The 143,547-nt window shown below is 47.4% G+C and overlaps 5 protein-coding genes and 1 pseudogene across 5 annotated transcripts; all 6 read right to left on the minus strand.

Moving 5' to 3' along the window:
- Window positions 1–4,164: 4,164 nt before the first annotated feature.
- LOC144113886 (tubulin beta chain-like) lies at window positions 4,165–34,222 on the minus strand. Its single transcript, XM_077647267.1, has 8 exons — window positions 34,048–34,222; window positions 30,650–30,807; window positions 21,445–21,490; window positions 21,209–21,319; window positions 20,338–20,582; window positions 6,942–7,141; window positions 6,200–6,636; window positions 4,165–4,346 (listed from the first exon to the last, which is right to left on the minus strand). Exons 1-8 carry the CDS (start codon window positions 34,220–34,222, stop codon window positions 4,165–4,167), a joined length of 1,554 nt encoding a protein of 517 aa, XP_077503393.1.
- A 1,311-nt stretch (window positions 34,223–35,533) lies between these two features.
- LOC144113893 (tubulin beta-4B chain-like) lies at window positions 35,534–58,517 on the minus strand. Its single transcript, XM_077647279.1, has 7 exons — window positions 58,392–58,517; window positions 53,195–53,240; window positions 52,959–53,069; window positions 52,088–52,332; window positions 38,233–38,432; window positions 37,492–37,928; window positions 35,534–35,717 (listed from the first exon to the last, which is right to left on the minus strand). Exons 1-7 carry the CDS (start codon window positions 58,515–58,517, stop codon window positions 35,536–35,538), a joined length of 1,347 nt encoding a protein of 448 aa, XP_077503405.1. The 3' UTR covers window positions 35,534–35,535.
- A 4,754-nt stretch (window positions 58,518–63,271) lies between these two features.
- LOC144136248 (tubulin beta chain-like) lies at window positions 63,272–63,458 on the minus strand. Its single transcript, XM_077668442.1, has one exon. It carries the CDS (start codon window positions 63,451–63,453, stop codon window positions 63,274–63,276), a length of 180 nt encoding a protein of 59 aa, XP_077524568.1. The 5' UTR covers window positions 63,454–63,458; the 3' UTR covers window positions 63,272–63,273.
- A 1,709-nt stretch (window positions 63,459–65,167) lies between these two features.
- On the minus strand, window positions 65,168–88,523 carry LOC144113902 (tubulin beta chain pseudogene; annotated as a pseudogene).
- Window positions 88,524–97,832: 9,309 nt separating this feature from the next.
- Window positions 97,833–115,452, minus strand: LOC144113763 (tubulin beta chain-like). The gene is made up of 5 exons (XM_077647072.1): window positions 115,335–115,452; window positions 114,464–114,708; window positions 100,716–100,915; window positions 99,975–100,411; window positions 97,833–98,201 (listed from the first exon to the last, which is right to left on the minus strand). Exons 1-5 carry the CDS (start codon window positions 115,393–115,395, stop codon window positions 98,020–98,022), a joined length of 1,125 nt encoding a protein of 374 aa, XP_077503198.1. The 5' UTR covers window positions 115,396–115,452; the 3' UTR covers window positions 97,833–98,019.
- Window positions 115,453–125,576: 10,124 nt separating this feature from the next.
- On the minus strand, window positions 125,577–131,895 carry LOC144113909 (tubulin beta chain-like). Its single transcript, XM_077647299.1, has 4 exons — window positions 131,866–131,895; window positions 128,371–128,603; window positions 127,630–128,066; window positions 125,577–125,857 (listed from the first exon to the last, which is right to left on the minus strand). Exons 1-4 carry the CDS (start codon window positions 131,893–131,895, stop codon window positions 125,676–125,678), a joined length of 882 nt encoding a protein of 293 aa, XP_077503425.1. The 3' UTR covers window positions 125,577–125,675.
- Between the last annotated feature and the right edge of the window lie 11,652 nt (window positions 131,896–143,547).

Genomic DNA, 143,547 nt, shown 5'->3' on the forward strand with positions numbered 1-143,547 from the left:
CCACTTGGGCATGTGCCGCCCTAGCAGCGTTAAGAAAATCTTTTCCCACGAACACCCGTTCGACTACTCAACGTTCCCATGCTTGCCTGCAGTGCAAACCTCACTTAAGAACAAGGACTATAAGGTTTCGCGTGGCTACAGTGTCGGCAGTATCGTGCTCTGCGGTGAAGAGGCGTTAAGAGACGACGCAACTTGCGGCCCGAGAGCTCAACTTCAAAAATTATTTCCTCGCTTTAAACAAAAATTACCTCGATAAAAACTTCAGAAATGGAAGGCAATAAACTGTTTTACGTAATCCGCTATTGTTTGTATTTTTACTTGGACCACCTCAGGGTGAAATTAACGAGTGTTCTTGGCTCAAAATGCACTTTTTGTAACGATTTTTTTTCCTTCTGCATCCGCAGTTTCATCACCTGTAAAATTTATTATAGGTACTGGACATCTACAGGAAGAAAACGGCTATTCCAGAATTTCCGAGAGAAAGTTGATATTTAAAACAAAAAATGACAACAATGAAAAATGACACATTTTCATACTTTTTTCGATTAAAAAAATATTTATGCCGTGTAAAGCAGCATGCTCCGAATTGTATCGAAATACAGAATCTGTGCAAATGTCAATGAAAAACTTTTTGGAGTGTTTTCTAAAATTTTGCTTATTTAGCAGTGCCTGTTTTCTCATTTTTTCTGAATATTCAATCTGCTCTCACTTCACGAATAAATTTTTTAGGCGAAAATGCTTCAGGCTTTCATTACGCACATTACGATGTTTCCACGAATTTTTTGAACAAATTGGAGATGGTCGAGCGCAACGCCTGGGATGTTTGGCGTGGAATGATCCAGGTGGAACTATGTGAGTATGACGTCAGGGGACAAAAAGGCGGCATAGTTTCGGTTTCGCGAATTCAAGATGGCGGCCATTAAAATTGATTGTGTCCCCCTATACCTTAATTCTCCCCCGTATGACGTCAGGGGACGAAATGGCGGCATAGTTTCGGCTTCTAGAATCTAAGAAGGCGGCCATTAAAATTGGCTGTGCCCTCCCATGTATATTTTGAACCCATTGGAAGGCCAGTTGGAGCGTCCAATTGTAATGCCGGCCCACACAAAACAAATTGTTTGCTTCCAATCGGAAAATTTCCCATTATTGGAACCAATTGCAAGCTTCAAATGGAATAGGAGGGGCATTCCAACTGGAACACTTATAGAAAGGTTAACCGCTGGCTTCCTAATCAAGTGGCAGCTCCAAGTAGGCCGCAGGCGAGCATGCACGACACACAAATCATAGGCATAAACGTTACGGCAGTTCCTGTCCCTATGGTTTGTCTGTCTGTGTTGCCAGGAAGAAAAAAGGAAAGTGCACAGGCCTGCTCACTGGCTCTAGCCGAGCCACTATCGCTACCACGTGCAGATAGTAGGAGAGTTGAAAGATGGGATAGAAAGACAGGATAGTAAAGACGCTTTGAAGACAAGGCCGATTGCGGAGGTAGTGCAATATACCGGGCCAACCGGTGGCGGAAGTGAAGCAAACTTCAAACTCTCCGCCACATTTCCAAAAATAAGTCCAATTGGATCCGCACCAGATATTCTTGCATGTGGCCCACTTAGAGCTAATATAAACGAAAACGTAGCATATGGACGGGCCCCCCAGTATACTCTGTTAAACCACTTAGAGCTGCCACTCATAAAGAGGATCAGTTCGGCCTGATGCTGCATGCGACGCACATTTTCAGCGCTCGATTTGTGAATTGTGGTTCGTACACGAGCGATGAGGGACGCCGTAGTGGAGGGCTTCGGATTTTAGACCACATGGGATTCCTTAACATACAACGACATCGCACAGCACACGGGCGTTTTTTTTATTTCGCCTACATCGAAATGCGGCCGCCACGGACGGGATCGAACCCAGGACCTTGGGATCAGGTGCTGAACGCCAACGCCACTGTAACGGGTCACTTTATTTTTGTTCGTAAATAAAATATTACAGTCGAACCTGGATTATGAAACTCGAAGGGGTTCACGAAATAGTTGATATACCGGTATATCGATAATTCAGTGTAGGAAAAATGGCGATAGGTAAGCTTATCTATGACCTAGAAGCAAGAATACAATGCATCCATTCTTGTGACACGGTGCCTGGCTGACGACGATCTTCTGCCTGGTCAGGTCCGTTGACCGCAACGAGGTGTCCTAGTCCTCCCAGGTTCGGAGAGGCACCAGCCCGGCGGGGGGAGGGGACGCCGGGCATGACGGGAGGATGTGTGCAAGGGTGGCCTTTGGGGCGGGAGCACAAGGTGCATATGGGGGTACCGGCTTAAATTTATAGAGATGGGCTGGTGTAGGTAGCGTGTGCGTCTGCAGGGGACGCCAGACTGATTTCTTTGCGGTAGTAAGGGATGGGTGGGGTGGCGGGAGATGAGGGCACTCAGCGCGGGAGTTTGTGGTGAGCTCAGCAAGCGAGTGCATACGCTCCTTCGAGAAATTCCCCACGAGGTCCGCCTGTGCCCGACTTCTAGACTCTCGGGCTAAGGAGTCGGCGGCCTCGTTGCTGGGATTTCCCAAGTGCGCAAGCATTCAGATGAGCTCAGCGCGTTAGAATAGGTGGGGGGGGGGGTGCACCAGGGATTGTGCAGGCTGGTGAACCCTGTTCCTGGCATAGTTTAGAATGGCTGTTTTTGACTCACTGATGATGTAACCGACATTTGTGTATGCCAGAGCAATAGCGGTCTTCTCGGCTCCCTCAGGGGTGGTGCCTGAAGGAAGCTCGAAAGTTAGGGAGGCTATGTGGGGGTTGCGGACAACCGCAGTGGCTCCATGCTCATCGCAGGTGGCATCCACCCAAACGCATCCCCATACCATTTATGTCGCGCTGCCTCGCGCGCCTTTCGCCGACCTTGATTACGGTAGGGGTGCATGTTCCTCGGTTATGGTTTTACATGGATCGAAGTGCAGATCTGGGTAGGGAGTGTTCTTAGTGATGTATTGTTTGCGGAGATAGTGATGCAGGCCTATTGCTGATTGAGTATGTGTCGTCCGGCAGCACCTAATCAAAGGTTCTGGGCTTGTATGTGGGCCTCTCGAAGTTCTTGTAATGTGTTATGGACTCCGCGTTCGAGCAGTCTCTTAATTACAGGGAAGCTCACTTGTGGCGTGCACCGTAGCGGTGCCCTAGCGCATGCCATCCGCCTTGTTGGCGGGAGGTGCGGGATTCGACCCCCTGCCGCCGCGTACCCATCGGTCTCTAATGTTCCCCTGGCCTGGTGCTCAGATTCTGTAAGATGAGATGATTGGGAAATTGGTCTTGACCCTACCGCGTGTACGTAACCGCGAACACCCAATAGCCGTTCGAGCGCGCTCCGCACAGGTGGAGTGTCTGCACCGTGGTGTAAGAATATTTTCTTACACCATGGTCTACACTCAATCGCGAAAGCGTTCAACAGCTGCGCTGGTCAAACGCATTAATGAGAAAACAACCGTTGAAGCATTTAATCCAACTCTGTTCTGATGGTCCACCGGTACCGGGCGTGGATATGGGTCACTCTTGGAGAGGGCGGTTGGGGGGGGGGGGAGGTCCGTTTGAACCATGCATTTCTTCGACTTTTTTTTTTGTAAAACTAAATTGAGTTCAGCATGGTTTTCCTGTATAAAATTTCCTCTCGCTTTGAGGATTGGGGGCGAACATCCTCCACCCCCTCCCAATATCAGTGTACGAGCACATGGTGCAGCCACCGCGCTTCGTGCCGCACGTCGCGGAGATTTTACCTACGGTTAAATTGATGATCAGCTGCTAATTGTATATAACATGCAACGTCTCCGAGGCTTCTTTAAGCCGTCCTCGTTCGCGTTGGTAGCGCCAGCATACTTGCATTCGTTGTGGCGCTATGGAGCGCTGTCACCATCAGTAGCGGCGCCCTCTTTTTGCCAAGCAACAAGAACAGGAGCTTACACGCCTCCAAGTGATAGAACAGCCTTGCTCTCGTCGTTATTTCCAACTCATGCTGGGACTTTATTGCGAATATATATCGTTTCGTGTTGCGTCACACCAAACAATTTTTTTTCTAATAAAACCAAATGCTCGCCATGGCCAGTAGCCTGGATTGCCTAATATACATCGTCTATTTTATCGGAACTCTGCAAGCCAAATGGGAATTTCGGTAGCGGTGTCTCAGGCAGTGTCGGCGAGGGCGTCCTCGTCGTCGGACTCTCCCTCGTCGTCGGCTGTGGCCTCCTGGTACTGCTGGTACTCGGACACCAGGTCATTCATGTTGGACTCTGCTTCGGTGAATTCCATTTCGTCCATGCCTTCCCCAGTGTACCAGTGAAAGAAGGCCTTGCGGCGGAACATGGCTGCAAATTAAGACGGGCACCACGAATATTAGTTGTTTTTGTAGGCCTTCACGAATTGCAGCGGAACTTATACAGCTGTGTCTGTCTTTCTCTGTCCCTTTGTCCCGTTTTGCGCTACTCTCACTTTCCATGGATCACCGTTACCGACTCGCCCAAGTTTCTACCCTTGTGTTATACAGCTAGTTCAATTCTATCCGTCCGAATTATTTCCACCAAGTTACCCAGCTGTTCGGATTTTTGTTTCTGCGCCAACAAGTCCAGCTTTCTCCGGCAAAAATTTTTAAAATTGGAAAATTGTAAGACACTGTTAAGGAAATATTGAAGGTAATGGTCCATTATTCTGATATGTAGCAAAATCTTCCTTTTAAAGTGTTTCCAGCGATCGCACCGGAACGCTTTTGAAGATAGCGAAAACGTGAATAGAAAAAAAACTAAGAGACTGCCTCGGGTGATCTGCGGATATATTGATTGTTTTAGTGAAATCTTGCATTATACGAGAAAACTGCGTTCATGAACGGCTTCCCGCTTAAAAATACTTTTGTCCATAATTCCTGAGTATGCGATTTCAAAAAGCGCCTTTCTCGATCATGAGGATCAGATTGAGCGATGGCGTCCAAAAATAGGCCTGCCTAAACTTGCAACAGAAGTGGAATAATCCAAGTTTTCTTTTGTATGCTGAGCGGCGGCGCGGATTAGCGTGAGGAGGGAGTGCTCACACACGCTCGCCATCTAAAGGGCGTAACTACATCCGACATTTGCTTTTAGTAAAAATCGATTTTCGGCTCTTTATGGGGTATGTAGATGTTTATCCGGCAACAAAATACGCATTATGTCGAGAAAATTGGATTTAAAAATTTTCCCGCTTCTCGATTCAAACTCGTGACGTCAAGACAAGCGAAATTCGTGATCACCGCTTAGTGAATAGCGATGTAGACTAGCCTCAGGGATCCACGTCCAAAAAACAAAAACGGAAGAAAACTCTTGAAGCACTGTAGTTTGCTTGCAAAAACGGTCGGTGATGGCGGCATCTGTATTTCATTTTTTGACCTTTACCTGGCTAGGGAAGGGTACGGACCTTTGTCCCCGTTTGGGTTGTCCATTGTTCGGGTTAGAGGTGCGCAGGGTTGAATGGGGGAAGTTCTAGAGATTGTGTAAGGTATCTAGGTCTGAGGTAGCTCACTCCCCACGGCACGGGAACAAATGCCCATCTCTTTCCCTTTCGCCTAGCCTTAGTGGTAGAAGCTCCGTTTTTTAGTGATAAAAGTTTCTTTCGCAATTAGAACGCTGCTAAATTTCCATACAGGCCAACTTGAATTTGTCCTCAGAGTCTCTTTAAAGGTGGCCGCTTCGTTACCTCTTTATGAGTGATTTTTACGGGCACTGCTAAATTTGTAACGTCGGAAACATTACCCCTCCTTGATACACGGTCTGCACTTGGTGAACAGGGAAATGTCGCGCTTGTCATCTGAGATGTTTAATGAACGGGGTCGTTCCTTGCAGCTTGTGGTTTGTCAGTGAAATGCGCGTACAAAAGTTTTGCCGACACTGTTTGTGACGTCATCTTTGTCACAAAAGAACACCGCATCCAACACACCCCTGTTTTGGTTTAGGTTTTCTGCTTTTTGCTCCTTGATGATTGTTTTACTCACAGTTCTATTAACAACAGATTGCAACGAACAGAGAGGGCTTTAAGCAATATTACGGGAGCGCCACCTTAAGATTAAAAAATAATAATCCCAAAGTTGCCCTTGAACGATGAAGTAGGCGCTCTATGCAACTGCAGATTGTACGTGTGAACTGCATGCTGTGCTATGAGTAGAATGTAATTCGAGCAATTCTGATAAATGACTGACCAGTGAATTGTTCTGAAATGCGCTTGAACAGCTCCTGAATGGCCGTGCTGTTCCCGATGAACGTCGCAGACATCTTGAGGCCACGGGGTGGGATGTCGCAGACGGCGGTCTTGACGTTGTTCGGGATCCACTCGACAAAGTAGCTCGAGTTCTTGTTCTGGACGTTAAGCATCTGTTCGTCGACCTCCTTCATGCTCATGCGGCCGCGGAAGATGGTGGCTACCGTCAGGTAGCGGCCGTGGCGGGGGTCGCAGGCGGCCATCATGTTCTTGGCGTCGAACATCTGCTGCGTCAGCTCTGGCACGGTCAGCGCCCTGTACTGTTGGCTGCCTCGGGACGTGAGTGGTGCGAAGCCGGGCATGAAGAAGTGCAGACGCGGGAAGGGCACCATGTTGACAGCCAGTTTGCGCAGGTCAGCGTTCAGCTGGCCGGGAAACCTGCGTGTGTATGGTTAATTAAGTTGCTTTAAGACTGTTTTTTTTTTGCGTTAAGCACCGCGAACAAGGGCCTGCAGGCGCCGCGCCATTCATGTCCCCAATTGTGCTACGAAGTTATACACAACACAAGCTATTCCCTCTTCAGGTGTGGTGAAGTAGTTTGCAGGCCTAAGCGCCTGTGGCCATTGTGGGCATCAGGCCATTCGTCGACGGCAGTGATCGGTGCCACTCACTACAGCTTCGCATATAGAGATGTCGAGTGACAGTAATAGACTACGATCCCGGAGAAAAGAAAGCTTCGTCACCTGAGGCATGTTGTGACTCCGGACATTGTGACAGAAACCAGGTGGTTGAGGTCCCCGTATGTGGGAGTGGTGAGCTTCAGGGTTCGGAAGCAGATGTCGTATAGCGCCTCGTTGTCAATGCAGTAGGTTTCGTCGGTGTTCTCCACCAGCTGGTGCACGGACAGGGTGGCGTTGTAGGGCTCGACGACGGTGTCGGAGACCTGCAGTTTTGAATGCGCTTGAATTCGCACTTTCTGTCGACGTTGTGCAAAGCCTACCACATCTATGCACAAGAAAAATTTTCTCATTTTTAAGCACTGTGATTCTTCGATTTCTCGCTACCATTGTCGAGCATTAAAGGGACAAGAAATTATTTTGACGGTAAAATTCTAGGGCAACGATCAGTAGAGGTGGCCTTTGTCAGTATTAATTCGAGTCAAATTCAAAAGCTCTGCGTGGACCCTACACACACCTTCTTCACGCCCCGACGTCATGCAGATGCGGTGGCGCTGATGTCAGTAGCGCCTTTGGCACGGCAGGCAAAATAGGTTCCGCCTGCCCGTGCCCACCAGCTGCTGCAGCTGCTGGCGGGACTGCGCAACTGCATCATGCCCGCGCCTCGATATGTTTCTCGCTGATAGATACCGCATTAAGGGATGGGCCACGGTAGTAAAGCGCGAAGTCTGGGCCTCGATCGCCGCTTCCAGGCAATGTACTTCGTAGCTGGGGAGTTGCGTTCATTCTCCTGAACATCAGCATAGTACGCTTATAATTGCTTAAGGAAAAAAAACACAAATGTCTGCGCACGTAATTATCACGTCGAGCCGTTTGGGTGTTCACTGGGCGCTGACAGGCTGAATCACCACCAAGGAATGCGGTCTTTTGTTGATAGCAGATAATGTTTAAACGTGTGTGGAGGTTATACGATCATATAAAGCCTTGTTCATGGCACTTAATATTCACTTCAGGCCATTTCTTAATATGGCCGACATAATTACTTGGTCTGTGTAGAAAGAAGTCTGCTAAATTGTGTCGTTTTTGCACGGCCACGTTGGCATGTTTCTGTACGTGTGCTAAAAGCCACGTGCTTTTTCACTGCATCATATGTCATAAGCTGTTTCATGAGGCGGTGCATGATCGCGAAGCTTGTTTGGAAAGAAGCAGCCGCGATCGCATTGCCCGAGTTGATGACGATGATGATGACCTCAGGCTTAATGGCACATACCCACGGCGGGGGATTGGCCAGGGTGCAATGCTGATACAAACGCACTCATGGCCAAGGAGTGGTGTAATTAGATAATTTTGTGACCTAGACTCGAATTTTGATTAAAAATCAAGATTAAAAAAAAACGGAAATGAAAAAGCAGGGAATTCTCATTCTAGCAGAGGAATCTACCTGATGCAATTATATATTCGTGAATAAAATCGCACACTGGTTTCAATGCATATCCCTTGGCGCTTGCCCCGAAGGAGAGGAGAATCGGAATAAATAGAGCAAGCCCCCGTCGAGCGAGGGGATCTCTAAGTAAGCTCTACGGCGAGAAGTTAACCGCAAAGAGGAAAAAGTGATCTGTGGACTCAATTTCGCCAAAGACTCAGAGAGGGTGGTCAGAAATATCCCTGATCGACATAAGTAGAGATTTAGTCGCGGTATTCTGCAGCGCAGTAGGGTCGTGGACACTTCACATTGCCTTGAACGGCACATCCGCGCACTCCAAGGAAATGCCAGGTGTTGAAAATTCGCTGCAGCAAGGAGAGGCTCATGGCTCAAGTAGTGGAGACGCTGGCTGCAGTCAAGTAGACAGTATTAGGGACGAACGGAACAATAGGTCCACCAAGGGCGGACTTTGCAAAAAAATCAACTCTCTCATCAGAAGCAATGCCACAGTGCCCAGGGACCCAGTGAAAGCGTACTTTTGTAATGTGTGGTGGAACAAGAAATTGAAGGGAACGGCTCATAGGAGTATCTATCGATTTTTCGAGCACTATCAAGACGGAAAGGCTGTCTGAAAGTATAACAACCTGAGAGATATTGCAGGGATTCCTTATTAAGGCCAACTCAATGGCCAGAAACTCGGCGACAAAAATAGGGGTATAGTCAGGAGCCCGAAATGATTAACTCTATTCAAGAGCCCTTGAGTAAATGCCAATGGCTGCTTTTTCATTTTTCTGGGAGGCGTCTGTAAAAACGGCAGTATGGTTATGGAAATTATGCAGACACTCCTTAATAAGCCCATTTAAAACATTTGCAGGCAGATTCTTAGCATTCCTTGGGAAGGTGTCGTCAAAGGGGACTACAGTATCAGCCCGGCGGTGGTTAACTGGTACTACAGAATTTATTGATACAGAAATTTTCGACAGCAGGGAATTAGTGAACACAACCTGAGGAAGCTTATACCTAGGCCAAAAATTACCAAAGAGTAGAGATGGGTTCGTTGTAAATATAGGGTTAGCCAATTCAGGAACAGGCTCAAAAGACATTAAAAACGTCCGCACAGTGAGAAGTTGAGCCGCAAATTTAGATCAGGTATCCGCGCCTCCAAGTACAGCGCAGCGTTAGCAACTGATTTAGGCAGACCTAAGCAAAGGCGCAGAGCGCGTCGCTCAATAACAAACCGGGGTTCAAGCTTGTACCTTGTGCACCCAGAAAAGAGAACAGAGCCAAATTCAAGTACACAGGTCTTATACAGAAAGAGCAAAGCGTCCCGACTCATACCAAATTTTTTGTTGCTGATCCTCTCCAACCGGCCAAGGGCACGCTCACCTTTAAAGCACAATGCTTCTAATCAAATAGGGCATCGTATCAAATAGGGATCGTCAGCTGCGTGATCAGACTTAGAAGTGCAGACGTCTGAAGCATGAGCACCGCCACAAACGCGGCAGCGCGTTGCCGACTTGCAAGATTTGCCACTCTGACCAAAACGCCAGCAGTTCTTACACTGTAATGGACGGGGCTGCAGTGGTTCAACACGGTAGACAATGGGCCAGACTTTGATTTCCCATCGGCAAGAGGAGCCCGCAAAAGTTGCTATAACAGACTCAGTTGGAATACGAGAGCCTCCAGCCTCTGTTGCAGCCACAGGGATACGCTTGGCAAAAAGAATTTAGGCAAACTGGCGAACCAGGCTACCGGACCTGTGCCCGAGGAAGACATAGCCATGTCCGTAAGCCTAAGAAACATGAAGCCTACATCCAAAAGGGAAAAAACCTGGGCAAATCCCCCACTCGCAGAACGGCCTCACCAGGAGTTTACAGGATCAGCAGCACCAAGACACGCTTCAGCAGCGAGGCCAGATGAAGCGGGAGGCGACATAGAACAGCCGTAGAACAGCGTCGGGTCGTATCAGCACAATGGACACTAAGGGCCGTTGTTGTTGCTGCCTTCGTGACATGGCACATACCCACGACGGGGGATCGGCCAGGGTTCAGTGGGGAGACCCCATAGAACAGGGTAAATGGTGCCAAGCTATTTTGCCTTGGGTGAAATTTACGAGTGATTAAAAAGAAAAGAAGGGCCCTTTCTTCTTTGCCGAGTTGTTGTTGTTGTTGTTGTTGTTAGCCTATCAAAAGATGGCACATACCCACACTGGGGGATCGGCCAAGAATCGGGTGGCTATTCACCTGAACGCAGTTAACAAAAAGGAAAAGCACGTGGGAGCATAACACCGGTGAATTTTTCGTCATGAACAGAAAAGGGATGAGTGTTTTGATTTTAAAATTTTAAGAATAATAATAAAGAGAGTGATTAAATATTAATGATTTAGTCAAAATGTAATAATTGATAGAAAAGAAAAGGTTGAAACACTTAGCAAGGCAGTCGGTGTGATTCTATCAGGAAATTTTGAACAGCGGTGCAAACAGATCTGTGGCTGAACCCAAATGTGGTGGCGCCAAATGATAGCAAGAGCGGGCTGCTCAAACTAAGGCCAAGATGCTGCAAGGGCTCCTCCAGCAACCTTTTTCTCAGTTAGTTGAATCGGCGACAATACAGCCAAAAATGTTCAATAGATTCTGGCTCACGGCAAAATGCACAAAGGGGAGAGAGCGCCAAACCCGACTTGTGTAAATAGAAATTTAGAGGGGGGATGCGGCAGCGTAGCCTCGTCAGTGATACTTCAAGCTGCCGAGAGCAACAAATTTTCCTGTTCCAATAATATTTAAGGTGCTCATAATCCGCCGATGTTAAAAGTGATGTGTCTTGCGTGCTTAAAAACGCACGTCGCCGAAATCTAGATGCTGTAATGTAGGCTGTAGCCGGGATGATTGGCAACACGGGGCCGCTGAGGGAAGCCTTTGCGAGATTATCAGCAATCTCATTTACTGTCACACTGCTGTGGCCGGGAACCCATACTAAATGAACAAGGCTCAAATGCGGAGGAAGTAGGGATAAGAAAGTTGATAAAATGGGACCGTCAACCTGTGCAGCGAGGGACGAACACAAAGATAAAGAATCAGTAATTACTGCAACTGCTGTAATAGAGGGGTCTAGCTTGCGTAGAGCAAGTACAACTGCTAGAAACTCTGCTTGAAAAATAGGGGTGAAATCTGGAAGGCGCAGAGAAAAGGACCAGTCTAAATGGGAGCAAAATATTCCCACACCTGCTTTTTCATTGCATTGCGATGCATCAGTGGCTATTGCTATATCGGTTGGTAGGGTCCTCAGATGATCTTCTAGAAGGCCATTTAGAATACTCGGTGGCAAAAGTTTTGCATTTTTTGGGAATATGTCGTCGAAAACAATGTGGATAGTGGGCCCATTCCGAAGCGCAGGAAGGATATCATAAATGTTTACATCTAAAGGCTGAAGTAATCTTTGCACAAACGCTACCTGAGGGGAATTGAAACGAGACCAGGGGACACCAAAAAAGGAGGTCGGCTGAGAACAGAAAATGCTTTGGGAACGGTGGAAATGGGATTCATAGATCCTGAGGTAAGTTTGCACCGTTAAAAATTGAAGTCGTGATAAGAGAGACGGAATGCGGGCTTGAAGGTACAGCACATTGATAACCACACATTTTGGAAGGCCGAGGCACATGCGAAGTACTTCCCTCTCTAAAAGGACGAGAGGGCGAAGTTTATATGTAGCCGAGCCTGAAAACAACACTGATCCAAATTCTAAAATTGGCCTGACATACATTATGTAGATCATTAATAGCGCATCTCTGTGCATGCCGTACCGGTGATGACATAATCTCCGTAACATGCCCACGGCACGAGCCCCTTTCGCCGCGACATGGTCAATGTGAGGTCGCCAGGTGAGTTTGTTGTCATAAATGACCCCTAGGTATTTTAGGGATTGAACCTGCGGTATTATTTTTAACTGGCAAGTGAGAGAGACCACTACAGGAGTGAATAGAGGGAAAACAAGAGTAGCGCACTTGCCAACATTTAACTTCAGGTGTAATGCGCTCACCCAGTGCTCAAGTGTATTCAAATATGACTGCAACAGACCATACAGAGAATGTATATCCGGCGCAGCAGCAAAAAACGCAATGTCGTCCGCATAGACGTAAGTGCGTACATGGCGGTGGAGAGGAATTGAGCTTAACAGAATATTGAAGAGCACAGGAGAAAGAACAGCTCCTTGCGGTACACTTCGCGCTTGTCTATACCTCTCTGAATGAACACCATTATGGACGCAAAAGAATTTCCTGTTATGAAGAAATGCAGATATCCATGCAACTATATAATCTGGAAATTGAAGAGACTGTAGCCTATGTATCAGGATGGAGTGTTCTACACTGTCGTAAGCTTTGGCGACATCTAACGTAACCAAAGCCGCGACCAGGCGTTGACGACGAGCAAGGAGAATTCTGCTCTCAAGATCAGCATGTACATTCCATATCGAACACCGTGGCCGGAAACCGAGTTGGCACGGGCTGAGTATACTTTTGCGGTCCACAATGGCTGACACCCGAATTAGTAACAACCTTTCTATCAACTTTACCACGTTTGATGTTAAAGAAATTGGCCTAATATTATCCAATTCATAGCCTCCACCCTGATTTTTAAGTAAAGGGATCACCTTGGACAGCTTCCACTCAGAAGGTATCCAAGCGTGTTTGAGAGAGTAGTTTATTAGGTGCAATAAGGAGTTGGGAGACTCTTCAAATAGAAACTTGAGCATCTTTGTGGTAAAACCATCAGGGCCAGTAGCAGCAGCTGGCAATCTCTGGACAACTTGTGAAAGCTCTGATAGATTTACTTGTGAGGCATTATCATTTGGTACGACTGGTGCAAACAACAATGGTCGCATAGGTAGTAAAGACGAGAACCGCTTTTGCAGGCCTGTGGCTATTAATTCAACCGCCTGGATAGCTTCTACAGGTGACATAACCAATGACTGACAATTATGAGATGACATGAGATGTTTCCTAGACCGTAGAAAACCGAATAGTGCACGTCGGTTGTCCGCCTTTGAAAGATAATCGAAGTGTTCTGAGTCATTTTTTCCTTTGCGCGAGAAACTGTGCGTTTAAAGGTGGCTGCAATAAATTTATAATCACTCCAGTTATTCGGACATTGGTTATGAAGAAGCTTTTCCATGCTGCCTTCCTCCGCCTGTAATCTCTTGTACAGTGCGCATTCCACCATTTAGAAGAATTCCCTTTTATTGGCCTCACCAGGAACTCCGACTTTTTACGGCTTTCCTCAATAGCCAGACATATTCTTACTGACTGGTGGACCTCGGCGATGTTAGACCCTGGAGCAAGGGCAGAGCGCAACGCCGTCTGAAATCTGTCATAATTTACATGTGACCGCAACTGAGAAGACGCCGGAGTAACACGACATATGATATCAAAATGAATAGGTATATGATCACTTGAAGTGCCGCTATCAACTGTCGACCAATTCGTTACGCCAATTCCAGGACTAATGAACGTGATATCTAAAACAGATTGAGTGTGTGAGCGAAGATAAGTGGCCGATCCTGAATTTAAGCACATCAGGTTGTGATCAGAAACCCAGTCCCAAAGGCGCTTGCCGCATGAATTAGTCCTAAAACCCCAAGACACATGGTGAGAATTGAAGTCCCCAGCCACGAGAACTGGGTTTTTACAGTTTACGAGTAAAAAATCCAGAGGTCTAACATCCTGGACTCCATTGGGGAAATAACAATTTGCTATTGAAAATGGAGAGCACCGAGGAAGTACAAAGTCTATCGCCAAAATCTCACAGTCAGGAGACATTTGTTGAAGAGATACCACAGCCCTGTGGCAAAATTTTGAAGAGACTAAAGTTAGTAAACCCCCGCCTCTTGACTGGCGGTCTAGGCGAAATGACCGGTAATTTTTGATATGAAAATGTTTGTCAGTTGAAAGCCACGTTTCTTGCAGAATTATGACATCCGGATTAAGCTGAGTAGAAAGGCAGTGTAAATCTCTGGAAGCGGAAAGAATAGAGCGACAGTTCCACTGCAGAACTCGCAATGACGCTATGGTTGCGAAAGTCTAGCAGCAGCAACTGCCTGCTCCAAAATGGTATCCTTGGGTTTAGTGCCAAGCTGCTGCTTCTTTGATTTGGGCTGGGTGCCCTGAGAAGACAACGAATAAGACATGGGGGACCCACTGCGCTTAAGAAGCCGCGCATCAGGCTCCACCATCTCGGAATCATACATTATATCAACATCCCTCGAAGTACCCGAGGTAGGTACAGCGGAAGGGACAGAAGTTTGTTCCTGGGGTTGTGATGCTACTGGAATTTGAGACCGGATAAGAGGAGAGGGAATTGTTGCCGAAAGAGGTGCCAAACTAGCCTGCACGGCATGTGTAATCTGAGTCGCTAGAACATTTGTAAAGCACTCCGACACACTTGCGACAATCTTTTCTACCATTTTAGACATCGAAGCCTCCGCAGCAGCCGCAATTGCCTGGGACAGCGTTGAGTCTAGCATGACACCTTGCCGAGCGGTCACACTGGCATAACCGCGGGCACGTTCTTTGACCTCTGAAATAGCGTCACGTCGCGAACAGCGTTTCCTGTCAATTATTTCCAGAATTTGAATTTCCTGAGCTCGAGAGGGACAATTTGAGTAGTTTGCAGAGTGCGCACCACCGCAAAGGCAACACTTCTCATTCTTCTCAGTGCAGGTGCTTGTTGCATGACCATCCCCACAGTTGCAACACCTCAAGTTGGATTTGCAACCGCCAGCGCTATGTCCATAACGCCAGCAGTTGTTACACTGCAGAGGCCGAGATGATAATGGGCCTACCCGAAAAATTAGAGGCCATGCCTTGATTTCAGAGGGGCAGAAAGTGCCGGCAAAGGTAGCAATCACTGATTCAGTGGGCATCCGCACGTTGTTTACATCCCGGCTACAGCGGTGCACAGCAACAACACCTGCAGCCGACAGAAGCTCAAGAGTCTCTGCCGGAGACAGGGAAGAGTCTACACCTCGTACAATACCTTTCGTGCACGCCAGATGAGAAGGGATGAAAGAACTTACCCGAAGGGAGGCAAAGGATGAGGAGTTTAGTAAATCTCTTACACAGGCGAGGTCTGGCGATCTGCACAGAATCCCACCGCGTCCAAACTGGCGAACCTCTGAGATTGACTCATAATGAGAAGTAGTCGACTGGAGAGCAGCCCGAACAGCACCAGGGTTGTTCATCCTGATAGCACCACCATCCTTAGGCACCAGCGCGACAGGGATACTGCCGACACCACTGCGCAAAAATGCTTCCAACGGTAGGAGATCAGTTGACAGAGAAGCCGACCAGAGGGAACTCCCCTGGCCGGGAGACTGGGCGGACATAGTCCGGGCTTACTGCCTTACCGCGCAAAGACGCAGAGAGAAAATGCCACAATCAGCCACCCGAAACTTAGCCGATCGTTCCCAGCAGAGCAGAGCCGTCGGGGCAGCGATGAACAGGACGAACGCCACTGGGTCGAACGATGTCCTCCTAACAGAGCCAAGCTGGTCGTCTCACGGTGGCCAAGAGGTGCCGAGAGGCCGAGCGAATCTTCTTCTTCTTCTTCTTCTTCTTCACCCCAGGTATATGGCCGAGTTGCAGCGTGCTTTTGTCTTCGTTTTTGCCATCGCATGACAACGGCCTCCAAAGTATCTCATAAAGCTAGCGCAAATAGATGAGAGCACACGAAGCTGCGTCCAGCACACGTAGTTGCAGGCGAGTGGAATTTTTCGGCTTGAGCCCCTGCGTCTTTCAATCAGACTCCTGCGTTGCTAGGGAAATGTTTCGGTTTGGTTTGGTTTGGTTTATGGAGTTTTAACTTTCCAAAGCGACCCAGGCTATGAGGGACGCCGTAGTGGAGCACCCCGGAAATTTCGACCACCTGGGGTTCTTTAACATACACTGACATCGCACAGTACACGGGCCTCTAGAATTTCGCCTCCATCGAAATTCGACCGCCGCCGCGGCCGAGGTCGAACCCACGTGTTTGGGGTTAGCAGCCGAGCGCCATAACCACTGAGCCACCGCGGCGGCTATGCAAACGTTTCATTTAGGGGGTACACTAACAGAAACTGTCCGGTGAAACAATGCAGCGAGATTGAGAGGAGACGCGGAAATTGAAAGTATTTTCGTTATTTATGCATGAGATGTAACCAAATTTGGCACAACTGTGAACTTTTTATGCTAATTTCAGTGCTGTGCTTTACTTTCAGCTGGCTGGTACAGATGTTGGGTTATTATAATTAACACCGTCGTCAAGTCATCTCCGGGTGTGAAATAATTAAGTAGAAAGTGCGCAAATTTTTTATGCCAGCATGTTCACAAAGCCCTGCTTTGTGTGATGACGCTACTGTTCTTTTTTTTTATGCAAAGTACGTATGCAAACAAAAGTTAAACTCTAGCATGCATATTTACGTGAACACATTTCTTAGAAAAATAACTTCAACATGCTACTGCATGTGTACAAAAAATTGTCAGATTTATTACACTACTCAATATCTCAGGACCGCGGTGGTTCAGTGGTTATGGCGCTCAGCTGGTGACCCCAAAGACGCGGGTTCGATCCCAGCCGCCGCGGTCGAATTTCGATGGAGGCGAAATTCTAGAGGTCCGTGTACTGCGCGATGTCAGCGCACGTTAAATAAGCCCAGGGGGTCGAAATTTCTGGAGCCCTTCACTACGGCGTCCCTCATAGCCTGAGTTGCTTTGGGACGTTAAACCTTCATAAACAAAACCATAAATAAATCAACGTCTCAGGATTCATTCGCAGCAAATAGAATCATTCTATTTTTATTCGTTACGAAATTACGAAGGGATGAGTGATGCCAATCGTAGAAAACGTGAAAGCTGAGAAAACCAACCTTAAAGTTTATTCTCTCGTTGGCTTCGTTCACCCTCGTAGCTTTTTCTTTTGGTCAAAGAAATGAGGCACTGCAATAAATGGAACCTCTGATCTTCTGATCATTCCGCTTCCAAGTGATACTAAGATAGTGGTGCACCGTCGTCGGAAACCCGTGGAATTCGCGATGCGCCGAGGCCACCAGAATAGCGATTCGCTCAATCTTCGACGCCCACACATCTAAAAAGCGTAATTTTCTAAATTTCTACTGCACAAAAAAATTGCGATCAGTTGGCCATTTTAATAAGGTGACAAATCGGCCTCGTTGGTGCATGATCTTGTGGCGAAAAGCAGCGCTTACACGCGACAGAGGAGACTGGAGACACGACGCTTTCCCCACTTGCCTCGCTGCGCGGCACGTGTGTCAAGTGACGGTGAGCGCACGTCTGCTCCGCCGAAACAACGCCAGAGCTTCTCCTCACTGCTATCCCGAAGTGGAATTATTCCGGCTAGTACAGAGCGTCAAAAAGTGGTTATTTTATTCCACGTCTAGCGTAGAAATCAACGGCAGCAACGCTTTCTGTTTGCATCTGATCATATATACAACACAGAGTGCCAAACAATATCTCTGAATAGGCCGTACGTGGTCAACGCGAGCCTGTGCACTTCGAGAAATTACGAAGTTCAAAGCATCAACAGCATCAACCACTTGGTGATTCGCAGAAACCGACAACGCGCCTACAAGCCTACCGCGAGCCCGCTAGCGACTGCAGTGACACCTTGTTTGTTTGCAAACATGCAGTAGGTCTGCGGGAATACGGTGGCCGCAGCTGGCAAAAGACAGGGTTAATAGGAGAGACATGGGAGAGGCCTTTGCCCTGCAGTGGGCCTAGTCAGGCTTATGGTGATGATGATGGTGCAGCATGTCTATAATTTACAATTTCTTTTTAAATCGCTGCTCGCACTGAATCGCAGTCTGCTAGGGCGACAGCTCACCTCGCATTCTTTGCCTTAGCACACTATACTTAGCCGCTCCTACCCCAAAGATGTCAGTGGGCAGCCTGACGCCCACTGCCCATTGGGCATGCTCAGGTGGCGTGGGCGGGATTGCGCAGCCCCGACCTGTTTTCTGTTAGCACGAAAGCAATCCTAGCCAACCCCTAACGGTTTCGACGATGTCTCACGCGGAGAAAAAGAAGCCTCAGTCAGACTCAGTAAGGAAATACGTGTGCATGGCAATGAAGCTCAATTCTGGGGATGGTCCTGCAGGGTAAGGACAGCAACACATGGTATGGCACATGATGGTGTATATTCTGTATGGGGGTTTAACGTCCCAAAGCGACTCAGGCTATGAGGGACGCCGTAGTGAAGGGCTCTGGAGATTTCGACCACCTCGGGTTCTTTAACGTGCACTGGCATCGCACAGTACACGGACCTCTAGAATTTTGCCTCCATCGGAATTCGACCGCCGCGGCCGGGATCGAACCCGCGTCTTTCGGGCCAGCAGCCGAGCGCCATAACCACTCAGCCACCACGGCGGCCCTGATATGGCACATGAAGAATGTCCCAAACATGGTTAGGACGCCCGAAATTTGCCCTCGAATGACCTTGACCGAATTCGACTGCCGGTGAATCTGGCTGTGCTCAGGTGGAAGACAGGCTTCACCTCGTCTCGAAATGGAATTGGCCCACCTCCAAAAATAAGAGTTGGCCCACCCCCTAAAATTTGAAAATTGACCTACGTTCGGGACCGACATGCGACACCCCCAGAATGGGTTTGGCCCACCCTCAAAATTTGGGAGGCCCACCATGCTTTCGCGCACTATTTCGTGCTTAGCAATGATAAACCGCTAGCCATTTTTTTTTCGGCACGTCGTTGTGTAAGAGTTGAGGGAAGCTAAGAAGCATCATTTTTAATCGCCGATATCTTCGGTGTTAAAGGGCTGTAGACACCAAAAATTTGCTCGCATGTTTTCTGCTTTCAAATGATGCTTTAGACATTAGAATACATGTATCGCCGCGTTGTTTTCGCCTACGACCGATAAATAATATATAATTGAATTTCTTCTTTCATGCTGTTTCGGTTTCATCAACCGAACGATGGCTGTGACGTGTAGTTGGACTTGGAGTATCGTGAGGCAGGAAAAAAACGGCAGTATGACTGCTGATACGTCGTTTGTTTTCATTCCAGCTCTTGAAGCAGGCTTGTTTAAGCGTTACAGTGAATTAAAACTACGTGTCAGCGTTTATATTGCAGTTTTTTTCGTGCCTCACATGATCTAAAGTCGAACTACATGCCACAACCATCGTTCGGTTGATGAAACCGAAACAGCATGAGGGAAGGAATTCAGTACTCAGTGATTTAGCGGTTGTATGCGAATACCAGACGATGATCCATGTATTATAATGCCTAAAGCATCATATGGAAGAATAAAACGCGTAACTAGATTTACATGTCTGTAGTCTTTTAATGAAGCTAGCTTATAATTTTTTTTGCTGTTCGGTGACGAGTGATGGAATAGCGATCGCTCGTGCGCTTTTCCTAACCTCAGTGTATACCATTTCATGGTCCCTTTAAGGTCACAGCCGTCCTGCGCTCGCACTCTGCAGCTGTTTTCGCGCCATTCGTTTGGCAGCAGCGGTGGGTGACGTAAAGTCTCGCATCTTCACGCGCGAGTGCGGTGTTCGATACCACCGTAGTAGGTAGACATCAAGAAAGAAAGAAGCTCGCTGAGGTCATCACATGCGGACGTGGTGAAGCCTTCATATCTGACGGCAGTTTAATAATAATAATAATAATAATAATAATAATAATAATAATAATAATAATAATAATAATAATAATAATAATAATAATAATAATAATAATAATTGGTTTTTCTGGGGAAAGGAAATGGCGCAGTATCTGTCTCATATATCGTTGGACACGTGAACCGCGCCGTAAGGGAAGGGATGAGGGAGGGAGTGAAAGAAGAAAGAGTTGCCGTTGTGGAGGGCTCCGGCATAATTTCGACCACCTGGGGATCTTTAACGTGCACTGACATCGCACAGCACACGGGCGGCTTAGCGTTTTTCCTCCACAAAAGTTTGCGTCTCGCTGGTATTGACGCTGTCCTGGCTTAAGACACGTGCCGGCGGCGCGGAAGCTGTCACGACGAATGCTCACCTTCGGGGAGGGCATGACGCTGAAGGTGTTCATGATGCGGTCCGGGTACTCCTCCCGGATCTTCGAGATGAGCAGCGTGTCCATGCCGGAGCCGGTGCCTCCGCCCAGGGAATGGGCCAGCTGGAAGCCCTGCAGGCAGTCGCAGCTCTCGGCCTCCTTGCGCACCACGTCCAGCACGGAGTCCACCAACTCGGCGCCCTCAGTGTAGTGGCCCTTGGCCCAGTTGTTGCCGGCGCCGCTCTGGCCTGCGAAGGTTACCGCGCATATGTACGCCACCTGCATATCCCCGCGCTGCTGGGAGCCGCTGTTTTGAGCCAATAAGCGTTGACCAAAAAGGTAGCCGCTAAGGCGCTTTGCGCTGAAACCTTTCCTGTTTCTACGCGAATTTTTCTTCAGTCGCATGATAGTGAAGCGGTCTTCAGATCGAATTCGCCGACCTTATAAAATAACTTTTCATATTTCAAGATGGAAACTCAGCGCTCAGGAACGTATGTCAGGCGCATAGGGCAGCAAGCTTCGTGTTGCAATGGTCGCCTCAGTTGCTGTTCACTTGCATTTTGTACGCAGCGAATTTTCCACCGAAAGAGTGGAAACAGCCAAGATTATACAGCCGACTATGAATGCCGATTCTGAGCACAGGTACGAGCAAATCGAGTTACCTTTGTTAACCCTAAGCTGTGGCTGAACCTAAAGAACACTACGATGGGCTAAGAGCAGCTGCTGCAAGGAACTTCCGGCTAGGGACGGCTAGAATTAAGCCCGGCTCCCCACGAACCTTTGCGCACACACGTGCAGCTGATGACGTTGAGCTGAACTTGATCAGTACATGCTAAAACAGCAACGGAGATATGAAGCTAAAAGAGACGCTTACCGAATATGAAATTGTCGGGCCTGAACAGTTGACCGAAAGGTCCCGATCTGACGGAGTCCATGGTTCCTGGCTCCAAGTCGAGGAGGATGGCACGGGGAACATACTTGCCGCCTGAAAAATACAAACCAGGTTGTTTTTCTTTACAGCCGTCAGTATTTTACTACCGTTGCGTGAACTGGAACATTGCCAGCAAGTCTGCCACGCAGTTTCTAATGCTGAACGCATGCGGAGCAGACGAGCGCCACCGAACAGGGAACTGTGGGGTCGCCACATGGGGCATGTCTGCATGCGCATAAAGGCACATAGACATAATGACGAAAACATTTCGATGCTGTGCGTTACACGACAGAGCAGAACGTTTTCGAGCGCTCATGCACCATTGGGAGTGTGTTTGTGATGCTATCATCATGATCAGCATTCGCAGCCCCTTTGATAAAACTTACGTTTGCACAGTAGGTATGCTATTAGAACACATACGGTATTCGTCCGTCATACTTCTCGTCAAAATTTTCAATGAGGAAATAGTATGTGTCGAAAGAAATGTGCCAAAAAAACAACTATAGTCTGTTAAAACTCATGAATGTAGCGGCGAATGCTCTTCTTAAAGCCCCTCCAGCCAGTCGCTTCGGTCGGTTTTCATGAGGCAGGGGCTAAGCACGAAAAGGAAAGAGTACGGCGTTTGTACCCGTGCCGTGTGGAGTGCGTTCTTCGTTATTCGGGTTATGAGAGCGGAGTAGTTAAATGGGGAGTTGAAAAGACGGTGCGGTGTTGCTAGGGCTGAGGACGTGTCCCTTTCCTGCCTAGCTGCTGCTGCAGAGCCAAACGCCTTTAGCGGCACGGAGTAAATTGGACCACCCAGGGTTCTTTAACATACACTGACATCGCACAGCACATGGGTCTTTTCCATTTCGCATCCACCGAAACGCGGCCGTCGCGGCTGGAATTGAACCTGCGTCCTCGATTCCAACAGCCGATCGCACTAACCACTGAGCCACCACGGCGGGGTTTCAAATTCGCCATCATTTACGTTACTCGCTTGCCCAGTATTGCCCCCTCGCGGACGAGAATCTACAGGTGCCGAGAACAGGCGCAAGTCAAGCAAGAGCATTTCGTTAATGAGGGCAAGCTAAAGCAAAAAAAAAAGAAAATTCAGCCAATCGCTGAATGGTACCTGCGCCATCACGTCACCTCTGCCGCAAGAAACGATCAAGAGAAATAAGCTATCGGCATGCCTTTTTGTTTTTGTTCTTTTGGCGCGAAAAACGTTTAAACATGGATAAATGCTTAGAAGAGAACACAAGGTGCGAGACGCCTATCATCTCCAAATTCAGATAAGCATACAGTGGTAGAGGTGCGGTCTAGTTGGCTCTTCATATCTTAAAACGGCGAAAAGGACGCGGACAATGACAAAAGTGGACGCATACTGCTGAGTTTGTGTCCACTCCTGTCATTGTCCGCGTCCGTTGCGCTGTTTTCAGATAAGCAGACGCATGTATCCAACAAAGGCGGCCGTGCCTGACGGCTGCTGCGTCGCATGCACACATGTTGCGACAGTTCGCAGGTCATGGCGTCCGTGGCCTTAGTGCGCGCGAACAGTGTTACGGTGATCCCTGATACAGCATATAGATTTGCCGTTTAAAATGTCGAGGACAAATTCCGCTGACATTCACAAGTTCCCGCCAAGAAATGAACGAAACCGTACGCGTGTGACCATATTCCGGCCACGGGTGCATCGGCCTAGGAAGTTTTGCAACAGGTGGTACGTTTACATGCACCTCATTTCTTGCACCTCATTTCAGAACTGCCTCCAGTCACATCCAGTCCAATTTTAACAAAGTTGGCTGCGAGTAATCCAAATAAAAGGGATCGGACTCCTGGTGGAAGGAAGTCAGAAATGAAACAAATATTTACGTATAAAAACGAGATGAGGACGTCCCCAAAAAGTGCACTCATTGGTTTCGCGAGCCCCGCCGCGGTGGCTCAGTGGTTAGGGCGCTCGACTACTGATCCGGAGCTCCCGGGTTCGAACCCGACCGCGGCGGCTGCGTTTTTATGGAGGAAAAACGCTAAGGCGCCCGTGTGCTGTGCGATGTCAGTGCACGTTAAAGATCCCCAGGTGGTCGAAATTATGCCGGAGCCCTCCACTACGGCACCTATTTCTCTTTCTTCTTTCACTCCCTCCTTCATCCCTTCCCTTACGGCGCGGTTCAGGTGTCCAACGATATATGAGACAGATACTGCGCCATTTCCTTTCCCCCCAAAAAAACCAATTATTATTATTGGTTTCGCGAAATCGGAGTTCCTGTTCAAAAATCGCAGTGAGGGCCTGGTAGCATACAGCATATGCCCCGTATACACAGGACGTACTGGGTTCGAATGTCAGCACCGCCGGTGATTCAACAGTTTTTTAATGGTCACAAAAGCATCTTTCGACCAGATGCTCGGCTTCTTCAGGCCGCCACCGGGTTTCTGATAATACCGTCACTTCGAGGGGTAAATCAATTACTGCACGTTTTTTGGTAGCTATGGGCAGCTGCAGCTCGTTCCACGCATTTCCTATTTATTTATTTTATTTATTTATTTACAATACCCCTAAGGGCCCTCGTGCGAGGGTATTACATAGGGGGGGGGGGGGCGATACAAGCATAAAAATATGGCACAGGCATTAGAAACAAAATACACGTAATAATTAATTAAAAAACTAGTAATGTACACAAATAACAACAACAAACAACGCAGAAGAAAATACTCAGTAAATGCACATAATACAACAAAAATACAAATCTGTTAGTCCATGGTTTGTTTTAACGAATGCTGAAACGATTGTGGGTTAACCTCAGTAGCTATGTGTGATGGCAAGTTATTCCAATCTATTATAGTGCGAGGAATGAATGATTTCGAGTAGAGCAATGAACGGCATGTGACGCGTTTTATTTTGTTAACGTGGTCGCGGCGAGGAAAGACTGCAGGGTGTGGCAAAAAGAAGTCGTCGTGGAGGGTGGGATGGTGATACAGTTTGTGAAGCAAGGTTAGGCGAGCGAAATGGCGTCGACATGATAGCGGTTCCAACTCGGCACGTTGTTTTAATGCTGTGACACTGGTGAAGCGTGAATAATCTGAAAAGATGAAGCGAACAGCACGGTTTTGCAGGGATTCAAGGTTGTTTATGATGTAAGCTTGATGAGGGTCCCATATGGCAGACGCATACTCAACTTTCGGGCGGATTAGCGTGATGTAAGCAAGTTTTTTTAAGTGTGAAGGCGCGTGTTTGAGATTACGCCTAAGAAGGCCGAGTGCGCGATTTGCTGATGCTAAGATTGTGTTAATATGGTAATGCCAAGTTAGGTCAGACTGAAAGTGAACTCCTAGGTACTTGTAAGTTGTTGTAAGTTCAACTTTATCGTTATTGAGGAAGTATGTTGTAGCAATTCGAGTGGAACGGTTAGTAAACGACATTAACTTTGTTTTAGATGCATTTAGAGACATTAGCCAGGAAGAACACCAAGCCGTTACAGCGTCAAGATCAGTTTGAAGTGATTGGCGGTCGGTTTCATTAGTAATATTACGATATATTACACAATCATCCGCGAATAACCTAATTTGAGACGATACACACTTGGGTAGATCGTTAATAAAAATTAAAAAGAGCAGAGGGCCAAGTACACTTCCCTGGGGGACTCCAGATGTTACGGGGACAGAAGACGAGTTAAAGCCGTTGACAGAGGTGAATTGTTTTCTGTTATCGAGGAATTGTTTTATCCATGAAATAACGCTGGGATGGAGATTTAAGTTTGTCAATTTGGTTAGGAGCCTGTGATGGGGAACGCGATCAAAAGCTTTAGAATAGTCTAAAAATACCTGTAAGCCAGCGTCTACTGCGGAAAATATGTCGTTAGTAAATCCAGTGAGTTGTGTGTCGCATGAATAACCCCTGCGAAAACCGTGCTGGTATTTGAAAATGATTTCGTGCTCCTCTAGATAATTAATTACTTGAGTATGAATTATGTGTTCCAGGAGTTTACAGATGTTGCTGGTTAATGAGATAGGGCGATAGTTAAGTGGAATGGTGCGGTCTCCGGATTTGAAAATGGGTATTACTTTCGCTGTACGCCAGTCGTCAGGAATTGTACCAGATGATAATGATTGTGAAAAAAGTGATGTCAATACTTGATAGAGGTTTAGAGAGGCATTCTTTAGTATTTTGTTATTAAATCCAAGGTGATCAGAGCTAGTAGTAACTTTGAGGTTATTCAAGAGGGCTAGAATTCCTGATTCGTTAATGATAATTTCTGGCATGGAAGTGACGGAAGATGACTGTAACATGGGCGAGGAAGTGGTATCTTCATGGGTGAACACTGAGACGAATGCGTCGTTAAGAAGCTGTGCACACTCAGTTTCAGTTACAGGATCACCGTCAGGATTAGTTAGTACGATTTCGGGGTGGGAACTCGGATTGATGACGCGCCAAAATCTATGACAGTTATTGGTTAACATGGTGGACAGGTCGTGACTGAAGAAATGATGACGAGTTGTATTAAGCAGTGACTGATATTCATGATCGCAATGCCTGTACTTTGTCCATGATGATGGAAGACCTGTTTTGACTGCTTGGCGGTACAAGCGTTTTTTCTTATTATTAAGACGACGAAGGCGATTTGTGAACCATGGTGCATTTTTATGATATCTGATGGTGATGACCGGCACAAACTTGTCAACAAGATTAGTTAATGTGTCTTTAAGTGATTTCCAATTTGTTTCGACAGAGCGAGATGAACAGTGAGCTAGGAAGTCCTCCGAAAATGATTGCAGTGCAGTGTTAATCCCATCGAAATTAGCGCGGTTGTAGCAATGAATTCGCTTAGTGGATGTTTTCTTTCTACCAAATGGACGAGTGATGTACCCGGTGATGATTTCATGATCGGATAGGCCTTGTAAATGCAAGATATCGAAACAAACCTCAGGGTTATTTGTTAGGACGAGATCAAGAATATTTGCGGTTGTGGCGGAGCGGCGGGTAGGATCAGTGATAACTTGAACAAGCGAAAAATCTAAGCAAGTATGAAGGAACATGTGGGCTTCCTGGTCACTGGGGTTAACCGTAAGATTAGGCCAATCAATGTTTGGGAAGTTAAAATCACCAAATACAAGGAAAATGGAGTTAGGAAAACGCACGTATAAGTCACTCAATATTCTATGAAATTCACCTGAAAATGTGGCAGTCATATCTGGTGGTCGGTAGAAGGCAGCAATAACAACATCAGCAATACCAATTTTGCATCGTATCCAAACACATTCAAGAAAAGTAGTGACAGTGATCGGGACAGCAGATATTTGTTTCTTTGTAGCAATAAGGACGCCACCCCCTTTTCTATTTTTTCTATCACAACGAAAAAAGCAAAATTCGGATTCACTGAGAAGAATGTTAGCATCCGGAATAGTATCGTCCAACCAAGTTTCAGTTAATATCAGAAGTGAAGCGCACGTTAAATCGACGAGGGAAGAAAGGGCAACAGATTTTGAAAGTACACTTCGGATATTAGTGAAAAGGAAACTACTGCTATTCTCTGAATTAAGACGAGTGTTCAACGAGCATGAAGACGCTGGAAAAGATGAGGTGGCCGTTGGAACCGGTCAGTCGGTCGTGGAAAGACTAACTGGCACCGCTCGGCCACTGGCGACATCCCACAGATACGTGTCCTTATTGATATGCAATTTATCGAAAGCCAAACGCACGCGGTCACCATCTTTTTTAATCGTTTTCGAGAACTGCAGCAGCTGTCGACGTTTGTTACGGACAGCAAGCGAATAATCACGTCCGATGCTAAAATTTGTTTCCTTTAGCTTGCGGCCGTTACTTAGAATGGCTTCAATTTCTTTATCGTTGATAAACTTCGCTATAATTGGCCGTGCCTTCTCGGTCGAGAAACGGCCCACACGATGCGCCCTAGCAACGGAAGTAACAGTGACTCCAAGCTTATCGTGGCAGAAGTCGTTGACAAGTTGCTCTGACGTCTCCCAACTTTCAGACGAGTCACTATCGGCGATACCATAAAACAGAACATTTGAACGGCGCGACCGGTTTTCTAAGTCATCAATTTTATTGACGATGTTAGATAACCCACTTTCGTGATTTGCAACCTCTGGCGAGCGGTGAGGATCCTACTGTTGCGGCGTTCCCCAACACTGCAGATCATCACCTCTGCAGATAATTCGTGCCCCGCGGTCCAGAGCGACACCTCGGAAATTTCCCAAAACTAACATTGGCGCCAAACACCATACGGAACTTCTGTGTAATGGCGAGGGCCCACATCGTCAGCGCAGGCGAGAACACGAACCGCGTTTGCTCGTTTTTACGGCCGCGATGGGCATCTAGCCCCATGCGTGCCCACGAATAGCCGTGCGAGTGGCTCCGGAACTCCCGACGGAGGCTGCAGAGGAAAATTGAAACCATATGCGCGAAGGCAATGCCCTGGCTCGCTCTTGTGCGAGAGGGTCGCGCGGCGGCACGAGCAGGTGATTTTCACGGCTACCGGAAGTGTGCCCGTGACGTCGTGGCTGCCGTGGCTCCAGCGAATGAGAGTGTGTGGTGGCCTGGCGACGTCATGGTACAGTGACGTCTTTGTTCCACGATTTTAGTTCCAAAATTGGTCACTGCGAGTACACCAATCGGCCCGCGAATTTTGAAAAACACGGTTTTTAAAAGTTCATAATAAATTGCTGGCTCAGTTCTGAAGACTCATACTTGGTGTGAATGCTTCTTAGCATCATTTCTAAGTATTGAAAACATTTACAAGTGACTTTTTATTCATTGCATAGTCCCTTTAATGCCTTCATACAATATCAGGCGACTGGGTAGCGAGGTGGATCTACAATAAACGTTTTTCCTAGAACTCTCGTCCGGGAAACTTTTGTTCCCAGTAGTAAACTGGTAACCAAAAAGTTAACTTTAGTAAGTAAAAAATTACAGTGATATTTTTTTGCAGCTAGCGCATGCTAACATGGAGTGTTGGACCAGGCTTGTGGCGTGCGAGAAAAAAGCATACTTTTTGACGTGCCCATTCAAGCATGTCACAAGGTCGCCAAACTCTGGCAGCGATTCGATAACCAGTTGTTGAACAACATTCCTCTGGTTTTTGTGTTGGAGAAACATTGTGGCATTCTCTGGTTGTAATAGCTTTTTTTGCAATTACCCCGGTGTGCATCACGACAGTGACGACACATGCACTTGGGATTTCCAGCCTGCCTCGATTCAAGCTAGATACCAAAGAGTGAACATCGGCATCATCATGTTCTGTTGTTTCGCAGTCCATAACAAGCTCCTCTCGGCAGAAATCGCAGTTCAGGGCTTTCATTACAGAATGAGCACAAAAGCACCTACATAGCCAAACACAGGCGCGCGTGAACTCAAACTGTTCAGACCTTCTGTAAACTCAGCAATTTTGAAGGAATGTGCAGCACTTGACAAACAACCGACCTCATCGTCGCTGAAGTCACCGGCGCACATCACAGGAAGCGTGTCTTGGAGGCGAATTCTGCCTTCGCACTCGTGAAGCTGTCGGATGCTGATGTGGTAGTTACCGCCAGCCATTTGTCTGTACTGAAGAAACCTCTTCTCTAGGCCGTCTGTTTGCACTTTTCCGAGTAGCACGTACTTAAAACCGAGCTCATAGACGCAATACTTTGAGAATTCATGTAGAGCATATGCTGAATGCCACAGAGCATTAAAAGTTTCCTTTGTGGCGTGCAATTGTCGTGTTTATAAAATTTCCATACGTCAAGCCAGATTTTGAAGGCTTTCAAAAAGGATAGCTTGGGGTCATCATTCAACGATGAAATTGGCTCTTCGTATACGTCGCGATAGTGATAGCCCTTGTGTGGCATCTTCAAATTAACTACCATCCACCAATGAATAATTATTCTGATGAAGTTGGCAGTTTCTTTCGCACGTGAAAGTACAGGAAAATCGCAGTGCATGTCCAAGGCTTCAGCCACAAAGATGTTGAAAACCTGTAAGGCTAGTTTAACATTTTGCCTTTGTAAATTGCTTGGGTTTAAAGCCTTCGAAGGCAGCCTATAACTGTACTTCAAGAGCTGAGAAGATTCAAGTTTGTGAAGCTTTCTGAGATCCTTGAATGATGCCCACTGTATAATGTCAGGGTGGACGGAATTGTCAGTGAGGTTAAACATAGGAAAATAAAAGTTGGCTTTAGGATTTCTTTAGTTAAGCCAATTATTTCTAGCACACTTTAACAGTTACACAGCGTCAATGATGTAAAACATGGGTCGCGATGCATCGTCTAGATGTGGGTAAATAATCCTCACCTTATGCGGCATCGTAAAGTCCATAAATGGCTGAGCGTGAATCTCGTCTGCCATTAAAGTAACAGCACTCTCATGCGATTTCAATTTATTAAACCTCTGGCCAATGTATTTAAGAAAATTCTGATCACCTGATTCGTTATCAGGTGATAGGTGGAAAGAGGAGCAGGTGTTTCTAATGGTACTCGGATGCGGCAAAGTCAAACAACCAGAGCCCCTCAAAAACTTGTATGCATGAGGAGATATAGTATGCAGATGCAAGCAAGCACCATTGTTTGAGATGAGTACTGCAGTCACTCTCAAGCAACAACACTTGTTCCCTAAGAAGTTTAACAGAGTCCTTTCTGTTTTTGCGGACGCTTTCCTTAATCTTTTCCATGAGGTTTACTATCAGGTCAGTAAGGCCATCAGATGAACCTTTGTCGTCAGAAATCTGCTGTAGCTTATTTAATATGTCAAGTAGGACATTGATGTCACCGATTTCGTCAGGCACGACAAAATCTCCTAAACGTTTCACTGAGTTGCCGTGAAAACACGCCGTGATACAAAGATATGCGAAAACAGTAACAGAACACTGTAGCACCAGCGCACTCTCATTTGCAATATTCAAGAATATGCTACAGTTTGGGTGATTAATAATAGTCCATTCAACCGGGACACACTTGACTATTAAGCGCTCCATCATTTCATGCAGAGATGAAAATTTGCACTTCATTTGTTCTTGTCGATAGCAGGCTGCTGACACTTCAATAGCACGAGCAAGACATTTGCCTCCCGGCGCATTTTTTCGGCATCTGGGGAGCTCCTTGCTGGCACGGCATCTTTCTTTGACAGGTACGAGGGACAGCCAGGGAATTAGGATGGCACTGACCCAAGACGCAGGTGTGGCACTTTTAGAGGGACTTCGAACACCTTTCCTGTCCGGGGATTGGTGTACGATGAGGTATGTTCAAGGCAGGATGCATGGAAGTGTAAGGCGCACACCTGTTTTACAATAGCAAAAGTGCGACGCACCACATTACCAATGCAGTACAATCTAATATCGAGGTAAAGCTTAATTTTTGTCATGGCTCCCTTAAATACTGTTTATTTGTGGCAACAGTAGAGAAAATGACTTCGTACCTTGTTGTTGGCAGTAGGCACAAAATCCTTTCGGGGAATCGCACTGAGCCACTTGTAAAGCTGTTCATCCTTTGGCAAAGGAAACACTTGAACCTTGTTCCCCGTCTTGTAGTTGCTTGAGCACATAGGTACACAATACTTGTTAGGCATGTCGAAGCCTGCATGTCGCAGAACGGGCGCAAGGAAAACAGCACTGAAGCGACCACAAGGCGAATGGCTCGACGAACTAGCTGCATGTAACAAGAGGGGAAAAATGAGCCGGGAGGCGACGGGACGGAAAGGCCGGTATGGAGAACCGGAGGCAGCCGCAGGCAATGGCAATGCCCAGGTAGGACGGCGGGTGCTGACGTCGCTAGAGAGGGCACAGGCCTTGAAAAGTTTAGGAGGCGTTGGCATAGGTGCGTCGCTCGCATGAAGGTGCTTCACCAGCATAGTGTCTCGTCTATAGTTGTCGCTGGAGTATTAATGTAGAAATTGCACTGATTAAATCAAATACAACAAACTAATCACAACGGAAACAACCGGACGTGAGCTTCTGACGGCCACAAAGGTCAGGTACCACATGGTGCTACTGCGTCACGGATTGTTTCAACACCGCATCGTTCTAGTCATTTCCAGATCGGTGTCTCACAAGCTCTTATGCTGCTGATTACGTCTTTCATGGCGCCGACAAGAATGACTGACTGCGACAGAATCACGCCAAACAGCTCGCCCACTTGGGCATGTGCCGCACTAGCAGCGTTAAGAAAATCTTTTCGCACGAACACCTGTTCGACTACTCAGTGTTCCCATGCTTGCCTGCAGTGCAAACCTCACTTAAAAACAAGGACTATAAGGTTTCGCGTGGCTACAGTGTCTGCAGTATCGTGCTCTGCGGTGAAGAGGCGTTAAGAGACGACGCAACTTACGGCCCGAGAGCTCAACTTCAAAAATTATTTCCTCGCTTTAAACAAAAATTACCTCGATAAAAACTTCAGAAATGGAAGGCAATAAGCTGTTTTACGTAATCCGCTATTGTTTGTATTTTTACTTGGAACACCTCAGGGTGAAATTAACGAGTGTTTTGGCTCAAAATTCACTTTTTGTAACTAGATTTTTTCCTTCTGCATCCGCAGTTTCATCACCTGTAAAATTTATTATAGGTACGGGACATCTACAGGAACAAAACAGCTATTCCAGAATTTCCGAGATAAAGTTCATATTTAAAACAAAAAATGACAAAAATGACACATTTTCATACTTTTTTCGATTAAAAAAAATATTTATGCCGTGTAAAGCAGCATGCTCCGAATTTTATCGAAAGACAGAATCTGTGCAAATGTCAATGAAAAACTTTTTGGAGTGTTTTCTAAATATTTGCTTATTTAGCAGTGCCTGTTTTCTCATTTTTTCTGAATATTCAATCTTCCCTCACTTCACGAATAAATTTTTTAGGCAAAAATGCTTCAGGCTTTCATTACGCACATTACGATGTTTCCACGAATTTTTTGAACAAATTGGAGATGGTCGAGCGCAACGCCTGGGATGTTTGGCGTGGAATGATCCAGGTAGAACTATGTGAGTATGACGTCAGGGGACGAAAAGGCGGCATAGTTTCGGTTTCGCGAATTCAAGATGGCGGCCATTAAATTTGGTTGTGTCCTCCTATACCTTAATTCTCCCCCGTATGACGTCAGGGGACGAAATGGCGGCATAGTTTCGGTTTCTCGAATCTAAGAAGGCGGCCAATAAAATTGGTTGTGCCCTCCCATGTATATTTTCAACCCATTGGAAGGCCAGTTGGAGCGTCCAATTGTAATGCCGGCCCACACAAAACAAATTGTTTGCTTCCAATCGGAAAATATCCCATTATTTACTTGGAACCAATTGCAAGCTTCAAATGGAATAGGAGGGGCATTCCAACTGGAACACTTATAGAAAGGTTAACCGCTGGCTTCCTAATCAAGTGGCAGCTCCAAGTAGGCCGCAGGCGAGCATGCATGACACACAAACCATAGGCATAAACGTTGCGGCAGTTCCTGTCCCTATGGTTTGTCTGTCTGTCTGTGTGTTGCCAGGAAGAAAAAAGGAAAGTGCACAGGCCTGCTCACTGGCTCAAGCCGAGCCACAATCGCTACCACGTGCAGATAGTAGGAGAGTTGAAAGATGGGATAGAAAGACAGGATAGTGAAGACGCGTTGAAGACAAGGCCGATTGCGGAGGTAGTGCAATATACCGGGCCAACCGGTGGCGGAAGTGAAGCAGACTTCAAACTCTCCGCCACATTTCCAAAAATAAGTCCAATTGGATCCGTACCAGATATTCTTGCATGTGGCCCACTTAGAGCTAATATAAACGAAAACGTAGCATATGGACGGGCCCCCCAGTATACTCTGTTAAACCACTTAGAGCTGCCACTCATAAAGAGGATCAGTTCGGCCTGATGCTGCATGCGACGCACATTTTCAGCGCTCGATTTGTGAATTGTGGTTCGTACACGAGCGATGAGGGACGCCGTAGTGGAGGGCTTCGGATTTTAGACCACATGGGACTCCTTAACATACAACGACATCGCACAGCACACGGGCGTTTTTTTATTTCGCCTACATCGAAATGCGGCCGCCACGGACGGGATCGAACCCAGGACCTTGGGATCAGGTGCTGAACGCCAAAGCCACTGTAACGGGTCACTTTATTTGTGTTCGTAAATAAAATATAACAGTCGAACCTGGATTATGAAACTCGAAGGGGCTCACGATAAAGTTGATATACAGGTATATCGATAATTCAGTGTAGGAAAAATGGCGATAGGTAAGCTTATCTATGACCTAGAAGCAAGAATGCAATGCATCCATTCTTGTGACACGGTGCCTGGCTGACGACGATCTTCTGCCTGGTCAGGTCCGTTGACCGCAACGAGGTGTCCTAGTCCTCCCAGGTTCGGAGAGGCACCAGCCCGGCGGGGGGAGGGGACGCCGGGCATGACGGGAGGATGTGTGCAAGGGTGGCCTTGGGGCTGGAGCACAAGGTGCATATGGGGGTACCGGCTTAAATTGATAGAGATGGGCTGGTGTAAGTAGCGTGTGCGTCTGCAGGGGACGCCAGACTGATTTCTTTGCGGTAGTAAGGGATGGGTGGGGTGGCGGGAGATGAGGGCGCTCAGCGCGGGAGTTTGTGGTGAGCTCAGCAAACGAGTGCATACGCTCCTTCGAGAAATTCCCCACGAGGTCCGCCTGTGCCCGACTTCTAGACTCTCGGGCTAAGGAGTCGGCGGCCTCGTTGCTGGGATTTCCCAAGTGCGCAAGCATTCAGATGAGCTCAGCGCGTTAGAATAGGTGGGGGGGGGGGGTGCACCAGGGATAGTGCAGGGTGATGAACCCTGTTCCTGGCATAGTTTAGAATGGCTGTTTTTGACTCACTGATGATGTAACCGACATTTGTGTATGCCAGAGCAATAGTGGTCTTCTCGGCTCCCTCAGGGGTGGTGCCTGAAGGAAGCTCGAAAGTTAGGGAGGCTATGTGGGGGTTGCGGACAACCGCAGTGGCTCCATGCTCATCGCAGGTGGCATCCACCCAAACGCATCCCCATACCATTTATGTCGCGCTGCCTCGCGCGCCTTTCTCCGACCTTGATTACGGTGGGGGTGCATGTTCCTCGGTAATGGTTTGACATGGATCGAAGTGCAGATCTGGGTAGGGAGTGTTCTTAGTGATGTATTGTTTGCGGAGATAGTGATGCAGGCCTATTGCTGATTGAGTATGTGTCGTCCGGCAGCACCTAATCAAAGGTTCTGGGCTTGTATGGGGACCTCTCGAAGTTCTTGTAATGTGTTATGGACTCCGCGTTCGAGCAGTCTCTTAATTACAGGGAAGCTCACTTGTGGCGTGCACCGTAGCGGTGCCCTAGCGCATGCCATCCGCCTTGTTTGCGGGAGGTGCGGGATTCGACCCCCTGCCGCCGCGTACCCATCGGTCTCTAATGTTCCCCTGGCCTGGTGCTCAGATTCTGTGAGATGAGATGATTGGGAAATTGGTCTTGACCCTACCGCGTGTACGTCACCGCGAACACCCAATAGCCGTTCGAGCGCGCTCCGCACAGGTGCTGGTGGAGTGTCTGCACCGTGGTGTAAGAATATTTTCTTACACCATGGTCTACACTCAATCGCGAAAGCGTTCAACAGCTGCGCTGGTCAAACGCATTAATATGAAAACAACCGTTGAAGCATTTAATCCAACTCTGTTCTGATGGTCCACCGGTACCGGGCGTGGATATGGGTCACTCTTGGAGAGGGCGGTTGGGGGGGGGGGGGGAGGTCCGTTTGAACCATGCATTTCTTCGACTTTTTTTTTTGCAAAACTGAATTGAGTTCAGCATGGTTTTCCTGTAAAATTTCCTCTCGCTTTGAGGATTGGGGGCGAACATCCTCCACCCCCTTTCAATATCAGTGTACGTGCACATGGTGCAACCACCGCGCTTCGTGCCGCACGTCGCGGAGATTTCACCTACGGTTAAATCGATGATCAGCTGCTAATTGTATATAACATGCAACGTCTCCGAGGCTTCTTTAAGCCGTCCTCGTTCGCGTTGGTAGCGCCAGCATACTTGCATTCGTTGTGGCGCTATGGAGCGCTGTCACCATCAGTAGCGGCGCCCTCTTTTTGCCAAGCAACAAGAACAGGAGCTTACACGCCTCCAAGTGATAGAACAGCCTTGCTCTCGCCGTTATTTCCAACTCATGCTGGGACTTTATTGCGAATATATATCGTTTCGTGTTGCGTCACACCAAACAATTTTTTTTTCTAGTAAAACCAAATGCTCGCCATGGCCAGTAGCCTGGCTTGCCTAATATACATCGTTTATTTTATCGGAACTCTGCAAGCCAAATGGGAATTTCGGTAGCGGTGTCTCAGGCAGTGTCGGCGAGGGCGTCCTCGTCGTCGAACTCTCCCTCGTCGTCGGCTGTGGCCTCCTGGTACTGCTGGTACTCGGACACCAGGTCATTCATGTTGGACTCTGCTTCGGTGAATTCCATTTCGTCCATGCCTTCCCCAGTGTACCAGTGCAAGAAGGCCTTGCGGCGGAACATGGCTGCAAATTAAGACGGGCACCACGAATATTAGTTGTTTTTGTAGGCTTTCACGAATTGCAGCGGAACTTATACAGCTAGTTCAATTCTATCCGTCCGAATTATTTCCACCAAGTTACCCAGCTGTTCGGATTTTTGTTTCTGCGCCACCCAGTCCAGCTTTCTCCGGCAAAAATTTTGAAAATTGGAAAATTGTAAGACACTGTTAAGGAAATATTGAAGGTAATGGTCCATTATTCTGATATGTAGCAAAATCTTCCTTTTAAAGTGTTTCCAGCGATCGCACCGGAACGCTTTTGAAGATAGCGAAAACGTGAATAGAAAAAAAAACTAAGAGACTGCCTCGGGTGATCTGCGGATATATTGATTGTTTTAGTGAAATCTTGCATTATACGAGAAAACTGCGTTCATGAACGGCTTCCCGCTTAAAAATACTTTTGTCCATAATTCCTGAGTATCCGATTTCAAAAAGCGCCTTTCTCGATCATGAGGATCGGATTGAGCGATGGCGTCCAAAAATAGGCCTGCCTAAACTTGCAACAGAAGTGGAATAATCCAAGTTTTCTTTTGTATGCTGAGCGGCGGCGCGGATTAGCGTGAGGAGGGAGTGCTCACACACGCTCGCCATCTAAAGGGCGTAACTACATCCGACATTTGCTTTTAGTAAAAATCGATTTTCGGCTCTTTATGGGGTATGTAGATATTTATCCGGCAACAAAATACGCATTATGTCGAGAAACTTGGATTTAAAAATTTTCCCGCTTCTCGATTCAAACTCGTGACGTCAAGACAAGCGAAATTCGTGACCACCGCTTAGTGAATAGCGATGTAGACTAGCCTCAGGGATCCACGACCAAAAAACAAAAAAGGAAGAAAACTCTTCAAGCACTGTAGTTTGCTTGCAAAAACGGTCGGTGATGGCGGAATCTGTATTTCATTTTTTGACCTTTACCTGGCTAGGGAAGTGGACGGACCTTTGTCCGCGTTTGGGTTGTCCACTGTTCGGGTTAGAGGTGCGCAGGGTTGAATGGGGGAAGTTCTAGAGATTGTGTAGGGTATCTAGGTCTGAGTAGAGTGACTCTAGGTCTGAGGTAGCTCACTCCCCACGGCACGGGGACAAATGCCCATCTCTTTCCCTTTCGCCTAGCCTTAGTCGTAGAAGCTCCGTTTTTTAGTGATAAAAGTGTCTTTCGCAATTAGAACGCTGCTACATTTCCATACAGGCCAACTTGAATTTGTCCTCAGAGTCTCTTTAAAGGTGGCCGCTTCGTTACCTCTTTATGAGTGATTTTTACGGGCACTGCTAAATTTGTAACGTCGGAAACATTACCCCTCCTTGATACACGGTCTGCACTTGGTGAACAGGGAAATGTCGCGCTTGTCATCTGAGATGTTTAATGAACGGGGTCGTTCCTTGCAGCTTGTGGTTTGTCAGTGAAATGCGCGTACAAAAGTTTTGCCGACACTGTTTGTGACGTCATCTTTGTCACAAAAGAACACCGCATCCAACACACCCCTGTTTTGGTTTAGGTTTTCTGCTTTTTGCTCTTTGATGATTGTTTTACTCACAGTTCTATTAAGAACAGATTGCAACGAACAGAGGGGGCTTTAAGCAATATTACGGGAGAGCCACCTTAAGATTAAAAAAAAATAATAATCCCAAAGTTGCCCTTGAACGATGAAGTAGGCGCTCTATGCAACTGCTGATTGTACGTGTGAACTGCAGGCTGTGCTGTGAGTAGAATGTAATTCGAGCAATTCTGATAAATGACTGACCAGTGAATTGTTCTGAAATGCGCTTGAACAGCTCCTGAATGGCCGTGCTGTTCCCGATGAACGTCGCAGACATCTTGAGGCCACGGGGTGGGATGTCGCAGACGGCGGTCTTGACGTTGTTCGGGATCCACTCGACAAAGTAGCTCGAGTTCTTGTTCTGGACGTTAAGCATCTGTTCGTCGACCTCCTTCATGCTCATGCGGCCGCGGAAGATGGTGGCTACCGTCAGGTAGCGGCCGTGGCGGGGGTCGCAGGCGGCCATCATGTTCTTGGCGTCGAACATCTGCTGCGTCAACTCTGGCACGGTCAGCGCCCTGTACTGTTGGCTGCCTCGGGACGTGAGTGGTGCGAAGCCGGGCATGAAGAAGTGCAGACGCGGGAAGGGCACCATGTTGACAGCCTGTTTGCGCAGGTCAGCGTTCAGCTGGCCGGGAAACCTGCGTGTGTATGGTTACTTAAGTTGCTTTAAGACTGTTTTTTTTTGCGTTAAGCACCGCGAACAAGGGCCTGCAGGCGCCGCGCCATTCATGTCCCCAATTGTGCTACGAAGTTATACACAACACAAGCTATTCCCTCTTCAGGTGTGGTGAAGTAGTTTGCAGGCCTAAGCGCCTGTGGCCATTGTGGGCATCGGGCCATTCGTCGACGGCAGTGATCGGTGCCACTCACTACAGCTTCGCATATAGAGATGTCGAGTGACAGTAATAGACTACGATCCCTGAGAAAAGAAAGCTTCGTCACCTGAGGCATGTTGTGACTCCGGACATTGTGACAGAAACCAGGTGGTTGAGGTCCCCGTATGTGGGAGTGGTGAGCTTCAGGGTTCGGAAGCAGATGTCGTATAGCGCCTCGTTGTCAATGCAGTAGGTTTCGTCGGTGTTCTCCACCAGCTGGTGCACGGACAGGGTGGCGTTGTAGGGCTCGACGACGGTGTCGGAGACCTGCAGTTTTGAATGCGCTTGAATTCGCACTTTCTGTCGACGTGGAGCAAAGCCTACCACATCTATGCACAAGAAAAATTTTCTCATTTTTAAGCACTGTGATTCTTCGATTTCTCGCTACCATTGTCGAGCATTAAAGGGACAAGAAATTATTTTGATGGTCAAATTCTAGAGCAGCGATCAGTAGAGGTGGCCTTTGTCAGTATTAATTCGAGTCAAATTCAAAAGCTCTGCGTAGACCCTACACGCAGCTCCTTCACGCCCCGACGTCATGCAGATGCGGTGGCGCTGATGTCAGTAGCGCCTTTGGTACGGCAGGCAAAATAGGTTCCGCCTGCCCGTGCCCACCAGCTGCTGCAGCTGCTGGCGGGACTGCGCAACTGCATCATGCCCGCGCCTCGATATGTTTCTCGCTGATAGATACCGCATTAAGGAATGGGCCACGGTAGTAAAGCGCGAAGTCTGGGCCTCGATCGCCGCTTCCAGGCAATGTACTTCGTAGCTGGGGAGTTGCGTTCATTCTCCTGAACATCAGCATAGTACGCTTATAATTGCTTAAGGGAAAAAAAACACAAATGTCTGCGCACGTAATTATCACGTCGAGCCGTTTTGGTGTTCACTGGGCGCTGACAGGCTGAATCACCACCAAGGAATGCGGTCTTTTGTTGATAGCAGATAATGTTTAAACGTGTGTGGAAGTTATACGATCATATAAAGCCGCGTTCATGGCACTTAATATTCACTTCAGACCATTTCTTAATATGGCCGACATAATTACTTGGTCTGTGTAGAAAGAAGTCTGCTAAATTGTGTCGTTTTTGCACGGCCACGTTGGCATGTTTCTGTACGTGTGCTAAAAGCCACGTGCTTTTTCACTGCATCATATGTCATAAGCTGTTTCATGAGGCGGTGCATGATCGCGAAGCTTGTTTGGAAAGAAGCAGCCGCGATCGCATTGCCCGAGTTGATGACGATGATGATGACCTCAGGCTTAATGGCACATACCCACGGCGGGGGATTGGCCAGGGTGCAATGCTGATACAAACGCACTCATGGCCAAGGAGTGGTGCAATTAGATAATTTTGTGACCTAGACTCGAATTTTGATTAAAAATCAAGATTAAAAAAAAACGGAAATGAAAAAGCAGGGAATTCTCATTCTAGCAGAAGAATCTACCTGATGCAATTATATATTCGTGAATAAAATCGCACACCGGTTTCAATGCATATCCCTTGGCGCTTGCCCCGAAGGAGAGGAGAATCGGAATAAATAGAGCAAGCCCCCGTCGAGCGAGGGGATCTCTAAGTAAGCTGTACGGCGAGAAGTTAACCGCAAAGAGGAAAAAGTCATCTATGGACTCAATTTCGCCAAAGACTCAGAGAGGGTGGTCAGAAATATCCCTGATCGACATAAGTAGAGATTTAGTCGCGGTATTCTGCAGCGCAGTAGGGTCGTGGACACTTCACATTGCCTTGAACTGCACATCCGCGCACTCCAAGGAAATGCCAGGTGTTGAAAATTCGCTGCAGCAAGGAGAGGCTCATGGCTCAAGTAGTGGAGACGCTGGCTGCAGTCAAGTAGACAGTATTAGGGGCGAACGGGACAATAGGTCCACCAAGGGCGGAATTTGCAAAAAAAATAAACTCTCTCATCAGAAGCAATGCCACAGTGCCCAGGGACCCAGTGAAAGCGTACTTTTGTAATGTGTGGTGGAACAAGAAATTGAAGGGAACGGCTCATAGGAGTATCTCTCGATTTTTCGAGCACTATCAAGACGGAAAGGCTGTCTGAAAGTATAACAACCTGAGAGATATTGCAGGGATTCCTTATTAAGGCCAACTCAATGGCCAGAAACTCGGCGAAAAAAATAGGGGTATAGTCAGGAGCCCGAAATGATTAACTCTATTCAAGAGCCCTTGAGTAAATGCCAATGGCTGCTTTTTCATTTTTCTGGGAGGCGTCTGTAAAAACGGCAGTATGGTTAGGGAAATTATCCAGACACTCCTTAATAAGCCCATTTAAAACATTTGCAGGCAGATTCTTAGCATTCCTTGGGAAGGTGTTGTCAAAGGGGACTACAGTATCAGCCCGGCGGTGGTTAACTGGTACTACAGAATTTATTGATACAGAAATTTTTGACAGCAGGGAATTAGTGAACACAACCTGAGGAAGCTTATACCTAGGCCAAAAATTACCAAAGAATAGAGATGGGTTCGTTGTAAATATAGGGTTAGCCAATTCAGGAACAGGCTCAAAAGACATTAAAAACGTCAGCACAGTGAGAAGCTGAGCCGCAAATTTAGATCAGGTATCCGCGCCTCCAAGTACAGCGCAGCGTTAGCAACTGATTTAGGCGGACCTAAGCAAAGGCGCAGAGCGCGTCGCTCCATAACAAACCGGGGTTCAAGCTTGTACCTTGTGCACCCAGAAAAGAGAACAGAGCCAAATTCAAGTACACATGTCTTATACAGAAAGAGCAAAGTGTTCCGACTCATACCAAATTTTTTGTTGCTGATCCTCTCCAACCGGCCAAGGGCACGCTCACCTTTAAAGCACAATGCTTCTAATCAAGTAGGGCATAAGCATCCGCGCGCGAGCACCTATCGCGCTGAATAATGTCCAAGACACACTGTTCATCTTTGGGCAGGTGGGATCGTCAGCTGCGAGATCAGACTTAGAAGTGCAGACGTCTGAAGCATGAGCACCGCCGCAAACGCGGCAGCGCGTTGCCGACTTGCAAGATTTGCCACTCTGACCAAAACGCCAGCAGTTCTTACATTGTAATAGACGGGGCTGCAGTGGGTCAACACGGTAGACAATGGGCCAGACTTTGATTTCCAATCGGCAAGAGGAGCCCGCAAAAGTTGCTATAACAGACTCAGTTGGAATACGAGAGCCTCCAGCCTCTGTTGCAGCGGTAAACTGAGAGGATGCCCACACCGGCATCATGGAAGTCCAAGAATTTCTTCTGGCGTAGCGGAGGGATACACACCGCGGATTATTCCTTTTACGCAGGCGAGTTGCTCGGGAATAAACGCTTTCACCGGGAGTGAGGCAAAAGAGGTGCACTGCAGCAAGTCTGCAACACAATCCAAATCAGGTGATTTGCACAGAATTCTTCTTTTGGCAAATGGTCGAACCTCGGAAATCTCAAGATATCGAATGGTCGCTGCCTTCAGCTGCTCCTGGGTCATATGAGAGCTCTTGATCTTAATTAAACCATCTCCTACAGGGACCAGAGCCACAGGGATACGCTTGGCAAAAAGAATTTAGGCAAACTGGCGAACCAGGCTACTGGACCTGTGCCCGAGGAAGACATAGCCATGTCCGTAAGCCTAAGAAACATGAAGCCTACATCCAAAAGGGAAAAAACCTGGCCAAATCCCCCACTCGCGGAACGGCCTCACCAGGAGTTTACAGGATCAGCAGCACCAAGACACGCTTCAGCAGCGAGGCCAGATGAAGCGGGAGGCGACATAGAACAGCCGTAGAACAGCGTCGGGTCGTATCAGCACAATGGACACTAAGGGCCGTTGTTGTTGTTGCCTTCGTGACATGGCACATACCCACGACGGGGGATTGGCCAGGGTTCAGTGGGGAGACCCCATAGAATAGGGTAAATGGTGCCAAGCTATTTTGCCTTGGGTGAAATTTACGAGTGATTAAAAAGAAAAGAAGGGCCCTTTCTTCTTCTTTACCGAGTTGTTGTTGTTGTTGTTGTTGTTAGCCTATCAAAAGATGGCACATACCCACACTGGGGGATCGGCCAAGAATCGGGTGGCTATTCACCTGAACGCAGTTAACAAAAAGGAAAAGCACGTGGGAGCATAACACCGGTGAATTTTTCGTCATGAACAGAAAAGGGATGAGTGTTTTGATTTTAAAATTTTAAGAATAATAATAAAGAGAGTGATTAAATATTTATGGTTTAGTCAAAATGTAACAATTGATAGAAAAGAAAAGGTTGAAACACTTAGCAAGGCAGTCGGTGAGATTCTATCAGGAAATTTTGAACAGCGGTGCAAACAGATCTGTGGCTGAACCCAAATGTGGTGGCGCCAAATGATAGCAAGAGCGGGCTGCTCAAACTAAGGCCAAGATGCTGCAAGGGCTCCTCCAGCAACCTTTTTCTCAGTGAGTTGAATCGGCGACAATATAGCCAAAAATGTTCAATGGATTCTGGCTCACGGCAAAATGCACAAAGGGGAGAGAGCGCCAAACCGGACTTGTGTAAATAGAAATTTAGAGGGGGGATGCGGCAGCGTAGCCTCGTCAGTGATACTTCAAGCTGCCGAGAGCAACAAATTTTCCTGTTCCAATAATATTTAAGGTGCTCATAATCCGCCGATGTTAAAAGTGATGTGTCTTGCGAGCTTAAAAACGCACGTCGCCGAAATCTAGATGCTGTAATGTAGGCTGTAGCCGGGATGATTGGCAACACGGGGCCGCTGAGGGAAGCCTTTGCGAGATTATCAGCAATCTCATTTACTGTCACACTGCTGTGGCCGGGAACCCATACTAAATGAACAAGGCTCAAATGCGGAGGAAGTAGGGATAAGAAAGTTGATAAAATGGGACCGTCAACCTGTGCAGCGAGGGACGAACACAAAGATAAAGAATCAGTAATTACTGCAACTGCTGTAATAGAGGGGTCTAGCTTGCGTAGAGCAAGTACAACTGCTAGAAACTCTGTTTGAAAAATAGGGGTGAAATCTGGAAGGCGCAGAGAAAAGGACCAGTCTAGATGGGAGCAAAATATTCCCACACCTGCTTTTTCATTGCATTGCGATGCATCAGTGGCTATTGCTATATCGGTTGGTAGGGTCCTCAGATGATCTTCTAGAAGGCCATTTAGAATACTCGGTGGCAAAAGTTTTGCATTTTTTGGGAATATGTCGTCGAAAACAATGTGGATAGTGGGCCCATTCCGAAGCGCAGGAAGGATATCATAAATGTTTACATCTAAAGGCTGAAGTAATCTTTGCACAAACACTACCTGAGGGGAATTGAAACGAGACCAGGGGACACCAAAAAAGGAGGTCGGCTGAGAACAGAAAATGCTTTGGAAACGGTGGAAATGGGATTCATAGATCCTGAGGTAAGTTTGCACAGTTAAAAATTGAAGTCGTGATAAGAGAGACGGAATGCGGGCTTCAAGGTACAGCACATTGATAGCCACACATTTTGGAAGGCCGAGGCACATGCGAAGTGCTTCCCTCTCTAAAAGGACGAGAGGGCGAAGTTTATATGTAGCCGAGCCTGAAAACAACACTGATCCAAATTCTAAAATTGGCCTGACATACATTATGTAGATCATTAATAGCGCATCTCTGCGCATGCCGTACCGGTGATGACATAATCTCCGTAACATGCCCACGGCAAGAGCCCCTTTCGCCGCGACAAGGTCAATGTGAGGTCGCCAGGTGAGTTTGTTGTCATAAATGACCCCTAGGTATTTTATGGATTGAATCTGCGGTATTATTTTTAACTGGCAAGTGAGAAAGACCACTACAGGAGTGAATAGAGGGAAAACAAGAGTAGCGCACTTGCCAACATTTAACTTCAGGTGTACTGCGCTCAACCAGTGCTCAAGTGTATTCAAATATGACTGCAACAGACCATACAGAGAATGTATATCCGGCGCAGCAGCAAAAAACGCAATGTCGTCCGCCTAGACGTAAGTGCGTACATGGTGGTGGAGACGAATTTAGCTTAACAGAATATTAAAGAGCACAGGAGAAAGAACCGCTCCTTGCGGTACACCTCGCGTTTGTCTATACCTCTCTGAATGAACACCATTATGGACGCAAAAGAATTCCCTGTTATGAAGAAATGCAGATATCCATGCAACTACATAATCTGGAAATTGAAGAGACTGTAGCCTATGTATCAGGATGGAGTGTTCTACACTGTCGTAAGCTTTGGCGACATCTAACGTAACCAAAGCCGCGACCAGGCGTTGACGACGAGCAAGGAGAATTCTGCTCTCAAGATCAGCATGTACATTCCATATCGAACACCGTGGCCGGAATCCGAGTTGGCACGGGCTGAGTATACTTTTGCGGTCCACAATGGCTGACACCCGAATTAGTAACAACCTTTCTATCAACTTTACCACGTTTGATGTTAAAGAAATTGGCCTAATATTATCCAATTCATAGCCTCCACCCTGATTTTTAAGTAAAGGGATCACCTTGGACAGCTTCCACTCAGAAGGTATCCAAGCGTGTTTGAGAGAGTAGTTTATTAGGTGCAATAACGAGTTGGGAGACTCTTCAAATAGAATCTTGAGCATCTTTGTGGTAACACTATCAGGGCCAGGAGCAGCAGCTGGCAATCTCTGGACAACTTGTGAAAGCTCTGATAGATTTACTTGTGAGTCATTATCATTTGGTACGACTGGTGCAAACAACAATGGTCGCATAGGTAGTAAAGACGAGAACCGCTTTTGCAGGCCTGCGGCTATTAATTCAACCGCCTGGACAGCTTCTACAGGTGACATAACTAATGACTGAAAATTATGAGAGGACATGAGCTGTTTCCTAGACCGTAGAAAACCGAATAGTGCACGTCGGTTGCCTGCCTTTGAAAGATAATCGAAGTGTTCTGAGTCATATTTTTCCTTTGCGCGAGAAACTGTGCGTTTAAAGGTGGCTGCAATAAATTTATAATCACTCCAGTTATTCGGACATTGGTTATGAAGAAGCTTTTTCCATGCTGCCTTCCTCCGCCTGTAATCTCTTGTACAGTCCGCATTCCACCAGTTAGAAGAATTCCCTTTTATTGGCCTCACTAGGAACTCGGACTTTTTACGGCTTTCCTCAATAGCCAGACGTATGCTTGCTGACTGGTGGACCTCGGCGATGTTAGACACTGGAGCAAGGGCAGAGCGCAACGCCGTCTGAAATCTGTCATAATTTACATGTGACCGCAACTGAGAAGACGCCGGAGTAACACGACATATGATATCAAAATGAATAGGTATATGATCACTTGAAGTGCCGCTATCAACTGTCGACCAATTCGTTACGCCAATTCCAGGACTAATGAACGTGAGATCTAAAACAGATTGAGTGTGTGAGCGAAGATAAGTGGCCGATCCTGAATTTAAGCACATCAGGTTGTGATCAGAAACCCAGTCCCAAAGGCGCTTGCCGCACGAATTAGTCCTAAAACCCCAAGACACATGGTGAGAATTGAAGTCCCCAGCCACGAGAACTGGGTTTTTACAGTTTACGAGTAAAAAATCCAGAGATCTAACATCCTGGACTCCATTGGGGAAATAACAATTTGCTATTGAAAATGGAGAGCACGCAGGAAGTACAAAGTCTATTGCCAAAATCTCACAGTCAGGAGACATTTGTTGAAAAGATACCACAGCGCTGTGGCAAAATTTTCAAGAGACTAAAGTTAGTAAACCCCCGCCTCTTGACTGGCGGTCTAGGCGAAATGACCGGTAATTTTGGATATGAAAATGTTTGTCGGTTGAAAGCCACGTTTCTTGCAGAATTATGACATCCGGATTAAGCTGAGTATAAAGGCAGTGTAAATCTGTGGAAGCGGAAAGAATAGAGCGACAGTTCCACTGCAGAACTCGCAACGACGCTATGGTTGCGAAAGTCTAGCAGCAGCAACTGCCTGCTCCAAAATGGTATCCTTGGGTTTAGTGCCAAGCTGCTTCTTCTTTGATTTGGGCTGGGTGCCCTGAGAAGACAACGAATGAGACTTGGGGGACCCACTGCGCTTAAGAAGCCGCGCATCAGGCTCCACCATCTCGGAATCATACATTATATCAACACCCCTCGAAGTACCCGAGGTAGGTACAGCGGAAGTGACAGAAGTTTGTTCCTGGGGTTGTGATGCTACTGGAATTTGAGACCGGATAAGAGGAGAGGGAATTGTTGTCGAAAGAGGTGCCAAACTAGCCTGCACGGCATGTGTAATCTGAGCCGCTAGAACATTTGTAAAGCACTCTGACACACTTGCGACAATCTTTTCTACCATTTTAGACATCGAAGCCTCCACAGCAGCCGCAATTGCCTGGGACAGCGTTGAGTCTAGCATGACACCTTGCCGAGCGGTCACACCGGCATAACCTCGTGCACGTTCTTTGACCTCTGAAATAGCGTCACGGCGCGAACAGCGTTTCCTGTCAATTATTTCCAGAATTTGAATTTCCTGAGCTCGAGAGGGACAATTTGAGTAGTTTGCAGAGTGCGCACCACCGCAAAGGCAACACTTCTCATTCTTCTCAGTGCAGGTGCTTGTTGCATGACCATCCCCACAGTTGCAACACCTCAAGTTGGATTTGCAACCGCCAGCGCTATGTCCATAACGCCAGCAGTTGTTACACTGCAGAGGCCGAGATGATAATGGGTCTACCCGAAAAATTAGAGGTCATGCCTTGATTTCAGAGGGGCAGGAAGTGCCGGCAAAGGTAGCAATCACTGATTCAGTGGGCATCCGCACGTTGTTCACATCCCGGCTACAGCGGTGCACAGCAACAACACCTGCAGCCGACAGAAGCACAAGAGTCTCTGCCGGAGACAGGGAAGAGTCTACACCTCGTACAATACCTTTCGTGCACGCCAGATGAGAAGGGATGAAAGAACTTACCCGAAGGGAGGCAAAGGATGAGGAGTTTAGTAAATCTCTTACACAGGCGAGGTCTGGCGATCTGCACAGAATCCCACCGCGTCCAAACTGGCGAACCTCTGAGATTGACTCATAATGAGAAGTCGTCGACTGGAGAGCAGCCCGAACAGCACCAGGGTTGTTCATCCTGATAGCACCACCATCCCTAGGCACCAGCGCGACAGGGATACTGCCGACACCACTGCGCAAAAAAGCTTCCAACGGTAGGAGATCAGTTGACAGAGAAGCCGACCAGAGGGAACTCCCCTGGCCGGGAGACTGGGTGGACATGGTCCGGGCTTACTGCCTTACCGCGCAAAGACGCAGAGAGAAAATGCCACAATCAGCCACCCGAAACTTAGCCGATCGTTCCCAGCAGAGCAGAGCCGTCGGGGCAGCGATGAACAGGACGAACGCCACTGGGTCGAACGATGTCCTCCTAAAAGAGCGTGTCGTCATGTCGTCGTTGTTGTTGTTGTTGTTAGCCTATCAAAAGATGGCACATACCCACACTGGGGGATCGTCGTGTCGTCAATGCTTCTATATCTTCTTCCTCGTTTCTTCTTCCTCGTTTCCAGTTGCAGCGTGCTTTAGTCTTCGTTTTTGCCATCGCATGACAACGGCCTCCAAAGTATCTCATAAAGCTAGCGCAAATAGATGAGAGCACACGAAGCTGCGTCCAGCACACGTAGTTGCAGGCGAGTGGAATTTTTCGGCTTGAGCCCCTGCGTCTTTCAATCAGACTCCTGCGTTGCTAGGAAAATGTTTCGGTTTGGTTTGGTTTGGTTTATGGAGTTTTAACTTTCCAAAGCGACCCAGGCTATGAGGGACGCCGTAGTGGAGCACCCCGGAAATTTCGACCACCTGGGGTTCTTTAACATACACTGACATCGCACACTACACGGGCCTCTAGAATTTCGCCTCCATCGAAATTCGACCGCCGCCGCGGCCGAGGTCGAGCCCACGTCTTTGGGGTTAGCAGCCGAGCGCCATAACCACTGAGCCACCGCGGCGGCTATGCAAACGTTTCATTTAGGGGGTACACTAACAGAAACTGTCGGGTGAAACAATGCAGCGAGATTGAGAGGAGACGCGGAAATTGAAAGTATTTTCGTTATTTATGCATGAGATGTAACCAAATTTGGCACAACTGTGAACTTTTTATGCTAATTTTAGTGCTGTGCTTTATTTTCAGCTGGCTGGTACAGATGTTGGGTTATTATAATTAACACCGTCGTCAAGTCATCGAGTGTGGAATAATTAAGTAGAAAGTGCGCAAATTTTTTATGCCAGCATGTTCACAAAGCCCGGCTTTGTGTGATGACGCTACTGTTCTTTTTTTTTATGCAAAGTACATATGCAAACAAAAGTTAAACTCTAGCATGCATATTTACGTGAACACATTTCTTAGAAAAATAACTTCAACATGCTACTGCATGTGTACAAAAAATTGTCAGATTTATTACACTACTCAATCTCTCAGGACCGCGGTGGTTCAGTGGTTATGGCGCTCAGCTGGTGACCCCAAAGACGCGGGTTCGATCCCAGCCGCCGCGGTCGAATTTCGATGGAGGCGAAATTCTAGAGGTCCGTGTACTGCGCGATGTCAGCGCACGTTAAATAAGCCCAGGGGGTCGAAATTTCTGGAGCCCTTCACTACGGCGTCCCTCATAGCCTGAGTTGCTTTGGGACGTTAAACCTTCATAAACAAAACCATAAATAAATCAACGTCTCAGGATTCATTCGCAGCAAATAGAATCATTCTATTTTTATTCGTTACGAAATTACGAAGGGATGAGTGATGCCAATCGTAGAAAACGTGAAAGCTGAGAAAACCAACCTTAAAGTTTATTCTCTCGTTTGCTTCGTTCACCCTCGTAGCTTTTTCTTTTGGTCAAAGAAATGCGGCACTGCAATCAATGGAACCTCTGATCTTCTGGTCATTCCGCTTCCAAGTGATACTAAGATAGTGGTGCACCGTCGTCGGAAACCCGTGGAATTCGCGATGCGCCGAGGCCACCAGAAGAGCGATTCGCTCAATCTTCGACGCCCACACATCAAAAAAGCGTAATTTTCTAAATTTCTACTGCACAAAAAATTGCGATCAGTTTGGCCATTTTAATAAGGTGACAAATCGGCCTCGTTGGTGCATGACCTTGTGGCGAAAAGCAGCGCTTACACGCGACAGAGGAAACTGGAGACACGACGCTGTCCCCACTTGCCTCGCTGCGCGGCACGTGTGTCAAGTGACGGTGAGCGCACGTCTGCTCCGCCGAAACAACGCCAGAGCTTCTCCTCACTGCTATCCCGAAGTGGAATTATTCCGGCTAGTGCAGAGCGTCAAAAAGTGGTTATTTTATTCCACGTCTAGCGTAGAAATCAACGGCAGCAACGCTTTCTGTTTGCAACTGATCATATATACAACACACAGTGCCAAACAATATCTCTGAATAGGCCGTACGTGGTCAACGCGAGCCTGTGCACTTCGAGAAATTACGAAGTTCAAAGCATCAACAGCATCAACCACTTGGTGATTCGCAGAAACCGACAACTTGCCTACAAGCCTACCGCGAGCCCGCTAGCGACTGCAGTGACACCTTGTTTGTTTGCAAACATGCAGCAGGTAATACGGTGGCCGCAGCTGGCAAAAGACAGGGTTAATAGGAGAGACATGGGAGAGGCCTTTGCCCTGCAGTGGGCCTAGTCAGGCTTATGGTGATGATGATGGTGCAGCATGTCTATAATTTACCATTTCTATTTAAATCGCTGCTCGCACTGACTCGCAGTCTGCTAGGGCGACAGCACACCTCGCATTCTTTGCCTTAGCACACTATACTTAGCCGCTCCTACACCAACGATGTCAGTGGGCAGCCTGACGCCTACTGCCCATTGGGCATGCTCAGGTGGCGTGGGCGGGATTGCGCAGCCCCGACCTGTTTTCTGTTAGCACGAAAGCAATCCTAGCCAACCCCTAACGATTTCGACGATGTCTCACGCGGAGAAAATGAAGCCTCAGCCAGACTCAGTAAGGAAATGGGTGTGCATCGCAATAAAGCTCAATTTTGGGGATTGTCCTGCAGGGTAAGGACAGCAACACATGGTATGGCACATGATGGTGTATATTGTGTATGGGGGTTTAACGTCCCAAAGCGACTCAGGCTATGAGGGACGCCGTAGTGAAGGGCTCCGGAGATTTCGACCACCTCGGGTTCTTTAACGTGCACTGGCATCGCACAGTACACGGGCCTCTAGAATTTCGCCTCCATCGAAATTCGACCGCCGCGGCCGGGATCGAGCCCGCGTCTTTCGGGCCAGCAGCCGAGCGCCATAACCACTTGGCCACCACGGCGGCCCTGATATGGCACATGAAGAATGTCCCAAACATGGTTAGGACGCCCGAAATTTGCCCTTCGAATGACCTTGACCGAATTCGACTGCCGGTGAATCTGGCTGTGCTCAGGAGGAAGACAGGCTTCACCTCGTCTCGAAATGGAATTGGCCCACCTCCAAAAATAAGAGTTGGCCCACCCCCTAAAATTTGAAAATTGACCTACGTTCGGGACCGACATGCGACACCCCCAGAATGGGTTTGGCCCACCCCCAAAATTTGTGAGGCCCACCATGCTTTCGCGCACTATTTCGTGCTTAGCAATGATAAACCGCTAGCCATTTTTTTTTTCGGCACGTCGTTGTGTAAGAGTTGAGGGAAGCTAAGAAGCATCATTTTTAATCGCCGATATCTTCGGTGTTAAAGGGCTGTAGACACCAAAAATTTGCTCGCATGTTTTCTGCTTTCAAATGATGCTTTAGACATTAGAATACATGTATTGCCGCGTTGTTTTCGCCTACGACCGATAAATAATATATAATTGAATTTCTTCTTTCATGCTGTTTCGGTTTCATCAACCGAACGATGGCTGTGACGTGTAGTTGGACTGGGAGTATCGTGAGGGAGGAAAAAAACGGCAGTATGACTGCTGATACGTCGTTTGTTTTTATTCCAGCTCTTGAAGCAGGCTTGTTTAAGCGTTACAGTGAATTAAAACTACGTGTCAGCGTTTATATTGCAGTTTTTTTCGTGCCTCACATGACCTAAAGTCGAACTAGATGCCACAACCATCGTTCGGTTGATGAAACCGAAACAGCATGTGGGAAGGAATTCAGTAATCAGTGATTTAGCGGTTGTATGCGAATACCAGACGATGATCCATGTATGATATTGCCTAAAGCATCATATGGAAGAATAAAACGCGCAACTAAATTTACATGTCTGTAGTCTTTTAATGAAGCTAGCTTATAATTTTTTTGCTGTTCGGTGACGAGTGATGGAATAGCGATCGCTCGTGCGCTTTTCCTAACCTCAGTATATACCATTTCATGGTCCCTTTAAGGTCACAGCCGTCGTGCGCTTGCACTCTGCAGCTGTTTTCGCGCCATTCGTTTGGCAGCAGCGGTGGGTGACGTAAAGTCTCGCATCTTCACGAGCGAGTGCGGTGTCGATACCACCGTAGTAGGTAGACATCAAGAAAGAAAGCTCGCTGAGGTCACCACATGCGGACGTGGTGAAGCCTTCATATCTGACGGCAGTTTAATAATAATAATAATAATAATAATAATAATAATAATAACAACAATAATAATAATAATAATAATAATAATAATAATAATAATAATAATAATAATAATAATAATAATAATAATAATAATAATAATAATAATAATTGGTTTTCTGGGGAAAGGAAATGGCGCAGTATCTGTCTCATATATCGTTGGGCACCTGAACCGCGCCGTAAGGGAAGGGATGAGGGAGGGAGTGAAAGAAGAAAGAGAAATAGGTGCCGTAGTGAAGGGCTCCGGCATAATTTCGACCACCTGGGGATCTTTAACGTGCTCTGACATCGCACAGCACACGGGCGGCTTAGCGTTTTTCCTCCACAAAAGTTTGCGTCTCGCTGGTATTGACGCTGTCCTGGCTTAAGACACGTGCCGGCGGCGCGGAAGCTGTCACGACGAATGCGCACCTTCGGTGAGGGCATGACGCTGAAGGTGTTCATGATGCGGTCAGGGTACTCCTCCCGGATCTTCGAGATGAGCAGCGTGCCCATGCCGGAGCCGGTGCCTCCGCCCAGGGAATGGGCCAGCTGGAAGCCCTGCAGGCAGTCGCAGCTCTCTGCCTCCTTGCGCACCACGTCCAGCACGGAGTCCACCAACTCGGCGCCCTCAGTGTAGTGGCCCTTGGCCCAGTTGTTGCCGGCGCCGCTCTGGCCTGCGAAGGTTACCGCGCATATGTACGCCACCTGCATATCCCCGCGCTGCTGGGAGCCGCTGTTTCGAGCCAATAAGCTTTGACCAAAAAGGTAGCCGCTAAGGCGCTTTGCGCTGAAACCTTTCCTGTTTCTACGCGAATTTTTCTTCAGTCGCATGATAGTGAAGCGGTCTTCAGATCAAATTCGCCGACCTTATAAAATAACTTTTCATATTTCAAGATGGAAACTCAGCGCTCAGGAACGTACGTCAGGCGCATAGGGCAGCAAGCTTCGTGTTGCAATGGTCGCCTCAGTTGCTGTTCACTTGCATTTTGTACGCAGCGAATTTGCCACCGAAAGAGTGGAAACAGCCAAGATTATACAGCCGACTATGAATGCCAATTCTGAGCACAGGTACGAGCAAATCGAGTTACCTTTGTTAACCCTAAGCTGTGGCTGAACCTAACGAACACTACGATGGGCTAAGAGCAGCTGCTGCAAGGAACTTCCGGCTAGGGACGGCTAGAATTAAGCCCGGCTCCCCACGAACCTTTGCGCACACACGTGCAGCTGATGACGTTGAGCTGAACTTGATCAGTACATGCTAAAACAGCAACGGAGATATGAAGCTAAAAGAGACGCTTACCGAATATGAAATTGTCGGGCCTGAACAGTTGACCGAAAGGTCCCGATCTGACGGAGTCCATGGTTCCTGGCTCCAAGTCGAGGAGGATGGCACGGGGAACATACTTGCCGCCTGAAAAATACAAACCAGGTTTTTTTTCTTTACAGCCGTCAGTATTTTACTACCGTTGCGTGAACTGGAACATTGCCAGCAAGTCTGCCACGCAGTTTCTAATGCTGAACGCATGCGGAGCAGACGATCGCCACCGAACAGGGAACTGTGGGGTCGCCACATGGGGCATGTCTGCATGCGCATAAAGGCACATAGACATAATGGCGAAAACATTTCGATGTCGCTGCGTTACACGACAGAGCAGAACGTTTTCGAGCGCTCATGCACCATTGGGAGTGCGTTTGTGATGCTATCATCATGATCAGCATTCGCAGCCCCTTTGATAAAACTTACGTTTGCACAGTAGGTATGCTATTAGAACACATACGGTATTCGTCCGTCATACTTCTCGTCAAAATTTTCAATGAGGAAATAGTATGTGTCGAAAGAAATGTGCCAAAAACACCACTATAGTCTGTTAAAACTCAAGAATGTAGCGGCGAATTCTCTTCTTAAAGCCCCTCCAGCCAGTCGCTTCGGTCGGTTTTCATGAGGCAGGGGCTAAGCACGAAAAGGAAAGAGTACGGCGTTTGTACCCGTGCCGTGTGGAGTGCGTTCTTCGTTATTCGGGTTATGAGAGCGGAGTAGTTAAATGGGGAGTTGAAAAGACGGTGCGGTGTTGCTAGGGCTGAGGACGTGTCCCTTTCCTGCCTAGCTGCTGCTGCAGAGCCAAACGCCTTTAGCTGCACGGAGTAAATTGGACCACCCAGGGTTCTTTAACATACACTGACATCGCACAGCACATGGGTCTTTTCCATTTCGCATCCACCGAAACGCGGCCGTCGCGGCTGGAATTGAACCTGCGTCCTCGATTCCAACAGCCGATCGCACTAACCACTGAGCCACCACGGCGGGGTTTCAAATTCGCCATCATTTACGTTACTCGCTTGCCCAGTATTGCCCCCTCGCGGACGAGAATCTACAGGTGCCGAGAACACGCGCAAGTCAAGTAAGAGCATTTCGTTAATGGGGGAAAGCTAAAGCAAAAAAAAGAAAGAAAATTCAGCCAATCGCTGAATGGTACCTGCGCCATCAAGTCACCTCTGCCGCAAGAAACGATCAAGAGAAATAAGCTATCGGCATGCCTTTTTGTTTTTGTTCTTTTGGCGCGAAAAACGTTTAAACATGGATAAATGCTTTGAAGAGAACACAAGGTGCGAGACGCCTATCATCTCCAAATTCAGATAAGGATACAGTGGTAGAGGTGCGGTCTAGTTGGCTCTTCATATCTTAAAACGGCGAAAAGGACGCGGACAATGACAAAAGTGGACGCATACTGCTGAGTTTGTGTCCACTCCTGTCATTGTCCGCGTCCGTTGCGCTGTTTTCAGATAAGCAGACGCATGTATCCAACAAAGGCGGCCGTGCCTGACGGCTGCTGCGTCGCATGCACACATGTTGCGACAGTTCGCAGGTCATGGCGTCCGTGGCCTTAGTGCGCGCGAACAGTGTTACGGTGATCCCTGATACAGCATATAGATTTGCCGTTTAAAATGTCGAGGACGAATTCCGCTGACATTCACAAGTTCCCGCCAAGAAATGAACGAAACCGTACGCGTGCGACCATATTCCGGCCACGGGTGCATCGGCCTAGGAAGTTTTGCAACAGGTGGTACGTTTACATGCACCTCATTTCTTGCACCTCATTTCAGAACTGCCTCCAGTCACATCCAGTCCAATTTTAACAAAGTTGGCTGCGAGTAATCCAAATAAAAGGGATCGGACTCCTGGTGGAAGGAAGTCAGAAATGAAACAAATATTTACGTATAAAAACGAGATGAGGACGTCCCCAAAAAGTGCACTCATTGGTTTTGCGAAATCGGAAAGCATCTTTCGACCAGATGCTCGGCTTCTTCAGGCCGCCACCGGGTTTCTGATAATACCGTCACTTCGAGGGGTAAATCAATTACTGCACGTTTTTTGGTAGCTATGGGCAGCTGCAGCTCGTTCCACGCATTTCCTATTGGTTGTATATTTCTACAACCTCTGGCGAGCGGTGAGGATCCTACTGTTGCGGCGTTCCCCAACACTGCAGATCATCACCTCTGCAGATAATTCGTGCCCCGCGGTCCAGAACGACACCTCGGAAATTTCCCAAAACTAACATTGGCGCCAAACACCATACGGAACTTCTGTGTAATGGCGAGGGCCCACATCGTCAGCGCAGGCGAGAACACGAACCGCGTTTGCTCGTTTTTACGGCCGCGATGGGCATCTAGCCCCATGCGTGCCCACGAATAGCCGTGCGAGTGGCTCCGGAACTGCCGACGGAGGCTGCAGAGGAAAATTGAAACCATATGCGCGAAGGCAATGCCCTGGCTCGCTCTTGTGCGAGAGGGTCGCGCGGCGGCACGAGAAGGTGATTTTTACGGCTACCGGAAGTGTGCCCATGACGTCGTGGCTGCCGTGGCTCCAGCGAATGAGAGTGTGTGGTGGCCTGGCGACGTCATGGTACAGTGACGTCTTTGTTCCACGATTTTAGTTCCAAAATTGGTCACTGCGAGTACACCAATCGGCCCGCGCATTTTGAAAAACACGGTTTTTAAAAGTTCATAATAAATTGCTGGCTCAGTTCTGAAGACTCATCCTTGGTGTGAATGCTTCTTAGCATCATTTCTATGCATTGAAAACATTTACAAGTGACTTTTTATTCGTTGCATAGTCCCTTTAATGCCTTCATACAATATCAGGCGACTGGGTAGCGAGGTGGATCTACAATAAACGTTTTTCCTAGAACTCTCGTCCGGGAAACTTTTGTTCCCAGTAGTAAACTGGTAACCAAAAAGTTAACTTTAGTAAGTAAAAATTACAGTGATATTTTTTGCAGCTAGCGCATGCTAACATGGAGTGTTGGACCAGGCTTGTGGCGTGCGAGAAAAAAGCATACTTTTTGACGTGCCCATTCAAGCATGTCACAAGGTCGCCAAACTCTGGCAGCATTTCGATAACCAGTTGTTGAACAACATTCCTCTGGTTTTTGTGTTGGAGAAACATTGTGGCATTCTCTGGTTGTAATAGCTTTTTTTACAATTACCCCGGTGTGCATCACGACAGTGACGACACATGCACTTGGGAATTCCAGCCTGCCTCGATTCAAGCTAGATGCCAAAGAGCGAACATCGGCATCATCATGTTCTGTTGTTTCGCAGTCCATAACAAGCTGCTCTCGGCAGAAATCGCAGTTCAGGGCTTTCATTACAGAATGAGCACAAAAGCACCTACATAGCCAAACACAGGCGCGCGTGAACTCAAACTGTTCAGACCTTCTGTAAACTCAGCAATTTTGAAGGAATGTGCAGCACTTGACAAACAACCGACCTCATCGTCGCTGAAGTCACCGGCGCACATCACAGGAAGCGTGTCTTGGAGGCGAATTCTGCCTTCGCACTCGTGAAGCTGTCGGATGCTGATGTGGTAGTTACCGCCAGCCATTTGTCTGTACTGAAGAAACCTCTTCTCTAGGCCGTCTGTTTGAACTTTTCCGAGTAGCACGTACTTAAAACCGAGCTCATAGACGCAATACTTTGAGAATTCAAGTAGAGCATATGCTGAATGCCACAGAGCATTAAAAGTTTCCTTTGTGGCGTGCAATTGTCGTGTTTATAAAATTTCCATACGTCAAGCCAGAATTGAAGGCTTTCAAAAAGGATAGCTTGGGGTCATCATTCAACGATGAAATTGGCTCTTCGTATACGTCGCGATAGTGATAGCCCTTGTGTGGCATCTTCACATTAACTACCATCCACCAATGAATAATTATTCTGATGAAGTTGGCAGTTTCTTTCGCACGTGAAAGTACAGGAAAATCGCAGTGCATGTCCAAGGCTTCAGCCACAAAGATGTTGAAAACCTGTAAGGCTAGTTTAACATTTTGCCTTTGTAAATTGCTTGGGTTTAAAGCCTTCGAAGGCAGCCTATAACTGTACTTCAAGAGCTAAAAGATTCAAGTTTGTGAAACTTTCTGAGATCCTTGAATGATGCCCACTGTATAATGTCAGGGTGGACGGAATTGTCAGTGAGGTTAAACATAGGAAAATAAAAGTTGGCTTTAGGATTTCTTTAGTTAAGCCAATTATTTCTAGCACACTTTAACAGTTACACAGCGTCAATGATGTAAAACATGGGTCGCGTTGCATCGTCTAGATGTGGGTAAATAATCCTCACCTTATGCGGCATCGTAAAGTCCATAAATGGCTGAGCGTGAATCTCGTCTGCCATTAAAGTAACAGCACTCTCATGCGATTTCAATTTATTAAACCTCTGGCCAATGTATTTAAGAAAATTCTGATCACCTGATTCGTTATCAGGTGATAGGTGGAAAGAGGAGCAGGTGTTTCTAATGGTACTCGGATGCGGCAAAGTCAAACAACCAGAGCCCCTCAAAAACTTGTATGCATGAGGAGATATAGTATGCAGATGCAAGCAAGCACCATTGTTTGAGATGAGTACTGCAGTCACTCTCAAGCAACAACACTTGTTCCCTAAGAAGTTTAACAGAGTCCTTTCTGTTTTTGCGGACGCTTTCCTTAATCTTTTCCATGAGGTTTACTATCAGGTCAGTAAGGCCATCAGATGAACCTTTGTCGTCAGAAATCTGCTGTAGCTTATTTAATATGTCAAGTAGGACATTGATGCCACCGATTTCGTCAGGCACGACAAAATCTCCTAAACGTTTCACTGAGTTGCCGTGAAAACACGCCGTGATACGAAGATATGCGAAAACAGTAACAGAACACGGTAGGACCAGCGCTCTCTCATTTGCAGTATTCAAGAACATGCTACAGTTTGGGTGATTGATAATAGTCCATTCAGCTGGGACACACTTGACGTTTAAGCGCTCCATCATTTCATGCAGAGATGAAAATTTGCACTGCATTTGTTCTTGTCGATAGCAGGCTGCTGACACTTCAATAGCACGAGCAAGACATTTGCCTCCCGGCGCATTTTTTCGGCATCTGGGGAGCTCCTTGCTGGCACGGCATCTTTCTTTGACAGGTACGAGGGACAGCCAGGGAATTAGGATGGCACTGACCCAAGACGCAGGTGTGGCACTTTTAGATGGACTTCGAACACCTTTCCTGTCTGGGGATTGGTGTACGATGAGGTATGTTCAAGGCAGGATGCATGGAAGTGTAAGGCGCACACCTGTTTTACAATAGCAAAAGTGCGACGCACCACATTACCAATGCAGTACAATCTAATATCGAGGTAAAGCTTAATTTTTGTCATGGCTCCCTTAAATACTGTTTATTTGTGGCAACAGTAGAGAAAATGACTTCGTACCTTGTTGTTGGCAGTAGGCACAAAATCCTTTCGGGGAATCGCACTGAGCCACTTGTAAAGCTGTTCATCCTTTGGCAAAGGAAACACTTGAACCTTGTTCCCCGTCTTGTAGTTGCTTGAGCACATAGGTACACAATACTTTTTAGGCATGTCGAAGCCTGCATGTCGCAGAACGGGCGCAAGGAAAACAGCACTGAAGCGACCACGAGGCGACTGGCTCGACGAACTAGCTGCGTGTAACAAGAGGCGAAAAATGAGCCGGGAGGCGACGGGACGGAAAGGCCGGTATGGAGAACCGGAGGCAGCCGCAGGCAATGGCAATGCCCAGGTAGGACGGTGGGTGCTGACGTCGCTAGAGAGGGCACAGGCCTTGAAAAGTTTAGGAAGCGTTGGCATAGGTGCGTCGCTCGCATGAAGGTGCTTCACCAGCATAGTGTCTCGTCTATAGTTGTCGCTGGAGTATTAATGTAGAAATTGCACTGATTAAATCAAATACAACAAACTAATCACAACGGAAACAACCGGACATGAGCTTCTGACGGCCACAAAGGTCAGGTACCACATGGTGCTACTGCGTCACGGATTGTTTCAACACCGCATCGTTCTAGTCATTTCCAGATCGGTGTCTCACAAGCTCTTATGCTGCTGATTACGTCTTTCATGGCGCCGACAAGAATGACTGACTGCGACAGAATCACGCCAAACAGCTAGCCCACTTGGGCATGTGCCGCACTAGCAGCGTTAAGAAAATCTTTTCGCACGAACACCTGTTCGACTACTCAGTGTTCCCATGCTTGCCTGCAGTGCAAACCTCACTTAAGAACAAGGACTATAAGGTTTCGCGTGGCTACAGTGTCTGCAGTATCGTGCTCTGCGGTGAAGAGGCGTTAAGAGACGACGCAACTTACGGCCCGAGAGCTCAACTAAAAAAATTATTTCCTCGCTTTAAACAAAAATTACCTCGATAAAAACTTCAGAAATGGAAGGCAATAAGCTGTTTTACGTAATCCGCTATTGTTTGTATTTTTACTTGGACCACCTCAGGGTGAAATTAACGAGTGTTTTGGCTCAAAATTCACTTTTTGTAACTAGATTTTTTCCTTCTGTATCCGCAGTTTCATCACCTGTAAAATTTATTATAGGTACTGGACATCTACAGGAACAAAACGGCTATTCCAGAATTTCCGAGAGAAAGTTCATATTTAAAACAAAAAATGACAAAAATGACATATTTTCATACTTTTTTCGATTAAAAAAAATATTTATGCCGTGTAAAGCAGCATGCTCCGAATTGTATCGAAAGACAGAATCTGTGCAAATGTAAATGAAAAACTTTTTGGAGTGTTTTCTAAATATTTGCTTATTTAGCAGTGCCTGTTTTCTCATTTTTCTGAATATTCAATCTTCCCTCACTTCACGAATAAATTTTTTAGGCAAAAATGCTTCAGGCTTTCATTACGCACATTACGATGTTTCCACGAATTTTTTGAACAAATTGGAGATGGTCGAGCGCAACGTCTGGGATGTTTGGCGTGGAATGATCCAGGTGGAACTATGTGAGTATGACGTCAGGGGATGAAAAGGCGGCATAGTTTCGGTTTCGCGAATTCAAGATGGCGGCCATTAAAATTGATTGTGTCCTCCTATACCTTAATTCTCCCCCGTATGACGTCAGGGGACGAAATGGCGGCATAGTTTCGGTTTTTCGAATCTAAGAAGGCGGCCATTAAAATTGGTTGTGCCCTCCCATGTATATTTTGAACCCATTGGAAGGCCAGTTGGAGCGTCCAATTGTAATGCCGGCCCACACAAAACAAAATGTTTGCTTCCAATCGGAAAATATCCCATTATTTACTTGGAACCAATTGCAAGCTTCAAATGGAATAGGAGGGGCATTCCAACTGGAACACTTATAGAAAGGTTAACCGCTGGCTTCCTAATCAAGTGGCAGCTCCAAGTAGGCCGCAGGCGAGCATGCATGACACACAAACCATAGGCATAAACGTTGCGGCAGTTCCTGTCCCTATGGTTTGTCTGTCTGTCTGTGTTGCCAGGAAGAAAAAAGGAAAGTGCACAGGCCTGCTCACTGGCTCAAGCCGAGCCACAATCGCTACCACGTGCAGATAGTAGGAGAGTTGAAAGATGGGATAGAAAGACAGGATAGTAAAGACGCGTTGAAGACAAGGCCGATTGCGGAGGTAGTGCAATATACCGGGCCAACCGGTGGCGGAAGTGAAGCAGACTTCAAACTCTCCGCCACATTTCCAAAAAGAAGTCCAATTGGATCCGTACCAGATATTCTTGCATGTGGCCCACTTAGAGCTAATATAAACGAAAACGTAGCATATGGACGGGCCCCCCAGTATACTCTGTTAAACCACTTAGAGCTGCCACTCATAAAGAGGATCAGTTCGGCCTGATGCTGCATGCGACGCACATTTTCAGCGCTCGATTTGTGAATTGTGGTTCGTACACGAGCGATGAGGGACGCCGTAGTGGAGGGCTTCGGATTTTAGACCACATGGGACTCCTTAACATACAACGACATCGCACAGCACACGGGCGTTTTTTTATTTCGCCTACATCGAAATGCGGCCGCCACGGACGGGATCGAACCCAGGACCTTGGGATCAGGTGCTGAACGCCAAAGCCACTGTAACGGGTCACTTTATTTGTGTTCGTAAATAAAATATTACAGTCGAACCTGGATTATGAAACTCGAAGGGGTTCACGAAATAGTTGATCTACCGGTATATCGATAATTTAGTGTAGGAAAAATGGCGATAGGTAAGCTTATCTATGACCTAGAAGCAAGAATACAATGCATCCATTCTTGTGACACGGTGCCTGGCTGACGACGATCTTCTGCCTGGTCAGGTCCGTTGACCGCAACGAGGTGTCCTAGTCCTCCCAGGTTCGGAGAGGCACCAGCCCGGCGGGGGGAGGGGGCGCCGGGCATGACGGGAGGATGTGTGCAAGGGTGGCCTTGGGGCGGGAGCACAAGGTGCATATGGGGGTACCGGCTTAAATTTATAGAGATGGGCTGGTGTAGGTAGCGTGTGCGTCTGCAGACGACGCCAGACTGATTTCTTTGCGGTAGTAAGGGATGGGTGGGGTGGCGGGAGATGAGGGCGCTCAGCGCGGGAGTTTGTGGTGAGCTCAGCAAACGAGTGCATACGCTCCTTCGAGAAATTCCCCACGAGGTCCGCCTGTGCCCGACTTCTAGACTCTCGGGCTTAGGAGTCGGCGGCCTCGTTGCTGGGATTTCCCAAGTGCGCAAGCATTCAGATGAGCTCAGCGCGTTAGAATAGGTGGGGGGGGGGTGCACCAGGGATTGTGCAGGGTGGTGAACCCTGTTCCTGGCATAGTTTTGAATGGCTGTTTTTGACTCACTGATGATGTAACCGACATTTGTGTATGTCATAGCAATAGCGGTCTTCTCGGCTCCCTCAGGGGTGGTGCCTGAAGGAAGGTCGAAAGTTAGGGAGGCTATGTGGGGGTTGCGGACAACTGCAGTGGCTCCATGCTCATCGCAGGTGGCATCCACCCAAACGCATCCCCATACCATTTATGTAGCGCTGCCTCGCGCGCCTTTCTCCGACCTTGATTACGGTGGGGGTGCATGTTCCTCGGTAATGGTTTGACATGGATCGAAGTGCAGATCTGGGTAGGGAGTGTTCTTAGTGATGTATTGTTTGCGGAGATAGTGATGCAGGCCTATTGCTGATTGAGTATTTGTCGTCCGGCAGCACCTAATCAAAGGTTCTGGGCTTGTATGGGGACCTCTCGAAGTTCTTGTAATGTGTTATGGACTCCGCGTTCGAGCAGTCTCTTATTTACAGGGAAGCTCACTTGTGGCGTGCACCGTAGCGGTGCCCTAGCGCATGCCATCCGCCTTGTTTGCGGGAGGTGCGGGATTCGACCCCCTGCCGCCGCGTACCCATCGGTCTCTAATGTTCCCCTGGCCTGGTGCTCAGATTCTGTGAGATGAGATGATTGGGAAATTGGTCTTGACCCTACCGCGTGTACGTCACCGCGAACACCCAATAGCCGTTCGAGCGCGCTCCGCACAGGTGCTGGTGGAGTGTCTGCACCGTGGTGTAAGAATATTTTCTTACACCATGGTCTACACTCAATCGCGAAAGCGTTCAACAGCTGCGCTGGTCAAACGCATTAATATGAAAACAACCGTTGAAGCATTTAATCCAACTCTGTTCTGATGGTCCACCGGTACCGGGCGTGGATATGGGTCACTCTTGGAGAGGGCGGTTGGGGGAGGGGGGGGGGAGGTCCGTTTGAACCATGCATTTCTTCGACTTTTTTTTTGCAAAACTAAATTGAGTTCAGCATGGTTTTCCTGTAAAATTTCCTCTCGCTTTGAGGATTGGGGGCGAACATCCTCCACCCCCTCCCAATATCAGTGTACGTGCACATGGTGCAACCACCGCGCTTCGTGCCGCACGTCGCGGAGATTTCACCTACGTTTAAATTAATGATCAGCTGCTAATTGTATATAACATGCAACGTCTCCGAGGCTTCTTTAAGCCGTCCTCGTTCGCGTTGGTAGCGCCAGCATACTTGCATTCGTTGTGGCGCTATGGAGCGCTGTCACCATCAGTAGCGGCGCCCTCTTTTTGCCAAGCAACAAGAACAGGAGCTTACACGCCTCCAAGTGATAGAACAGCCTTGCTCTCGCCGTTATTTCCAACTCATGCTGGGCATTTATTGCGAATATATATCGTTTCGTGTTGCGTCACACCAAACAATTTTTTTTTCTAGTAAAACCAAATGCTCGCCATGGCCAGTAGCCTGGCTTGCCTAATATACATCGTTTATTTTATCGGAACTCTGCAAGCCAAATGGGAATTTCGGTAGCGGTGTCTCAGGCAGTGTCGGCGAGGGCGTCCTCGTCGTCGAACTCTCCCTCGTCGTCGGCTGTGGCCTCCTGGTACTGCTGGTACTCGGACACCAGGTCATTCATGTTGGACTCTGCTTCGGTGAATTCCATTTCGTCCATGCCTTCCCCAGTGTACCAGTGCAAGAAGGCCTTGCGGCGGAACATGGCTGCAAATTAAGACGGGCACCACGAATATTAGTTGTTTTTGTAGGCTTTCACGAATTGCAGCGGAACTTATACAGCTAGTTCAATTCTATCCGTCCGAATTATTTCCACCAAGTTACCCAGCTGTTCGGATTTTTGTTTCTGCGCCAACAAGTCCAGCTTTCTCCGGCAAAAATTTTTATAAATTGGAAAATTGTAAGACACTGTTAAGGAAATATTGAAGGTAATGGTCCATTATTCTGATATGTAGCAAAATCTTCCTTTTAAAGTGTTTCCAGCGATCGCACCGGAACGCTTTTGAAGATAGCGAAAACGTGAATAGAAAAAAATCTAAGAGACTGCCTCGGGTGATCTGCGGATATATTGATTGTTTTAGTGAAATCTTGCATTATACGAGAAAACTGCGTTCATGAACGGCTTCCCGCTTAAAAATACTTTTGTCCATAATTCCTGAGTATGCGATTTCAAAAAGCGCCTTTCTCGATCATGAGGATCGGATTGAGCGATGGCGTCCAAAAATAGGCCTGCCTAAACTTGCAACAGAAGTGGAATAATCCAAGTTTTCTTTTGTATGCTGAGCGGCGGCGCGGATTAGCGTGAGGAGGGAGTGCTCACACACGCTCGCCATCTAAAGGGCGTAACTACATCCGACATTTGCTTTTAGTAAAAATCGATTTTCGGCTCTTTATGGGGTATGTAGATGTTTATCCGGCAACAAAATACGCATTATGTCGAGAAACTTGGATTTAAAAATTTTCCCGCTTCTCGATTCAAACTCGTGACGTCAAGACAAGCGAAATTCGTGACCACCGCTTAGTGAATAGCGATGTAGACTAGCCTCAGGGATCCACGACCAAAAAACAAAAAAGGAAGAAAACTCTTCAAGCACTGTAGTTTGCTTGCAAAAACGGTCGGTGATGGCGGAATCTGTATTTCATTTTTTGACCTTTACCTGGCTAGGGAAGTGGACGGACCTTTGTCCGCGTTTGGGTTGTCCACTGTTCGGGTTAGAGGTGCGCAGGGTTGAATGGGGGAAGTTCTAGAGATTGTGTAGGGTATCTAGGTCTGAGGTAGCTCACTCCCCACGGCACGGGAACAAATGCCCATCTCTTTCCCTTTCGCCTAGCCTTAGTCGTAGAAGCTCCGTTTTTTTAGTGATAAAAGTGTCTTTCGCAATTAGAACGCTGCTACATTTCCATACAGCCCAACTTGAATTTGTCCTCAGAGTCTCTTTAAAGGTGGCCGCTTCGTTACCTCTTTATGAGTGATTTTTACGGGCACCGCTAAATTTGTAACGTCGGAAACATTACCCCTCCTTGATACACGGTCTGCACTTGGTGAACAGGGAAATGTCGCGCTTGTCATCTGAGATGTTTAATGAACGGGGTCGTTCCTTGCAGCTTGTGGTTTGTCAGTGAAATGCGCGTACAAAAGTTTTGCCGACACTGTTTGTGACGTCATCTTTGTCACAAAAGAACACCGCATCCAACACACCCCTGTTTTGGTTTAGGTTTTCTGCTTTTTGCTCTTTGATGATTGTTTTACTCACAGTTCTATTAACAACAGATTGCAACGAACAGAGAGGGCTTTAAGCAATATTACGGGAGCGCCACCTTAAGATTAAAAAAAATAATAATCCCAAAGTTGCCCTTGAACGATGAAGTAGGCGCTCTATGCAATTGCAGATTGTACGTGTGAACTGCATGCTGTGCTATTAGTAGAATGTAATTCGAGCAATTCTGATAAATGACTGACCAGTGAATTGCTCTGAAATGCGCTTGAACAGCTCCTGAATGGCCGTGCTGTTCCCGATGAACGTCGCAGACATCTTGAGGCCACGGGGTGGGATGTCGCAGACGGCGGTCTTGACGTTGTTCGGGATCCACTCGACAAAGTAGCTCGAGTTCTTGTTCTGGACGTTAAGCATCTGTTCGTCGACCTCCTTCATGCTCATGCGGCCGCGGAAGATGGTGGCTACCGTCAGGTAGCGGCCGTGGCGGGGGTCGCAGGCGGCCATCATGTTCTTGGTGTCGAACATCTGCTGCGTCAACTCTGGCACGGTCAGCGCCCTGTACTGTTGGCTGCCTCGGGACGTGAGTGGTGCGAAGCCGGGCATGAAGAAGTGCAGACGCGGGAAGGGAAACCTGCGTGTGTATGGTTACTTAAGTTGCTTTAAGACTTTTTTTTTTGCGTTAAGCACCGCGAACAAGGGCCTGCAGGCGCCGCGCCATTCATGTCCCCAATTGTGCTACGAAGTTATACACAACACAAGCTATTCCCTCTTCAGGTGTGGTGAAGTAGTTTGCAGGCCTAAGCGCCTGTGGCCATTGTGGGCATCGGGCCATTCTTCGATGGCAGTGATCGGTGCCACTCACTACAGCTTCGCATATAGAGATGTCGAGTAACAGTAATAGACTACGATCCCTGAGAAAAGAAAGCTTCGTCACCTGAGGCATGTTGTGACTCCGGACATTGTGACAGAAACCAGGTGGTTGAGGTCCCCGTATGTGGGAGTGGTGAGCTTCAGGGTTCGGAAGCAGATGTCGTATAGCGCCTCGTTGTCAATGCAGTAGGTTTCGTCGGTGTTCTCCACCAGCTGGTGCACGGACAGGGTGGCGTTGTAGGGCTCGACGACGGTGTCGGAGACCTGCAGTTTTGAATGCGCTTGAATTCGCACTTTCTGTCGACGTGGTGCAAAGCCTACCACATCTATGCACAAGAAAAATTTTCTCATGTTTAAGCACTGTGATTCTTCGATTTCTCGCTACCATTGTCGAGCATTAAAGGGACAAGAAATTATTTTGATGGTCAAATTCAGCGGCAGCGATCAGTAGAGGTGGCCTTTGTCAGTATTAATTCGAGTCAAATTCAAAAGCTCTGCGTGGACCCTACACACACCTCCTTCACGCCCCGACGTCATGCAGATGCGGTGGCGCTGATGTCAGTAGCGCCTTTGGCACGGCAGGCAAAATAGGTTCCGCCTGCCCGTGCCCACCAGCTGCTGCAGCTGCTGGCGGGACTGCGCAACTGCATCATGCCCGCGCCTCGATATGTTTCTCGCTGATAGATACCACATTAAGGAATGGGCCACGGTAGTAAAGCGCGAAGTCTGGGCCTCGATCGCCGCTTCCAGGCATTGTACTTCGTAGCTGGGGAGTTGCGTTCATTCTCCTGAACATCAGCATAGTACGCTTATAATTGCTTAAGGGAAAAAAAAACACAAATGTCTGCGCACGTAATTATCACGTCGAGCCGTTTTGGTGTTCACTGGGCGCTGACAGGCTGAATCACCACCAAGGAATGCGGTCTTTTGTTGATAGCAGATAATGTTTAAACGTGTGTGGAAGTTATACGATCATATAAAGCCGCGTTCATGGCACTTAATATTCACTTCAGACCATTTCTTAATATGGCCGACATAATTACTTGGTCTGTGTAGAAAGAAGCCTGCTAAATTGTGTCGTTTTTGCACGGCCACGTTGGCATGTTTCTGTACGTGTGCTAAAAGCCAAGTGCTTTTTCACTGCATCATATGTCATAAGCTGTTTCATGAGGCGGTGCATGATCGCGAAGCTTGTTTGGAAAGAAGCAGTCGCGATCGCATTGCCCGAGTTGATGACGATGATGATGACCTCAGGCTTAATGGCACATACCCACGGCGGGGGATTGGCCAGGGTGCAATGCTGATACAAACGCACTCATGGCCAAGGAGTGGTGTAATTGGATAATTTTGTGACCTAGACTCGAATTTTGATTAAAAATCAATATTAAAAAAAACGGAAATGAAAAAGCAGGTAATTCTCATTCTAGCAGAGGAATCTACCTGATGCAATTATATATTCGTGAATAAAATCGCACACTGGTTTCAATGCATATCCCTTGGCGCTTGCCCCGAAGGAGAGGAGAATCGGAATAAATAGAGCAAGCCCCCGTCGAGCGAGGGGATCTCTAAGTAAGCTGTATGGCGAGAAGTTAACCGCAAAGAGGAAAAAGTGATCTATGGACTCAATTTCGCTAATGACTCATAGAGGGTGGTCAGAAATATCCCTGATCGACATAAGTAGAGATTTAGTCGCGGTATTCTGCAGCGCAGTAGGGTCGTGGACACTTCACATTGCCTTGAACTGCACATCCGCGCACTCCAAGGAAATGCCAGGTGTTGAAAATTCGCTGCAGCAAGGAGAGGCTCATGGCTCAAGTACTGGAGACGCTGGCTGCAGTCAAGTAGACAGTATTAGGGGCGAACGGGACAATAGGTCCACCAAGGGCGGACTTTGCAAAAAAATCAACTCTCTCATCAGAAGCAATGCCACAGTGCCCAGGGACCCAGTGAAAGCGTACTTTTGTAATATGTGGTGGAACAAGAAATTGAAGGGAACGGCTCATAGGAGTATCTCTCGATTTTTCGAGCACTATCAAGACGGAAAGGCTGTCTGAAAGTATAACAACCTGAGAGATACTGCAGGGATTCCTTATTTACGCCAACTCAATGGCCAGAAACTCGGCGACAAAAATAGGGGTATAGTCAGGAGCCCGAAATGAATAACTCTATTCAAGAGCCCTTGAGTAAATGCCAATGGCTGCTTTTTCATTTTTCTGGGAGGCGTCTGTAAAAACGGTAGTATGGTTAGGGAAATTATCCAGACACTCCTTAATAAGCCCATTTAAAACATTTGCAGGCAGATTCTTAGCATTCCTTGGGAAGGTGTCGTCAAAGGGGACTACAGTATCAGCCCGGCGGTGGTTAACTGGTACTACAGAATTTATTGATACAGAAATTTTTGACAGCAGGGAATTAGTGAACACAACCTGAGGAAGCTTATACCTAGGCCAAAAATTACCGAAGAATAGAGATGGGTTCGTTGTAAATATAGGGTTAGCGAATTCAGGAACAAGCTCCTAAGACATTAAAAACGTCCGCACAGTGAGAAGCTGAGCCGCAAATTTAGATCAGGTATCCGCGCCTCCAAGTACAGCGCAGCGTTAGCGACTGATTTAGGCAGACCTAAGCAAAGGCGCAGAGCGCGTCGCTCAATAACAAACCGGGGTTCAAGCTTGTACCTTGTGCACCCAGAAAAGAGAACAGAGCTAAATTCAAGTACACATGTCTTATACAGAAAGAGCAAAGTGTCCCGACTCATACCAAATTTTTTGTTGCTGATCCTCTCCAACCGGCCAAGGGCACGCTCACCTTTAAAGCACTATGCTTCTAATCAAGTAGGGCATAAGCATCCGCGCGCGAGCACCTATCGCGCTGAATAATGTCCAAGACACACTGTTCATCGGCACGCTTTGGGCAGGTGGGATCGTCAGCTGCGAGATCAGACTTAGAAGTGCAGACGTCTGAAGCATGAGCACCGCCGCAAACGCGGCAGCGCGTTGCCGACTTGCAAGATTTGCCTCTCTGACCAAAACGCCAGCAGTTCTTACATTGTAATGGACGGGGCTGCAGTGGGTCAACACGGTAGACAATGGGCCAGACTGATTTCCCATCGGCAAGAGGACCCCGCAAAAGTTGCTATAGCAGACTCAGTTGGAAAACGAGAGCCTCCAGCCTCTGTTGCAGCGGTAAACTGAGAGGATGCCCACACCGGCATCATGGAAGTCCAAGAATTTCTTCTGGCGTAGCGGAGGGATACACACCGCGGATTATTCCTTTTACGCAGGCGAGTTGCTCGGGAATAAACGCTTTCACCGGGAGTGAGGCAAAAGAGGTGCACTGCAGCAAGTCTGCAACACAATCCAAATCAGGTGATTTGCACAGAATTCTTCTTTTGGCAAATGATCGAACCTCGGAAATCTCAAGATATCGAATGGTCGCTGCCTTCAGCTGCTCCTAGATCATATGAGAGTTTTTGATCTTAATTAAACCATCTCCTACAGGGACCAGAGCCACAGGGATACGCTTGGCAAAAAGAATTTAGGCAAACTGGCGAACCAGGCTACTGGACCTGTGCCCGAGGAAGACATAGCCATGTCCGTAAGCCTAAGAAACATGAAGCCTACGTCCAAAAGGGAAAAAACCTGGCCAAATCCCCCACTCGCCGAACGGCCTCACCAGGAGTTTACAGGATCAGCAGCACCAAGACACGCTTCAGCACCGAGGCCAGATGAAGCGGGAGGCGACATAGAACAGCCGTAGAACAGCGTCGGGTCGTATCAGCACAATGGACACTAAGGGCCGTTGTTGTTGTTGCCTTCGTGACATGGCACATACCCACGAAGGGGGATTGGCCAGGGTTCAGTGGGGAGACCCCATAGAATAGGGTAAATGGTGCCAAGCTATTTTGCCTTGGGTGAAATTTACGAGTGATTAAAAAGAAAAGAAGGGCCCATTCTTCTTCTTTACCGAGTTGTTGTTGTTGTTGTTGTTGTTGTTAGCCTATCAAAAGATGGCACATACCCACACTGGGGGATCGGCCACGAATCGGGTGGCTATTCACCTGAACGCAGTTAACAAAAAGGAAAAGCACGTGGGAGCATAACACCGGTGAATTTTTCGTCATGAACAGAAAAGGGATGAGTGTTTTGATTTTAAAATTTTAAGAATAATAATAAAGAGAGTGATTAAATATTAATGATTTAGTCAAAATGTAATAATTGATAGAAAAGAAAAGGTTGAAACACTTAGCAAGGCAGTCGGTGAGATTCTATCAGGAAATTTTGAACAGCGGTGCAAACAGATCTGTGGCTGAACCCAAATGTGGTGGCGCCAAATGATAGCAAGAGCGGGCTGCTCAAACTAAGGCCAAGATGCTGCAAGGGCTCCTCCAGCAACCTTTTTCTCAGTGAGTTGAATCGGCGACAATACAGCCAAAAATGTTCAATAGATTCTGGCTCACGGCAAAATGCACAAAGGGGAGAGAGCGCCAAACCCGACTTGTGTAAATAGAAATTTAGAGGGGGGATGCGGCAGCGTAGCCTCGTCAGTGATACTTCAAGCTGCCGAGAGCAACAAATTTTCTTGTTCCAATAATATTTAAGGTGCTCATAATCCGCCGATGTTAAAAGTGATGTGTCTTGCGAGCTTAAAAACGCACGTCGCCGAAATCTAGATGCTGTAATGTAGGCTGTATCCGGGATGATTGGCAACACGGGGCCGCTGAGGGAAGCCTTTGCGAGATTATCAGCAATCTCATTTACTGTCACACTGCTGTGGCCGGGAACCCATACTAAATGAACAAGGCTCAAATGCGGAGGAAGTAGGGATAAGAAAGTTGATAAAATGGGACCGTCAACCTGTGCAGCGAGGGACGAACACAAAGATAAAGAATCAGTAATTACTGCAACTGCTGTAATAGAGGGGTCTAGCTTGCGTAGAGCAAGTACAACTGCTAGAAACTCTGCTTGAAAAATAGGGGTGAAATCTGGAATTCGCAGAGAAAAGGACCAGTCTAAATGGGAGCAAAATATTCCCACACCTGCTTTTTCATTGCATTGCGATGCATCAGTGGCTATTGCTATATCGGTTGGTAGGGTCCTCAGATGATCTTCTAGAAGGCCATTTAGAATACTCGGTGGCAAAAGTTTTTCATTTTTTGGGAATATGTCGTCGAAAACAATGTGGATAGTGGGCCCATTCCGAAGCGCACGAAGGATATCATAAATGTTTACATCTAAAGTCTGAAGTAATCTTTGCACAAACACTACCTGAGGGGAATTGAAACGAGACCAGGGGACACCAAAAAAGGAGGTCGGCTGAGAACAGAAAATGCTTTGGGAACGGTGGAAATGGGATTCATGGATCCTGAGGTAAGTTTGCACAGTTAAAAATTGAAGTCGTGATAAGAGAGACGGAATGCGGGCTTCAAGGTACAGCACATTGATAGCCACACATTTTGGAAGGCCGAGGCACATGCGAAGTGCTTCCCTCTCTAAAAGGACGAGAGGGCGAAGTTTATATGTAGCCGAGCCTGAAAACAACACTGATCCAAATTCTAAAATTGGCCTGACATACATTATGTAGATCATTAATAGCGCATCTCTGCGCATGCCGTACCGGTGATGACATAATCTCCGTAACATGCCCACGGCACGAGCCCCTTTCGCCGCGACATGGTCAATGTGAGGTCGCCAGGTGAGTTTGTTGTCATAAATGACCCCTAGGTATTTTAGGGATTGAACCTGCGGTATTATTTTTAACTGGCAAGTGAGAGAGACCAGTACAGGGGTGAATAGAGGGAAAACAAGAGTAGCGCACTTGCCAACATTTAACTTCAGGTGTAATGCGCTCAACCAGTGCTCAAGTGTATTCAAATATGACTGCAACAGACCATACAGAGAATGTATATCCGGCGCAGCAGCAAAAAACGCAATGTCGTCCGTATAGACGTAAGTGCGTACATGGCGGTGGAGAGGAATTGAGCTTAACAGAATATTAAAGAGCACAGGAGAAAGTACAGCTCCTTGCGGTACACCTCGCGTTTGTCTATACCTCTCTGAATGAACACCATTATGGACGCAAAAGAATTCCCTGTTATGAAGAAATGCAGATATCCATGCAGCTATATAATCTGGAAATTGAAGAGACTGTAGCCTATGTATCATGTTAGTTAGTTAGTTATATTGATTTTAATGGCGCAAAAGCAACTTAGGCTATGATGCGCCAAACACACGGTTAGAGCTTTTGTTAAAGGTTACGCTTTTTATATCTAAAGTTTGTATAAAACATTGGCTTCTCTGAGAAATTTAAAAATGCTAGAAAAATGAACCAGTGCTTGATCTCTTAAAAGTAACATGGGGTGTAGTGGGATGTATTCATTGTACAATGTTGTGAAATATTTTTTCCTCAGTTGTTCCAGTTTTTTGCATACAATTAAAATGTGGTTTACCGTGAGTTCATCGCCACACATTTCGCAGAGAGGTTTGCCTTTTTTTGTCAGTAAGAAGTTGTGAGTAAGGTGTGTGTGTCCAATGCGTAGTCGACACAAAATAACTTCTATGAAACGCTCCTGATGTGTACATGATCTCCATTCTCCCAAAACAGGTTTTATAGAATGTAGTTTGTTGTTTGTTTGTTCGTCCCATGCAATCTGCCACTTATTCCTGAGTTTACTGTGCAGTAATTTAGAAAAATCCCTCTGTGGTATGTTAACTTGTTTTATATGGCCAATTCTAGCTTGTGCTGCGCAAGCATCTGCTCTCTCATTACCTAAAATTCCAACATGGCTAGGGACCCAGCAGAATATAATGTTATGTTTTTGCTTTGTAATTTTAACTATGTTATGTATGATTTTTCCTATTATGGGTTCAGCAGCGTTTGTAGAATGCAGCGCTTTTAGCATACTGAGTGAATCGGTGTAAATGATGCTATTTTTTATGTTTTGTTTTACTATTTGTTCTACAGCTACAAAGATGGCATAACACTCCGCAGTAAATACCGATGCATACTGTGGCAATCGTATCATTTTTTCATTTGTTCCTTGAATTACTGCACTTCCGACATGACTTTCTGTTTTTGAGCCATCAGTGTAAAATTCGGTGTAAGTGTCATATTTTTCTTGTAGTGCAAAGAACTCTTGCAGTATGTGCTCGTGTGGTATTTTCTCTTTGTTTAAGTGTGTCAACGTGAAGTCACACACTGAAGGAAGGCTGTACCATGGTGGTAGATATTCATGTCTTTGTGCAATGTTAGGTAGGGCGTCCAGCACTGCTAAGTCTTCACATTTATCTTCAAAGCGCATTATTAGTGGCCTGATAAAATGTGGTTTATTATTGAATAATCTCCTAGATGGGCACTTGGTAACAATGGGATAGCAGAGATGTTTAGGGAGAGAACGGGTTTTTAGGATGTACGTGCATGTTAGTGTGACTCTTCTATCCTCTAGTGTGGGCTCATTAGCTTCAACGTAAAGACTCTTTACCGGGGATGTTCTATAAGCTCCAGTTGATAGGCGCAAACCAAGATTATGAACAGGGTCCAGTCGTTTCAAGTAGGATGTTCTTGCCGAACCATATACCACACACCCGTAGTCCAGCTTGGAGCGCACCAAAGAGCGATATATTTGCAATAGGCATGCTCTATCGGACCCCCACCGTTTTCGCGAGAGTACCTTTAATACATTGAGGGCTTGGGATGCTTTCTTTTTCAGGTTGTTAATGTGTGACAGAAATGTAAGTTTCTTGTCAAAAGTGACGCCTAAAAATTTATGTTCCTGTTTGACTGGCAGTGTGGTTTGATTCAAGCACAGATTGGGATCGACCTGTAGGCCTCGTCGTAATGAGAATAAAACAGCTACTGTTTTTTGAGGGGAGAACTTGAATCCATTTTTCTCTGCCCAAGCAGCCAGTTTATTTAGTGTGATTTGTATTTGTCTCTCGCAGGACAGTATGTTGGAAGAAGTGTATGCTATCTGTATGTCATCTACATAAACTGAATACATTACGGACTTAGGTATTACTTTGGCCAAGGAATTCATTTTTACTATAAAGAGTGTCGTACTTAAAATGCATCCCTGGGGTACGCCATTCTCTTGGGCGAATGTCGTTGATAGAGTTGCTCCCAGACGGACTCTGAACGTGCGGTTAGTCAGGAAGTCGTTCAAGCAGTTCAGCATCCTGCCGCGGATCCCTAGATCTGCTAGGTCATGGAGGATGCCGAACTTCCACGCGGTATCATATGCCTTCTCCAAATCGAAGAAGACACCGATACAGTGCTGTTTGTGGATGAACGCCTCTCGGATGGTGTTTTCTAGGCGGACAAGGTGATCAGTGGTCGAGCATGCTTTCTTAAATCCACATTGATGTAAAACTAAGAGTCGACGAGATTCAAGTGTGAAGGTCAGTCTAATGTTTACTATGCTTTCGAAAGATTTAGCGATGCAGCTGGTGAGGGCTATCGGTCTGTAATTGTTAGGACTTGTTGGTTGTTTTCCGGGTTTCGGAAAAGGTACTATTATTGCTTTCTTCCACTCCTCAGGTATTCTGCCAGTCATCCATATTTTGTTAAAGAAGTTCAACAATGCCTGCACGGCAGCCTCAGAGAGATGGGCAAGCATAGCGTAATGCACATTATCTGGGCCTGTTGCTGTCTTTTTACCGGAAGATAATGCCTTAATCAATTCCTGGAGTGTGATGGGTTGATTGTAGTCCTCTCTGCATACCTGCTGCAAATGGAAGTTTTTGTTTTTCTGCTATTGCTTTGTACTTCTGGAAAGTGTTTGTGTAATTGGACGAACTGGAAACTTCAGCAAAATGCTCACCTAGTATGTTGGCCTGTTCTTCTAATGATGTTTGTGTCCCGGGTGTAGTCAACAGAGGAAGTGTGAAAGGGGTATGGTCACTACTGAATCTTCGAACTTTTTCCCACATTTTTTTTGAGGTTATTGAGCTGTTTATAGAGGACACATATTTCTGCCACGAGGATTTCTCGGCATTTCTCCGAACGAATCGCGCTCTGGCCTTGGCCCTCTTAAAGGCAATCAAGTTCTCCGCTGTGGGGTACCGACGCAGAGAGCCCCAAGCAATATTTTGTTGTTTTTTTGCCAATGTGCATTCTAGTGTCCACCATACTTTATGTTTTTTGTGTACGAGTCCTGTTGTTTGTGGTATGGCTAGTGCAGCGGCCGATATTATGCATGTAGTAAATTTTTCATTAATTTCGTCTATGCTGAGATCTTCACAAAATTCTTTTTATAGTGTGGCACTTGCTGTAAAAAGTGACCAGTCGGCGAGGTGAAGTTTCCAGCGCCGTGGTCTTGTGGGGATGACTGCAGTAGACGATGAGAGGCTGATGATAATAGGTAGGTGATCACTTCCCAGAGGGTCATTTAAAACATCCCATTTAAAATCTGTAAAAAGCGATGGTGATGCGAAAGCTAAATCGAGAAAGCTCATTTTTGCCGAGCTTGGGCAACAATAAGTTGCTTTTCCTGTATTTAAAAGACAGATGTTATTTGAGAGGATAAAATCTTCGATTGTTTGCCCCCTAGAGTCACAGCGCTCGCTTCCCCAAAAAGGGGAGTGAGCGTTAAAATCCCCAACTACCAGATATGGCTCTGGAAGTTCATCTATCAATTCTTCTAGATCATGGACTGTTAATGTAAAATGTGGAGGAATGTATACGGAACAGATTGTTAGTGTTTTATAGCTGACAATGCTGACTGCAACCGCCTCTAGTTTTGTATTGAGCTTTATTTCTCGAGCAGGGACGCCGCTTTGGACGACAATTGCGACGCCTCCTGAGAGTCGATTTGCCTGCTCGCGATCGCGTCTAAAAGTTTGATAATGTTTCAGGATATGCACATGTTGTGGACCAAGATTGGTCTCCTGAAGACATAAAACTATGGGTAACATTGACCCTAAAATATGTGTTATGTCACTATAATTCCGCATAAGTCCTCTACAATTCCATTGAATGAAAAAAGCCATGCTTGTGTTTATAAAAGAAAATGAAAGGAGATTTACTTATGAGGGGGGCCCGTTATGAGGGGCCTGTCTTTTTTTCGCTCAAGAGAGCTGTTCCGCCGCTGTAATGGAGGCGGAGTGGGTGTTGTATCCATCACCTCAACAGAGGTGCTGGAGGACCGCGCAGCCGCGGTTGTGTTAGTTTCAGGCCTCTCCCGACGGGGGGAGGTCCTGCGGTATGCCGACCCATGGACCGGCGGTCCCTGCTTTGGCAGTGACAGGGCAGCTTTCGCTGACCCTGCCTGGGGCGTGGATGGCCCTGCCATAGGCTCGGTGGGAGCGGCCTTGGCAGGTGCCGGAGTGCTGTGCGGTGCTACGCCCCTGCGCACCACATCAGCGAAGTTTTGTTTTGCTGTGAAAAAGAATGTGTTTGTAAGCGCAAAACGCCTTCTCGCTTCTTTAAAAGAAATGTTTTCTTTGGTCTTTATGGTGATAATTTCTTTTTCTTTCTTCCAGGACGGACACGCCCTGGAGTATGCAGCATGTTCTCCTTCACAGTTTGGACAGCACAGGGCTGCGTCACATACATCAGACTGGTGATCCTTAGAGGCACATTTTGCGCAAGTTTTACGACCGCGGCAGCTCTGTGAGCCGTGGCCGAACCTTTGGCAGTTGAAACACCTGCGAGGGTTTGGTATGTATGGTCTTACATTGATTTTCAAATATCCCACGTCGATTGTGTCGGGCAGGGTGCTGGTGTTGAACGTCAGGATCATGTGTTTTGTCTCTATTTCCTTGTTGTTCCTCCGGATTTTGATTCGGAGGACATCTCTGACGTCTTGGTCGATGAGCCCTTCGAGCATTTCTTTTTCAGTTATGTGAAGAAAATCATTTTCCGATATTACGCCTCGGACAGTGTTTAGTGAGCGATGAGGAGTCACGGAGACCGGGATTTCCGCTATGGATGTTAGGTTGCAGAGCTTAGAATGTTGGACATTGTCACACAGTTCGAGCAATAAGTCGCCGCTGGCCATTTTTGACAGCTTATAGCCAATGCCTAGGGTTTCAGTCAAGCACTTTGACACAAGGAAGGGGGATATTATTCTTGCCTGTTTATCTTGTTGTTCACTGTGGATCACATGATATTTGGGGAAAGTTACTTTTCTTTTTTGAAAGAAGTTGTCTGCCTCGTTCCGCCCTCTTTTGAGAGAGCGATCAGGTTTTGAAAGTTGGGGAGCCATAAAAAAAACTTTGTTTTTCGGTCATGGTGCCAGCCACCCACCACGGAGTCCAACAAGGGGACGGGACAGGAACTTGATAGCAAGTCCTGCCCACGCCAGCTGTACACCTCAACTATAACCAAATATGACGCAACTCAGGGCAGTTGACCGCACAAGGTTAACCCTCGCCGCCAGGAAAAAAGGAAAAACCAAGAAGCGAGTAGGATATAGGAGAGTTGTGAGATATAGATAGGAAAGTTAAAGATGAAGAGGAGGATAGGAAAAGGCGACTGCCGATTCCCCCCGGTCGGGTCAGGCCGGAGGTGCCGCTGCAGGAAGCTGGGGCCAAAGTGGTGTGTTGCCTCCGCAAAGGGGCCTTAAGGGTCCAAACGCTCGGCATCGGCTCAACCACCAGGATCCCCTTTTCCCCGGACACGGCGATGCCACGCACGGCGAGGCGCGGGTGCTCGGGTCCGTGGTGATGCACAGTTCACCATCATCCCCTTGCGGGGATGTCCCTGCGGATGCTCGGGAACCCGCGGTGTCGCCACTCACCGTCGCGACGCCTGCAAGCTGCAGGCGCCCCCCTGCGGGGAGCCTATGTATCAGGATGGAGTGTTCTACACTGTCGTAAGCTTTGGCGACATCTAACGTAACCAAAGCCGCGACCAGGCGTTGACGACGAGCAAGGAGAATTCTGCTCTCAAGATCAGCATGTACATTCCATATCGAACACCGTGGCCGGAAACCGAGTTGGCACGGGCTGAGTATACTTTTGCGGTCCACAATGGCTGACACCCGAATTAGTAACAACCTTTCTATCAACTTTACCACGTTTGATGTTAAACAAATTGGCCTAATATTATCCAATTCATAGCCTCCACCCTGATTTTTAAGTAAAGGGATCACCTTGGACAGCTTCCACTCAGAAGGTATCCAAGCGTGTTTGAGAGAGTAGTTTATTAGGTGCAATAAGGAGTTGGGAGACTCTTCAAATAGAATCTTGAGCATCTTTGTGGTAACACCATCAGGGCCAGGAGCAGCAGCTGGCAATCTCTGAACAACTTGTGAAAGCTCTGATAGATTTACTTGTGAGTCATTATCATTTGGTACGACTGGTGCAAACAACAATGGTCGCATAGGTAGTAAAGACGAGAACCGCTTTTGCAGGCCTGTGGCTATTAATTCAACCGCCTGGATAGCTTCTACAGGTGACATAACTAATGACTGAAAATTATGAGAGGACATGAGCTGTTTCCTAGACCGTAGAAAACCGAATAGTGCACGTCGGTTGCCCGCCTTTGAAAGATAATCGAAGTGTTCTGAGTCATATTTTTCCTTTGCGCGAGAAACTGTGCGTTTAAAGGTGGCTGCAATAAATTTATAATCACTCCAGTTATTCGGACATTGGTTATGAAGAAGCTTTTTCCATGCTGCCTTCCTCCGCCTGTAATCTCTTGTACAGTCCGCATTCCACCAGTTAGAAGAATTCCCTTTTATTGGCCTCACCAGGAACTCGGACTTTTTACGGCTTTCCTCAATAGCCAGACATATGCTTGCTGACTGGTGGACCTCGGCGATGTTAGACACTGGAGCAAGGGCAGAGCGCAACGCCGTCTGAAATCTGTCATAATTTACATGTGACCGCAACTGAGAAGACGCCGGAGTAACACGACATATGATATCAAAATGAATAGGTATATGATCACTTGAAGTGCCGCTATCAACTGTCGACCAATTCGTTACGCCAATTCCAGGACTAATGAACGTGAGATCTAAAACAGATTGAGTGTGTGAGCGAAGATAAGTGGCCGATCCTGAATTTAAGAACATCAGGTTGTGATCAGAAACCCAGTCCCAAAGGCGCTTGCCGCACGAATTAGTCCTAAAACCCCAAGACACATGGTGAGAATTGAAGTCCCCAGCCACGAGAACTGGGTTTTTACAGTTTACGAGTAAAAAATCCAGAGGTCTAACATCCTGGACTCCATTGGGGAAATAACAATTTGCTATTGAAAATGGAGAGCACCCAGGAAGTACAAAGTCTATTGCCAAAATCTCACAGTCAGGAGACATTTGTTGAAAAGATACCACAGCGCTGTGGCAAAATTTTGAAGAGACTAAAGTTAGTAAACCCCCGCCTCTTGACTGGCGGTCTAGGCGAAATGACCGGTAATTTTTGATATGAAAATGTTTGTCGGTTGAAAGCCACGTTTCTTGCAGAATTATGACATCCGGATTAAGCTGAGTATAAAGGCAGTGTAAATCTGTGGAAGCGGAAAGAATAGAGCGACAGTTCCACTGCAGAACTCGCAACGACGCTATGGTTGCGAAAGTCTAGCAGCAGCAACTGCCTGCTCCAAAATGGTATCCTTGGGTTTAGTGCCAAGCTGCTTCTTCTTTGATTTGGGCTGGGTGCCCTGAGAAGACAACGAATGAGACATGGGGGACCCACTGCGCTTAAGAAGCCGCGCATCAGGCTCCACCATCTCGGAATCATACATTATATCAACACCCCTCGAAGTACCCGAGGTAGGTACAGCGGAAGTGACAGAAGTTTGTTCCTGGGGTTGTGATGCTACTGGAATTTGAGACCGGATAAGAGGAGAGGGAATTGTTGTCGAAAGAGGTGCCAAACTAGCCTGCACGGCATGTGTAATCTGAGCCGCTAGAACATTTGTAAAGCACTCTGACACACTTGCGACAATCTTTTCTACCATTTTAGACATCGAAGCCTCCACAGCAGCCGCAATTGCCTGGGACAGCGTTGAGTCTAGCATGACACCTTGCCGAGCGGTCACACCGGCATAACCTCGTGCACGTTCTTTGACCTCTGAAATAGCGTCACGGCGCGAACAGCGTTTCCTGTCAATTATTTCCAGAATTTGAATTTCCTGAGCTCGAGAGGGACAATTTGAGTAGTTTGCAGAGTGCGCACCACCGCAAAGGCAACACTTCTCATTCTTCTCAGTGCAGGTGCTTGTTGCATGACCATCCCCACAGTTGCAACACCTCAAGTTGGATTTTCAACCGCCAGCGCTATGTCCATAACGCCAGCAGTTATTACACTGCAGAGGCCGAGATGATAATGGGTCTACCCGAAAAATTAGAGGCCATGCCTTGATTTCAGAGGGGCAGGAAGTGCCGGCAAAGGTAGCAATCACTGATTCAGTGGGCATCCGCACGTTGTTCACATCCCGGCTACAGCGGTGCACAGCAACAACACCTGCAGCCGACAGAAGCTCAAGAGTCTCTGCCGGAGACAGGGAAGAGTCTACACCTCGTACAATACCTTTCGTGCACGCCAGATGAGAAGGGATGAAAGAACTTACCCGAAGGGAGGCAAGGGTAAGGAGTTTAGTAAATCTCTTACACAGGCGAGGTCTGGCGATCTGCACAGAATCCCACCGCGTCCAAACTGGCGAACCTCTGAGATTGACTCATAATGAGAAGTCGTCGACTGGAGAGCAGCCCGAACAGCACCAGGGTTGTTCATCCTGATAGCACCACCATCCCTAGGCACCAGCGCGACAGGGATACTGCCGACACCACTGCGCAAAAAAGCTTCCAACGGTAGGAGATCAGTTGACAGAGAAGCCGACCAGAGGGAACTCCCCTGGCCGGGAGACTGGGTGGACATGGTCCGGGCTTACTGCCTTACCGCGCAAAGACGCAGAGAGAAAATGCCACAATCAGCCACCCGAAACTTAGCCGATCGTTCCCAGCAGAGCAGAGCCGTCGGGGCAGCGATGAACAGGACGAACGCCACTGGGTCGAACGATGTCCTCCTAAAAGAGCGTGTCGTCGTGTCGTTGTTGTTGTTGTTGTTGTTAGCCTATCAAAAGATGGCACATACCCACACTGGGGGATCGGCCAAGAATCGGGTGGTCAATGCTTTTATATCTTCTTCCTCGTTTCTTCTTCCTCGTTTCCAGTTGCAGCGTGCTTTTGTCTTCGTTTTTGCCATCACAAAGGCCTTAGAAGATATTGCGTGTGGCCTAGAGCTTCGCTTTACATCTGCTTTACCTTCTCCTACTATATTCACATGCACCTCAAGTGATTTCACTGAGGCCTCTATGCCTGAGCTGTCGCAAATTGTTCTGCGCTTATCCCCAGCGGCTCCTGGCCCCGATAAGGTCACTTCATCTATGATCAAAATTTTGTTCAATGAATCTCCTGCAGACCTGTTGGCTCTAATTAACCATTCTATTAAAGGTCCTTGGATACCGCATGAGTGGCGTCTTGCTGAAATAGTTCCATTGCTTAAAAAGCAAGGGGAGGGCACTAGGTTCGAACCTAGTGAAATTGGTGGAAAGGGTCCTTCTCGGCCGTGTCATGTCATTCATTTCGGAAAATGCTGTATTGAATCCATGTCAAATTGGTTTCAGGCCGGGTTGTTCAATTTGGTGTGCTCATACTGACCTTGAGAGTCGTATTAAATTAGCTCGCAATAGAAAACAGCTTGCTGCGCTTGTCACCTTGGATGTCAGTAAAGCATACGACAGCGTGGAGCACTCGACTCTATTACTAAGATTACAGGAACTCAACTTCCCAAGCTATTTTGTAGCCTGGATTTCTGTTTTTTTAGATAATAGAGAATTTTACTGCTGCCAAAATGGTATTTCCTCAAGGAGATTTCCACAGACAAGAGGTGTTCCGCAAGGATCAGTTCTCTCTCCTGTTCTTTTTAACATTTTTCTAAGCTCAATTCCATGCATTCAAAATGTGAAAACTTATGTGTACGCCGACGATATTGCATTTTTTGCATCAGCAGGTGACATTCACACTCTTTATCGAACCCTGCAAAATTACCTCAATGTTCTTGACAACTGGCTAGGAAGAATTCATCTGTCCCTTAATGTGAAGAAATGCGCATTGTTAGTATTTCCAGTTTCTGTTCCTGTAAACATCTGCCTGGTCTATAGAAATAACATAATACCTCAAGTTCAGACGGTGAAGTATCTCGGTGTAATATACGACTCTACTCTCTCCTGGCGGCCACACATTGAGCAAGTTTCTGCAAAAGGAGTTCGGGCCATTGGCATCCTGCGCAGGCTTTGTAGTGCTAGGTCAGGCATGAGAAGGCATACGCTTCTGATGATTTATAAAATGTACGTCCGCCCAATTTTGGAGTTCGGGTGTGTTTTATTCTCAGGAGCTCCTGCCTATAAACTTCGCCCTCTTGTGCTTTTGGAGCGTGAGGCGTTGCGCCTTTGTCTGGGGCTTCCAAAATATGTCGCCAATGCTGTTCTGCACCTTGAGGCGCGAATGCCTTCGTTATCAGCTAGGTTTCGCCTTTTAACAGTTCAAACATTTTTAAAATTGTGCGACTCCCCTCTTCACGCTTCCAGTATAATATTTCTTAGTCAACCTTCCGCCTTTTTTAGTGCTGCCTGGTCTCGATTTCATACCCCGCAGATATGTTACGTGCAGTCCCTCCTTGATCGCATAAATATTCATTTCACTGATGTCCGCCAAATCTATAACAACTCCTCATCTGTCCAGATTGAATTCGATGACATTTTCCCATCGAATGCAAAGCTGCAGCCCTTCCCGCTTCTTCAGGGTCTATTGCAGGACCGCCTAAGGTCCTTTCCCTCTCATGTTCTTATTGCTACCGATGCCTCGCAGGATCGCGAAAAGGCAGGTGTGGGAATTTTTTCACCTTCACTGGATTGGTCTTTTTCTCTCCGTCTTCCTGACTTCACTCCAATTTTTCTGGCTGAATTATTAGCAGTAATCTTAGCCTTACGAAAATTAGAATCTACCGTTTCCCAGGTCGTGGTTATGACAGACTCTCTGTCCATTTGCTCTTCCTTATCCTCGCCCACTGACTCTCGGCCATTACGCCTCTTTAAGTTCCTGATTCCGCTGCATCTAAATTCGGTAAGGTTGCTTTGGGTACCAGGTCACATGGGCTTTCACTTAAATGAGGTTGCAGATTCCTTAGCAAGAGCCTCTCTCAGCGGCCCAATTGTTGCTGTCCTACCATCGTGTGCATATACAGCTGCGGTGAGGTTTCGCAGCTACACAATATTTCAGGAATTTGCTGCCTCGGCTCTTACATCGTCTCCCGAATATCAGCATCTTCTGCATCCTTGGAGTAGCAAAGACTGGCGCTCACGCAGACTAGAGGTCTCTTTCACGCGCTTGCGTTGCCGGGTTCCCCTTCTAAATTTCTACCTTCACAGATCTGGCCTGGCAGCTTCCCCACTGTGCCCTTTTTGTGCCGAACCTGAGACAATAGATCACTTCCTGCTGTTCTGCCGCCGCTTTTCTCATTTGAGGAAGCGTCTTTTGCAAATTCCATTTCATCAACTGGGCTTGCCTGTGTCTTCCGCGGTTGTTCTTTCCATTGGCGCTTCTTTGCTTGGACGAAGCGACAGGAGTGTGCGCTCTGCTGTGCAAAATTTTCTTCAAGAAACGCAGCGACTCCCATTCTAATTTCTTTTTCCTGATCTCAGTGAGTAAGACATTGCAACATTACAGGCATTGTGTACTATTATGCACATTAAGCAATTGTCCCGTCTTCAATCTCCAAGTTAACTGGACCCCTTTCCTTCCCTCTTTCAATCTATCAGACTACATACTATTTCCACTGCTTTTCCCGTCAAAAATTTCCTGTATCCAGTAATTAACCGCCTGTGTCTTGGCCACTCCCCCGTAGTGGGTATGTGCCAGCAACGTCTGAGGCCTTCCTTCCTTCCTTCCTTCCTCCAAAGTATCTCATAAAGCTAGCGCAAATAGATGAGAGCACACGAAGCTGCGTCCAGCACACGTAGTTGCAGGCGAGTGGAATTTTTCGGCTTGAGCCCCTGCGTCTTTCAATCAGACTCCTGCGTTGCTAGGGAAATGTTTCGGTTTGGTTTGGTTTGGTTTATGGAGTTTTAACTTTCCAAAGCGACCCAGGCTATGAGGGACGCCGTAGTGGAGCACCCCGGAAATTTGGACCACCTGGGGTTCTTTAACATGCACTGACATCGCACAGTACACGGGCCTCTAGAATTTCGCCTCCATCGAAATTCGACCGCCGCCGAGGCCGAGGTCGAACCCACGTCTTTGGGGTTACCAGCCGAGCGCCATAACCACTGAGCCACCGCGGCGGCTATGCAAACGTTTCATTTAGGGGGTACACTAACAGAAACTGTCGGGTGAAACAATGCAGCGAGATTGAGAGGAGACGCGGAAGTTGAAAGTATTTTCGTTATTTATGCATGAGATGTAACCAAATTTGGCACAACTGTGAACTTTTTATGCTAATTTCAGTGCTGTGCTTTATTTTCAGCTGGCTGGTACAGATGTTGGGTTATTATAATTAACACCGTCGTCAAGTCATCTCCGAGTGTGGAATAATTAAGTAGAAAGTGCGCAAATATTTTATGCCAGCATGTTCACAAAGCCCTGCTTTGTGTGATGACGCTACTGTTCTTTTTTTTTATGCAAAGTACGTATGCAAACAAAAGTTAAACTCTAGCATGCATATTTACGTGAACACATTTCTTAGAAAAATAACTTCAACATGCTACTGCATGTGTACAAAAAATTGTCAGATTTATTACACTACTCAATCTCTCAGGACTGCGGTGGTTCAGTGGTTATGGCGCTCAGCTGGTGACCCCAAAGACGCGGGTTCGATCCCAGCCGCCGCGGTCGAATTTCGATGGAGGCGAAATTCTAGAGGTCCGTGTACTGCGCGATGTCAGCGCACGTTAAATAAGCCCAGGGGGTCGAAATTTCTGGAGCCCTTCACTACGGCGTCCCTCATAGCCTGAGTTGCTTTGGGACGTTAAACCTTCATAAACAAAACCATAAATAAATCAACGTCTCAGGATTCATTCGCAGCAAATAGAATCATTCTATTTTTATTCGTTACGAAATTACGAAGGGATGAGTGATGCCAATCGTAGAAAACGTGAAAGCTGAGAAAACCAACCTTAAAGTTTATTCTCTCGTTGGCTTCGTTCACCCTCGTAGCTTTTTCTTTTGGTCAAAGAAATGCGGCACTGCAATCAATGGAACCTCTGATCTTCTGATCATTCCGCTTCCAAGTGATACTAAGATGGTGGTGCACCGTCGTCGGAAACCCGTGGAATTCGCGATGCGCCGAGGCCACCAGAAGGGCGATTCGCTCAATCTTCGACGCCCACACATCAAAAAAGCGTAATTTTCTAAATTTCTACTGCACAAAAAAATTGCGATCAGTTTGGCCATTTTAATAAGGTGACAAATCGGCCTCGTTGGTGCATGACCTTGTGGCGAAAAGCAGCGCTTACACGCGACAGAAGAAACTGGAGACACGACGCTGTCCCCACTTGCCTCGCTGCGCGGCACGTGTGTCAAGGGACGGTGAGCGCACGTCTGCTCCGCCGAAACAACGCCAGAGCTTCTCCTCACTGCTATCCCGAAGTGGAATTATTCCGGCTAGTGCAGAGCGTCAAAAAGTGGTTATTTTATTCCACGTCTAGCGTAGAAATCAACGGCAGCAACGCTTTCTGTTTGCAACTGATCATATATAACACACACAGTGCCAAACAATATCTCTGAATAGGCCGTACGTGGTCAACGCGAGCCTGTGCACTTCGAGAAATTACGAAGTTCAAAGCATCAACAGCATCAACCGTGCACTTGGTGATTCGCAGAAACCGACAACGCGCCTACAAGCCTACCGCGAGCCCCCTAGCGACTGCACTGACACCTTGTTTGTTTGCAAACATGCAGCAGGTCTGCGGGAATACGGTGGCCGCAGCTGGCAAAAGACAGGGTTAATAGGAGAGACATGGGAGAGGCCTTTGCCCTGCAGTGGGCCTAGTCAGGCTTATGGTGATGATGATGGTGCAGCATGTCTATAATTTACCATTTCTATTTAAATCGCTGCTCGCACTGACTCGCAGTCTGCTAGGGCGACAGCTCACCTCGCATCCTTTGCCTTAGCACACTATACTTAGCCGCTCCTACCCCAACGATGTCAGTGGGCAGCCTGACGCCCACTGCCCATTGGGCATGCTCAGGTGCCGTGGGCGGGATTGCGCAGCCCCGACCTGTTTTCTGTTAGCACGAAAGCAATCCTAGCCAACCCCTAACGATTTCGACGATGTCTCACGCGGAGAAAATGAAGCCTCAGCCAGACTCAGTAAGGAAATGGGTGTGCATCGCAATAAAGCTCAATTCTGGGGATTGTCCTGCAGGGTAAGGACAGCAACACATGGTATGGCACATGATGGTGTATATTGTGTATGGGGGTTTAACGTCCCAAAGCGACTCAGGCTATGAGGGACGCCGTAGTGAAGGGCTCCGGAGATTTCGACCACCTCGGGTTCTTTAACGTGCACTGGCATCGCACAGTACACGGGCCTCTAGAATTTCGCCTCCATCGAAATTCGACCGCCGCGGCCGGGATCGAACCCGCGTCTTTCGGGCCAGCAGCCGAGCGCCATAACCACTTAGCCACCACGGCGGCCCTGATATGGCACATGAAGAATGTCCCAAACATGGTTAGGACGCCCGAAATTTGCCCTTCGAATGACCTTGACCGAATTCGACTGCCGGTGAATCTGGCTGTGCTCAGGAGGAAGACAGGCTTCACCTCGTCTCGAAATGGAATTGGCCCACCTCCAAAAATAAGAGTTGGCCCACCCCGTAAAATTTGAAAATTGACCTACGTTCGGGACCGAAATGCGACACCCTCAGAATGGGTTTGGCCCACCCCCAAAATTTGGGAGGCCCACCATGCTTTCGCGCACTATTTCGTGCTTAGCAATGATAAACCGCTAGCCATTTTTTTTTCGGCACGTCGTTGTGTAAGAGTTGAGGGAAGCTAAGAAGCATCATTTTTAATCGCCGATATCTTCGGTGTTAAAGGGCTGTAGACACCAAATATTTGCTCGCATGTTTTCTGCTTTCAAATGATGCTTTAGACATTAGAATACATGTATCGCCGCGTTGTTTTCGCCTACGACCGATAAATAATATATAATTGAATTTCTTCTTTCATGCTGTTTCGGTTTCATCAACCGAACGATGGCTGTGACGTGTAGTTGGACTTGGAGTATCGTGAGGCAGGAAAAAAACGGCAGTATGACTGCTGATACGCCGTTTGTTTTTATTCCAGCTCTTGAAGCAGGCTTGTTTAAGCGTTGCAGTGAATTAAAACTACGTGTCAGCGTTTATATTGCAGTTGTTTTCGTGCCTCACATGATCTAAAGTCGAACTACATGCCACAACCATCGTTCGGTTGATGAAACCGAAACAGCATGAGGGAAGGAATTCAGTAATCAGTGATTTAGCGTTTGTATGCGAATACCAGACGATGATCCATGTATTATAATGCCTAAAGCATCATATGGAAGAATAAAACGCGCAACTAAATTTACATGTCTGTAGTCTTTTAATGAAGCTAGCTTATACTTGTTTTCCTGTTCGGTGACGAGTGATGGAATAGCGATCGCTCGTGCGCTTTTCCTAACCTCAGTATATACCATTTCATGGTCCCTTTAAGGTCACAGCCGTCGTGCGCTTGCACTCTGCAGCTGTTTTCGCGCCATTCGTTTGGCAGCAGCGGTGGGTGACGTAAAGTCTCGCATCTTCACGAGCGAGTGCATTGTCGATACCACCGTAGTAGGTAGACATCAAGAAAGCAAGCTCGCTGAGGTCACCACATGCGGACGTGGTGAAGCCTTCATATCTGACGGCAGTTTAATAATAATAATAATAATAATAATAATAATAATAATAATAATAATAATAATAATAATAATAATAATAATAATAATAATAATAATAATAATAATAATAATAATAATAATAATAATAATAATAATAATAATAATAATAATAGTAATAGTAATAATAATAATAATAATAATAATAATAATAATAATAATAATAATAATAATAATAATAATAATAATAATAATAATAATAATTGGTTTTCTGGGGAAAGGAAATGGCGCAGTATCTGTCTCATATATCGTTGGACACCTGAACCGCGTCGTAAGGGAAGGGATAAAAGAGAGAGTGAAAGAAGAAAGGAAGAGAGAGATGCCGTAGTGGAGGGCTACGGAATAATTTCGACCACCTGGGGATCTTTAACGTGCTCTGACATCGCACAGCACACGGGCGGCTTAGCGTTTTTCCTCTACAAAAGTTTGCGTCTCGCTGGTATTGACGCTGTCCTGGCTTAAGACACGTGCCGGCGGCGCGGAAGCTGTCACGACGAATGCGCACCTTGGGGGAGGGCATGACGCTGAAGGTGTTCATGATGCGGTCCGGGTACTCCTCCCGGATCTTCGAGATGAGCAGCGTGCCCATGCCGGAGCCGGTGCCTCCGCCCAGGGAATGGGCCAGCTGGAAGCCCTGCAGGCAGTCGCAGCTCTCTGCCTCCTTGCGCACCACGTCCAGCACGGAGTCCACCAACTCGGCGCCCTCAGTGTAGTGGCCCTTGGCCCAGTTGTTGCCGGCGCCGCTCTGGCCTGCGAAGGTTACCGCGCATATGTACGCCACCTGCATATCCCCGCGCTGCTGGGAGCCGCTGTTTCGAGCCAATAAGCTTTGACCAAAAAGGTAGCCGCTAAGGCGCTTTGCGCTGAAACCTTTCCTGTTTCTACGCGAATTTTTCTTCAGTCGCTTCGGTCGGTTTTCATCAGGCAGGGGCTAAGCACGAAAAGGAAAGAGTACGGCGTTTGTACCCGTGCCGTGTGGAGTGCGTTCTTCGTTATTCGGGTTATGAGAGCGGAGTAGTTAAATGGGGAGTTGAAAAGACGGTGCGGTGTTGCTAGGGCTGAGGACGTGTCCCTTTCCTGCCTAGCTGCTGCTGCAGAGCCAAACGCCTTTAGCTGCACGGAGTAAATTGGACCACCCAGGGTTCTTTAACATACACTGACATCGCACAGCACATGGGTCTTTTCCATTTCGCATCCACCGAAACGCGGCCGTCGCGGCTGGAATTGAACCTGCGTCCTCGATTCCAACAGCCGATCGCACTAACCACTGAGCCACCACGGCGGGGTTTCAAATTCGCCATCATTTACGTTACTCGCTTGCCCAGTATTGCCCCCTCGCGGACGAGAATCTACAGGTGCCGAGAACACGCGCAAGTCAAGCAAGAGCATTTCGTTAATGAGGGCAAGCTAAAGCAAAAAAAAAAAGAAAATTCAGCCAATCGCTGAATGGTACCTGCGCCATCACGTCACCTCTGCCGCAAGAAACGATCAAGAGAAATAAGCTATCGGCATGCCTTTTTGTTTTTGTTCTTTTGGCGCGAAAAACGTTTAAACATGGATAAATGCTTTGAAGAGAACACAAGGTGCGAGACGCCTATCATCTCCAAATTCAGATAAGCATACAGTGGTAGAGGTGCGGTCTAGTTGGCTCTTCATATCTTAAAACGGCGAAAAGGACGCGGACAATGACAAAAGTGGACGCATACTGCTGAGTTTGTGTCCACTCCTGTCATTGTCCGCGTCCGTTGCGCTGTTTTCAGATAAGCAGACGCATGTATCCAACAAAGGCGGCCGTGCCTGACGGCTGCTGCGTCGCATGCACACATGTTGCGACAGTTCGCAGGTCATGGCGTCCGTGGCCTTAGTGCGCGCGAACAGTGTTACGGTGATCCCTGATACAGCATATAGATTTGCCGTTTAAAATGTCGAGGACGAATTCCGCTGACATTCACAAGTTCCCGCCAAGAAATGAACGAAACCGTACGCGTGCGACCATATTCCGGCCACGGGTGCATCGGCCTAGGAAGTTTTGCAACAGGTGGTACGTTTACATGCACCTCATTTCTTGCACCTCATTTCAGAACTGCCTCCAGTCACATCCAGTCCAATTTTAACAAAGTTGGCTGCGAGTAATCCAAATAAAAGGGATCGGACTCCTGGTGGAAGGAAGTCAGAAATGAAACAAATATTTACGTATAAAAACGAGATGAGGACGTCCCCAAAAAGTGCACTCATTGGTTTTGCGAAATCGGAGTTCCTGTTCAAAAATCGCAGTGAGGGCCTGGTAGCATACAGCATATGCCCCGTATACACAGGACGTACTGGGTTCGAATGTCAGCACCGCCGGTGATTCAACAGTTTTTTAATGGTCACAAAAGCATCTTTCGACCAGATGCTCGGCTTCTTCAGGCCGCCACCGGGTTTCTGATAATACCGTCACTTCGAGGGGTAAATCAATTACTGCACGTTTTTTGGTAGCTATGGGCAGCTGCAGCTCGTTCCACGCATTTCCTATTGGTTGAATATTTCTACAACCTCTGGCGAGCGGGGAGGATCCTACTGTTGCGGCGTTCCCCAACACTGCAGATCATCACCTCTGCAGATAATTCGTGCCCCGCGGTCCAGAACGACACCTCGGAAATTTCCCAAAACTAACATTGGCGCCAAACACCATACGGAACTTCTGTGTAATGGCGAGGGCCCACATCGTCAGCGCAGGCGAGAACACGAACTGCGTTTGCTCGTTTTTACGGCCGCGATGGGCATCTAGCCCCATGCGTGCCCACGAATAGCCGTGCGAGTGGCTCCGGAACTCCCGACGGAGGCTGCAGGAAAATTGAAACCATATGCGCGAAGGCAATGCCCTGGCTCGCTCTTGTGCGAGAGGGTCGCGCGGCGGCACGAGAAGGTGATTTTTACGGCTACCGGAAGTGTGCCCATGACGTCGTGGCTGCCGTGGCTCCAGCGAATGAGAGTGTGTGGTGGCCTGGCGACGTCATGGTACAGTGACGTCTTTGTTCCACGATTTTAGTTCCAAAATTGGTCACTGCGAGTACACCAATCGGCCCGCGAATTTTGAAAAACACGGTTTTTAAAAGTTCATAATAAATTGCTGGCTCAGTTCTGAAGACTCATACTTGGTGTGAATGCTTCTTAGCATCATTTCTAAGCATTGAAAACATTAACAAGTGACTTTTTATTCATTGCATAGTCCCTTTAATGCCTTCATTCAATATCAGGCGACTGGGTAGCGAGGTGGATCTACAATAAACGTTTTTCCTAGAACTCTCGTCCGGGAAACTTTTGTTCCCAGTAGTAAACTGGTAACCAAAAAGTTAACTTTAGTAAGTAAAAAATTACAGTGATATTTTTTGCAGCTAGCGCATGCTAACATGGAGTGTTGGACCAGGCTTGTGGCGTGCGAGAAAAAAGCATACTTTTTGACGTGCCCATTCAAGCATGTCACAAGGTCGCCAAACTCTGGCAGCGATTCGATAACCAGTTGTTGAACAACATTTCTCTGGTTTTTGTGTTGGAGAAACATTGTGGCATTCTCTGGTTGTAATAGCTTTTTTACAATTACCCCGGTGTGCATCACGACAGTGACGACACATGCACTTGGGAATTCCAGCCTGCCTCGATTCAAGCTAGATATCAAAGAGTGAACATCGGCATCATCATGTTCTGTTGTTTCGCAGTCCATAACAAGCTGCTCTCGGCAGAAATCGCAGTTCAGGGCTTTCATTACAGAATGAGCACAAAAGCACCTACATAGCCAAACACAGGCGCGCGTGAACTCAAACTGTTCAGACCTTCTGTAAACTCAGCAATTTTGAAGGAATGTGCAGCACTTGACAAACAACCGACCTCATTGTCGCTGAAGTCACCGGCGCACATCACAGGAAGCGTGTCTTGGAGGCGAATTCTGCCTTCGCACTTGTGAAGCTGTCGGATGCTGATGTGGTAGTTACCGCCAGCCATTTGTCTGTACTGAAGAAACCTCTTCTCTAGGCCGTCTGTTTGCACTTTTCCGAGTAGCACGTACTTAAAACCGAGCTCATAGACGCAATACTTTGAGAATTCAAGCAGAGCATAGGCTGAATGCCACAGAGCATTAAAAGTTTCCTTTGTGGCGTGCAATTGTCGTGTTTATAAAATTTTCATACGTCAAGCCAGATTTTGAAGGCTTTCAAAAAGTATAGCTTGGGGTCATCATTCAACGATGAAATTGGCTCTTCGTATACGTCGCGATAGTGATAGCCCTTGTGTGGCATCTTCACATTAACTACCATCCACCAATGAATAATTATTCTGATGAAGTTGGCAGTTTCTTTCGCACGTGAAAGTACAGGAAAATCGCAGTGCATGTCCAAGGCTTCAGCCACAAAGATGTTGAAAACCTGTAAGGCTAGTTTAACATTTTGCCTTTGTAAATTGCTTGGGTTTAAAGCCTTCGAAGGCAGCCTATAACTGTACTTCAAGAGCTGAGAAGATTCAAGTTTGTGAAGCTTCCTGAGATCCTTGAATGATGCCCACTGTATAATGTCAGGGTGGACGGAATTGTCAGTGAGGTTAAACATAGGAAAATAAAAGTTGGCTTTAGGATTTCTTTAGTTAAGCCAATTATTTCTAGCACACTTTAACAGTTACACAGCGTCAATGATGTAAAACATGGGTCGCATTGCATCGTCTAGATGTGGGTAAATAATCCTCACCTTATGCGGCATCGTAAAGTCCATAAATGGCTGAGCGTGAATCTCGTCTGCCATTAAAGTAACAGCACTCTCATGCGATTTCAATTTATTAAACCTCTGGCCAATGTATTTAAGAAAATTCTGATCACCTGATTAGTTATCAGGTGATAGGTGGAAAGAGGAGCAGGTGTTTCTAATGGTACTCGGATGCGGCAAAGTCAAACAACCAGAGCCCCTCAAAAACTTGTATGCATGAGGAGATATAGTATGCAGATGCAAGCAAGCACCATTGTTTGAGATGAGTACTGCAGTCACTCTCAAGCAACAACACTTGTTCCCTCAGAAGTTTAACAGAGTCCTTTCTGTTTTTGCGGACGCTTTCCTTAATCTTTTCCATGAGGTTTACTATCAGGTCAGTAAGGCCATCAGATGAACCTTTGTCGTCAGAAATCTGCTGTAGCTTATTTAATATGTCAAGTAGGACATTGATGTCACCGATTTCGTCAGGCACGACAAAATCTCCTAAACGTTTCACTGAGTTGCCGTGAAAACACGCCGTGATACGAAGATATGCGAAAACAGTAACAGAACACTGTAGGACCAGCGCACTCTCATTTGAAAATATTCAAGAACATGCTACAGTTTGCGTGATTAATAATAGTCCATTCAACCGGGACACACTTGACGTTTAAGCGCTCCATAATTTCATGCAGAGATGAAAATTTGCACTGCATTTGTTCTTGTCGATAGCAGACTGCTGACACTTCAATAGCACGAGCAAGGAAACACTTGAACCTTGTTCCCCGTCTTGTAGTTGCTTGAGCACATAGGTACACAATACTTGTTAGGCATGTCGAAGCCTGCATGTCGCAGAACGGGCGCAAGGAAAACAGCACTGAAGCGACCACGAGGCGACTGGCTCGACGAACTAGCTGCGTGTAACAAGAGGGGAAAAATGAGCCGGGAGGCGACGGGACGGAAAGGCCGGTATGGAGAACCGGAGGCAGCCGCAGGCAATGGCAATGCCCAGGTAGGACGGCGGGTGCTGACGTCGCTAGAGAGGGCACAGGCCTTGAAAAGTTTAGGAGGCGTTGGCATAGGTGCGTCGCTCGCATGAAGGTGCTTCACCAGCATAGTGTCTCGTCTATAGTTGTCGCTGGAGTATTAATGTAGAAATTGCACTGATTAAATCAAATACAACAAACTAATCACAACGGAAACAACCGGACATGAGCTTCTGACGGCCACAAAGGTCAGGTACCACATGGTGCTACTGCGTCACGGATTGTTTCAACACCGCATCGTTCTAGTCATTTCCAGATCGGTGTCTCACAAGCTCTTATGCTGTTGATTACGTCTTTCATGGCGCCGACAAGAATGACTGACTGCGACAGAATCACGCCAAACAGCTAGCCCACTTGGGCATGTGCCGCACTAGCAGCGTTAAGAAAATCTTTTCGCACCAACACCTGTTCGACTACTCAGTGTTCCCATGCTTGCCTGCAGTGCAAACCTCACTTAAGAACAAGGGCTATAAGGTTTCGCGTGGCTACAGTGTCTGCAGTATCGTGCTCTGCGGTGAAGAGGCGTTAAGAGACGACGCAACTTACGGCCCGAGAGCTCAACTTCAAAAATTATTTCCTCGCTTTAAACAAGAATTACCTCGATAAAAACTTCAGAAATGGAAGGCAATAAGCTGTTTTACGTAATCCGCTATTGTTTGTATTTTTACTTGGACCACCTCAGGGTGAAATTAACGAGTGTTTTGGCTCAAAATTCACTTTTTGTAACTACATTTTTTCCTTCTGCATCCGCAGTTTCATCACCTGTAAAATTTATTATAGGTACTGGACATCTACAGGAACAAAACGGCTATTCCAGAATTTCCGAGAGAAAGTTCATATTTAAAACAAAAAATGACAAAAATGACACATTTTCATACTTTTTTCGATTAAAAAAAATATTTATGCCGTGTAAAGCAGCATGCTCCGAATTGTATCGAAAGACAGAATCTGTGCAAATGTCAATGAAAAACTTTTTGGAGTGTTTTCTAAATATTTGCTTATTTAGCAGTGCCTGTTTTCTCATTTTTTCTGAATATTCAATCTTCCCTCACTTCACGAATAAATTTTTTAGGCAAAAATGCTTCAGGCTTTCATTACGCACATTACGATGTTTCCACGAATTTTTTGAACAAATTGGAGATGGTCGAGCGCAACGCCAGGGATGTTTGGCGTGGAATGATCCAGGTAGAACTATGTGAGTATGACGTCAGGGGACGAAAAGGCGGCATAGTTTCGGTTTCGCGAATTCAAGATGGCGGCCATTAAAATTGATTGTGTCCTCCTATACCTTAATTCTCCCCCGTATGACGTCAGGGGACGAAATGGCGGCATAGTTTCGGTTTCTCGAATCTAAGAAGGCGGCCATTAAAATTGGTTGTGCCCTCCCATGTATATTTTGAACCCATTGGAAGGCCAGTTGGAGCGTCCAATTGTAATGCCGGCCCACACAAAACAAATTGTTTGCTTCCAATCGGAAAATATCCCATTATTTACTTGGAACCAATTACAAGCTTCAAATGGAATAGGAGGGGCATTCCAACTGGAACACTTGTAGAAAGGTTAACCGCTGGCTTCCTAATCAAGTGGCAGCTCCAAGTAGGCCGCAGGCGAGCATGCATGACACACAAACCATAGGCATAAACGTTGGGCAGTTCCTGTCCCTATGGTTTGTCTGTCTGTCTGTGTTGCCAGGAAGAAAAAAGGAAAGTGCACAGGCCTGCTCACTGGCTCAAGCCGAGCCACAATCGCTGCCACGTGCAGATAGTAGGAGAGTTGAAAGATGGGATAGAAAGACAGGATAGTAAAGACGCGTTGAAGACAAGGCCGATATCGGAGGTAGTGCAATATACCGGGCCAACCGGTGGCGGAAGTGAAGCAGACTTCAAACTCTCCGCCACATTTCCAAAAATAAGCCCAATTGGATCCGTACCAGATATTCTTGCATGTGGCCCACTTAGAGCTAATATAAATGAAAACGTAGCATATGGACGGGCCCCCCAGTATACTCTGTTAAACCACTTAAAGCTGCCACTCATAAAGAGGATCAGTTCGGCCTGATGCTGCATGCGACGCACATTTTCAGCGCTCGATTTGTGAATTGTGGTTCGTACACGAGCGATGAGGGACGCCGTAGTGGAGGGCTTCGGATTTTAGACCACATGGGATTCCTTAACATACAACGACATCGCACAGCACACGGGCGTTTTTTTATTTCGCCCACATCGAAATGCGGCCGCCACGGACGGGATCGAACCCAGGACCTTGGGATCAGGTGCTGAACGCCAAAGCCACTGTAACGGGTCACTTTATTTGTGTTCGTAAATAAAATATTACAGTCGAACCTGAATTATGAAACTCGAAGGGGTTCACGAAATAGTTGATATACCGGTATATCGATAATTCAGTGTAGGAAAAATGGCGATAGGTAAGCTTATCTATGACCTAGAAGCAAGAATGCAATGCATCCATTCTTGTGACACGGTGGCTGGCTGACGACGATCTTCTGCCTGGTCAGGTCCGTTGACCACAACGAGGTGTCCTAGTCCTCCCAGGTTCGGAGAGGCACCAGCCCGGCGGGGGGAGGGGACGCCGGGCATGACGGGAGGATGTGTGCAAGGGTGGCCTTGGGGCGGGAGCACAAGGTGCATATGGGGGTACCGGCTTAAATTTATAGAGATGGGCTGGTGTAAGTAGCGTGTGCGTCTGCAGGTGACGCCAGACTGATTTCTTTGCGGTAGTGGGGGATGGGTGGGGTGGCGGGAGATGAGGGCGCTCAGTGCGGGAGTTTGTGGTGAGCTCAGCAAACGAGTGCATACGCTCCTTCGAGAAATCCCCCACGAGGACCGCCTGTGCCCGACTTCTAGACTCTCGGGCTAAGGAGTCGGCGGCCTCGTTGCTGGGATTTCCCAAGTGCGCAAGCATTCAGATGAGCTCAGCGCGTTAGAATAGGTGGGGGGGGGGGGGGGGGTGCACCAGGGATTGTGCAGGGTGGTGAACCCTGTTCCTGGCATAGTTTAGAATGGCTGTTTTTGACTTACTGATGATGTAACCGACATTTGTGTATGCCAGAGCAATAGCGGTCTTCTCGGCTCCCTCAGGGGTGGTGCCTGAAGGAAGCTCGAAAGTTAGTTAGGCTATGTGGGGGTTGCGGACAACCGCAGTGGCTCCATGCTCATCGCAGGTGGCATCCACCCAAACGCATCCCCATACCATTTATGTCGCGCTGCCTCGCGCGCCTTTCTCCGACCTTGATTATGGTGGGGTGCATGTTCCTCGGTAATGGTTTGACATGGATCGATGTGCAGACCTGGGTAGGGAGTGTTCTTAGTGATGTATTGTTTGCGGAGATAGTGATGCAGGCCTATTGCTGATTGAGTATGTGTCGTCCGGCAGCACCTAATCAAAGGTTCTGGGCTTGTATGTGGGCCTCCCGAAGTTCTTGTAATGTTATGGACTCCGCGTTCGAGCAGTCTCTTAATTACAGGGAAGCTCACTTGTGGCGTGCACCGTAGCGGTGCCCTAGCGCATGCCATCCGCCTTGTTTGCGGGAGGTGCGGGATTCGACCCCCTGCCGCCGCGTACCCATCGGTCTCTAATGTTCCCCTGGCCTGGTGCTCAGATTCTGTGAGATGAGATGATTGGGAAATTGGTCTTGACCCTACCGCGTGTACGTCACCGCGAACACCCAATAGCCGTTCGAGCGCGCTCCGCACAGGTGCTGGTGGAGTGTCTGCACCGTGGTGTAAGAATATTTTCTTACACCATGGTCTACACTCAATCGCGAAAGCGTTCAACAGCTGCGCTGGTCAAACGCATTTATGAGAAAACAACCGTTGAAGCATTTAATCCAACTCTGTTCTGATGGTCCACCGGTACCGGGCGTGGATAGGGGTCACTCTTGGAGAGGGCGGTTGGGGGGGGGGGGGGGGTCCGTTTGAACCATGCATTTCTTCGACTTTTTTTTTTGTAAAACTAAATTGAGTTCAGCATGGTTTTCCTGTATAAAATTTCCTCTCGCTTTGAGGAGTGGGGGCGAACATCCTCCACCCCCTCCCAATATCAGTATACGAGCACATGGTGCAACCACCGCGCTTCGTGCCGCACGTCGCGGAGATTTCACCTACGGTTAAATTGATGATCAGCTGCTAATTGTATATAACATGCAACGTCTCCGAGGCTTCTTTAAGCCGTCCTCGTTCGCGTTGGTAGCGCCAGCATACTTGCATTCGTTGTGGCGCTATGGAGCGCTGTCACCATCAGTAGCGGCGCCCTCTTTTTGCCAAGCAACAAGAACAGGAGCTTACACGCCTCCAAGTGATAGAACAGCCTTGCTCTCGCCGTTATTTCCAACTCATGCTGGGACTTTATTCCGAATATATATCGTTTCGTGTTGCGTCACACCAAACAATTTTTTTTTTCTAGTAAAACCAAATGCTCGCCATGGCCAGTAGCCTGGCTTGCCTAATATACATCGTTTATTTTATCGGAACTCTGCAAGCCAAATGGGAATTTCGGTGGCGGTGTCTCAGGCAGTGTCGGCGAGGGCGTCCTCGTCGTCGAACTCTCCCTCGTCGTCGGCTGTGGCCTCCTGGTACTGCTGGTACTCGGACACCAGGTCATTCATGTTGGACTCTGCTTCGGTGAATTCCATTTCGTCCATGCCTTCCCCAGTGTACCAGTGCAAGAAGGCCTTGCGGCGGAACATGGCTGCAAATTAAGACGGGCACCACGAATATTAGTTGTTTTTGTAGGCTTTCACGAATTGCAGCAGAACTTATACAGCTAGTTCAATTCTATCCGTCCGAATTATTTCCACCAAGTTACCCAGCTGTTCGGATTTTTGTTTCTGCGCCAACAAGTCCAGCTTTCACCGGCAAAAATTTTGAAAATTAGAAAATTGTAAGACACTGTTAAGGAAATATTGAAGGTAATGGTTCATTATTCTGATATGTAGCAAAATCTTCCTTTTAAAGTGTTTCCAGCGATCGCACCGGAACGCTTTTGAAGATAGCGAAAACGTGAATAGAAAAAAGAATAAGAGACTGCCTCGGGTGATCTGCGGATATATTGATTGTTTTAGTGAAATCTTGCATTATACGAGAAAACTGCGTTCATGAACGGCTTCCCGCTTAAAAATACTTTTGTCCATAATTCCTGAGTATCCGATTTCAAAAAGCGCCTTTCTCGATCATGAGGATCGGATTGAGCGATGGCGTCCAAAAATAGGCCTGCCTAAACTTGCAACAGAAGTGGAATAATCCAAGTTTTCTTTTGTATGCTGAGCGGCGGCGCGGATTAGCGTGAGGAGGGAGTGCTCACACACGCTCGCCATCTAAAGGGCGTAACTACATCCTACATTTGCTTTTAGTAAAAATCGATTTTCGGCTCTTTATGGGGTATGTAGATGTTTATCCGGCAACAAAATACGCATTATGTCGAGAAAATTGGATTTAAAAATTTTCCCGCTTCTCGATTCAAACTCGTGACGTCAAGACAAGCGAAATTCGTGACCACCGCTTAGTGAATAGCGATGTAGACTAGCCTCAGGGATCCACGACCAAAAAACAAAAAAGGAAGAAAACTCTTGAAGCACTGTAGTTTGCTTGCAAAAACGGTCGGTGATGGCGGAATCTGTATTTCATTTTTTGACCTTTACCTGGCTAGGGAAGGGGACGGACCTTTGTCCTCGTTTGGGTTGTCCACTGTTCGGGTTAGAGGTGCGCAGGGTTGAATGAGGGAAGTTCTAGAGATTGTGTAGGGTATCTAGGTCTGAGTAGAGTGACTCTAGGTCTGAGGTAGCTCACTCCCCACGGCACGGGAACAAATGCCCATCTCTTTCCCTTTCGCCTAGCCTTAGTCGTAGAAGCTCCGTTTTTTAGTGATAAAAGTGTCTTTCGCAATTAGAACGCTGCTACATTTCCATACAGGCCAACTTGAATTTGTCCTCGAGTCTCTTTAAAGGTGGCCGCTTCGTTACCTCTTTATGAGTGATTTTTACGGGCACTGCTAAATTTGTAACGTCGGAAACATTACCCCTCCTTGATACACGGTCTGCACATGGTGAACAGGGAAATGTCGCGCTTGTCATCGGAGATGTTTAATGAACGGGGTCGTTCCTTGCAGCTTGTGGTTTGTCAGTGAAATGCGCGTACAAAAGTTTTGCCGACACTGTTTGTGACGTCATCTTTGTCACAAAAGAACACCGCATCCAACACACCCCTGTTTTGGTTTAGGTTTTCTGCTTTTTGCTCTTTGATGATTGTTTTACTCACAGTTCTATTAACAACAGATTGCAACGAACAGAGAGGGCTTTAAGCAATATTACGGGAGCGCCACCTTAAGATTAAAAAAAAAATAATAATCCCAAAGTTGCCCTTGAACGATGAAGTAGGCGCTCTATGCAACTGCAGATTGTACGTGTGAACTGCATGCTGTGCTATTAGTAGAATGTAATTCGAGCAATTCTGATAAATGACTGACCAGTGAATTGTTCTGAAATGCGCTTGAACAGCTCCTGAATGGCCGTGCTGTTCCCGATGAACGTCGCAGACATCTTGAGGCCACGGGGTGGGATGTCGCAGACGGCGGTCTTGACGTTGTTCGGGATCCACTCGACAAAGTAGCTCGAGTTCTTGTTCTGGACGTTAAGCATCTGTTCGTCGACCTCCTTCATTCTCATGCGGCCGCGGAAGATGGTGGCTACCGTCAGGTAGCGGCCGTGGCGGGGGTCGCAGGCGGCCATCATGTTCTTGGCGTCGAACATCTGCTGCGTCAACTCTGGCACGGTCAGCGCCCTGTACTGTTGGCTGCCTCGGGACGTGAGTGGTGCGAAGCCGGGCATGAAGAAGTGCAGACGCGGGAAGGGCACCATGTTGACAGCCAGTTTGCGCAGGTCAGCGTTCAGCTGGCCGGGAAACCTGCGTGTGTATGGTTACTTAAGTTGCTTTAAGTCTGTTTTTTTTTGCGTTAAGCACCGCGAACAAGGGCCTGCAGGCGCCGCGCCATTCATGTCCCCAATTGTGCTACGAAGTTATACACAACACAAGCTATTCCCTCTTCAGGTGTGGTGAAGTAGTTTGCAGGCCTAAGCGCCTGTGGCCATTGTGGGCATCGGGCCATTCGTCGACGGCAGTGATCGGTGCCACTCACTACAGCTTCGCATATAGAGATGTCGAGTGACAGTAATAGACTACGATCCCTGAGAAAAGAAAGCTTCGTCACCTGAGGCATGTTGTGACTCCGGACATTGTGACAGAAACCAGGTGGTTGAGGTCCCCGTATGTGGGAGTGGTGAGCTTCAGGGTTCGGAAGCAGATGTCGTATAGCGCCTCGTTGTCAATGCAGTAGGTTTCGTCGGTGTTCTCCACCAGCTGGTGCACGGACAGGGTGGCGTTGTAGGGCTCGACGACGGTGTCGGAGACCTGCAGTTTTGAATGCGCTTGAATTCGCACTTTCTGTCGACGTGGAGCAAAGCCTACCACATCTATGCACAAGAAAAATTTTCTCATTTTTAAGCACTGTGATTCTTCGATTTCTCGCTACCATTGTCGAGCATTAAAGGGACAAGAAATTATTTTGATGGTCAAATTCTAGAGCAGCGATCAGTAGAGGTGGCCTTTGTCAGTATTAATTCGAGTCAAATTCAAAAGCTCTGCGTAGACCCTACACACACCTCCTTCACGCCCCGACGTCATGCAGATGCGGTGGCGCTGATGTCAGTAGCGCCTTTGGTACGGCAGGCAAAATAGGTTCCGCCTACCCGTGCCCACCAGCTGCTGCAGCTGCTGGCGGGACTGCGCAACTGCATCATGCCCGCGCCTCGATATGTTTCTCGCTGATAGATACCGCATTAAGGAATGGGCCACGGTAGTAAAGCGCGAAGTCTGGGCCTCGATCGCCGCTTCCAGGCAATGTACTTCGTAGCTGGGGAGTTGCGTTCATTCTCCTGAACATCAGCATAGTACGCTTATAATTGCTTAAGGGAAAAAAAACACAAATGTCTGCGCACGTAATTATCACGTCGAGCCGTTTTGGTGTTCACTGGGCGCTGACAGGCTGAATCACCACCAAGGAATGCGGTCTTTTGTTGATAGCAGATAATGTTTAAACGTGTGTGGAAGTTATACGATCATATAAAGCCGCGTTCATGGCACTTAATATTCACTTCAGACCATTTCTTAATATGGCCGACATAATTACTTGGTCTGTGTAGAAAGAAGTCTGCTAAATTGTGTCGTGTTTGCACGGCCACGTTGGCATGTTTCTGTACGTGTGCTAAAAGCCACGTGCTTTTTCACTGCATCATATGTCATAAGCTGTTTCATGAGGCGGTGCATGATCGCGAAGCTTGTTTGGAAAGAAGCAGCCGCGATCGCATTGCCCGAGTTGATGACGATGATGATGACCTCAGGCTTAATGGCACATACCCACGGCGGGGATTGGCCAGGGTGCAATGCTGATACAAACGCACTCATGGCCAAGGAGTGGTGTAATTAGATAATTTTGTGACCTAGACTCGAATTTTGATTAAAAATCAAGATTAAAAAAAAACGGAAATGAAAAAGCAGGGAATTCTCATTCTAGCAGAGGAATCTACCTGATGCAATTATATATTCGTGAATAAAATCGCACACCGGTTTCAATGCATATCCCTTGGCGCTTGCCCCGAAGGAGAGGAGAATCGGAATAAATAGAGCAAGCCCCCGTCGAGCGAGGGGATCTCTAAGTAAGCTGTACGGCGAGAAGTTAACCGCAAAGAGAAAAAAGTGATCTATGGACTCAATTTCGCCAAAGACTCAGAGAGGGTGGTCAGAAATATCCCTGATCGACATAAGCAGAGATTTAGTCGCGGTATTCTGCAGCGCAGTAGGGTCGTGGACACTTCACATTGCCTTGAACTGCACATCCGCGCACTCCAAGGAAATGCCAGGTGTTGAAAATTCGCTGCAGCAAGGAGAGGCTCATGGCTCAAGTAGTGGAGACGCTGGCTGCAGTCAAGTAGACAGTATTAGGGGCGAACGGGACAATAGGTCCACCAAGGGCGGACTTTGCAAAAAAATCAACTCTCTCATCAGAAGCAATGCCACAGTGCCCAGGGACCCAGTGAAAGCGTACTTTTGTAATGTGTGGTGGAACAAGAAATTGAAGGGAACGGCTCATAGGAGTATCTCTCGATTTTTCGAGCACTATCAAGACGGAAAGGCTGTCTTAAAGTATAACAACCTGAGAGATATTGCAGGGATTCCTTATTAAGGCCAACTCAATGGCCAGAAACTCGGCGACAAAAATAGGGGTATAGTCAGGAGCCCGAAATGATTAACTCTATTCAAGAGCCCTTGAGTAAATGCCAATGGCTGCTTTTTCATTTTTCTGGGAGGCGTCTGTAAAAACGGCAGTATGGTTAGGGAATTTATCCAGACACTCCTTAATAAGCCCATTTAAAACATTTGCAGGCAGATTCTTAGCATTCCTTGGGAAGGTGTCGTCAAAGGGGACTACAGTATCGGCCCGGCGGTGGTTAACTGGTACTACAGAATTTATTGATACAGAAATTTTTGACAGCAGGGAATTAGTGAACACAACCTGAGGAAGCTTATACCTAGGCCAAAAATTACCAAAGAATAGAGATGGGTTCGTTGTAAATATAGGGTTAGCTAATTCAGGAACAGGCTCAAAAGACATTAAAAACGTCCGCACAGTGAGAAGCTGAGCCGCAAATTTAGATCAGGTATCCGCGCCTCCAAGTACAGCGCAGCGTTAGCAACTGATTTAGGCGGACCTAAGCAAAGGCGCAGAGCGCGTCGCTCCATAACAAACAGGGGTTCAAGCTTGTACCTTGTGCACCCAGAAAAGAGAACAGAGCCAAATTCAAGTACACATGTCTTATACAGAAAGAGCAAAGTGTTCCGACTCATACCAAATTTTTTGTTGCTGATCCTCTCCAACCGGCCAAGGGCACGCTCACCTTTAAAGCACAATGCTTCTAATCAAGTAGGGCATAAGCATCCGCGCGCGAGCACCTATCGCGCTGAATAATGTCCAAGACACACTGTTCATCTTTGGGCAGGTGGGATCGTCAGCTGCGAGATCAGACTTGGAAGTGCAGACGTCTGAAGCATGAGCACCGCCGCAAACGCGGCAGCGCGTTGCCGACTTGCAAGATTTGCCACTCTGACCAAAACGCCAGCAGTTCTTACATTGTAATGGACGGGGCTGCAGTGGGTCAACACGGTAGACAATGGGCCAGACTTTGATTTCCAATCGGCAAGAGGAGCCCGCAAAAGTTGCTATAACAGACTCAGTTGGAATACGAGAGCCTCCAGCCTCTGTTGCAGCGGTAAACTGAGAGGATGCCCACACCGGCATCATGGAAGTCCAAGAATTTCTTCTGGCGTAGCGGAGGGATACACACCGCGGATTATTCCTTTTACGCAGGCGAGTTGCTCGGGAATAAACGCTTTCACCGGGAGTGAGGCAAAAGAGGTGCACTGCAGCAAGTCTGCAACACAATCCAAATCAGGTGATTTGCACAGAATTCTTCTTTTGGCTAATGGTCGAACCTCGGAAATCTCAAGATATCGAATGGTCGCTGCCTTCAGCTGCTCCTGGATCATATGAGAGCTCTTGATCTTAATTAAACCATCTCCTACAGGGACCAGAGCCACAGGGATACGCTTGGCAAAAAGAATTTAGGCAAACTGGCGAACCAGGCTACTGGACCTGTGCCCGAGGAAGACATAGCCATGTCCGTAAGCCTAAGAAACATGAAGCCTACATCCAAAAGGGAAAAAACCTGGCCAAATCCCCCACTCGCGGAACGGCCTCACCAGGAGTTTACAGGATCAGCAGCACCAAGACACGCTTCAGCAGCGAGGCCAGATGAAGCGGGAGGCGACATAGAACAGCCGTAGAACAGCGTCGGGTCGTATCAGCACAATGGACACTAAGGGCCGTTGTTGTTGTGGCCTTCGTGACATGGCACATACCCACGACGGGGGATTGGCCAGGGTTCAGTGGGGAGACCCCATAGAATAGGGTAAATGGTGCCAAGCTATTTTGCCTTGGGTGAAATTTACGAGTGATTAAAAAGAAAAGAAGGGCCCTTTCTTCTTCTTTACGAAGTTGTTGTTGTTGTTGTTGTTGTTGTTAGCCTATCAAAAGATGGCACATACCCACACTGGGGGATCGGCCAAGAATCGGGTGGCTATTCACCTGAACGCAGTTAACAAAAAGGAAAAGCACGTGGGAGCATAACACCGGTGAATTTTTCGTCATGAACAGAAAAGGGATGAGTGTTTTGATTTTAAAATTTTAAGAATAATAATAAAGAGAGTGATTAAATATTTATGGTTTAGTCAAAATGTAACAATTGATAGAAAAGAAAAGGTTGAAACACTTAGCAAGGCAGTCGGTGAGATTCTATCAGGAAATTTTGAACAGCGGTGCAAACAGATCTGTGGCTGAACCCAAATGTTGTGGCGCCAAATGATAGCAAGAGCGGGCTGCTCAAACTAAGGCCAAGATGCTGCAAGGGCTCCTCCAGCAACCTTTTTCTCAGTGAGTTGAATCGGCGACAATATAGCCAAAAATGTTTAATGGATTCTGGCTCACGGCAAAATGCACAAAGGGGAGAGAGCGCCAAACCCGACTTGTGTAAATAGAAATTTAGAGGGGGGATGCGGCAGCGTAGCCTCGTCAGTGATACTTCAAGCTGCCGAGAGCAACAAATTTTCCTGTTCCAATAATATTTAAGGTGCTCATAATCCGCCGATGTTAAAAGTGATGTGTCTTGCGAGCTTAAAAACGCACGTCGCCGAAATCTAGATGCTGTAATGTAGGCTGTAGCCGGGATGATTGGCAACACGGGGCCGCTGAGGGAAGCCTTTGCGAGATTATCAGCAATCTCATTTACTGTCACACTGCTGTGGCCGGGAACCCATACTAAATGAACAAGGCTCAAATGCGGAGGAAGTAGGGATAAGAAAGTTGATAAAATGGGACCGTAAACCTGTGCAGCGAGGGACGAACACAAAGATAAAGAATCAGTAATTACTGCAACTGCTGTAATAGAGGGGTCTAGCTTGCGTAGAGCAAGTACAACTGCTAGAAACTCTGTTTGAAAAATAGGGGTGAAATCTGGAAGGCGCAGAGAAAAGGACCAGCCTAAATGGGAGCAAAATATTCCCACACCTGCTTTTTCATTGCATTGCGATGCATCAGTGGCTATTGCTATATCGGTTGGTAGGGTCCTCAGATGATCTTCTAGAAGGCCATTTAGAATACTCGGCGGCAAAAGTTTTGCATTTTTTGGGAATATGTCGTCGAAAACAATGTGGATAGTGGGCCCATTCCGAAGCGCAGGAAGGATATCATAAATGTTTACATCTAAAGGCTGAAGTAATCTTTGCACAAACACTACCTGAGGGGAATTGAAACGAGACCAGGGGACACAAAAAAAGGAGGTCGGCTGAGAACAGAAAATGCTTTGGAAACGGTGGAAATGGGATTCATACATCCTGAGGTAAGTTTGCACAGTTAAAAATTGAAGTCGTGATAAGAAAGACGGAATGCGGGCTTCAAGGTACAGCACATTGATAGCCACACATTTTGGAAGGCCGAGGCACATGCGAAGTGCTTCCCTCTCTAAAAGGACGAGAGGGCGAAGTTTATATGTAGCCGAGCCTGAAAACAACACTGATCCAAATTCTAAAATTGGCCTGACATACATTATGTAGATCATTAATAGCGCATCTCTGCGCATGCCGTACCGGTGATGACATAATCTCCGTAACATGCCCACGGCACGAGCCCCTTTCGCCGCGACATGGTCAATGTGAGGTCGCCAGGTGAGTTTGTTGTCATAAATGACCCCTAGGTATTTTAGGGATTGAACCTGCGGTATTATTTTTAACTGGAAAGTGAGAGAGACCACTACAGGAGTGAATAGAGGGAAAACAAGAGTAGCGCACTTGCCAACATTTAACTTCAGGTGTAATGCGCTCAACCAGTGCTCAAGTGTATTCAAATATGACTGCAACAGACCATACAGAGAATGTATATCCGGCGCAGCAGCAAAAAACGCAATGTCGTCCGCCTAGACGTAAGTGCGTGCATGGCGGTGGAGACGAATTTAGCTTAACAGAATATTAAAGAGCAGAGGAGAAAGAACAGCTCCTTGCGGTACACCTCGCGTTTGTCTATACCTCTCTGAATGAACACCATTATGGACGCAAAAGAATTCCCTGTTATGAAGAAATGCAGATATCCATGCAACTACATAATCTGGAAATTGAAGAGACTGTAGCCTATGTATCAGGATGGAGTGTTCTACACTGTCGTAAGCTTTGGCGACATCTAACGTAACCAAAGCCGCGACCAGGCGTTGACGACGAGCAAGGAGAATTCTGCTCTCAAGATCAGCATGTACATTCCATATCGAACACCGTGGCCGGAATCCGAGTTGGCACGGGCTGAGTATACTTTTGCGGTCCACAATGGCTGACACCCGAATTAGTAACAACTTTTCTATCAACTTTACCACGTTTGATGTTAAAGAAATTGGCCTAATATTATCCAATTCATAGCCTCCACCCTGATTTTTAAGTAAAGGGATCACCTTGCACAGCTTCCACTCAGAAGGTATCCAAGCGTGTTTGAGAGAGTAGTTTATTAGGTGCAATAGGGAGTTGGGAGACTCTTCAAATAGAATCTTGAGCATCTTTGTGGTAACACTATCAGGGCCAGGAGCAGCAGCTGGCAATCTCTGGACAACTTGTGAAAGCTCTGATAGATTTACTTGGGAGTCATTATCATTTGGTACGACTGGTGCAAACAACAATGGTCGCATAGGTAGTAAAGACGAGAACCGCTTTTGCAGGCCTGCGGCTATTAATTCAACCGCCTGGATAGCTTCTACAGGTGACATAACTAATGACTGAAAATTATGAGAGGACATGAGCTGTTTCCTAGACCGTAGAAAACCGAATAGTGCACGTCGGTTGCCCGCCTTTGAAAGATAATCGAAGTGTTCTGAGTCATATTTTTCCTTTGCGCGAGAAACTGTGCGTTTAAAGGTGGCTGCAATAAATTTATAATCACTCCAGTTATTCGGACATTGGTTATGAAGAAGCTTTTTCCATGCTGCCTTCCTCCGCCTGTAATCTATTGTACAGTCCGCATTCCACCAGTTAGAAGAATTCCCTTTTATTGGCCTCACTAGGAACTCCGACTTTTTACGGCTTTCCTCAATAGCCAGACATATGCTTGCTGACTGGTGGACCTCGGCGATGTTAGACACTGGAGCAAGGGCAGAGCGCAACGCCGTCTGAAATCTGTCATAATTTACATGTGACCGCAACTGAGAAGACGCCGGAGTAACACGACATATGATATCAAAATGAATAGGTATATGATCACTTGAAGTGCCGCTATCAACTGTCGACCAATTCGTTACGCCAATTCCAGGACTAATGAACGTGAGATCTAAAACAGATTGAGTGTGTGAGCGAAGATAAGTGGCCGATCCTGAATTTAAGCACATCAGGTTGTGATCAGAAACCCAGTCCCAAAGGCGCTTGCCGCACGAATTAGTCCTAAAACCCCAAGACACATGGTGAGAATTGAAGTCCCCAGCCACGAGAACTGGGTTTTTACAGTTTACGAGTAAAAAATCCAGAGGTCTAACATCCTGGACTCCATTGGGGAAATAACAATTTGCAATTGAAAATGGAGAGCACCCAGGAAGTACAAAGTCTACTGCCAAAATCTCACAGTCAGGAGACATTTGTTGAAAAGATACCACAGCGCTGTGGCAAAATTTTGAAGAGACTAAAGTTAGTAAACCCCCGCCTCTTGACTGGCGGTCTAGGCGAAATGACCGGTAATTTTTGATATGAAAATGTTTGTCGGTTGAAAGCCACGTTTCTTTCAGAATTATGACATCCGGATTAAGCTGAGTATAAAGGCAGTGTAAATCTGTGGAAGCGGAAAGAATAGAGCGACAGTTCCACTGCAGAACTCGCAACGACGCTATGGTTGCGAAAGTCTAGCAGCAGCAACTGCCTGCTCCAAAATGGTATCCTTGGGTTTAGTGCCAAGCTGCTTCTTCTTTGATTTGGGCTGGGTGCCCTGAGAAGACAACGAATGAGACATGGGGGACCCACTGCGCTTAATAAGCCGCGCATCAGGCTCCACCATCTCGGAATCATACATTATATCAACACCCCTCGAAGTACCCGAGGTAGGTACAGCGGAAGTGACAGAAGTTTGTTCCTGGGGTTGTGATGCTACTGGAATTTGAGACCGGATAAGAGGAGAGGGAATTGTTGTCGAAAGAGGTGCCAAACTAGCCTGCACGGCATGTGTAATCTGAGCCGCTAGAACATTTGTAAAGCACTCTGACACACTTGCGACAATCTTTTCTACCATTTTAGACATCGAAGCCTCCACAGCAGCCGCAATTGCCTGGGACAGCGTTGAGTCTAGCATGACACCTTGCCGAGCGGTCACACCGGCATAACCTCGTGCACGTTCTTTGACCTCTGAAATAGCGTCACGGCGCGAACAGCGTTTCCTGTCAATTATTTCCAGAATTTGAATTTCCTGAGCTCGAGAGGGACAATTTGAGTAGTTTGCAGAGTGCGCACCACCGCAAAGGCAACACTTCTCATTCTTCTCAGTGCAGGTGCTTGTTGCATGACCATCCCCACAGTTGCAACACCTCAAGTTGGATTTGCAACCGCCAGCGCTATGTCCATAACGCCAGCAGTTATTACACTGCAGAGGCCGAGATGATAATGGGTCTACCCGAAAAATTAGAGGCCATGCCTTGATTTCAGAGGGGCAGGAAGTGCCGGCAAAGGTAGCAATCACTGATTCAGTGGGCATCCGCACGTTGTTCACATCCCGGCTACAGCGGTGCACAGCAACAACACCTGCAGCCGACAGAAGCTCAAGAGTCTCTGCCGGAGACAGGGAAGAGTCTACACCTCGTACAATACCTTTCGTGCACGCCAGATGAGAAGGGATGAAAGAACTTACCCGAAGGGAGGCAAAGGATAAGGAGTTTAGTAAATCTCTTACACAGGCGAGGTCTGGCGATCTGCACAGAATCCCACCGCGTCCAAACTGGCGAACCTCTGAGATTGACTCATAATGAGAAGTAGTCGACTGGAGAGCAGCCCGAACAGCACCAGGGTTGTTCATCCTGATAGCACCACCATCCTTAGGCACCAGCGCGACAGGGATACTGCCGACACCACTGCGCAAAAAAGCTTCCAACGGTAGGAGATCAGTTGACAGAGAAGCCGACCAGAGGGAACTCCCCTGGCCGGGAGACTGGGTGGACATGGTCCGGGCTTACTGCCTTACCGCGCAAAGACGCAGAGAGAAAATGCCACAATCAGCCACCCGAAACTTAGCCGATCGTTCCCAGCAGAGCAGAGCCGTCGGGGCAGCGATGAACAGGACGAACGCCACTGGGTCGAACGATGTCCTCCTAAAAGAGCGTGTCGTCGTTGTTGTTGTTGTTGTTAGCCTATCAAAAGATGGCACATACCTACACTGGGGGATCGGCCAAGAATCGGGTGGTCAATGCTTCTATATCTTCTTCCTCGTTTCTTCTTCCTCGTTTCCAGTTGCAGCGTGCTTTTGTCTTCGTTTTTGCCATCGCATGACAACGGCCTCCAAAGTATCTCATAAAGCTAGCGCAAATAGATGAGAGCACACGAAGCTGCGTCCAGCACACGTAGTTGCAGGTGAGTGGAATTTTTTGGCTTGAGCCCCTGCGTCTTTCAATCAGACTCCTGCGTTGCTAGGGAAATGTTTCGGTTTGGTTTGGTTTGGTTTATGGAGTTTTAACTTTCCAAAGCGACCCAGGCTATGAGGGACGCCGTAGTGGAGCACCCCGGAAATTTCGACCACCTGGGGTTCTTTAACATACACTGACATCGCACAGTACACGGGCCTCTAGAATTTCGCCTCCATCGAAATTCGACCGCCGCCGAGGCCGAGGTCGAACCCACGTCTTTGGGGTTACCAGCCGAGCGCCATAACCACTGAGCCACCGCGGCGGCTATGCAAACGTTTCATTTAGGGGGTACACTAACAGAAACTGTCGGGTGAAACAATGCAGCGAGATTGAGAGGAGACGCGGAAATTGAAAGTATTTTCGTTATTTATGCATGAGATGTAACCAAATTTGGCACAACTGTGAACTTTTTATGCTAATTTCAGTGCTGTGCTTTATTTTCAGCTGGCTTGTACAGATGTTGGGTTATTATAATTAACACCGTCGTCAAGTCATCGAGTGTGGAATAATTAAGTAGAAAGTGCGCAAATTTTTTATGCCAGCATGTTCACAAAGCCCTGCTTTGTGTGATGAAGCTACTGTTCTTTTTTTTATGCAAAGTACGTATGCAAACAAAGGGTAAACTCTAGCATGCATATTTACGTGAACACATTTCTTAGAAAAATAACTTCAACATGCTACTGCATGTGTACAAAAAATTGTCAGATTTATTACACTACTCAATCTCTCAGGACCGCAGTGGTTCAGTGGTTATGGCGCTCAGCTGGTGACCCCAAAGACGCGGGATCGATCCCAGCCGCCGCGGTCGAAATTTCTGGAGCCCTACACTACGGCGTCCCTCATAGCCTGAGATGCTTTGGGACGTTAAACCTTCATAAACAAAACCATAAATAAATCAACGTCTCATGATTCATTCGCAGCAAATAGATTCATTCTATTTTTATTCGTTACGAAATTACGAAGGGATGAGTGATGCCAATCGTAGAAAACGTGAAAGCTGAGAAAACCAACCTTAAAGTTTATTCTCTCGTTTGCTTCGTTCACCCTCGTAGCTTTTTCTTTTGGTCAAAGAAATGCGGCACTGCAATCAATGGAACCTCTGATCTTCTGATCATTCCGCTTCCAAGTGATACTAAGATGGTGGTGCACCGTCGTCGGAAACCCGTGGAATTCGCGATGCGCCGAGGACACCAGAAGAGCGATTCGCTCAATCTTCGACGCCCACACATCAAAAAAGCGTAATTTTCTAAATTTCTACTGCACAAAAAATGGCGATCAGTTTGGCCATTTTAATAAGGTGACAAATCGGCCTCGTTGGTGCATGATCTTGTGGCGAAAAGCAGCGCTTACACGCGACAGAGGAGACTGGAGACACGACGCTGTCCCCACTTGCCTCGCTGCGCGGCACGTGTGTCAAGTGACGGTGAGCGCACGTCTGCTCCGCCGAAACAACGCCAGAGCTTCTCCTCACTGCTATCCCGAAGTGGAATTATTCCGGCTAGTGCAGAGCGTCAAAAAGTGGTTATTTTATTCCACGTCTAGCGTAGAAATCAACGGCAGCAACGCTTTGTGTTTGTAACTGATCATATATACAACACACAGTGCCAAACAATATCTCTGAATAGGCCGTACGTGGTGAACGCGAGCCTGTGCACTTCGAGAAATTACGAAGTTCAAAGCATCAACAGCATCAACCACTTGGTGATTCGCAGAAACCGACAACGCGCCTACAAGCCTACCGCGAGCCCGCTAGCGACTGCAGTGACACCTTGTTTGTTTGCAAACATGCAGCAGGTCTGCGGGAATACGGTGGCCGCAGCTGGCAAAAGACAGGGTTAATAGGAGAGACATGGGAGAGGCCTTTGCCCTGCAGTGGGCCTAGTCAGGCTTATGGTGATGATGATGGTGCAGCATGTCTATAATTTACAATTTCTATTTAAATCGCTGCTCGCACTGACTCGCAGTCTGCTAGGGCGACAGCTCACCTCGCATTCTTTGCCTTAGCACACTATACTTAGCCGCTCCTATCCCAAAGATGTCAATGGGCAGCCTGACGCCCACTGCCCATTCGGCATGCTCAGGTGGCGTGGGCGGGATTGCGCAGCCCCGACCTGTTTTCTGTTAGCACGAAAGCAATCCTAGCCAACCCCTAACGATTTCGACAATGTCTCACGCGGAGAAAATGAAGCCTCAGCCAGACTCAGTAAGGAAATGGGTGTGCATGGCAATAAAGCTCAATTCTGGGGATGGTCCTGCAGGGTAAGGACAGCAACACATGGTATGGCACATGATGGTGTATATTGTGTATGGGGGTTTAACGTCCCAAAGCGACTCAGGCTATGAGGGACGCCGTAGTGAAGGGCTCCGAAGATTTCGACCACCTCGGGTTCTTTAACGTGCACTGGCATCGCACAGTACACGGGCCTCTAGAATTTCGCCTCCATCGAAATTCGACCGCCGCGGCCGGGATCGAACCCGCGTCTTTCGGGCCAGCAGCCGAGCGCCATAACCACTTAGCCACCATGGCGGCCCTGATATGGCACATGGAGAATGTCCCAAACATGGTTAGGACGCCCGAAATTTGCCCTTCGAATGACCTTGACCGAATTCGACTGCCGGTGAATCTGGCTGTGCTCAGGTGGAAGACAGGCTTCACCTCGTCTCGAAATGGAATTGGCCCACCTCCAAAAATAGGAGTTGGCCCAACCCCTAAAATTTGAAAATTGACCTACGTTCGGGACCGACATGCGACACCCCCAGAATGGGTTTGGCCCACCCCCAAAATTTGGGAGGCCCACCATGCTTTCGCGCACTATTTCGTGCTTAGCAATGATAAACCGCTAGCCATTTTTTTTTTCGGCACGTCGTTGTGTAAGAGTTGAGGGAAGCTAAGAAGCATCATTTTTAATCGCCGATATCTTCGGTGTTAAAGGGCTGTAGACACCAAAAATTTGCTCGCATGTTTTCTGCTTTCAAATGATGCTTTAGACATTAGAATACATGTATCGCCGCGTTGTTTTCGCCTACGACCGATAAATAATATATAATTGAATTTCTTCTTTCATGCTGTTTCGGTTTCATCAACCGAACGATGGCTGTGACGTGTAGTTGGACTTGGAGTATCGTGAGGCAGGAAAAAAACGGCAGTATGACTGCTGATACGTCGTTTGTTTTTATTCCAGCTCTTGAAGCAGGCATGTTTAAGCGTTACAGTGAATTAAAACTACGTGTCAGCGTTTATATTGCAGTTTTTTTCGTGCCTCACATGATCTAAAGTCGAACTACATGCCACAACCATCGTTCGGTTGATGAAACCGAAACAGCATGAGGGAAGGAATTCAGTAATCAGTGATTTAGCGGTTGTATGCGAATACCAGGCGATGATCCATGTATTATAATGCCTAAAGCATCATATGGAAGAATAAAACGCGCAACTAAATTTACATGTCTGTAGTCTTTTAATGAAGCTAGCTTATAATTTTTTTGCTGTTCGGTGACGAGTGATGGAATAGCGATCGCTCGTGCGCTTTTCCTAACCTCAGTATATACCATTTCATGGTCCCTTTAAGGTCACAGCCGTCGTGCGCTTGCACTCTGCAGCTGTTTTCGCGCCATTCGTTTGGCAGCAGCGGTGGGTGACGTAAAGTCTCGCACCTTCACGCGCGAGTGCGGTGTTCGATACCACCGTAGTAGGTAGACATCAAGAAAGCAAGCTCGCTGAGGTCACCACATGCGGACGTGGTGAAGCCTTCATATCTGACGGCAGTTTAATAATAATAATAATAATAATAATAATAATAATAATAATAATAATAATAATAATAATAATAATAATAATAATAATAATAATAATAATAATTGGTTTTTGGGGGGGAAAGGAAATGGCGCAGTATCTGTCTCATATATCGTTGGGCACCTCAACCGCGCAGTAAGGGAAGGGATAAATGAGGGAGTGAAAGAAGAAAGGAAGAGAGAGGGGCCGTAGTGGAAGGCTCCGGAATAATTTCGACCACCTGGGGATCTTTAACGTGCACTGACATCGCACAGTGCACGGGCGGCTTAGCGTTTTTCCTCCACAAAAGTTTGCGTCTCGCTGGTATTGATGCTGTCCTGGCTTAAGACACGTGCCGGCGGCGCGGAAGCTGTCACGAGGAATGCTCACCTTCGGGGAGGGCATGACGCTGAAGGTGTTCATGATGCGGTCCGGGTACTCCTCCCGGATCTTCGAGATGAGCAGCGTGCCCATGCCGGAGCCGGTGCCTCCGCCCAGGGAATGGGCCAGCTGGAAGCCCTGCAGGCAGTCGCAGCTCTCTGCCTCCTTGCGCACCACGTCCAGCACGGAGTCCACCAACTCGGCGCCCTCAGTGTAGTGGCCCTTGGCCCAGTTGTTGCCGGCGCCGCTCTGGCCTGCGAAGGTTACCGCGCATATGTACGCCACCTGCATATCCCCGCGCTGCTGGGAGCCGCTGTTTCGAGCCAATAAGCTTTGACCAAAAAGGTAGCCGCTAAGGCGCTTTGCGCTGAAACCTTTCCTGTTTCTACGCGAATTTTTCTTCAGTCGCATGATAGTGAAGCGGGCTTCAGATCAAATTCGCCGACCTTATAAAATAACTTTTCATATTTCAAGATGGAAACTCAGCGCTCAGGAACGTATGTCAGGCGCATAGGGCAGCAAGCTTCGTGTTGCAATGGTCGCCTCAGTTGCTGTTCACTTGCATTTTGTACGCAGCGAATTTGCCACCGAAAGAGTGGGAACAGCCAAGATTATACAGCCGACTATGAATGCCGATTCTGAGCACAGGTACGAGCAAATAGAGTTACCTTTGTTAACCCTAAGCTGTGGCTGAACCTAACGAACACTACGATGGGCTAAGAGCAGCTGCTGCAAGGAACTTCCGGCTAGGGACGGCTAGAATTAATCCCGGCTCCCCACGAACCTTTGCGCACACACGTGCAGCTGATGACGTTGAGCTGAACTTGATCAGTACATGCTAAAACAGCAACGGAGATATGAAGCTAAAAGAGACGCTTACCGAATATGAAATTGTCGGGCCTGAACAGTTGACCGAAAGGTCCCGATCTGACGGAGTCCATGGTTCCTGGCTCCAAGTCGAGGAGGATGGCACGGGGAACATACTTGCCGCCTGAAAAATACAAACCAGGTTTTTTTTTTCTTTACAGCCGTCAGTATTTTACTACCGTTGCGTGAACTGGAACATATCCAGCAAGTCTGCCACGCAGTTTCTAATGCTGAACGCATGCGGAGCAGACGAGCGCCACCGACCAGGGAACTGTGGGGTCGCCACATGGGGCATGTCTGCATGCGCATAAAGGCACATAGACATAATGGCGAAAACATTTCGATGCCACTGCGTTACACGACAGAGCAGAACGTTTTCGAGCGCTCATGCACCATTGGGTATGCGTTTGTGATGCTATCATCATGAGCAGCATTCGCAGCCCCTTTGATAAAACTTACGTTTGCACAGTAGGTATGCTATTAGAACACATACGGTATTCGTCCGTCATGCTTCTCGTCAAAATTTTCAATGAGGAAATAGTATGTGTCGAAAGAAATGTGCCAAAAACACAACTATAGTCTGTTAAAACTCAAGAATGTAGCGGCGAATGCTCTTCCTAAAGCCCCTCCAGCCAGTCGCTTCGGTCGGTTTTCATGAGGCAGGGGCTAAGCACGAAAAGGAAAGAGTACGGCGTTTGTACCCGTGCCGTGGGGAGTGCGTTCTTCGTTATTCGGGTTATGAGAGCGGAGTAGTTAAAGGGGGAGTTGAAAAGACGTTGCGGTGTTGCTAGGGCTGAGGACGTGTCCCTTTCCTGCCTAGCTGCTGCTGCAGAGCCAAACGCTTTTAGCTGCACGGAGTAAATTGGACCACCCAGGGTTCTTTAACATACACTGACATCGCACAGCACATGGGTCTTTTCCATTTCGCATCCACCGAAACGCGGCCGTCGCGGCTGGAATTGAACCTGCGTCCTCGATTCCATTAGCCGATCGCACTAACCACTGAGCCACCGCGGCGGGGTTTCAAATTCGCCATCATTTACGTTACTCGCTTGCCCAGTATTGCCCCCTCGCGGACGAGAATCTACAGGTGCCGAGAACACGCGCAAGTCAAGTAAGAGCATTTCGTTAATGGGGGAAAGCTAAAGCAAAAAAAAAAAAAAGAAAATTCAGCCAATCGCTGAATGGTACCTGCGCCATCACGTCACCTCTGCCGCAAGAAACGATCAAGAGAAATAAGCTATCGGCATGCGTTTTTGTTTTTGTTCTTTTGGCGCGAAAAACGTTTAAACATGGATAAATGCTTTGAAGAGAACACAAGGTGCGAGACGCCTATCATCTCCAAATTCAGATAAGCATACAGTGGTAGAGGTGCGGTCTAGTTGGCTCTTCATATCTTAAAACGGCGAAAAGGACGCGGACAATGACAAAAGTGGACGCATACTGCTGAGTTTGTGTCCACTCCTGTCATTGTCCGCGTCCGTTGCGCTGTTTTCAGATAAGCAGACGCATGTATCCAACAAAGGCGGCCGTGCCTGACGGCTGCTGCGTCGCATGCACACATGTTGCGACAGTTCGCAGGTCATGGCGTCCGTGGCCTTAGTGCGCGCGAACAGTGTTACGGTGATCCCTGATACAGCATATAGATTTGCCGTTTAAAATGTCGAGGACGAATTCCGCTGACATTCACAAGTTCCCGCCAAGAAATGAACGAAACCGTACGCGTGCGACCATATTCCGGCCACGGGTGCATCGGCCTAGGAAGTTTTGCAACAGGTGGTACGTTTACATGCACCTCATTTCTTGCACCTCATTTCAGAACTGCCTCCAGTCACATCCAGTCCAATTTTAACAAAGTTGGCTGCGAGTAATCCAAATAAAAGGGATCGGACTCCTGGTGGAAGGAAGTCAGAAATGAAACAAATATTTACGTATAAAAACGAGATGAGGACGTCCCCAAAAAGTGCACTCATTGGTTTCGCGAAATCGGAGTTTCTGTTCAAAAATCACAGTGAGGGCCTGGTAGCATACAGCATATGCCCCGTATACACAGGACGTACTGGGTTCGAATGTCAGCACCGCCGGTGATTCAACAGTTTTTTAATGGTCACAAAAGCATCTTTCGACAAGATGCTCGGCTTCTTCAGGCCGCCACCGGGTTTCTGATAATACCGTCACTTCGAGGGGTAAATCAATTACTGCACGTTTTTTGGTAGCTATGGGCAGCTGCAGCTCGTTCCACGCATTTCCTATTGGTTGTATATTTCTACAACCTCTGGCGAGCGGTGAGGATCCCACTGTTGCGGCGTTCCCCAACACTGCAGATCATCACCTCTGCAGATAATTCGTGCCCCGTGGTCCAGAACGACACCTCGGAAATTTCCCAAAAGTAACATTGGCGCCAAACACCATACGGAACTTCTGTGTAATGGCGAGGGCCCACATCGTCAGCGCAGGCGAGAACACGAACCGCGTTTGCTCGTTTTTACGGCCGCGATGGGCATCTAGCCCCATGCGTGCCCACGAATAGCCGTGCGAGTGGCTCCGGAACTCCCGACGGAGGCTGCAGGAAAATTGAAACCATATGCGCGAAGGCAATGCCCTGGCTCGCTCTTGTGCGAGAGGGTCGCGCGGCGGCACGAGAAGGTGATTTTTACGGCTACCGGAAGTGTGCCCATGACGTCGTGGCTGCCGTGGCTCCAGCGAATGAGAGTGTGTGGTGGCCTGGCGACGTCATGGTACAGTGACGTCTTTGTTCCACGATTTTAGTTCCAAAATTGGTCACTGCGAGTACACCAATCGGCCCGCGAATTTTGAAAAACACGGTTTTTAAAAGTTCATAATAAATTGCTGGCTCAGTTCTGAAGACTCATACTTGGTGTGAATGCTTCTTAGCATCATTTCTAAGCATTGAAAACATTTACAAGTGACTTTTTATTCATTGCATAGTCCCTTTAATGCCTTCATACAATATCAGGCGACTGGGTAGCGAGGTGGATCTACAATAAACGTTTTTCCTAGAACTCTCGTCCGGGAAACTTTTGTTCCCAGTAGTAAACTGGTAACCAAAAAGTTAACTTTAGTAAGTAAAAAATTACAGTGATATTTTTTGCATCTAGCGCATGCTAACATGGAGTGTTGGACCAGGCTTGTGGCGTGCGAGAAAAAAGCATACTTTTTGACGTGCCCATTCAAGCATGTCACAAGGTCGCCAAACTCTGGCAGCGATTCGATAACCAGTTGTTGAACAACATTCCTCTGGTTTTTGTGTTGGAGAAACATTGTGGCATTCTCTGGTTGTAATAGCTTTTTTTACAATTACCTCGGTGTGCATCACGACAGTGACGACACATGCACTTGGGAATTCCAGCCTGCCTCGATTCAAGCTAGATGCCAAAGAGTGAACATCGGCATCATCATGTTCTGTTGTTTCGCAGTCCATAACAAGCTGCTCTCGGCAGAAATCGCAGTTCAGGGCTTTCATTACAGAATGAGCACAAAAGCACCTACATAGCCAAACACAGGCGCGCGTGAACTCAAACTGTTCAGACCTTCTGTAAACTCAGCAATTTTGAAGGAATGTGCCGCACTTGACAAACAACCGACCTCATCGTCGCTGAAGTCACCGGCGCACATCACAGGAAGCGTGTCTTGGAGGCGAATTCTGCCTTCGCACTCGTGAAGCTGTCGGATGCTGATGTGGTAGTTACCGCCAGCCATTTGTCTGTACTGAAGAAACCTCTTCTCTAGGCCGTCTGTTTGCACTTTTCCGAGTAGCACGTACTTAAAACCGAGCTCATAGACGCAATACTTTGAGAATTCAAGTAGAGCATATGCTGAATGCCACAGAGCATTAAAAGTTTCCTTTGTGTCGTGCAATTGTCGTGTTTATAAAATTTCCATACGTCAAGCCAGATTTTGAAGGCTTTCAAAAAGGATAGCTTGGGGTCATCATTCAACGATGAAATTGGCTCTTCGTATACGTCGCGATAGTGATAGCCCTTGTGTGGCATCTTCACATTAACTACCATCCACCAATGAATAATTATTCTGATGAAGTTGGCAGTTTCTTTCGCACGTGAAAGTACAGGAAAATCGCAGTGCATGTCCAAGGCTTCAGCCACAAAGATGTTGAAAACCTGTAAGGCTAGTTTAACATTTTGCCTTTGTAAATTGCTTGGGTTTAAAGCCTTCGAAGGCAGCCTATAACTGTACTTCAAGAGCTGAGAAGATTCAAGTTTGTGAAGCTTTCTGAGATCCTTGAATGATGCCCACTGTATAATGTCAGGGTGGACGGAATTGTCAGTCAGGTTAAACATAGGAAAATAAAAGTTGGCTTTCGGATTTCTTTAGTTAAGCCAATTATTTCTAGCACACTTTAACAGTTACACAGCGTCAATGATGTAAAACATGGGTCGCGTTGCATCGTCTAGATGTGGGTAAATAATCCTCACCTTATGCGGCATCGTAAAGTCCATAAATGGCTGAGCGTGAATCTCGTCTGCCATTAAAGTAACAGCACTCTCATGCGATTTCAATTTATTAAACCTCTGGCCAATGTATTTAAGAAAATTCTGATCACCTGATTCGTTATCAGGTGATAGGTGGAAAGAGGAGCAGATGTTTCTAATGGTACTCGGATGCGGCAAAGTCAAACAACCAGAGGCCCTCAAAAACTTGTATGCATGAGGAGATATAGTATGCAGATGCAAGCAAGCACCATTGTTTGAGATGAGTACTGCAGTCACTCTCAAGCAACAACACTTGTTCCCTCAGAAGTTTAACAGAGTCCTTTCTGTTTTTGCGGACGCTTTCCTTAATCTTTTCCATGAGGTTTACTATCAGGTCAGTAAGGCCATCAGATGAACCTTTGTCGTCAGAAATCTGCTGTAGCTTATTTAATATGTCAAGTAGGACATTGATGTCACCGATTTCGTCAGGCACGACAAAATCTCCTAAACGTTTCACTGAGTTGCCGTGAAAACACGCCGTGATACGAAGATATGCGAAAACAGTAACAGAACACTGTAGGACCAGCGCACTCTCATTTGCAATATTCAAGAACATGCTACAGTTTGGGTGATTAATAATAGTCCATTCAACCGGGACACACTTGATGTTTAAGCGCTCCATCATTTCATGCAGAGATGAAAATTTGCACTGCATTTGTTCTTGTCGATAGCAGGCTGCTGACACTTCAATAGCACGAGCAAGACATTTGCCTCCCGGCGCATTTTTTTGGCATCTGGGGAGCTCCTTGCTGGCACGGCATCTTTCTTTGACAGGTACGAGGGACAGCCAGGGAATTAGGATGGCACTGACCCAAGACGCAGGTGTGGCACTTTTAGAGGGACTTCGAACACCTTTCCTGTCCGGGGATTGGTGTACGATGAGGTATGTTCAAGGCAGGATGCATGGAAGTGTAAGGCGCACACCTGATTTACAATAGCAAAAGTGCGACGCACCACATTACCAATGCAGTACAATCTAATATCGAGGTAAAGCTTAATTTTTGTCATGGCTCCCTTAAATACTGTTCATTTGTGGCAACAGTAGAGAAAATGACTTCGTACCTTGTTGTTGGCAGTAGGCACAAAATCCTTTCGGGGAATCGCACTGAGCCACTTGTAAAGCTGTTCATCCTTTGTCAAAGGAAACACTTGAACCTTGTTCCCCGTCTTGTAGTTGCTTGAGCGCATAGGTACACAATACTTGTTAGGCATGTCGAAGCCCGCATGTCGCAGAACGGGCGCAAGGAAAACAGCACTGAAGCGACCACGAGGCGACTGGCTCGACGAACTAGCTGCGTGTAACAAGAGGGGAAAAATGAGCCGGGAGGCGACGGGACGGAAAGGCCGGTATGGAGAACCGGAGGCAGCCGCAGGCAATGGCAATGCCCAGGTAGGACGGTGGGTGCTGACGTCGCTAGAGAGGGCACAAGCCTTGAAAAGTTTAGGAGGCGTTGGCATAGGTGCGTCGCTCGCATGAAGGTGCTTTACCAGCATAGTGTCTCGTCTATAGTTGTCGCTGGAGTATTAATGTAGAAATTGCACTGATTAAATCAAATACAACAAACTAATCACAACGGAAACAACCGGACATGAGCTTCTGACGGCCACAAAGGTCAGGTACCACATGGTGCTACTGCGTCACGGATTGTTTCAACACCGCATCGTTCTAATCATTTCCAGATCGGTGTCTCACAAGCTCTTATGCTGCTGATTACGTCTTTCATGGCGCCGACAAGAATGACTGACTGCGACAGAATCACGCCAAACAGCTAGCCCACTTGGGCATGTGCCGCACTAGCAGCGTTAAGAAAATCTTTTCGCACGAACACCTGTTCGACTACTCAGTGTTCCCATGCTTGCCTGCAGTGCAAACCTCACTTAAGAACAAGGACTATAAGGTTTCGCGTGGCTACAGTGTCTGCAGTATCGTGCTCTGCGGTGAAGAGGCGTTAAGAGACGACGCAACTTACGGCCCGAGAGCTCAACTTCAAAAATTATTTCCTCGCTTTAAACAAAAATTACCTCGATAAAAACTTCAGAAATGGAAGGCAATAAGCTGTTTTACGTAATCCGCTATTGTTTGTATTTTTACTTGGACCACCTCAGGGTGAAATTAACGAGTGTTTTGGCTCAAAATTCACTTTTTGTAACTAGATTTTTTCCTTCTGCATCCGCAGTTTCATCACCTGTAAAATTTATTATAGGTACTGGACATCTACAGGAACAAAACGGCTATTCCAGAATTTCCGAAAGAAAGTTCATATTTAAAACAAAAAATATCAAAAAAGACACATTTTCATACTTTCTTCGATTAAAAAAAAATATTTATGCCGTGTAAAGCAGCATGCTCCCAATTGTATCGAAAGACAGAATCTGTGCAAATGTCAATGAAAAACTTTTTGGAGTGTTTTCTAAATATTTGCTTATTTAGCAGTGCCTGTTTTCTCATTTTTTCTGAATATTCAATCTTCCCTCACTTCACGAATAAATTTTTTAGGCAAAAATGCTTCAGGCTTTCATTACGCACATTACGATGTTTCCACGAATTTTTTGAACGAATTGGAGATGGTCGAGCGCAACGCCTGGGATGTTTGGCGTGGAATGATCCAGGTAGAACTATGTGAGTATGACGTCAGGGGACGAAAAGGCGGCATAGTTTCGGTTTCTCGAATCTAAGAAGGCGGCCATTAAAATTGGTTGTGCCCTCCCATGTATATTTTGAACCCATTGGAAGGCCAGTTGGAGCGTCCAATTGTAATGCCGGCCCACACAAAACAAATTGTTTGCTTCCAATCGGAAAATATCCCATTATTTACTTGGAACCAATTGCAAGCTTCAAATGGAATAGGAGGGGCATTCCAACTGGAACACTTATAGAAAGGTTAACCGCTGGCTTCCTAATCAAGTTGCAGCTCCAAGTAGGCCGCAGGCGAGCATGCATGACACACAAACCATAGGCATAAACGTAGCGGCAGTTCCTGTCCCTATGGTTTGCTGTCTGTCTGTGTTGCCAGGAAGAAAAAAGGAAAGTGCACAGGCCTGCTCACTGGCTCAAGCCGAGCCACAATCGCTACCACGTGCAGATAGTAGGAGAGTTGAAAGATGGGATAGAAAGACAGGATAGTAAAGACGCGTTGAAGACAAGGCCGATTGCGGAGGTAGTGCAATATACCGGGCCAACCGGTGGCGGAAGTGAAGCAGACTTCAAACTCTCCGCCACATTTCCAAAAATAAGTCCAATTGGATCCGTACCAGATATTCTTGCATGTGGCCCACTTAGAGCTAATATAAACGAAAACGTAGCATATGGACGGGCCCCCCAGTATACTCTGTTAAACCACTTAGAGCTGCCACTCATAAAGAGGATCAGTTCGGCCTGATGCTGCGTGCGACGCACATTTTCAGCGCTCGATTTGTGAATTGTGGTTCGTACACGAGCGATGAGGGACGCCGTAGTGGAGGGCTTCGGATTTTAGACCACATGGGATTCCTTAACATACAACGACATCGCACAGCACACGGGCGTTTTTTTATTTCGCCTACATCGAAATGCGGCCGCCACGGACGGGATCGAACCCAGGACCTTGGGATCAGGTGCTGAACGCCAAAGCCACTGTAACGGGTCACTTTATTTGTGTTCGTAAATAAAATATTACAGTCGAACCTGGATTATGAAACTCGAAGGGGTTCACGAAATAATTGATATACCGGTATATCGATAATTCAGTGTAGGAAAAATGGCGATAGGTAAGCTTATCTATGACCTAGAAGCAAGAATACAATGCATCCATTCTTGTGACACGGTGCCTGGCTGACGACGATCTTCTGCCTGGTCAGGTCCGTTGACCGCAACGAGGTGTCCTAGTCCTCCCAGGTTCGGAGAGGCACCAGCCCGGCGGGGGGAGGGGACGCCGGGCATGACGGGAGGATGTGTGCAAGGGTGGCCTTGGGGCGGGAGCACAAGGTGCATATGGGGGTACCGGCTTAAATTTATAGAGATGGGCTGGTGTAAGTAGCGTGTGCGTCTGCAGGGGACGCCAGACTGATTTCTTTGCGGTAGTAAGGGATGGGTGGGGTGGCGGGAGATGAGGGCGCTCAGCGCGGGAGTTTGTGGTGAGCTCAGCAAACGAGTGCATACGCTCCTTCGAGAAAGCCCCCACGAGGACCGCCTGTGCCCGACTTCTAGACTCTCGGGCTAAGGAGTCGGCGGCCTCGTTGCTGGGATTTCCCAAGTGCGCAAGCATTCAGATGAGCTCAGCGCGTTAGAATAGGGGGGGGGGGGGGTGCACCAGGGATTGTGCAGGGTGGTGAACCCTGTTCCTGGCATAGTTTAGAATGGCTGTTTTTGACTCACTGATGATGTAACCGACATTTGTGTATGCCAGAGCAATAGCGGTCTTCTCGGCTCCCTCAGGGGTGGTGCCTGAAGGAAGCTCGAAAGTTAGGGAGGCTATGTGGGGGTTGCGGACAACCGCAGTGGCTCCATGCTCATCGCAGGTGGCATCCACCCAAACGCATCCCCATACCATTTATGTCGCGCTGCCTCGCGCGCCTTTCTCCGACCTTGATTACGGTGGGGGTGCATGTTCCTCGGTAATGGTTTGACATGGATCGAAGTGCAGATCTGGGTAGGGAGTGCTCTTAGTGATGTATTGTTTGCGGAGATAGTGATGCAGGCCTATTGCTGATTGAGTATGTGTCGTCCGGCAGCACCTAATCAAAGGTTCTGGGCTTGTATGTGGACCTCTCGAAGTTCTTGTAATGTTATGGACTCCGCGTTCGAGCAGTCTCTTAATTACAGGGAAGCTCACTTGTGGCGTGCACCGTAGCGGTGCCCTAGCGCATGCCATCCGCCTTGTTTTCGGGAGGTGCGGGATTCTACCCCCTGCCGCCGCGTACCCATCGGTCTCTAATGTTCCCCTGGCCTGGTGCTCAGATTCTGTGAGATGAGATGATTGGGAAATTGGTCTTGACCCTACCGCGTGTACGTCACCGCGAACACCCAATAGCCGTTCGAGCACGCTCCGCACAGGTGCTGGTGGAGTGTCTGCACCGTGGTGTAAGAATATTTTCTTACACCATGGTCTACACTCAATCGCGAAAGCGTTCAACAGCTGCGCTGGTCAAAAGCATTTATGAGAAAACAACCGTTGAAGCATTTAATCCAACTCTGTTCTGATGGTCCACCGGTACCGGGCGTGGATAGGGGTCACTCTTGGAGAGGGCGGTTGGGGGGGGGTGGGGGAGGTCCGTTTGAACCATGCATTTCTTCGACTTTTTTTTTTGTAAAACTAAATTGAGTTCAGCATGGTTTTCCTGTATAAAATTTCCTCTCGCTTTGAGGATTGGGGGCGAACATCCTCCACCCCCTCCCAATATCAGTGTACGAGCACATGGTGCAACCACCGCGCTTCGTGCCGCACGTCGCGGAGATTTCACCTACGGTTAAATTGATGATCAGCTGCTAATTGTATATAACATACAACGTCTCCGAGGCTTCTTTAAGCCGTCCTCGTTCGCGTTGGTAGCGCCAGCATACTTGCATTCGTTGTGGCGCTATGGAGCGCTGTCACCATCAGTAGCGGCGCCCTCTTTTTGCCAAGCAACAAGAACAGGAGCTTACACGCCTCCAAGTGATAGAACAGCCTTGCTCTCGCCGTTATTTCCAACTCATGCTGGGACTTTATTGCGAATATATATCGTTTTGTGTTGCGTCACACCAAACAATTTTTTTTTCTAGTAAAACCAAATGCTCGCCATGGCCAGTAGCCTGGCTTGCCTAATATACATCGTTTATTTTATCGGAACTCTGCAAGCCAAATGGGAATTTCGGTGGCGGTGTCTCAGGCAGTGTCGGCGAGGGCGTCCTCGTCGTCGAACTCTCCCTCGTCGTCGGCTGTGGCCTCCTGGTACTGCTGGTACTCGGACACCAGGTCATTCATGTTGGACTCTGCTTCGGTGAATTCCATTTCGTCCATGCCTTCCCCAGTGTACCAGTGCAAGAAGGCCTGGCGGCGGAACATGGCTGCAAATTAAGACGGGCACCACGAATATTAGTTGTTTTTGTAGGCTTTCACGAATTGCAGCGGAACTTATACAGCTAGTTCAATTCTATCCGTCCGAATTATTTCCACCAAGTTACCCAGCTGCTCGGATTTTTGTTTCTGCGCCACCCAGTCCAGCTTTCTCCGGCAAAAATTTTGAAAATTGGAAAATTGTAAGACACTGTTAAGGAAATATTGAAGGTAATGGTCCATTATTCTGATATGTAGCAAAATCTTTCTTTTAAAGTGTTTCCAGCGATCGCACCGGAACGCTTTTGAAGATAGCGAAAACGTGAATAGAAAAAAAACTAAGAGACTGCCTCGGGTGATCTTCGGATATATTGATTGTTTTAGTGAAATCTTGCATTATACGAGAAAACTGCGTTCATGAACGGCTTCCCGCTTAAAAATACTTTTGTCCATAATTCCTGAGTATCCGATTTCAAAAAGCGCCTTTCTCGATCATGAGGATCGGATTGAGCGATGGCGTCCAAAAATAGGCCTGCCTAAACTTGCAACACAAGTGGAATAATCCAAGTTTTCTTTTGTATGCTGAGCGGCGGAGCGGATTAGCGTGAGGAGGGAGTGCTCACACACGCTCGCCATCTAACGGGCGTAACTACATCCGACATTTGCTTTTAGTAAAAATCGATTTTCGGCTCTTTATGGGGTATGTAGATGTTTATCCGGCAACAAAATACGCATTATGTCGAGAAAATTGGATTTAAAAATTTTCCCGCTTCTCGATTCAAACTCGTGACGTCAAGACAAGCGAAATTCGTGACCACCGCTTAGTGAATAGCGATGTAGACTAGCCTCAGGGATCCACGACCAAAAAACAAAAAAGGAAGAAAACTCTTCAAGCACTGTAGTTTGCTTGCAAAAACGGTCGGTGATGGCGGAATCTGTATTTCATTTTTTGACCTTTACCTGGCTAGGGAAGGGGACGGACCTTTGTCCCCGTTTGGGTTGTCCACTCTTCGGGTTAGAGGTGCGCAGGGTTGAATGGGGGAAGTTCTAGAGATTGTGTAGGGTATCTAGGTCTGAGTAGAGTGACTCTAGGTCTGAGGTAGCTCACTCCCCACGGCACGGGAACAAATGCCCATCTCTTTCCCTTTCGCCTAGCCTTAGTGGTAGAAGCTCCGTTTTGTAGTGATAAAAGTGTCTTTCGCAATTAGAACGCTGCTACATTTCCATACAGGCCAACTTGAATTTGTCCTCAGAGTCTCTTTAAAGGTGGCCGCTTCGTTACCTCTTTATGAGTGATTTTTACGGGCACTGCTAAATTTGTAACGTCGGAAACATTACCCCTCCTTGATACACGGTCTGCACTTGGTGAACAGGGAAATGTCGCGCTTGTCATCTGAGATGTTTAATGAACGGGGTCGTTCCTTGCAGCTTGTGGTTTGTCAGTGAACTGCGCGTACAAAAGTTTTGCCGACACTGTTTGTGACGTCATCTTTGTCACAAAAGAACACCGCATCCAACACACCCCTGTTTTGGTTTAGGTTTTCTGCTTTTTGCTCTTTGATGATTGTTTTACTCACAGTTCTATTAACAACAGATTGCAACGAACAGAGAGGGCTTTAAGCAATATTACGGGAGCGCCACCTTAAGATTAAAAAAAATAATAATACCAAAGTTGCCCTTGAACGATGAAGTAGGCGCTCTATGCAACTGCAGATTGTACGTGTGAACTGCAGGCTGTGCTGTGAGTAGAATGTAATTCGAGCAATTCTGATAAATGACTGACCAGTGAATTGTTCTGAAATGCGCTTGAACAGCTCCTGAATGGCCGTGCTGTTCCCGATGAACGTCGAAGACATCTTGAGGCCACGGGGTGGGATGTCGCAGACGGCGGTCTTGACGTTGTTCGGGATCCACTCGACAAAGTAGCTCGAGTTCTTGTTCTGGACGTTAAGCATCTGTTCGTCGACCTCCTTCATGCTCATGCGGCCGCGGAAGATGGTGGCTACCGTCAGGTAGCGGCCGTGGCGGGGGTCGCAGGCGGCCATCATGTTCTTGGCGTCGAACATCTGCTGCGTCAACTCTGGCACGGTCAGCGCCCTGTACTGTTGGCTGCCTCGGGACGTGAGTGGTGCGAAGCCGGGCATGAAGAAGTGCAGACGCGGGAAGGGCACCATGTTGACAGCCAGTTTGCGCAGGTCAGCGTTCAGCTGGCCGGGAAACCTGCGTGTGTATGGTTACTTAAGTTGCTTTAAGACTTTTTTTTTTTGCGTTAAGCACCGCGAACAAGGGCCTGCAGGCGCCGCGCCATTCATGTCCCCAATTGTGCTACGAAGTTATACACAACACAAGCTATTCCCTCTTCAGGTGTGGTGAAGTAGTTTGCAGGCCTAAGCGCCTGTGGCCATTGTGGGCATCGGGCCATTCTTCGATGGCAGTGATCGGTGCCACTCACTACAGCTTCGCATATAGAGATGTCGAGTGACAGTAATAGACTACGATCCCTGAGAAAAGAAAGCTTCGTCACCTGAGGCATGTTGTGACTCCGGACATTGTGACAGAAACCAGGTGGTTGAGGTCCCCGTATGTGGGAGTGGTGAGCTTCAGGGTTCGGAAGCAGATGTCGTATAGCGCCTCGTTGTCAATGCAGTAGGTTTCGTCGGTGTTCTCCACCAGCTGGTGCACGGACAGGGTGGCGTTGTAGGGCTCGACGACGGTGTCGGAGACCTGCAGTTTTGAATGCGCTTGAATTCGCACTTTCTGTCGACGTGGAGCAAAGCCTACCACATCTATGGACAAGAAAAATTTTCTCATTTTTAAGCACTGTGATTCTTCGATTTCTCGCTACCATTGTCGAGCATTAAAGGGACAAGAAATTATTTTGATGGTCAAATTCTAGGGCAGCGATCAGTAGAGGTGGCCTTTGTCAGTATTAATTCGAGTCAAATTTAAAAGCTCTGCGTGGACCCTACACACACCTCCTTCACGCCCCGACGTCATGCAGATGCGGTGGCGCTGATGTCAGTAGCGCCTTTGGCACGGCAGGCAAAATAGGTTCCGCCTGCCCGTGCCCACCAGCTGCTGCAGCTGCTGGCGGGACTGCGCAACTGCATCATGCCCGCGCCTCGATATGTTTCTCGCTGATAGATACCGCATTAAGGAATGGGCCACGGTAGTAAAGCGCGAAGTCTGGGCCTCGATCGCCGCTTCCAGGCAATGTACTTCGTAGCTGGGGAGTTGCGTTCATTCTCCTGAACATCAGCATAGTACGCTTATAATTGCTTAAGGGAAAAAAAACACAAATGTCTGCGCACGTAATTATCACGTCGAGCCGTTTTGGTGTTCACTGGGCGCTGACAGGCTGAATCACCACCAAGGAATGCGGTCTTTTGTTGATAGCAGATAATGTTTAAACGTGTGTGGAAGTTATACGATCATATAAAGCCGCGTTCATGGCACTTAATATTCACTTCAGGCCATTTCTTAATATGGCCGACATAATTACTTGGTCTGTGTAGAAAGAAGTCTGCTAAATTGTGTCGTTTTTGCACGGCCACGTTGGCATGTTTCTGTACGTGTGCTAAAAGCCAAGTGCTTTTTCACTGCATCATATGTCATAAGCTGTTTCATGAGGCGGTGCATGATCGCGAAGCTTGTTTGGAAAGAAGCAGCCGCGATCGCATTGCCCGAGTTGATGACGATGATGATGACCTCAGGCTTAATAGCACATACCCACGGCGGGGGATTGGCCAGGGTGCAATGCTGATACAAACGCACTCATGGCCAGGGAGTGGTGTAATGGGATAATTTTGTGACCTAGACTCGAATTTTGATTAAAAATCAATATTAAAAAAAAACGGAAATGAAAAAGCAGGGAATTCTCATTCTAGCAGAGGAATCTACCTGATGCAATTATATATTCGTGAATAAAATCGCACACTGGTTTCAATGCATATCCCTTGGCGCTTGCCCCGAAGGAGAGGAGAATCGGAATAAATAGAGCAAGCCCCGGTCGAGCGAGGGGATCTCTAAGTAAACTGTACGGCGAGAAGTTAACCGCAAAGAGGAAAAAGTGATCTATGGACTCAATTTCGCCAAAGACTCAGAGAGGGTGGTCAGAAATATCCCTGATCGACATAAGTAGAGATTTAGTCGCGGTATTCTGCAGCGCAGTAGGGTCGTGGACACTTCACATTGCCTTGAACTGCACATCCGCGCACTCCAAGGAAATGCCAGGTGTTGAAAATTCGCTGCAGCAAGGAGAGGCTCATGGCTCAAGTACTGGAGACGCTGGCTGCAGTCAAGTAGACAGTATTAGGGGCGAACGGGACAATAGGTCCACCAAGGGCGGACTTTGCAAAAAAAAATCAACTCTCTCATCAGAAGCAATGCCACAGTGCCCAGGGACCCAGTGAAAGCGTACTTTTGTAATATGTGGTGGAACAAGAAATTGAAGGGAACGGCTCATAGGAGTATCTCTCGATTTTTCGAGCACTATCAAGACGGAAAGGCTGTCTGAAAGTATAACAACCTGAGAGATACTGCAGGGATTTCTTATTAAGGCCAACTTAATGGCCAGAAACTCGGCGACAAAAATAGGGGTATAGTCAGCAGCCCGAAATGAATAACTCTGTTCAAGAGCCCTTGAGTAAATGCCAATGGCTGCTTTTTCATTTTTCTGGGAGGCGTCTGTAAAAACGGCAGTATGGTTAGGGAAATTATCCAGACACTCCTTAATAAGCCCATTTAAAACATTTGCAGGCAGATTCTTAGCATTCCTTGGGAAGGTGTCGTCAAAGGGGACTACAGTATCAGCCCGGCGGTGGTTAACTGGTACTACAGAATTTATTGATACAGAAATTTTTGACAGCAGGGAATTAGTGAACACAACCTGAGGAAGCTTATACCTAGGCCAAAAATTACCAAAGAACAGAGATGGGTTCGTTGTAAATATAGGGTTAGCCAATTCAGGAACAGGCTCCAAAGACATTAAAAACGTCCGCACAGCGAGAAGCTGAGCCGCAAATTTAGATCAGGTATCCGCGCCTCCAAGTACAGCGCAGCGTTAGCAACTGATTTAGGCAGACCTAAGCAAAGGCGCAGAGCGCGTCGCTCAATAACAAACCGGGGTTCAAGCTTGTACCTTGTGCACCCAGAAAAGAGAACAGAGCCAAATTTAAGTACACATGTCTTATACAGAAAGAGCAAAGTGTCCCGACGCATACCAAATTTTTTGTTGCTGATCCTCTCCAACCGGCCAAGGGCACGCTCACCTTTAAAGCACAATGCTTCTAATCAAGTAGGGCATAAGCATCCGCGCGCGAGCACCTATCGCGCTGAATAATGTCCAAGACACACTGTTCATCTTTGGGCAGGTGGGATCGTCAGCTGCGAGATCAGACTTAGAAGTGCAGACGTCTGAAGCATGAGCACCGCCGCAAACGCGGCAGCGCGTTGCCGACTTGCAAGATTTGCCACTCTGACCAAAACGCCAGCAGTTCTTACATTGTAATGGACGGGGCTGCAGTGGGTCAACACGGTAGACAATGGGCCAGACTTTGATTTCCAATCGGCAAGAGGAGCCCGCAAAAGTTGCTATAACAGACTCAGTTGGAATACGAGAGCCTCCAGCCTCTGTTGCAGCGGTAAACTGAGAGGATGCCCACACCGGCATCATGGAAGTCCAAGAATTTCTTCTGGCGTAGCGGAGGGATACACACCGCGGATTATTCCTTTTACGCAGGCGAGTTGCTCGGGAATAAACGCTTTCACCGGGAGTGAGGCAAAAGAGGTGCACTGCAGCAAGTCTGCAACACAATCCAAATCAGGTGATTTGCACAGAATTCTTCTTTTGGCAAATGGTCGAACCTCGGAAATCTCAAGATATCGAATGGTCGCTGCCTTCAGCTGCTCCTGGATCATATGAGAGCTTTTGATCTTAATAAACCATCTCCTACAGGGACCAGAGCCACAGGGATACGCTTGGCAAAAAGAATTTAGGCAAACTGGCGAACCAGGCTACCGGACCTGTGCCCGAGGAAGACATAGCCATGTCCGTAAGCCTAAGAAACATGAAGCCTACATCCAAAAGGTAAAAAACCTGGCCAAATCCCCCACTCGCGGAACGGCCTCACCAGGAGTTTACAGGATCAGCAGCACCAAGACACGCTTCAGCAGCGAGGCCAGATGAAGCGGGAGGCGACATAGAACAGCCGTAGAACAGCGTCGGGTCGTATCAGCACAATGGACACTAAGGGCCGTTGTTGTTGTTGCCTTCGTGACATGGCACATACCCACGACAGGGGATTGGCCAGGGTTCAGTGGGGAGACCCCATAGAACAGGGTAAATGGTGCCAAGCTATTTTGCCTTGGGTGAAATTTACGAGTGATTAAAAAGAAAAGAAGGGCCCTTTCTTCTTCTTTGCCGAGTTGTTGTTGTTGTAGTTGTTGTTAGCCTATCAAAAGATGGCACATACCCACACTGGGGGATCGGCCAAGAATCGGGTGGCTATTCACCTGAACGCAGTTAACAAAAAGGAAAAGCACGTGGGAGCATAACACCGGTGAATTTTTCGTCATGAACAGAAAAGGGATGAGTGTTTTGATTTTAAAATTTTAAGAATAATAATAAAGAGAGTGATTAAATATTAATGATTTAGTCAAAATGTAATAATTGATAGAAAAGAAAAGGTTGAAACACTTAGCAAGGCAGTCGGTGTGATTCTATCAGGAAATTTTGAACAGCGGTGCAAACAGATCTGTGGCTGAACCCAAATGTGGTGGCGCCAAATGATAGCAAGAGCGGGCTGCTCAAACTAAGGCCAAGATGCTGCAAGGGCTCCTCCAGCAACCTTTTTCTCAGTTAGTTGAATCGGCGACAATACAGCCAAAAATGTTCAATAGATTCTGGCTCACGGCAAAATGCACAAAGGGGAGAGAGCGCCAAACCCGACTTGTGTAAATAGAAATTTAGAGGGGGGATGCGGCAGCGTAGCCTCGTCAGTGATACTTCAAGCTGCCGAGAGCAACAAATTTTCCTGTTCCAATAATATTTAAGGTGCTCATAATCCGCCGATGTTAAAAGTGATGTGTCTTGCGTGCTTAAAAACGCACGTCGCCGAAATCTAGATGCTGTAATGTAGGCTGTAGCCGGGATGATTGGCAACACGGGGCCGCTGAGGGAAGCCTTTGCGAGATTATCAGCAATCTCATTTACTGTCACACTGCTGTGGCCGGGAACCCATACTAAATGAACAAGGCTCAAATGCGGAGGAAGTAGGGATAAGAAAGTTGATAAAATGGGACCGTCAACCTGTGCAGCGAGGGACGAACACAAAGATAAAGAATCAGTAATTACCGCAACTGCTGTAATAGAGGGGTCTAGCTTGCGTAGAGCAAGTACAACTGCTAGAAACTCTGCTTGAAAATTAGGGGTGAAATCTGGAAGGCGCAGAGAAAAGGACCAGTCTAAATGGGAGCAAAATATTCCCACACCTGCTTTTTCATTGCATTGCGATGCATCAGTGGCTATTGCTATATCGGTTGGTAGGGTCCTCAGATGATCTTCTAGAAGGCCATTTAGAATACTCGGTGGCAAAAGTTTTGCATTTTTTGGGAATATGTCGTCGAAAACAATGTGTATAGTGGGCCCATTCCGAAGCGCAGGAAGGATATCATAAATGTTTACATCTAAAGGCTGAAGTAATCTTTGCACAAACACTACCTGAGGGGAATTGAAACGAGACCAGGGGACACCAAAAAAGGAGGTCGGCTGAGAACAGAAAATGCTTTGGGAACGGTGGAAATGGGATTCATAGATCCTGAGGTAAGTTTGCACAGTTAAAAATTGAAGTCGTGATAAGAGAGACGGAATGCGGGCTTCAAGGTACAGCACATTGATAGCCACAAATTTTGGAAGGCCGAGGCACATGCGAAGTGCTTCCCTCTCTAAAAGGACGAGAGGGCGAAGTTTATATGTAGCCGAGCCTGAAAACAACACTGATCCAAATTCTAAAATTGGCCTGACATACATTATGTAGATCATTAATAGCGCATCTCTGCGCATGCCGTACCGGTGATGACATAATCTCCGTAACATGCCCACGGCACGAGCCCCTTTCGCCGCGACATGGTCAATGTGAGGTCGCCAGGTGAGTTTGTTGTCATGAATGACCCCTAGGTATTTTAGGAATTGAACCTGCGGTATTATTTTTAACTGGCAAGTGAGAAAGACCACTACAGGAGTGAATAGAGGGAAAACAAGAGTAGCGCACTTGCCAACATTTAACTTCAGGTGTAATGCGCTCAACCAGTGCTCAAGTGTATTCAAATATGACTGCAACAGACCATACAGAGAATGTGTATCCGGCGCAGCAGCAAAAAACGCAATGTCGTCCGCATAGACGTAAGTGCGTACATGGCGGTGGAGAGGAATTGAGCTTAACAGAATATTAAAGAGCACAGGAGAAAGAACAGCTCCTTGCGGTACACCTCGCGTTTGTCTGTACCTCTCTGAATGAACACCACTATGGACGCAAAAGAATTCCCTGTTATGAAGAAATGCAGATATCCATGCAACTATATAATCTGGAAATTGAAGAGACTGTAGCCTATGTATCAGGATGGAGTGTTCTACACTGTCGTAAGCTTTGGCGACATCTAACGTAACCAAAGCCGCGACCAGGCGTTGACGACGAGCAAGGAGAATTCTGCTCTCAAGATCAGCATGTACATTCCATATCGAACACCGTGGCCGGAAACCGAGTTGGCACGGGCTGAGTATACTTTTGCGGTCCACAATGGCTGACACCCGAATTAGTAACAACCTTTCTATCAACTTTACCACGTTTGATGTTAAAGAAATTGGTCTAATATTATCCAATTCATAGCCTCCACCTTGATTTTTAAGTAAAGGGATCACCTTGGACAGCTTCCACTCAGAAGGTATCCAAGCGTGTTTGAGAGAGTAGTTTATTAGGTGCAATAAGGAGTTGGGAGACTCTTCAAATAGAAACTTGAGCATCTTTGTGGTAACACCATCAGGGCCAGTAGCAGCAGCTGGCAATCTCTGGACAACTTGTGAAAGCTCTGATAAATTTACTTGTGAGGCATTATCATTTGGTACGACTGGTGCAAACAACAATGGTCGCATAGGTAGTAAAGACGAGAACCGCTTTTGCAGGCCTGTGGCTATTAATTCAACCGCCTGGATAGCTTCTACAGGTGACATAACTAATGACTGAAAATTATGAGAGGACATGAGCTGTTTCCTAGACCGTAGAAAACCGAATAGTGCACGTCGGTTGTCCGCCTTTGAAAGATAATCGAAGTGTTCTGAGTCATATTTTTCCTTTGCGCGAGAAACTGTGCGTTTAAAGGTGGCTGCAATAAATTTATAATCACTCCAGTTATTCGGACATTGGTTATGAAGAAGCTTTTCCATGCTGCCTTCCTCCGCCTGTAATCTCTTGTACAGTCCGCATTCCACCAGTAAGAAGAATTCCCTTTTATTGGCCTCACCAGGAACTCCGACTTTTTACGGCTTTCCTCAATAGCCAGACATATTCTTACTGACTGGTGGACCTCGGCGATGTTAGACCCTGGAGCAAGGGCAGAGCGCAACGCCGTCTGAAATCTGTCATAATTTACATGTGACCGCAACTGAGAAGACGCCGGAGTAACACGACATATGATATCAAAATGAATAGGTATATGATCACTTGAAGTGCCGCTATCAACTGTCGACCAATTCGTTACGCCAATTCCAGGACTAATGAACGTGAGATCTAAAACAGATTGAGTGTGTGAGCGAAGATAAGTGGCCGATCCTGAATTTAAGCACATCAGGTTGTGATCAGAAACCCAGTCCCAAAGGCGCTTGCCGCATGAATTAGTCCTAAAACCCCAAGACACATGGTGAGAATTGAAGTCCCCAGCCACGAGAACTGGGTTTTTACAGTTTACGAGTAAAAAATCCAGAGGTCTAACATCCTGGACTCCATTGGGGAAATAACAATTTGCTATTGAAAATGAAGAGCACCGAGGAAGTACAAAGTCTATCGCCAAAATCTCACAGTCAGGAGACATTTGTTGAAGAGATACCACAGCCCTGTGGCAAAATTTTGAAGAGACTAAAGTTAGTAAACCCCCGCCTCTTGACTGGCGGTCTAGGCGAAATGACCGGTAATTTTTGATATGAAAATGTTTGTCAGTTGAAAGCCACGTTTCTTGCAGAATTATGACATCCGGATTAAGCTGAGTAGAAAGGCAGTGTAAATCTGTGGAAGCGGAAAGAATAGAGCGACAGTTCCACTGCAGAACTCGCAACGACGCTATGGTTGCGAAAGTCTAGCAGCAGCAACTGTCTGCTCCAAAATGGTATCCTTGGGTTTAGTGCCAAGCTGCTTCTTCTTTGATTTGGGCTGGGTGCCCTGAGAAGACAACGAATAAGACATGGGGGACCCACTGCGCTTAAGAAGCCGCGCATCAGGCTCCACCATCTCGGAATCATACATTATATCAACATCCCTCGAAGTACCCGAGGAAGGTACAGCGGAAGGGACAGAAGTTTGTTCCTGGGGTTGTGATGCTACTGGAATTAGAGACCGGATAAGAGGAGAGGGAATTGTCGAAAGAGGTGCCAAACTAGCCTGCACGGCATGTGTAATCTGAGTCTCTAGAACATTTGTAAAGCACTCCGACACACTTGCGACAATCTTTTCTACCATTTTAGACATCGAAGCCTCCGCAGCAGCCGCAATTGCCTGGGACAGCGTTGAGTCTAGCATGACACCTTGCCGAGCGGTCACACCGGCATAACCGCGGGCACGTTCTTTGACCTCTGAAATAGCGTCACGGCGCGAACAGCGTTTCCTGTCAATTATTTCCAGAATTTGAATTTCCTGAGCTCGAGAGGGACAATTTGAGTAGTTTGCAGAGTGCGCACCACCGCAAAGGCAACACTTCTCATTCTTCTCAGTGCAGGTGCTTTTTGCGTGACCATCCCCACAGTTGCAACACCTCAAGTTGGATTTGCAACCGCCAGCGCTATGTCCATAACGCCAGCAGTTGTTACACTGCAGAGGCCGAGATGATAATGGGTCTACCCGAAAAATTAGAGGCCATGCCTTGATTTCAGAGGGGCAGGAAGTGCCGGCAAAGGTAGCAATCACTGATTCAGTGGGCATCCGCACGTTGTTTACATCCCGGCTACAGCGGTGCACAGCAACAACACCTGCAGCCGACAGAAGCTCAAGAGTCTCTGCCGGAGACAGGGAAGAGTCTACACCTCGTACAATACCTTTCGTGCACGCCAGATGAAAAGGGATGAAAGAACTTACCCGAAGGGAGGCAAAGGATGAGGAGTTTAGTAAATCTCTTACACAGGCGAGGTCTGGCGATCTGCACAGAATCCCACCACGTCCAAACTGGCGAACCTCTGAGATTGACTCATAATGAGAAGTAGTCGACTGGAGAGCAGCCCGAACAGCACCAGGGTTGTTCATCCTGATAGCACCACCATCCTTAGGCACCAGCGCGACAGGGATACTGCCGACACCACTGCGCAAAAAAGCTTCCAACGGTAGGAGATCAGTTGACGGAGAAGCCGACCAGAGGGAACTCCCCTGGCCGGGAGACTGGGTGGACATAGTCCGGGCTTACTGCCTTACCGCGCAAAGACGCAGAGAGAAAATGCCACAATCAGCCACCCGAAACTTAACCGATCGTTCCCAGCAGAGCAGAGCCGTCGGGGCAGCGATGAACAGGACGAACGCCACTGGGTCGAACGATGTCCTCCTAACAGAGCCAAGCTGGTCGTCTCACGGTGGCCAAGAGGTGCCGAGAGGAAGGAAGGAAGGAAGGAAGGCCTCAGACGTTGCTGGCACATACCCACTGCGGGGGAGTGGCCAAGACACAGGCGGGTAATTACTGGATACAGGAAATTTTTGACGGGAAAAGCAGTGGAAATAGTATGTAGTCTGATAGATTGGAAGAGGGAAGGAAAGGGGTCCAGTTAACTTGGAGATCGAAGACGGGACAATTGCTTAATGTGCATAATAGTACACAATGCCTGTAATGTTGCAATGTCTTACTGACAGAGATCAGGAAAAAGAAATTAGAATGGGAGTCGCTGCGTTTCTTGAAGAAAATTTTGCACAGCAGAGCGCACACTCCTGTCGCTTCGTCCAAGCAAAGAAGCGCCAATGGAAAGAACAACCGCGGAAGACACAGGCAAGCCCAGTTGATGAAATGGAATTTGCAAAAGACGCTTCCTCAAATGAGAAAAGCGGCGGCAGAACAGCAGGAAGTGATCTATTGTCTCAGGTTCGGCACAAAAAGGGCACAGTGGGGAAGCTGCCAGGCCAGATCTGTGAAGGTAGAAATTTAGAAGGGGAACCCGGCAACGCAAGCGCGTGAAAGAGACCTCTAGTCTGCGTGAGCGCCAGTCTTTGCTACTCCAAGGATGCAGAAGATGCTGATATTCGGGAGACGATGTAAGAGCCGAGGCAGCAAATTCCTGAAATATTGTGTAGCTGCGAAACCTCACCGCAGCTGTATATGCACACGATGGTAGGACAGCAACAATTGGGCCGCTGAGAGAGGCTCTTGCTAAGGAATCTGCAACCTCATTTAAGTGAAAGCCCATGTGACCTGGTACCCAAAGCAACCTTACCGAATTTAGATGCAGCGGAATCAGGAACTTAAAGAGGCGTAATGGCCGAGAGTCAGTGGGCGAGGATAAGGAAGAGCAAATGGACAGAGAGTCTGTCATAACCACGACCTGGGAAACGGTAGATTCTAATTTTCGTAAGGCTAAGATTACTGCTAATAATTCAGCCAGAAAAATTGGAGTGAAGTCAGGAAGACGGAGAGAAAAAGACCAATCCAGTGAAGGTGAAAAAATTCCCACACCTGCCTTTTCGCGATCCTGCGAGGCATCGGTAGCAATAAGAACATGAGAGGGAAAGGACCTTAGGTGGTCCAGCAATAGACCCTGAAGAAGCGGGAAGGGCTGCAGCTTTGCATTCGAAGGGAAAATGTCATCGAATTCAATCTGGACAGATGAGGAGTTGTTATATATTTGGCGGACATCAGTGAAATGGATATTTATGCGATCAAGGAGGGACTGCACGTAACATATCTGCGGGGTATGAAATCGAGACCAGGAAGCACTAAAAAAGGCGGAAGGTTGACTAAGAAATATTATACTGGAAGCGTGAAGAGGGGAGTCACACAATTTTAAAAATGTTTGAACTGTTAAAAGGCGAAACCTAGCTGATAACGAAGGCATTCGCGCCTCAAGGTGCAGAACAGCATTGGCGACATATTTTGGAAGCCCCAGACAAAGGCGCAACGCCTCACGCTCCAAAAGCACAAGAGGGCGAAGTTTATAGGCAGGAGCTCCTGAGAATAAAACACACCCGAACTCCAAAATTGGGCGGACGTACATTTTATAAATCATCAGAAGCGTATGCCTTCTCATGCCTGACCTAGCACTACAAAGCCTGCGCAGGATGCCAATGGCCCGAACTCCTTTTGCAGAAACTTGCTCAATGTGTGGCCGCCAGGAGAGAGTAGAGTCGTATATTACACCGAGATACTTCACCGTCTGAACTTGAGGTATTATGTTATTTCTATAGACCAGGCAGATGTTTACAGGAACAGAAACTGGAAATACTAACAATGCGCATTTCTTCACATTAAGGGACAGATGAATTCTTCCTAGCCAGTTGTCAAGAACATTGAGGTAATTTTGCAGGGTTCGATAAAGAGTGTGAATGTCACCTGCTGATGCAAAAAATGCAATATCGTCGGCGTACACATAAGTTTTCACATTTTGAATGCATGGAATTGAGCTTAGAAAAATGTTAAAAAGAACAGGGGAGAGAACTGATCCTTGCGGAACACCTCTTGTCTGTGGAAATCTCCTTGAGGAAATACCATTTTGGCAGCAGTAAAATTCTCTGTTTTCTAAAAAAACAGAAATCCAGGCTACAAAATAGCTTGGGAAGTTGAGTTCCTGTAATCTTTGTAATAGAGTCGAGTGCTCCACGCTGTCGTATGCTTTACTGATATCCAAGGTGACAAGCGCAGCAAACTGTTTTCTATTGCGAGCTAATTTAATACGACTCTCAAGATCAGTATGAGCACACCAAATTGAACAACCCGGCCTGAAACCAATTTGACATGGATTCAATACAGCATTTTCCGAAATGAATGACATGACACGGCCGAGAAGGACCCTTTCCACCAATTTCACTAGGTTCGAACCTAGTGCCCTCCCCTTGCTTTTTAAGCAATGGAACTATTTCAGCAAGACGCCACTCATGCGGTATCCAAGGACCTTTAATAGAATGGTTAATTAGAGCCAACAGGTCTGCAGGAGATTCATTGAACAAAATTTTGATCATAGATGAAGTGACCTTATCGGGGCCAGGAGCCGCTGGGGATAAGCGCAGAACAATTTGCGACAGCTCAGGCATAGAGGCCTCAGTGAAATCACTTGAGGTGCATGTGAATATAGTAGAAGGTAAAGCAGATGTAAAGCGAAGCTCTAGGCCACACGCAATATCTTCTAAGGCCTTTGCGATGTCAGCAGGGGACTGAACGAGGGATTCAATGTTGGCAGTCGGAGGAATCACCTTGTTGCGCCTCATGAAACTAAACAAGGCTCGTTTACTTCCCGATTGGGAAAGGAAATCATAATGATTTGTATTATACTCCTCCTTTGCACGGGCGACAGTGCGCTTAAATGTTGCTGCAACATACTTATAATCCAGCCAATTTTTTGGGCATTGATTGATGAGAAGTTTCTTCCAAGCTGCTTTCCGTCGTCTATATGCACGCGTGCACTCAGAATTCCACCAATTGTTCGCGATTGCACCCTTTGTTCTCTTAACCAAAAATTCAGACTTTTGCCTTGCATGGTCCAGTACTGAACATAGATGTGCAGCCTTGCTTTCGGCACTTATCTGAGCGCGAGTGTCTGAAGTGATTTGGAGGGCTGATTTTAGAGTGTCTTTAAAGCAATTGTAATTTATTAACGTGCGCTGATGTCGCTCAGGAAGAGTTAATTTACACGCAAACTTGAAACTAATCGGTAGATGATCACTGTTTGTTGCACAGTCAACAGGCGCCCAAGACATAACGGAGACTCCTGGGGAGGAAAAAGTTAAATCCAGGGCAGAGCGGCATTGACTGCGAACAAACGTAGGCAATCCGGAATTGTTGCAGATCAAGTTGTTGCCAGAAGCCCAATCAAATAGCCTAGAACCAAAGCTGTCTGTTTTAAACCCCCAAGTCACATGGTGCGAATTGAAGTCGCCAAGTAATAGAACCTGAGACCGGCTACTAGACATGAGTGAGTCAAGGGGCCGAGTGTCACGCACACCAGACGGGAAATATGCATTAGCGACCGTAAAGGGCTGTTGACCTGGGACACTGAGGTCAACCGCAAGGATTTCACATTCATTGTCCGCATATTGAAAAGAAAAGCATGCCCTGTTGCAAAACTTTTTAGATATGAGCAATAACAACCCTCCCCCTCATGATGACCGGTCAAGCCGGAACGGATGGTAATCCTTGAGATGATAATTGAAATTTGGAGTTAGCCATGTTTCCTGTAAAGCAACTAAATCTGGTAGAAGCTGATTACATAGGCAGTTTAAATCTATTGAAGCTGAGAATATTGATCGACAATTCCACTGGAGGACACTTAAGAACCCTATCTTGGCGGAAGTGCCGCAGCCGCGACTGCCTTTTCTAGAATACTGGTCTTAGCGTTTTGACTTGTGTGACTTTTCTTTGTCTTTGACTGGGGGCAAGATGGACCTGCAATATTCAGAGGAGACCCACTTCGTTTCTGGGCGCGGAGATCACACTCCATATCAATACAATCCATAGAGGATGCGTCCATAACGCTATTCGAAGGAGAGGGCTGAGAGGTCTTTTGTTGCTCACATTGTTTTTGGCCCTGTGGAGCGGAATCGATTACTACAGAAGGAGGGGTAGCTTCCGAAGCCAAAGAAGACAAGAGCGGAGTGGTGGACGCCTGCAGAAGATTGGTCATCTGAGCAGCTATGACCTGCGAAATGCACGTGGACACGGTTTCCATAATGCTATCCATTGCATTTGCCACAGCTTTCTCAACTGCCGCTGTAATAGCCTGGGACAAACTAGAATCCATTATGGGTGGGCATTTGGCGGCCACACTAGAGTAGGCTGAGGCTCTCTCCTTGACTGCGGCAAAAGCCTCTCTCCGCGTGCATCTGCGCTTGTCTATAAGCTCGAGCACCTGAACTTCTTGTGCTCGTGCAGGACAGTCAGGCGAATCAGCAGGATGAGCACCGCTACACGAACAACACTTCTCTTGCTGTTCAGGACATTCCTCTCTGCAATGACGTTCCCCACAGGCACAGCAGCGTAAGGCCGATTTGCAGGCTTTGCCGCTGTGGCCAAATCGCCAGCAGTTTTGACATTGAAGGGGCCGAGAGTTAAAGGCATCTACTCGAAAAACCAATGGCCACACCTTAATCTCTGAAGGGCAAAATAATCCTGCAAATGTGGCAATGACGGACTCAGTAGGAATTTTTACTCCGTCAACCAGCCTGCTGCAGCGATGGACAGCAATCACTCCCGCAGGCGAGAGGTTCTCAAGCGTCTGCGCAGGGCTCAATCGAGAGTCGACCCCTCGGACCAAGCCCTTGGAACATGCTAGATGAGGCGGAATGAATGCGCTCACCGGGTGGCTGGCGAAGGTCGTGCACTTTAGAAGATCTTCAATACAGTCTTTATCCGACGACCGGCACAAAACACCACCCCTGCCGAACTGCCGGACATCGGTAATGTGCATAAAGTGCTTCGATGTGGACTGAAGGGCTGCCTGCACTGCCTCCGGGTTGTTCAGTCGGATAGCGCCTCCATCGGAAGGCACTAATGCGACTGGAATGCTTGAAACACCGCTGCGGAAAAAAAGATCAAGTGGGAGCTGGTCTTTAGGAAGAGATGCCGACCAAGGGGAAAACCCCTGGCCAGGAGAAGAAGTCGACATTAAGCTCTCGTCCCGCATCCAATCACCCCAGAACAGGAGCAAACAGGCACAGACAAAAAGAAGGAGAAATTTAGCAAGCTAACGCAACACCGCCAGGTACTTAGCCACTGCCCCGCAGCCTGGGTAGCTGAGCCACGTCAACAGAACAGCAGTCAGGAACGCCAGCCCACGAAGCCCGAGGCCGAGAGGCCGAGCGAATCTTCTTCTTCTTCTTCTTCTTCACCCCAGGTATATGGCCGAGTTGCAGCGTGCTTTTGTCTTCGTTTTTGCCATCGCATGACAACGGCCTCCAAAGTATCTCATAAAGCTAGCGCAAATAGATGAGAGCACACGAAGCTGCGTCCAGCACACGTAGTTGCAGGCGAGTGGAATTTTTCGGCTTGAGCCCCTGCGTCTTTCAATCAGACTCCTGCGTTGCTAGGAAAATGTTTCGGTTTGGTTTGGTTTGGTTTATGGAGTTTTACTTTCCAAAGCGACCCAGGCTATGAGGGACGCCGTAGTGGAGCACCCCGGGAATTTCGACCACCTGGGGTTCTTTAACATACACTGATATCGCACAGAACACGGGCCTCTAGAATTTCGCCTCCATCGAAATTCGACCGCCGCCGCGGCCGAGGTCGAGCCCACGTCTTTGGGGTTAGCAGCCGAGCGCCA

This window comes from Amblyomma americanum, chromosome 1, assembly GCF_052857255.1.
Source record: "Amblyomma americanum isolate KBUSLIRL-KWMA chromosome 1, ASM5285725v1, whole genome shotgun sequence".
Lineage (NCBI taxonomy): Eukaryota > Metazoa > Arthropoda > Arachnida > Ixodida > Ixodidae > Amblyomma > Amblyomma americanum.

Coding starts and splice junctions, on each gene's coding strand:
- LOC144113893 (XM_077647279.1), bottom strand. CDS start 58,517: ATGTGCTCAAGCAACTACAAGACGGGGAACAAGGTTCAAGTGTTTCCT. Junction 53,070..53,194: donor TTCCCTGTTCGGTGGCGATC/GTCTGCTCCGCA, acceptor TGTATTTTTCAG/GCGGCAAGTATGTTCCCCGT. Junction 52,333..52,958: donor GCCCGACAATTTCATATTCG/GTAAGCGTCTCT, acceptor TAACCTTCGCAG/GCCAGAGCGGCGCCGGCAAC.
- LOC144113909 (XM_077647299.1), bottom strand. CDS start 131,895: ATGGCTATGTCTTCCTCGGGCACAGGTCCG. Junction 128,604..131,865: donor CTTCCTCGGGCACAGGTCCG/GTAGCCTGGTTC, acceptor CCACGTCGACAG/AAAGTGCGAATTCAAGCGCA. Junction 125,858..127,629: donor CATTTCAGAACAATTCACTG/GTCAGTCATTTA, acceptor CTTAATTTGCAG/CCATGTTCCGCCGCCAGGCC.
- LOC144113763 (XM_077647072.1), bottom strand. CDS start 115,395: ATGGACTCCGTCAGATCGGGACCTTTCGGTCAACTGTTCAGGCCCGAC. Junction 100,412..100,715: donor GGAGTCACAACATGCCTCAG/GTGACGAAGCTT, acceptor ATACACACGCAG/GTTTCCCGGCCAGCTGAACG. Junction 98,202..99,974: donor CATTTCAGAACAATTCACTG/GTCAGTCATTTA, acceptor CTTAATTTGCAG/CCATGTTCCGCCGCAAGGCC.
- LOC144113886 (XM_077647267.1), bottom strand. CDS start 34,222: ATGGTATGGGGATGCGTTTGGGTGGATGCCACCTGCGATGAGCATGGA. Junction 20,583..21,208: donor GCCCGACAATTTCATATTCG/GTAAGCGTCTCT, acceptor TAACCTTCGCAG/GCCAGAGCGGCGCCGGCAAC. Junction 4,347..6,199: donor CATTTCAGAACAATTCACTG/GTCAGTCATTTA, acceptor CTTAATTTGCAG/CCATGTTCCGCCGCAAGGCC.
- LOC144136248 (XM_077668442.1), bottom strand. CDS start 63,453: ATGTTCCGCCGCAAGGCCTTCTTGCACTGGTACACTGGGGAAGGCATG.